Source organism: Ambystoma mexicanum, chromosome 3p (genome assembly GCF_040938575.1).
Source record: "Ambystoma mexicanum isolate Mex_15411 chromosome 3p, UKY_AmexF1_1, whole genome shotgun sequence".
In the NCBI taxonomy this organism is placed as follows: Eukaryota; Metazoa; Chordata; class Amphibia; order Caudata; family Ambystomatidae; genus Ambystoma; species Ambystoma mexicanum.
The window spans coordinates 465,124,088-465,249,859 of NC_090925.1; the positions used below are offsets into that span (position 1 = coordinate 465,124,088).

Consider the following 125,772-nt stretch of genomic DNA (forward strand, 5'->3'; position numbering starts at 1 on the left):
AAGGGTGGTTTTAAATTAAAAAGTTTGAAGACAACTGCCTTAAAACAAGAGGGTATAAGAAGCAGCAATCCATGTACTTCTTTTATATAATACAAGCTACCTCCAAAACCCATTTAAATATTTTAGAAGGCAAAAGGGCACTCGTCTGACAATCTTTAATTACAGGGAAGCAGTAGCAATTACATCAGCACCAAAACGGATATACTGATAGTTTACAAATACCTTGTAGTATGGCAAGAGAATATCAGCTTTTGCCCAAGTTACTCCTCTACAGGGTCAGCCGAGGACATCGGAAAAACCATAACTTCCCATGTTAGACATAAGTAGGGCAGCAACTTCATCAACAATATCCCTTCTGGAAAATGTGCCCGATGATAGCACATCCAGGTCTTAATCAGCTTCAGAATCCCTACTGGCAGGGAACTGATCAGGAACAGAACAGGGGAACCGAAGAGCGGGTACTCCGGGAACAATGTATCCCTTGTGACATCCACAGTGGTCTCCAGCATTGGCGGTAGCTCTTCCATAGTGATGGCTGGCAGTTGAGGAGCAGGAGTGGCAGGCAGAAGTCCACGAACGGACACTAGTGCTGAAGAATGGGAATGAGGCCATCTTCTCTAATGATGGGAATGGTTCTTACATATATTGTCGCCTCTCTAATGATTGGAATGTTTATTATACATATTGTCGCCCCATGGCTGTTCTCCCCTTCAGATGAATCATGCTGCTGCTTCCAATTGTTCTTTTGTCCTACCATTGCAAAATGTAGGATTCGAAACGGATATCAGAAAATAAAATTACCATATCCTTTGCCTAAAGAAACCTGCTGAATATGGATTCATAACCTTGCATTGCATTTCCCTGCACATCACTACTGGCAAGATCAGTCACTTTCATCATTACGGTCTCAGTCATGTCAACGTCCTACAGAAAGATGCGTCATCCATGCTCGAGGCAACGCTGGGGTCTGCTGGAAACCATGATCAGCGAAGATCTCGATCAGGGCCATAGCATCGGGGTAGTTCAGGAGGAGGAGCTGTGGGATTAGGAATTTTCTATGCTCTGCTGAATCCACATCCCAGGCTCTCTGATAGTTCACTTGTTGCAGACGTGTTGCTGGGAGGGGGGGCGAGGGGGCTATAGCCCAGGGCCTTTTGGTGGTAGCCCTGGATAGAAACTCAGGTGCTACAACCAAAATGCTACCTAGCCCGAGTGCCGACATTAGCTTAGCCCCTGATCTTTTCCAGACCTAGCAACACTGCTACTTGTTGGCCCAGCTCCCGATTCTTAGGAAGCAAAACTTAGATCTCAGCTCAATAATAACAACTACAGAAAATCGTAGCGAGACACCAAACTATTAGATTGATATTTACCTTCAGAAAACCGGACGATGTACAGGTAGACAAGAAAAAAACGGATTCTGTATTGGGGGAGGCGGAGCAATGATTTACATTCTCCCATTGGTGGAGGAGCAAGAAGCACATTTAAGTTTTTTGGAGGCAATGGATTGCCTGTCTCCAAGGGGTGGAGTATTACAAAGAAGTGGACACAGTGTTCAGGAAAGAGCGCTAACCTGAAGCAGACATGAGCCGCCTTGCATTGAATAGGCCCCTCCAGTTTAATAAAGGTGGCTGCTAGGGGAGATTATACACCCTGCTCATTAAGTAGATGAAGTGTGGGGTCAGATCCTCTTGCATACATGCCTATGCCATGGTGGCCTGATGGCGCTTGTCAAGGGTCACCACAGTCCTGGACGTTTCCTTTTTTCGACTCACAGGCTTCAAGTTTTTAAGTGCAATTTGATCAGTGGAAGTTAAGCAAGAATTCAACACTCGCAGTCCATTACTTTGGAAATGAAAGACCAGTACTGGGAAGCCTTAGTCCCAGTCACATCCTTCAACTGATCACCTTAGCCACCACCAGCCCACCCTTTCTCCCCATTCAAAGGCGCGAGATGATCAGTTTCCAAAGAGATTGGCTGGCACTCAAATGGCAGCTTGACATTACTATCCATTAAAGAATCTAATGGAAAGTGAAGGATGCGTTGTCTTAAGGACTCGCCTCGTCTGTCAAGTTCGTTCCCTTGCCTGCTCCAGCGCGAGGCGCGCCTTACATAAACACGCAAGAGGGGACTTCAGTTCACCGGCTGCTGAACTCCACGAACTGCGCGTGCGGCTTCCGGGATCCCGGCAGATTGTTTTCCCTTTCAACGGGTCCGGGTGCGTGAGTCATATTATGGCTGCACTATCCGCGAGTTCAGCCAGCAGTGCAGTCCTGTCAGGGAGCAAGGGCACCTCGCCGCTCGTAGCACTGCCACCACTCCCGTGCATAGCTGTGACCACACACACGCTCCACGCCCCTCCCGCTGACGAGGGGGTCCTGGAACTAGTCAATCATTAATAAAAAAACAACAACGGATGATTTGGCCTTCGATGACTCGCATCATTTGGCCGAGTGCACGATGACTCTCACTTGTTATTTTGTTAATTCAAGCAGACGCTTTTTATACTCATATCTGGTTTCTCTGTTTTTAACGTGTTTCACGTGTCACCAGGTGCAGGATCAAACATGCTGGCTTGCGTTTAATTCGAGAATAGATGTACAACATGGCGTGTTTTCGAAAAACTCTTCGCGCTGTGCCCCTCATTCTTCTAAGCCCTGCATTTATTAATCGCCAATGAAATGCTGCTCAGTGTTGGCGTCTCTAGTGGTGTGCCAGTCAGATAAGGCCCAGACCCAGTCTTCTTAATGTGTGCTCACCGCCCTGCCCCCTGTCCCCCTAACTCCCTATTCCCCAGCGAGTACAGCGAGCAGCAGCGGGTGCCAGTGTCTGGCAACTCAGTCCATGCATATATGGATATCAACACGGCAAGCTGAAGCCATGCAACAAACACATCCTTCTCATGCATCCCTTGTTTTTTTTGAGTCCAAGGAAAACTGTCAATAGACTAAATTCAGCGACATCGCACAGAAGCCTACGGAGGCATGCATTGTATAGGGGGGCGTTGCTGGCCCCATAGGAGAGAAAGCAGAGACCTGCTGCCTACTTGGCTGCTGATGCTTGGCCAAATCGAACAAAGATTGTATGCCCAAAGCGCCTCCTGCATCCAGGTTTGGATCTGAAATATGTGCACACATCTGCCCTGTCAGTGAGAGTTTGCCTCGTCTTTGAATATTGGGGAGCTCAGCAAGTTTTGTGACTGTTGCTGAGATCTTTAGATAACCTATATAGCTTTTCTAATCCAATATGGGGCTCATAATGTCCCTTTCTTTTTTTCTGAAGAAGTGAATCATAATTGTTTTAGCAGACCTGTCTCTATAGTTATTATATATTATCAGCTTCATTTTCCCATTGAGTTGGGGCTTTGAAAGTCAGATTTATTGAAGAGAGTCCTAGTTTAGAAGTGAAAGACAAATACACAGCATTATATTTTTGTTTTAAAACTAAATGTAATGGTCTGCAGTACTGTTTACATTGTAAATGGCGGGACCAGCAAAATAGGGTTCAAACCCCAGCTTCCCACATCTTGTGATCCTCACGGAAAAACTTTAAGGCCTAATTCACAGAAGTGTTTTAGAATGGCGCAATCCCATAGGAAAACACTCTGTGAATCAGGCTCTCATTGGGCCTTTTTTTCTTAACTACCAAAACTGGGGTCAACTAGCAGTTAATCAATTAATTATGTTATATACATAAAGTCTCATTCATACATTGTTTTCCTATAGTATTTTCTACATATAGGGCCTCATCCGGACCGGGTGATCTCGAGTTCTGCAGGCGGGAGGTGTCATTCCCGCCAGGTCTGACCTGGCGGGTTTAACACCACCCACCTGCAGGCGGACGTGGAAACACAGGCACCATCACGAGTTGGTGCCCGTGTTTCCACTTCCTCATTCCCATTGAGTCCTATGGGACTCAATGGGAATGGGTATTTACCGAATTCCACCTCCGGAATTCCCAGGTCACCGGGGTCGTAATGCCCTGGTAATTCCGGGAATCACAGAGGCGGAATGGTAATACGAGTCTGGCGGTAACCTGCCGGAATTTCAGGCCTGGTTACTGCCAGACTCGTAATGAGGCCCATAATCATAATATTAACCATGTATATAGTGCACACTGTTGAACTGTCTATGCTCACTCATGGAAGCATCACTTTCAGTCATTATTCGCTCACAAAAATGTGAGCAGATAAGGAATCCTAATGGTTACTGACAAATGTGCTCTGAATGTATGTATATTTAGCAATGGACACATACAATACACTTTGGCGTTGGTTTTGCTGAATGGACTTCTGCTCTGCAGGTGTACAAGGATGAGTAGAGGGTAAAACACCTACTCAACCCTCACACTTCTACAAACCAAGAGCCAACACAATCATAAAGCTAAAGCAGGCACAGTCAAGAGATATACCTCCTTTGCCTTTTGTGGTAACGTGGGCCGAGGGAAGGCTAAACTACTAATAGAGGGGTGTGAATGTGGTTCAGTAGCAACTCAATCAGCCAAGTATAACAGTCCAAAATAAAAGAATGTCAAATCAAGGTTCATTAAAAGTATATACACTTTAATTAAGCACATAATAACTAGAAAAACAATACACAAAACCCAGCCCTGAGGATAGAACAATGAATAAGTAAAGATAGTAGATGCAGTACTCTGGGTAATGAATCAGGGGTGAAAGGCAAGCAAAAGTAACAATGTTCTTGAAAAAAAGAATATACAATTGGGAGCAAAAAAGGTGACCTAAGCAGTCTATAGGGGTATGTGGTCTTTCCATCTAAAGTCATAACATCGAATACCACACCATCGAAAATGATTAATTGAATTGCCTTTCCATTGAAAAGCATATTCATTGAATAATGTTCGATGGTTAATTATGATGGAGAGAGTTAGTGGTAGGGGTTAGGGTTCGGGCTAGGGTTAGATTTAGGGTTAGATTTAGGGTTGGGTTAGGGCTAGGGTTACATTAGGGTTAGGGTTGTGGCTAGGGTTAGATTAGGGTTTGGGTTAGGGGTTAGGGTTGGGGCTAGGGCTGGGGCTAGGGTTAGGTTTGGGGCTGGGGTTAGGGTTGGGGCTAGGGTTAGATTAAGGGTTAGATTAGGGTTTGGGTTAGGGTTAATGGGGGGTGGGTGTGGGAGTTGGGGGAATGGGGGAATATTTAAAGAAACGTTACAAGATGCTGGCCAGTGTCGAAATGTCAGCACTGGACAGCTCCATGTAACATTTTAATGTAGAAAATAAAAGCATCAAAATGCTATCTTTTACATTTAAAAGTACATATCCATTTGATGGAAAAGTTTCGATGGATATGTTCTTTTAATGAAAAAGATAGAATATTGATGCTTTTATTTTCAATGCATCTTTTTTGATGCATTCGCATTTTGATGCATCATCTTCGATGCAATGACTATAAACCGTCTCTAGGTCCTGAAAATGGACCAAGGGGTCAGTTAGCAGTAGATACTACCTTGTTTGCAGTTCTTGGTGGATCAGCTTCTTGGTGCTGTTCGAAGATCAGGAGAGAGGAAAAGGCAGCAACGGAGGGTTCTGCTGGTTCAAATGTGCTGAGCAGTTCTTGAAACACACTCCAAGCAGTTCATTGGTGAAAAACACTAGGATCCCAGCTGTCTTGGCTCACAGGGTCTGTGAGTCCCAATCCAGAGGCTCAGGGACAAGATTAGTCCTTTTCTCGTGCTCCCAAACAGAGGGCAGGCTGGCACACAGCTGCAGGGGTCCTTAAATACAGTGAGGTCCTGGGTACCGCGGTGGCTGGCAGAAAGGTCGTCTTGCTCCAGCAGCAGGTCACGTTTTAGGTTGCTGTGAGTCCCAATCATGGCGCTCAGGGACAAGATGGGTCCTTGTTCTCTGGTTCCCAAACACAGGGGAGGCTGGCACACAACTTTTGGGGTCCTTCAACACGGTCAGGTCCTAGGTACCACTCTGGCTGGCAGAAAGCCAGGTCCTGTTCCAGCATCAGATCACCCCCAGTGGTCCCTCAGGATGGTGAGGGGACAGAGCTGGTCTCTGCCTTAGAATACCTGCATTCACCTCAAAACTGGAGAATTTTAGAATGGACTGTTCTCTCTGCAGGGTCCAGTAAAATCTTCAGGATGGTTCACGATGATTCCAGATGATTGCCAAGATAATTCAAAGAAGTGGTGAGAGACCACTTCTTTCATAGGCAAAGAACCCAGGTGATTGGACTAATGCTAGCCTGCTTCAGGTGTCCAATCCCTGTGGGCGTTGTGCTTATAATGTCACACCCAAAGTGCTTTGCTCCAGAGGAAGTGGAGGGGACAGGAAAGAGAAAGAAAGGCAGAGTGAAGCAAATTGGCAGAACCCTCCAAAAACTGTCGAGGCCCCTCTCTGGCTCCCTAGCTCTGCCCTCTCCCTTTCTCAATAGGAACAAAGGCCTTTAGAACCACAACACCCTGCTGTGAGGCTACTCCCTATGAATAGGTGTGCTCCTTTGATGCCTGGGCCCTAGAACGCTGTCTGCTGTGTGGCTGTCCCTGGTGAAGGGTGATGCCTGCCCTCACAAAGAGATCAAAAAAGAGGAATGGCCATTCAGGTTCCTGTCCTGCCAGTCTCAACCCGCATGGCTCAAATACGCATCACCTTCCACAGCTGACCTTGGCTCATAGGAGCAGAAACATTTGTGATATCAATTTGGATGGGGCTGTAATAATTATGACAATATCATCCACCATACCCTAACTCAGCTATGGCTTATATTTAAAGAATATTCTGCTGCCAGGAGGTAGGCACATAATTATAGGGATTTGGGACAGGGGTGCATATCTTAAATGCAGTCCCTGTGCTGCAGAGACTTGGCTGTCACTGCAACCATTAAGTCGGCAAGTACACAGTATGCTTTTGGTATGGAGCTTATGAAAGTGGAATCCGATTAGAGGATTTGCCTTTCAGAGATGGAATTAACTGCATCATTTTAATCTATATTAATAAAAGTCAATGGCCCCCATTACGAGTCCGGCGGTAGCCATGCCGGTAAAACCGGCAGGCTGCCGCCGGACCCATAGTGATTTACCAGCGCTGGACTTGCCAGATTAACCGGGGCATTACAGCCCTGGTGGCCGGTAAATCCGGCACCAGCAATTCTGTTAGTCCCCATTCCCGTGGAGTCCCATAGGACACCATGGGAATTGGGAGGACGGAAGCACAGGTACTGTGCGCAACAGTGCAGTGCTTCCGTCAATGTCTGCGGGTGGGTGCCGTTCCACCCCCCAGGTCTGACCTGGCGGCGGAACGCCCGCATAACTCGTAGTTTGCCAGTCCAGAAACAACAGTGCCGTCAAGCTTACTGGCACTGTTGTTTTCAGACTGGCAAACTTGTAATGAGGGCCAATATGTGTTTGTGGCTGGGCCAAGCGATGTTCCTTATACAATTCCACACCGCTTCACTAATCTGCACCAAATTTTGCATAGTTACCAGTTAGGACCCTCTGGGTATTACTGGCTACATGCCATTTGGACACCCCATCCCTTTCAGCAAAAGTCAAAATGTGTTTGTGGCTTGGCGAAGCATTGTCCCATTGTCTTTTACCCTGCAAGCCCCTGACGAGAAACACCTGCCGAATGGGCTCTGCAGCCTCGTGGCTGCACCCACCAGCATTAGCCCGGGCCTCCTCCATCATGGCCGCAAGACTTCCTGCTTTGTTGTGTGGAGTCCACCAGCCTCCTACGGATCACCTGATTGGCTCTCCTCGACTTCTTGACCGAGCATGCACCGAGAGCTGGCAGGCGACGCCGGTCACCCTTCTAAGGACCGTCTTCAAAGGGCTTTAGTCCATCCTGTCTGGCCCTGTCCGGGCGTGGTAGGCTGTGGCCCTACACTACACTACCTCACCGAGTCTGCTGCCTCCGTCAGCTCCACGGCCGGCCTCCATCCCATCATATTGCTCCCAAGGTAAGAGCAACAACTGGTGATGTCATCTCGAACGCTTTCTGGTCATGTACTGCCCCTCTGATTTCGGCTACCTTTATATTTGTGCCCGATACTGGCTTTTCACCTCTGCATAATCTGTGCACACCCCTGAGTGAGCTACCTGTCTTTTGGGTGCTCCATCACCTCTCAGCTGCCTTGCCTCATCTGCACCCTTCCTCGCGGGCTTACCAACAACACACTTACCGAGGCCATCTTACCCACCCCTACTGCGCGGCCTTGTGCCTTCTCCCTCCAGTCTGATGACCCTCTTGCCTACCCTGACTTCCTTAGCTTGCCAACCTCTGCATGATCCAGGGAGTGCCTACACTGCGTCGGCCCACACTGTACACTGCACCTTTGTCCTCTTCGGGATAGAATATCTGAGGAGTGCCTGGTTCCTACATGTGCTGGAAATTCGAATTTAGCAGCAGTGGATTTTGACTCTTTATTGTATTCCTGGTGTTGGTGCCCCCTGTACCACGAGGCGCAGCCCCACCAGCCCGCACGCCCACCTGATGTGACTGGTCTTATCCATTGAAACCTACATGCTCTGAGGAGAGGCTACCCTAATCTGCATAATCTTGCCAATTTGACCTACATGATGCCTGATGTAGCCCCTTGTAACTGGAGGAGAGCTTTCCCAGACGGTACAAACTTACCCTTTATTCATGTCTTGACTGAATTGTTCCTACCTGTAACCACCAAATGTGACCCACCCAGCCCTGCACTGTGCCTGAATTATACCTATCTGTAACTATCAAATGTGGCCTACCCAGCCCTGAGTTGACACTTAATTATTCCTACCTGTAACCACCAGATGTGACCCACCCAGCCCTGCCCTGTACCTGAATTATACCTATTTGTAACTATCAAATGTGACCCACCCAGCCCTGGGCTGTGCCTGAATTATACCTATCTGTAACCACCAAATATGGCCCACCCAGCCCTGCTCTGTATCTGAATTATACCTACATGTAACTATCAAAAGTGACCTATCCAGCCCTGAGTTGTGACTTAATTATTCCTACCTGTAACCATCAAATGTGACCCACCCAGCCCTGCCCTGTGCCTGAATTATACCTATCAGTAACTATCAAATGTGGCCTACTCAGCCCTGAGTTGTGACTTAATTATTCCTACCTGTAACCACCAAATTTGACCCACCCAGCCCTGCGCTGTGACTGAATTGTTCCTACCTGTAACCATCAAATGTGGCCCACCCAGCCTTGTGCTGTGCCTGAATTATACATTTCTGTAACTATCAATGTGACTCTCCAAGCCCTGCGCTGTGCCTGAATTATACCCATCTGTAATCACCAAATGTGACCCACCCAGCCCTGCGCTGTGCCTGAATTATACCCATCTGTAACCACCAAATGTGTCCCACCCAGCTCTGCACTGTGACTCAATTGTACGTGCCTGTAACCACCAAATGCGAGCATGCACTTTCTGTAATTAGCACCTAGATACCTCTGGGTTTTGTGCGCTGAAATGTCAAAATAAACAAATAAATAAATACAATAAATTGTTTCTTATACAATTCCACACCGTTTCACCAATCTGCACCAAATTCTGCATGGCTACGTGTTAGGACCATCCGGACATGACTGGCTACATGACATTTGGACAGCCCGCCCCTTTTCCCAGAATTCAGCACCTTCACACATTAGACGGTTGCCTGAAATTGGCGAAACATCAATGTCATCAATGTCGTTGTAGAAGGAGCGGTCCCGACACAAGGAACAAAACAGGGGCGTCAAAAACCACATTTCAAGTCCTTAGGATGCCCAGGTTCTGCAATATTTGCACCACAACGAACTGGACCACGCCAGGGTGAGGTGACAGATGCGGAGAGAGCACAGAAGGTCCCAGTATGCAGCAACACACCAACTCTCGCCTCCCCCCAACTTCTGCTCCAGGGTATTTCAGCCAGCCACATGCCCCCATTCTCAGCCACATGCACCCATTCTCAGTGCAAAGCATATCAAGCGATAAGCGAATTGGAACAGCAACCTGCAGGATCATTGATTTTCAACAATTGATGAGAGTTATCATGTCTGTCTACAGACCCCATTCAGAGAATGGGCACTTTTGCAAGTATTTAAAAAAAATCTAAAAAGCCAGGGGGCTTTCACGCCTTTGCCAAATGGCAGTTCACCACATTGGTACCCCATGGCAGCATTTCTCTTTAGACATCCCTGATGGTAGGCCACACCAGGATGCTTTTTTTCACTCTGCTCAGCAATTTTATTTTAACACTTGGTATGTAAAATGTTGAAATATATCATGTTATTAGATTTCAGATCCTTCATTAACAAAGGTGCTCATATTAAGATGAGAAAAATGAAGATCTGAAAGTCCAACTCTTTTTTTGTATTTACTTTATAGGCCTTAGTGTATCTGGTTATTATGTACGTAACAGTCTAAATAACATTGAGAGTGCCGGCTAGGAGAGGCATGCCTGTGTACTGGGCATCTCAGGTTTATGCCCTGGACCCCCATGCATCATTTTCAAATGGGCAACGGTTCACCTTCAGCAAGCCCTGGCTGCAGCCTCTCACATGTAAGACTATCAATCTGCTGCAGTGCCCTGCCATGAGCATCCACATATTTGTGAGAAGGCTGGAGACAGCTTGTGGGGCTACACATTATACACATGTAGGTATTGCCCCCCAAGACAGCCTTTTCGTACTATCCTGAGTAAAAATAAATATTATCAGAAGGGAACATGCTTTGTGTAAAATCGACTTTACAGATTGAACAATATGTGAACAAACTGCAAAAGAATGTGTTTGTAAAATCAGCATTATTAGTTGATTTTTTAATAGAATATCACAATATAGATTGCAGTGCTCAATGTTCCCCCTGCCATGTTTGAACTGATCAGCCTGTCCAAGGTTATGCTAGACATGTAATCGGTCCAGTATCACAAACGCATGTTGCTCTGTAGTCATTTCTTTTTTAATTCTTTTTTTACATTTCCCAGACAGATGTTTTATTGATTTTCTTATAAGTAACTCATCAGAATCTTATAAAACATCTTACTGTTTTACACATGTACTCAGAGTTACTTCATACAGTTTCTCAGCATATTGAGTGATAGCTCTATCATCTCATTAATGGTCTTTCATAAGCCTAACCAGTCTTATTCAATCTCAGATTTGCCAGCCTTAATATATCTCAAGCACTTTGTTTGCTTTCATGAGATATGTATGCCACCATACATGGGCCACCACACTATCACGCCTGGACTATGACAATGCACTAATTTTAGGATCCAATAAACAATGCCTCCACAGCTATCAAGTTGTTCATAACAATGCAGTGAGGATCATTAAGCAAAAACCTAGATCTCAGCACATCAGCGACTCTAGAAGGGAGCTACACTGGTTAAAAATTGAAGACAGGGTCCACTTTAAGGCTTTGACACTGGTGCACAGATGCATTCATGGAAAAGCACCATCTTATTTAAAATCCAAAATCTATCTATATGTACCCAGCAGAATACTAAGATCTCTCGACCAAGGCAAGATCATAGTGGCCTCACACAAGTGTAAATGTGGTGCGGGAAAATCCTTCCCCATGATAGCCGCTGGCCTGTGGAATAATTTCCCAGCACACATAAGATTGGAAGCGAACTATATGCGCTTCCGTAAACAAGTGAAAACCCACATCTTTAACTAATTTTGCTTCACCACTAATCAGACCCTCCCACTGTATTTTCTTGTTTGGTTCTGTCAGATGTCCCGTGTAACTATTGCCTGTACTTTGTGTCCTTTGTGTACTCGTCTCTGAGCCCAGAAGCTTGTGAGCTACTGGCACAATACAAATAAATAAATAAAATAAAAAATAAAAATATGTATGAATCTCATTTTCATATCCATAACTATTTTGCATATAAACACAAACACACTGTCACCATAAATGGAAGCCAACTCTGTTGATGCAGTAAAACTGTGCTGCTTCCTTCAAGCGTGAGGCAGATGGCTCGGTCTAGGGAGAATCAAAGACAAATGGATAGGCCCTCAATTTAAACTACTACAACAAGGATGTACTCATGGGAGACAGCACCCCAAAATGGCATAGAATTTCACACATACCAGAAACTTATTTGAACTGACCACAAAATTGAGTTTAACTGACTTTATCAGCAGGTTGGGCTAAAAGCAAATTCTTTAGAAGTCATGGGGATGTACATTAGAAATCGAACATGGCCTTTTCTACAGAAAACTTAATTTTGAAGTGAAGTTTCCATGCTATACCTGAAAAATGAAGCCACAATTGACCATCACTGTATTTGTTTTATCGAATATAAACATGTGTTTCTTTCTCCAACAACTGTCAGATTATTTTACAAAGCTTACAATTACATGTTGGAATTTAAATAATATCTTACCATGTAAATAATAGGAAAAGCAGTGGTTTTGTACTGACTTAAATAAAACATGGGTTCAACTCAGCCCTATCTAGTGCCAATTTCAGTTGAACAGATTTTCACCTCAGAGAAAACGAGCCGCCACCCTTGGGAGTACCTTTTAAGAGGATTCTTAAAAAATAAGTTACAATAACAACATCTTGAGATTTTCATCTTGAGATTTTCAGTGTGATTGAGATTACCATCTGCTGGTTGAAGCTTGCTCTTTTCAGAAGGAAATTCTTTTATTAATGTGACACCTTTTGAAATGTGCATTTCCATAACATCAAACACATGGTCTGCCTAATGCAGAAGAACAACGAGGCCTGTCATTCCATTAAAATCAATAATTGACTGAATCTATTACATAGGCTAGTTTACATGAGTCATTTTTGCTGAAGCACAAGATCCTGTCCACAGGTTAAATTCAGACCATGATTCAAATATGACATTTTACATACAGAAGCAAATTCAGCCTATAACTTTGCAGTCATGAGATCTAAACATATGGGACTGGGTGTGTTGTTATCATGAGAATCCCCTCTATTTAATCAATATAAGCTTGTATTTTCTATGGTTATTATTAATTTAGAAAGTTATTAATGATCATAACTTTAAAAATAAATATGTCATGCATTAATATCACATCTCTAAACGTGTGTCTTTGAGCCGAGGGTGGAGGGGAGGTAAATGCAATTGTGTTTCATTAATGTACCATATTGCTGTGATTAACATTCGATATTACTCAGAGCAAATCGGCCCCCACCTTTTTAATAGCCAGACATATGAACATTCAATGGAGATTGGGTAGTGTATTCTCTGGGAGTGTTTGATTGTTAGGCACAAAAATTGAAAGATTTGACCAATTAAATTATGTGACATAAGCATGGGAGTGTGGCACATTTTAAAAAGTAGGAACACACAGTAAAGGGGATCAGAGTCGGAAATAAACTACAGGAAAGAATACCACCTGTTCCCGCTGGTTGAGTGTTGGATATGGAAATTATATGGAGAGGACATGGCCTTATCCATGAAGGAATTGGAAGCAACTTAACCTAAGGCTGATATGCTTTCCTGAAAAATGAAGGAAGAAACTAGGAGGGGCCTCCTGACTGGGAATTCCTTAGGAACATTAGAGTATCTCTACTGGCACTGCACCTTTAACGATTTACCCAAAGTGAGTATGAGAATTCCCCTAATACAATGATACATGCTCTCTAGAACTATTTGTATTGCTAAGTCCCAGAAGAGGGTGGTTTGGAAAGGACACTAGTAAAATACATTGCTGTTGTAATTGAAAATGAACACTGCATCACTGCATTTAACATCAAGTGAGATTTCATTTCAGTCCAACGCAAAACACATTTCCGAGTTGTGTGCACAGTGATAGAGATAGCACTTATGTAGCCTGCCTACATCTCTTGGTAAATATTAATCTCATTAAATAGTACCCAAAGCTTTTTACATAGATAGTTTACATCAAGCTGTGATATGAAGATGTCCGTAACATAGCTTAATGAAGATTCACTTGAAAATGTGTGTTCTGTTAAGGCAATAGCTATTTAATGAGAATTGGGAAATGAGAGCAAATGCTGTTGTGTCAATTCTACTCCCATAGAAAAGAATGTGAATGTGAATGTGAATGCAAATCCCATGTCCCCCTCACTTTGACTTTACATAGTAGAGAAAAGGAATCTCATGCCAATGATACTCAATCTGTGAACTAAAAGGGAAAGAGCACTCATACCTGTATAGGAATATCCTAAAACTATTCTACTAGGTTGGGTGGGTGAATCCAAATTTTGTGTGTTTAGAATCAAGAACGCTGCTTCTCTAATCAACCCTGCATTATTCTGATGCAATTTATCTGAGCTTATTTTAAACAGCACCATATGTATATGGGAAATGTGAGACATGAACAAGTTATGTGATTCTAGCATTTTTTGTTTGTTGTAAATGTTACTTTATGTGTAACTGGAGATGTTTTGATACAGTGAATGACAAGTGGCATAATTACGACTAGAATGCTTATTGCTCTTCAGAATTAAACATATAGATTTAATTATATAAATGAATGCATGCATGTGAGAAATAGTGAGATTTATGATAGCAAACTATTTTCATTTTTGTAGAAAAGCTAACTATTATTGTGTAATATTTCGATGACTTCCCCACATAAATCTTGGGCATCACATTTGCATTGTTTTTATTTTAATAAAATAAAATATTGATTCCTAAATTAGTCTGTTTTCTTGTCCCCAGAATTAAGGGGTGGGGTGGTATGTAAGGGGGCATTAAACCAGGGGTGCCCCCTAGTGAAACAAACCAATACAAATCAAATACTATCTATAACATTACAGGTGTATTGTTGCTATTGCCAAGTATAGATGGCAAATCTTTACCCGTGGGCCACTGTGTGCCCCCTAAAAAGGTTTCCTGGAGATGTCACTATCCAATGGACACAATTTCATATTTGTATCTTATTATGGGTGTTATAAAACACAGACCAAGACCTTACGGCAGCAAAGGCTTTGCATTGACCATGAATACCAGGCCACACAGATTTGCAAAGAACATTCAAGCACATTCATATAGCTAAATAGAAGCTCACTTAAAGAAATAAGGTGCAATGTAATGATAAAGAGGCTTGAGGCTTGAGGGGAGTGCGATAGGGGGGAGATTAGTGTTAGGCTGTGTAAGGATTGACCTCAGATCTCTGTATTCTAAAATAGCCCACCTGTTGTCATTAAATAATGTTTATTTCACAACAGCCATTTTGAGAGAGGCTTGACTCACTCACCTTGGAGTTGAACTCGCCTGTCCCTCCTCAACTACAGAATGGATAAAGTGGGCCTCATTACGAGTTGGGCGGTAAATCTGCCAGAATACCGCCCAACTGAATTACAGTTACAGCCACTTGGTCCGGTGGAATTACTGCCGGATTACAAGTGGAGGTGGCGGTGTAAATCCTCATTTATTTTGAGTCCATAGGACTCAATGGGGCTTTTTGGCAGAATTACCACAGTGGAATCTCCGCCGGAGTAATTCTGCTGATTTATTGGCAATGAGTGGGAGAATTTAACTGCTTTATATGAAACTTCTGTGCTTTAAATGTCATTATGTTAAGGTGCACAATGTGCTCCCATATTATATTCATACCATTTTCTGTTGCTACATGTATGTAGATCTAAATTGTATCACGCTAGACACAACAATAACACTAAACGTAATCTCTAACAACCCTCGAAACACACGAAACTACAACATTGCAACAATATTACATCCATTCTTAATGAAAGTTTCTCTCTTCTAGTTGGATAAAATCAATCTACCCCAACATTCACCCCCTTAGATAATTCATTAACTAATAAATGTCCTAGACCCAAATCTGAACACCCAATTAATTCCCAATTTACAATTTGAGTGCTCACAGGACATGAAATGGCGGTGGCCCTGGCCTTGGACGGGTTGGCAGACATTATAAAAGAGGTTTCTGGCATGTTAAAGGAACAACATCTAGAACAAACTTGACAAAGACACAAAAAATACACAGTACAAAATGTATGATTGGCATTGGGATCTTCATTGCAAGGTTCATACATGATGGAATCCATGCAAACTAAGAGTCAATCCATGCATCTAATTTGATACCAGCCTCACTTTCCATGGCCTGTTTCAATTCATGCAATGCAGGAATAGTCTGTGCAAGTGTCTCATTCTCCCCATTGTACAGGGGGTTGAAGGTTCAACATAAGCTACCAATTTTGCCCACAAGCCCTTGCACAACATGACATGAAGACTTATAGGATTACCTACTGTGAGAGGCGAGTTGATAATCCATGGGAGCAACTCTACCTCAGTACCATCAGAGGATCCATGAGCAATGTATATTTGATGGGTAAATTCGACATTCACCTGTGCATTTCTAGTTTATTTTATTTCTATTCTATTTTTCCCGTGCATGCCTCAGCGGGTGTTGTGCACAATGCATGTTATCCCGATAACAGAGGGATGTTTTGTTTGTTTAAATAGGAGCGTGTGAAAGCATTATGATGCTAAATTGGGCACAAACTCAGCCCTTGCAGGACTAGGTCTGCAGTCCTGTTTCTGTGTCTATCCCATCGGGATGTTTGAACTCACTTATAGGGGCACAAGAGGAGACGCCCTTAGCAAAGTTTGATGCCAGATAACAGTGCTGGACAGGTAAGGGTCATCAGAGAGTTGATTGTGGGGAGAAGATTGTGTTAACACTCGAGTTCCCCATGTAAAATGTTACCGGGGGCTCTGAGATAGAAGGGAGCAATGCCTCTTGGCAGCCCTGGTGACTCCAAGATGGGGAATGAACATGCATGTGCATTTCTACAATTTCTACTTTGAAAGCATGAATAGGGACCGGGCAGTTACTATTTCCCTTACATGTTTTGTTTGCAGGCAAGAGACTGCACAATGAAGGAAGCAAACCTTCTCTCTTTCAAGTCCAGCATGAAAGGACTGATACATGGTTCCACAACGTTCTGGAAACCCATTTGCCCACTAGGAACCCCATTGGTAAGCAATATGCAGTGGCATGCTAATTCGTATTGTTTAACTGCTATATATAGTAAAGGATGGCCCATGGTTGACACCCAGTTTTGGAATCTTGATTGCAGGTATTCCACGGCAAAAATAAAGAAACAAAGGGGATTTCTCTTAATCAGATTGTTCCTAGAATAAGAATAGAGTAAGTACTATTCACTTCCATATGTGGTAGATTCTTGGGATACAATTTGTATGCCCACTAATGGTAGGGATTGCTAGGGCTGCCTGTTTCCTTATTTTATTGTCTTTTTTGATAGGTTCTGCCAGAAAGTTATCTGGTCGCATGAGCATTGGGGATTTTTTCCATGGTCTTGAACTTCCTCCCAGAATCTCTGGGAGGTAAGTCCATTTTGTGTAACAACATAGCGGTTAGATGCACAAGTTGTTGTGCCTCTAGTTAAAATGAACGAGGATGGGGAGAACACCGGTGGTAATACATCTTTATTTGTTATTTTATTTGTAGATGATGTTTCCAACTCCATAAGCTTAGAAGGAGGGTACAGCTACCCATCCACTTACGTGCTGAAGAAGGTTGGAGAAAACTGAGGGTCATAGTCTGAAGGCTCGCCAATTCTGACTGAAACATGTGTCGAGAATGTACTTTTGCAGAATAGATAGATACACCAGTACACGCATGGGGTGCAGGGACATTTTTGAATAATTGTTCAATGGTTGTGTATGTTACAAGGCAGATATATGAGACGTACAGTGGAGCAATACGAGATATGTATATATGAGTGCGTGTGTATGGTGGAGTAGATTGAATAGAGTAGGAATTACTATGGGCCTCATCACGAGTTTGGCGGTAACCCTTAAATCCGGTGTTCACGCTATTACTGCCGGATTTAAGGCTCCGCCAAATCAGGGCTTTGGCGGATTTCTCCCCAGCTATGAGCTGGGGGGAAATCCGCCGAAAATTCGTGCTATTACCGCCGGCGGGAAATCCGCCAGCGGTAAGAGCGTGAAAATTCCCCATTGAGCCCAATGTGGAATGGGGCATTCCCGAATGGGTTCAGTGGGGAATTCCAATCCCGCCAAACCCGTGATCCGGCGCCAATAGCGCTGGGGGGTTTGGTGGTAGGGCTAATACCGGCAGCGGTAATACCGCTGGCGTTACCGCCCAACTCATGATGAGGCCCTATGGATATTTGTACTATTAGTTTGTCATTGCCTATGTTTGTTCAGTAACACTAAATATTTGCCATTTATAAAAATAAATGGACATTTTTGTGATGTTGGCCGAATTGTTGCTTTCCATCCGCTTGCTTCTGGTCCCTTTTTTCTGTATATACCTATTGTCTATCTGGGGTGCCGACAGCATACCAGGTACCCTTTTCTTTTGGAGTGTGGAGTATAGAGTACATGTAGTTTGTTGACTGTAATGGGGTTCCATCTGGTTCTTTTGATAGTCACTGTATGTCCAACAACCGTATATTTTGTGGGCACCACTGTTGCACAAAGTCACTTTTCAAGAAGGCAATAACCTCTCCGAATCCCCTTGGATCTTGTAGGTAATCCACTCCATTGCTACTATATCCCACAGTTTGCGAAGCCAACATGTCACAGAGGGTGGACTTTTTTGTTTCCAGGTTTTTGGAATAACCAGCCAGGCCGATATTAGTAAAGTCACCATAGGTGTTTTCTGTGGCTTTGAAATTATATGCTGCTCTGGGTCTAATAGTCCACATAGGTTCTCGTCTAATGAGAGAGGGTGAACTTCTGGTACTATTTTCTTTAAATAACCCGTAACTTCTTCCCAGAAGCGCTTGATCTTGGGGCACCCCCACCATATATGTCTCCAATCCCCTATCTCTTTGCACCCCCTCTAGCATTCTGAGATTCTGAGTCATACATTTTATGTAGTCTGCTGGGGGTGTAATGCCATTGTAGCCACATTTTATACCATGCCTCTCATAACTCTAGGGACCTGGTCAATTTCAGGATGTTCCTCCAAAGCCCTTCCCAATGGCCCTCTGGGAATGCTTCTCCCAGCGTGCCTTCCCAGGCTAATTGATACGGCCAGATCTTTTGGTTAGAGCACTCTTGAAGTATTTAGTATATATATCCGATACCAGATGTTACCCGTATTGGTGGTAGCGTATATCTCAAATTTTGTCAGCGGCCTAATTGCTGCCTGGTGCATCTCCCTCTGTCGTAAACAGTGCCTCAGCTGTATGTATTCATATCTATCTCCCTCTGTTAGCCCTACGTGTGTCTTGCAATCCTCAAATGATGCTATTTACCGTTCTCACACTATGGGCCTCATCACGAGTTGGGCGGTAACGCCGGCGCTATTAGCACCAGATCACAGGTTTGGCAGAAGGGTTATTGCCCATTCCCCACTGGGCCCATTCGGGAATTCTTCATTCCCCATTGGGCCCAATGGGGAAAATTTGCGCTAATAGCGCCGAAAATCTGCAAATTTGCAGCGGATTTCCCCCCAGCTCTGAGCTGGGGGGAAATCCGCCAAGCCCAAGATCTGGCGGACCCTTAAATGCGGCGGTAATAGCGCTACCGCCGTATTTAAGGGTTACTGCCAGACTCGTGATGAGGCCCTATGTCTGTAATCTTCCCGCTTTCCTTCCACTGGCTAAATGCGCCCTGTACCGTGCCCGGGGTGAAATTGGGATTTTCAAACATAGGAGTGGAACAGTTGACTGGTGTCCCCTTTTGATCCACCTGTCCCATATATCACATGTCGCACGGAGTACTCTACTACGCCTGGTGCTCGGGGGTCTGTCTTTCCCTTGAAGCCAAAGCAATCCCACCAATAAACATGCCGCCACTGCTCTATCCATCCGTGCCCAGACCTTTTCCCTGCAATCAGAGAACCATTCGCACACTACTCTTTTGAGTAGCCGGGGGAGCAACTCTGAAGGATGTCGATTACTTCTTTGGGTAGGCCCACCTCCAACATTTCTGATTTACCCATGTTTATCTTTAGCCCGATAGCCCTTCTTGTTCCCTTAGTATTCCCACCAGGACAGGGATGGACAAGACCGGTTCCACCAGTGTTAATAACATATCCTCTACATAGGCGGCCGTTTTATGCTTTTCCCCACCAAATGGGGCACCCTTGATATCTTGGTTTGTCTGATTGGGGCCATCAGAGGTTCTAGATATATGGCATATAGATGGGGAGATAAGGGACATCCCTGCCTCATGCCTTGCTCAATATCTATGGTGTTTGAAATGTGTGAATTAACTGCCAGCCTAATCGACTGGTTTCTGTAGTTTGCCTCCACCATTTGAATGTACTTCAGACCAAACCCCACTTGTTCCCTCACCTGAAATAAGTACAGCGATTCCACCCTGTCGAAAGCTTCTTCAGCATCTAGCGATATCAGGGTGGCCGGGATCCATTTTATTTCCAATTTCTCTAATAAATGGATTATCCTTCTGGCACTGTCCCAGGTTTGCCTCCCCGAGATAAAACCCGATTGATCCTGCCCTATGACCCATGGCAGTACTCCCTCTACTCTTTCCGCTAGAATCTCTGTATACATTTTTGCATCTATGTTTAGTAGCACAATGGGCCTTTATGATCCACAGCTTGTAGGATTTTATTTGGTTTTTCAAACAGAACCACCTTTGCTCTGTCATCGAGTGAGTCACTCTATCCCCATTCCGAAAGGTTTTATATAATTTAGAGAGCTATCGTTTTAGCTTACTTCAATACATTTTATAAAAGATCCCTGAGTAGCCATCCGGACCAGGTGCCTTGTTATCTGGGAGACTCTTTATCATCCTCCCCATCTCTTCCTCTATAATTTCCCTTTCTAAGTTTTCCCTGTCTTCTCCTGTTACCTTATTTATTTATTTATTTATTTATTCATTTCATTTGTTAATCGCCCAGACCCTTGGGTATCACGGCGAGGTTACAGACATCTTGTGCATAAATTGAACAATGTTACACTTGTGCAAATAAAACAGAAGGCCTTGTATAGACAAGAAGCATGTGTAGGGTCTTGGACCCTCAGAATTGCTAAATAGCCAAGTTTTGAGCGCTTTTTTAAAACTTGCCATTGTTGCCTCATTTTTGATTCTAAGTGGTAAGGAATTCCATAGGGTGGGGGCGAGGAATCTGAAGCTGTTCCCTCCTGTTTTGGTACTTTTATGCCGCGGAATTTCCAGTAAAGCCTTGTTGTTTGACCTCAATACTCTGTTTGGTGTTTTTTCTTAATGGCTTTATTGAGGTAACTAGGGACTTTATTGGTGAGGCATTTGTATATGACACATAGGGTTTTGAAAATGACTCTGGCTTTGACAGGTAACCAGTGGTTTTCTCTCCTGACTTGAGAGATGTGCTCTGATTTTTTGATACCAAGTGCTGCTCTTAATGCTTTGTGCTGTAGCAGTTGCATTTTGCTTGTGTTGGCGTTGGAGGTTCCTAGTAGAAGCACATTGCAGTAATCGAGCTTAGTTAGTATCAGAGCTCTAGCTAGGGTTATGCAATTAGTAGGAGTCAGGAATTGGCGGCTGAGGGCAATGAGTTTGGCTGTAAATGCTGTGGAGGAGGAGAGGGCTGAGATGTGCTTGCTCATAGTGAGGTTGGCATCTAGATAGACACCAAGGGCTTTAACTTGTTTAAGTACTGGTATCCTGGTACCGTCAATGTTGATGTCAGCGTAGTCTGTGTGAAGGGAGCTTAGTCTGGCTTGGGATCCTACGATGAGGATCTCCGTCTTCTCATCATTGAGACAGAGACTATTTAGTGCCATCCAGTTTTGTATGATAGCGTAGATTTGGTTAATAGTTTGGGTGTCTTGGGTATAATCCCCTGAGATGGGAATAAGGATCTGGGTGTCATCTGCAAAGTTTGTGTAGATGACACCCATATTGTCAAGTGCTGAGAATAGAAGTTTGGTGTAGGCATTGTACAGGGTTGGGGAGAGGCAAGAGCCCTGGGGTACTCCGATGGGGACGGATATGGGGTCTGCTGCCTCTGTGCCAATGGAGACTCTGGATGTACATTCAGAAAGAAACAATTTGACCCAGAGGGTGGCGTTGTTGGAGAAGCTAAAGTCTTTAGCTAATGTTTCGCAAAGTTTATCATGATCTACTAGATCGAATGCTGCTGACAGATCCAGTAGCAATAGTATAGCTATTTTTCCTGCGTCTCTGATGGTGTCTATTTGGATTTTTAGATTGGTGAGAGCAGTTTCAGTACTGTGGTTGGGTCTAAAGCCGGATTGTCCATCTCCTAGGAGTTTGTTCTGTTCGAGATGGGTTTGTATTTGGTTATACGCTATTTTGTCTATGATTTTGACAAGGAAAGGGACTGTGGTTATGGGCCTATAATTCGTTGGGATGAGAGGGTGCATTGTTGGTTTCTTTAGTAAGGGTGTGACCGAGGCTTCTTGGATGCTGGATGGGACCAGATTCATGTTAAACGAAGCATTATTGAAGTTAGTAATAATGGGGGTAAGGGTGGGGGCACATAGTTTGACTAGATGTGCTGGGAAGTTGTCCCCTTTGCAACTAGACCCTTTCAATTTCCCTATTGTTTTGAGGACTGTTTCTTGGGAGACTGGCGAGAAATGGAAAGTTGGGGTCTTCTGTTCTGTGATGTTGCTAGTTAATTCTGTCTTGGTAGGTTTTTTGCTAGGATTGTTCTTTTGGTGACTATTTTGTTTTGTAGTAATTTAATTTTTGCGGCCAGTGCGTCTTGGATGGTAGTACACCATTCTTTGCTCGGTTTAACCGGGTTGGTGATAGGGATGGTGTTCTCCAGTTCTTTGAGGATGGAAAATAGTTCTTTTGCGTCAGATGCTGCATTAGCGATTCCGTTGTTAAGGGTGGCAGCTTTGTGTGCAGTGATGGCTGCTTTATAGGTTTTGTTTGCTGTGTTGTAGGCATTGGATGTTTCAATAGTACGGGATTTGTTATGGCGGTGTTCAAGCGAACGTTTAGTTCGCCTGAGAGCTACCAGTTCTTCGTCAAACCAGAAGGAGGTTTTTTTTTCCCGCTCTTCTTGTTTTGGTAATCCAGGGAGCTAAGGCATCTATTGTGTTAGTGAGGCAATCGTAATAGGTGTCTGCTAGTGAGCATGGGTTGTCATTAGTGTTTAATGTCTCTGTGAGCGAATTTTTAAAAATTGGGTTCTGGACTTCCGCTGATAGTTTGCAGATATTTCTGGTTGCGTAGGTGTCTAAGGTAGTGGACTTAGGTGATTCGAGTTCATTACACTCAATTGTGAAGTTGTTGGCATGGTGGTCACCTTGGTCAACTTCGCCCCTTCTAAAAATGCCTTTATCGTGAGGCTGTCTGGGTGCTTCGAGGGGTAGAGCTGCTTATAGTATGTTTTGAAGGCCTGTAGTATCTCATCTGAATCTGTGACTACAGACCCATCTGGTTGCTTTATTCCCCTTAAAAGGCACTGACCTCTCTGTCGTTTCAGTAGCCTTCGAAGCATTTTATCTGTCTTATCGGCCCCAATATAATAGCGCTGCTTGAGACTTAAGAGAGCGCTTTCAGCCCTGGTGGTTCTAAGCAGCCTCAGTTGTCTTTTGGGCTTCTTTCAATCTGTTGTAGTTCTCCCTGTTCTTGAGCTCTGCCAGTTCTTTTTGGGCCGTCCAGATCTTTTTCTAATCTGTCTTTCTCTTTCCGTCTTTGAGCTTTCAGGGACATTAACTCCCCCTCATAACTGCATTAAAGGCATCCCATACCATGTACAGGGGGACCCCTTGTGTATTTCAATGCAAAGTAACCTGTGACTTTACCCCTCACAAGCTCTCGTATAACGTCATCCTTGAGGATTTCTCCAAGCATTCTCCAAGACCACAGTGGGTTAGTCGGTTTCCGCCCTCTAAGATGGATCTTTATCAGTGCATGATATGACAGGGAAATCGGATCTACCTCTATATCTCTTAGCGTGCCCAATATACTGGGGGTACCCCAGACATAGTCTATTCTAGAGAACGTTCGGTGGACCTGGGAGAAACATGTGTACCCCATTTTCTGCCCCTTTTTTTCACACCAAACGTCTCTCATTGCCATTCCATCCAACCTGTCCCACACTGCCTTAGATGGGTACTGACCCCTGTTGATGACCTGGTTACTCCTTTACCCCTCTGGGTCCCAAGCAATGTTAAAATCCCTTGTGAGGAGAATCTCCCCTTCTGCGAAGCATTCTAATTTCCCCAGAGTCTGATATGTGAAAGCGTCCTGTCCAGTATACAGTGCCTATTGTCATCACCCTATTCTCCAACAGAACATGCAAAAAGAGAAACCTCCCGTTCTGGTCTGCTAAAGTTTTGGTTACTTTCACCCCCAAGGAATTCTTTATACCCACTAATACTCCCGCCGTTTTATTCCAGGCATTAGCCTGGTAAATTTGTGTAAACTTATGTATGTGTAGCTTGTGGAGAAATAAAAGAAGAAACACAGAGAATTGATTACTCCAGGGTGTCACTCCATCGCCATCGGATGACGGCGTCTGTATCGGGTATTTGCCAAAAACTGCATCTCACCCATTCATCGGGCTACCTGCTGATTACGCACGTGTGGTTATTCCCTGACGATTTACAAGCCGGGACATATCACACACAGCACGCTGCTGCTACAGTGATTACACCTAAGCAAGAACCAGAATGTCTTTCCGAACTGCAACTCTGATGCATGTGCACTAAGTCTGCACCTTCTTTTGGCGACCACAGCCCAACTACCCACGGCTGCTCTATGACAACCTGACAAGGATAAGGTGGCTTTTGCCATAGGAACTACTATCAACGCCAGCATCTCGTGGCATTTTAAAAGAAATATCCTCTAGTCCGACGTACCTTTCGCCGACTATTTCTCACTTAACCTGGAGAAGCAAATCAGTGATGTTATAGTTACATCACAATTTGGGGTAAACCATGTATCTGAAGACTTTTTGGAAGAAATCCTCCATCCTGAAGATGGCCGTGACATCTAGTTCTGAATACACACTTGGGATAACGTCTAATTTGATATATGGCCGAAACATGTCGACACACTATCTCTCAAAAGACTACGAACGATAGCTGTGTGATTAATTAATTTCCGTTAAAAGTATTGTTCACTGAGTGACGTACACCCCTCTGATTCTATGTTTTTGTCTCTATTGTGTTTGTATTTATGCATTCATCTGTCCAGCTTTTTTAACCTTTCTATTATTAAAAAAAGCGTATTTTTGCTAAAAATAATTTCATATGTTTTTTTGTAATTCTAGCTGGTCTGGCTACCGAGAGAACACTGTATTATGTTATGTGAATGTTAAATACTGTGTGACAACCACTCCAATCTCTTAACTCTCAGGCTCGTGTGGAGAGGGGTAATCACTTCTCTGTGTTTCTTCACTTATTTCTCCTTATACACTCCCATTTGAGTTTTGATCCCCCGGCAACTGACAATTAGGGAGCTTACCTCTCTGTTTTATACCTGTGTATCTTGTGGCCATCTCCTTTTTTGATGTGTCTCCTGTAAAAATATCAAGTCTGCCTGCCCCTTTTTATCTGTGCTCCTAACTTCTTCCTCTTTGCCAGGGTATTCAGGCCCCTTATGTTAAGTGAAAGAATTTGTAGCACCCTCATCTTTACTCTGTCGTTCCCCTCCCCCCCAGTCTCCTATTGTAACCCCTGAAGTCCCCATCCCCCTGAATGTTCACATAGTCCCTGCATGCGGGCCCCTATGCCCCCACCTATCCCCCCACCCCCTCCCCCTTCTGCCCCTCACCTCTATCCGGTCTAGGCTTGGTATCCTAGGATTCTTCCCAACAAATTTGGGAACCGGCTCATGTTTTCAGATGGACCCCTAAGGTTGCACTAACTTTCAACGATTCCAAGCGGTGCCCCACTCCCTCCCTGTACATGCCCGCTTATTCCTGCTGGATAGCATTCCACTGTTCCTCTTCTCTTCGTGTATTCGCCCCCTCATAGTTTCCTTTCTTCCATATGCCTCAGGTGTTTTTTTTTGTTGTTTTTTTATCGTCTCATTAGTATACTTTTTGTGAATTGAGTCTGTGTTATTTTTCATCCCCTCTTCGTCTTTCATGGGGACCTTTTAGTTTATCTCTTCTCTTCCCATGTGATAGACCATTCCCAACCCCTGTATCTCTGTTGTACGGCCCCACATCTTTCATCCCCGGGATCCGCTTTCCCATCCTCCATCCTGTGGATTGATAGGCCTTCAGTGCGTGTGGTGACTCTCTGCTGTCTCCCGTCCCAAGAAAATAATCCAATGGGGAAGGTCCATTTATAGGGGATTTTTTTCTCCACCAGTGTTCTCGTCACTGGCCCCATTGCTCTGAAGCGTGGTAGCTGCCAAACATTGTAACAGGCTCACCTGTGAGCCATTGCCCGTGATCGTGGTCTGGCCCCTAGCTGCCCTGAGGATTTTCTCTTTCTCTTCATAGGAGGCCAGTGCCGCCAGTACATCCCTTGGCCTGTTTCCCTCACCTCTCATTTTGGGGCTCACCCTACGTATCCGATCTATCCAGGTCTCCTCTGTGCCATTGATTTAAGATCTTCCTCCAAATTAGTCTCTGCCAGGCCCTTGATTCTCATGTTGGACCGTCTTGAAAGTTTCAACAGGTCCTCTGCCTGAATTTCCAGATTTTGCATAGTGGAGGCGATTTGCTCCAGTAACTCTGAGTTCTGCCGCACCTCCTTGTTAACTTCAGATAGGCCTTGTTCTGCAGATTCCACCCTATTTCCCAGGGAATTGATTTCTTCTCTGACTTCCTTCAAGGAGCTCTTCAGCGCTTCCTTTAGATTTGCCATTTGCTCCTGGAGAGATGCGGTCATCCACTCTTCCATGCCCTTTAAGCACACTTGTAGGTGTTATTGATATTGATATTTTATTTTTATCGTGCTCGTACACAGGTGTTTCAGAGCGCGACAAGGCAAGGGAGGGGAACAGGGGAGAACAAAACAATGTTCTTACTAGGCCCAGTGACATTGAGAACAGGCAAGTGCATGGGAGAGGGGGAGGGGGGAGTGCATGGAAGGGGGGAGAAGAGGAAAGTGCGGAGCAAAGGAGAAACAGATACATAATAATAATTAAATAATAAAGGCAACAAACAGTGGTAGTGCAGCCAGCAATTGGCAAGTGCTGGGTTTAAGGCAGCAGACAGGGTAGGTCTGATAAGTGCAGGAAGAAAAAAAGGGGCGGGGGACTGTATGGGTACAGATACAGACCCTAGTGCAAGGGGTGGCCTGGAGGCAGTGCAGGGGGGTGGCAGTGTGAGCAGGTACCTGGGCACAGAGGACAGAGGGTGGCCAGGTGCACAGTGTCAAGAGAGAACAGATCAGCAGGGGATAAGGAGAGCAAAGGCAGAAGCAAAGATCTTGAGGTGGTCCTGGAACCGGAGATGGTTCACCTCAAGTTTTAGAGCAGCAGGGAGGCTGTTCCAGAGGGAGGCTCCAGCCAAAGACAGAGATCTACCCCAAGCTAGTTTATTTGAAAAACGACTGACACTTAGGGAGTTGGAGGTGGAGGAGCAAAGAGCTTGAGAGGGGAGGTATTTGCGTAAGGATGGCTGAAGGTATTTTGGACCCAGGCCTCAGAAAGCCTTTTGGACAATGCAAAGGGTTTTGAATTTAATCCTTGCATCCATCGGGAGCCAATGGAGAGATTCCAGAGCTGGAGAGATACGATCCCAGGGCTTGAGGCCAAGGACAAGTCTTGCAGTCCTGTTCTGGATTAGTTGCAGAGGGTGGAGAGTAGAGGCAGGTAGAATTAGAAAGAGGCTGTTACAATAGTCCAACCTAGAGAGAACCAGAGCTTGGGAGACCATGAGCTTCTTGTGGAAGGAGAGGAAAGGCAGAGTACCTCTGAGGAGTACCTCTTCTTTGCTTAGGGCCATTTCACCAGTTGTCAGAGGGCCCTCACTGCCCTCTGCTTGGCGGTGGCTGGAAGGGGGGCCTGGGTGCAGGGACATAGGAGCTATGGGCCCTGCATCTGGGACCGCTGTAAGCGGATTCAATTCAACACTACAGCTAAGTCAATGCTTAGTCTGGGATGCTGAGGGAAACCCTTATTGATATATGTTTATGTCCAGTTCGTTTACTCTGGATGACAACCCTTATATAACACCCCTCTCTTAGAATCCCCCTGACCCCACTGAGCCAAGAAGTAGGTTTGTTTTGCAAATTAAAAGGTTTATTTGAAAATTAAACAATATATATATCACACTTTTATAATAAATTAATGTTTGATAGCACACTTGTGAAGATGATAGTGATCAACAATGGATAATGTTACAGTGGTACACTCTTTTTGATGGCTTAGAAGTGATATAGAGAGGATAAAGTAGCTGAGAATGCTTTTATGGCTTCAAGGACAATGCAATGATGAATGAAAATGCAGTACAGAAAATAAACTTGATATGACTTCAACAAAAGATAAGGTAATCACTTTTCTTTGACAATTCACCCCCCCCCTCTATGCAAGGTAAAAAGATGGGAGGAAAGCACACAGTTCTCAGGAATGCAATCAAATATAATTCAGTTCCCCCCTAGCAAGCTTAGAGGAAAACAGGTAGGAGTTTTAAACACAGGCAAAATCCTTTTAAATGTGGTGGCAAAGAAGTGAAAAATATACTCAAATTGCTTTTAATTCCCTATAGGAGGTTCAGGGTGAGTGAGAGATACTTAAATTAATTCAGAATCACTTTAGCAATGCTCTATGAATGATTGTCAGGTTGCACGCGAATTTCAGTAAGGAAAGCAAGGACAAATATTTTTACACGTGGCTGAAATTAAGCAAAATGTCAAATCGCTGCAAATTTAGTCGCATGCATCAAGCGCAATTACGGAGGCACTATAAGGAGTAGGAAGTTGCTTCTAGGCTCGTTGGAAAGCTTAGAATCTTAGCTTTAAGATGTCAGTTAAAAACCGCTCCTAGCACAAACGGTTCCGGAGATACGGCCGATTTAGTAAAGGTAGTTTTTCAGATTTGACATTTTAAAGCTCAGAATGACAGATGACAGTTTTCAGTTTTAAAAATGACAGAATGACACGATTTTAGGAGGCAGTTCTAATAGGCTAAAATAGTTTGGATTAGATTATTTTAAACTAAGAGATTGGTTTTGGCACAGTGCTAGCTGGGTACTCACACTAGATTTTGGACAGGAATCCGACTTCGTCACCGATCGGGTCAGGATTGGCTGGACTTCTGCTAGCAGTTCTTCACAGCGATCTGGTTTCTGGTTCTCTCTGGTTCCGGATACAGCACTGCTTTCTAGATACTGCTACAGGTTCTTGCAAAAGTTCTTGGCAAAGAATTCAAACAGCTCGCCCGGCTGTTGAATAGTTTGGTTGGTTTTGAGGCCTGCTGGAGAGGATTCAGCTTGTGGATTCAGGCCTCTCTGCTACAAATTCTGGAGTTAATTTCTGGTCTCTGGAGATTGATGTATTTGAAGTCTGGATCTCTGGATGTGAAGTCTGAAGTCTCCCGGCAAAGCGTCCCGCAAGAAAGTGGAAAGTGAATGCCTCTACCTGGGTTTCAATGTTCCTTTTATGTGTTTTGAAAATGGGTGTGTGCCTGGGCCTAGCTAAGCCTGCCCCTCTCACTTAGCATTGGCTAAGCTTTCCTCTATCCCTTGATTGGGGGAAAGAATTGGAGTGTCAGAGTGATGCTGTAGGTTTTATGGTCAGAGGAACCTCCCCTTGTCAAATTGCACACAAATCTATTTCGGATCCAAACACATATTTATCTATGTACCATTTTTCTAATATTATAGGTCCAGTTAACATATTTTCTGTAGCACCAAACTATCCGATCCCTGTCCTTGTACGATGTTGTGTCCACTTATGACAGAATTCTCCCCTTTTCATCCAGATAACGACCTCTAAATCTTTCCAGATTTTACACAAATGTGCACCAGGGATATGGGTTTCAGATGATAAAGTGTCAGATTTTTAACATGCATGCATTTGGAGTGACAACCTTTTTTTCTGCTACTATCCCCAAGAACATACCACAGGGTCCTAACACCTCTTAAAATGTGCACAGAAAAATCACAAGAATGATGATGTTATTTATGTAATTTTGACAAGACCGCACTGTGAATTATCCATCTTTTAAAAATCATGCTCTGGCCCCAAAGGGGTGTGGTTTTCCAAAGCACATGGTGGAATTTCTGGTTTATCCACTTCCCCCAAGCTCAGCTTACTCTCACAGGCACTGCCCCTCCCAGTTTCTTCCAAGAGGAAGCCATTTTACGACCCCCCCAATATAACATTTGCCTGAGTCCAGGACAGGGCTTTGTTCAACTTTCTGCAGTCTGCAGGTACCACTCCCCTAATTCAATCAGAGAGGTGTCACCTCCTTTTGGTGGGGGCAGCAGGATGCAGCCAGGCCTTGGAAGAGTTGTTGAGCCAGTTCAACTCCTGTCGGGGGTAGTTGTCAGGCAGAATTCAGCTAAATGTCACTTTAGTTCCCAGTTTTCTACATTCAAATCACACTGACAATTTTTACACATGCAGCTAGAACGCTGATTCTAAGTTCAAAACTATGACATTTAAACAATTGTAACCTATGTGACACTCACAAGTGGGTCACTCATTTATTCTAAACATTTCGATTTTAGTGGCTTTAAACCCAAATTCACTTAAGCTGCTGACATCCCCAGCTATTTTTTTTATATATACATTAAATAATTACTTCCTTCAAGTCATTTCAGAATATAGTTTTACATTGTATCCACCTCTTAGCAAGTCTTTCCTTGGTCTGGTTTGGGTTCATTTGTTCAGTTTTACACAAAAATCTGGTGGTTTTAAAACGCCGGCTTTCTGATAGTGGTGAGCACCAGTATTGCATCCATTTTTGACATTAAGAAAATGAATTCCCCACAGTTCTGGGTTGCTTTTGGCAATCAGCATTGCCATTCCCAATGGTTTCAGGCTACTGTGTGTGTAGCCCAATGGTGGTTTTAGGCAGTGCCCTCCTGTGCTCACAACATAGGCAAAAATGGGTGGCAGCCTATTCTTCATGTTTTCCCTGTGCACTCTCTGGGGAGTTCTGGCCATCATGATGTTTTCAATGCCAGTAATGCACAGTTTTAGGTAGGGCTTGGATGCACGGTTAAAAACATCCCACACCGCGCTTATACTGCCATGTCTTTGCCTTTCCACCCTGCAGGGGCCGCGGCACGTGGTGTTTATCCCTCACTGTGAGGGCGTGCAACTCTCGTTTATTGCCGGTGTTTTCGTACCGGAGGCCCCCTAAAGCACCAGTCTACCTCTCTGGTCTAGTATAGTGCCCTATGCGGACTACGGTGGCCACTGCCTTTCCTCCGAGTAGGCACGTCTGTCTGGAGCCTTCTCCTGCTTACCTACTTCTCTGTTCTGTGCCAGCAGGGTGACGGGGATCTACTTCTCCCGCGGCCTTTCTGGTGCTGGATCTCGGCCGCGCCCTCACTCTCTCTCGCCATCGAGGGGGGACAGCTTTCTAATGCCTTTGTTCTTGCTGTGTCCCCTCTTTGCCGGCTCTGTGACGTCTCCGGCAAGGATTTCCTGGATGACTGGATTCTACCACCTCACCTCCGGCGGACCAGCCCGCCTCTCCCGTTGTCTGGGATACCGACCTGCTGCTGCACTCTGGTCCACTTCACCAACTGCAGTCCAGCTACCTCGATGTCACCACACCTTTTCTTACTGGGGGTGCGAATATGGTTTCCCCGTTTTACTGCTATCCGCCACAATCTTTATTTCTCCTTTCGTGGGCCTGGCAAGGAGCTTGTGGGAGTGCGACCTCACCCCCCGGAGGCCATCTTGGAATCCGTGCATGCATTTTTAATGGTAAAGCCAAATGGAGTATGTTCTTAAGTGGGGATACTGCCATATATTGGCAGGACAAACATGGACATGTTTTCTTATAGTATCATTACTGGCATTAAGCACAAAGCAAACATGAGTATGTTCTTATATGGGAATAATGTTGCAGTCAGCATGCAAATTTATGGGCACAGCCAGTGTGAAAGTGTTTTATACTGGCACATATTGTGGGAAAAGGCATCATGAAAATGTGTTGGAGAAATGCTCCTGGGCACTTTTGATGACTTGCATCTATTGTATTTTTTAATGAGTTACCCTACAAAACCCAATTGCAGACTGTTTGGCTTTTTACCCAATTTTTCTAAAAAGTGTGCTCTAAAATGCACCATTTTCACCCATTATTTAAAAAATATTCTTGAGGGGTGAAGCACCCCGAAACTTCCTTGAGTGATGTGGGCTCTCTCGCTACGCTTGGTTGCTCGGCTACATCAGGTACAAATATGTATGCCCCTCCAGTTAAAAAATTCACTAGCCGCCACTTGTTTCCACAGCAATGCAATTGTCAGCTATGACCTGGCCCTTCAATGAGCCTTTCTGCATGGGTGTATGGTGAAGCTTGCCTTTTGTGGCCTTAACATATCCGTTTTAAACATAATGTTTACTCAAGTGCAACCAAAAGGGATAAAGCCTAACTGGTGGGATGATTAGATGGCTTTATGTGTCATAGGTGACACCAGTTGCTTTGCTGCACTGACAGGAAGAGACTGCATCCAACCAACAGTTGGCCATAGTTTATTGAAGTTAGCATCGGCATTGAGGAAGACATTGGTTGCCACCTCAATTTTACTCATTGCACCAGCCTCAAAAGGATGAAATAATATGCCAGCATATCTGTAATACAAACTTGTGACTAACGGCTTGCACCCAGATCATTGCAGCATGTGCATCAACCAACTGAAGCACCATATACATTATATCCAAATTAATACTGACCAATGTCATTGCCTTGGCCAGCCATCCATAACATCATGTTCTAGACCATTGACTCCATAACAGAAGGGGACCTGGCAGTAATGTTATGCTATGTTAGGGAAACTTGTAGAGCACTCGTACACTACAGAGGTGGTTTCTTAGTGCCATACATCTGCAAAGCAAGTGATTATGTGAACTGAGAGAATAGCCAGGAGGAAAGAAATGTAGCACGATCTAGGGTGTAAAGTGTGCAGAACCTTGTTCCAAGCTGAGCCCGAAATTAATGAGAAAGAGCATCCGCCTTGGCAGCAGAGAGGGTTACGTGAGAGGAGAAGATGGTTAGAAAAACAAAGATTACGCGAAGGGTAATAGTCAGAGAACTCTCTGAGTAGGACCAGCAGAACAGGGAGGGATACAGAGAGATTTAAAGAGGACTATTTGTTTAACGGGCAGACAGTGAAGCTTGAGGTGGAAGGGAGAGAGGTGTTCCTCCTTACGAAGGCAAATATTTTGGTGTGCTGCAGCATTCTGAATGAGATGAAGACAATGTAAGTAGTAGGCAGTAAGTCCAAGATAGAGAGATTTGCCGTAGACTAGGAAAGACTATTGTAATTGTATACCCATGTTTTAGCTACAGTCAATTGGGGCAGGCAGGGGGCCAGAGACGATAGCCAAAGACTGGGTGTCCAAAAAAGTGGTTATTGCCTATGATTAGAACCTCTGCTGTTTTTATCACAGTTAAGTTTCAGATAATTATTACTCACCCCGTTAGAGAGAGCAAGCATACACGAGAGAAAGCTAAAGAGTAAGTCAAACGGCAGAGCACTGGTATGAAGGATGATTTAATGTGTTGCCTGCGTATGTATAAGAAGAACAGCCAAGGGGCTGGATCAGGGAAGCAAGGGGTTGAACATAAATGTTAAAGGAGAGAGAGAGAGAGAGAGGAGCCTTTTATGACACTACAAGTGAATGGCTGGAAAACAGAGGTGAAAGGGGAATACAGACTGCTTGGGATCTGCAAGAGAGAAGGGGTGCGGCAATGTGTGGTATGTAAGGTTGCCCAGAGCACTGCTAGTGGTTATGATTCATTTAAAACCTTTCTACTCACCAGATGGCACATTTTGGTGTAAAGCAGAATTGCATTAAAGAAAACAAGGCTCATCCAGTGCACCTCCTGCGAGCATCTGCCTGTGATGTCAGTTTTTTGCTGTCACTTTTTTGTGATGTCACATTCCAATGCATTCACATCAATAGAAAACCTCTCAACTCATTGCCTACAGAGCTTCCTTTAGTAGATGGTTTCGCCTCGAGGGTATACTAAAAGGGTCCACACTACCAGTGGATTAGTGCCATCAATTAGTATAAAAGTGCAGGTCTTCACTGCATAAAACCCACATTTCGAAATCACTCAGGTCGAAGTTTGCACCACAAGACTCAGAAAGTAAATTGAAAATTGCCCCCCCCCCCCTCCGCTATTGGTGCTGAGTTCATAGGGGCACGAGGGTCATCTGGCCCCTCTGCCACGGGGGCGGGCACGTGTGAAGATTTTACAGTTTTGGTTTTCTGACTGAACAACCTGTGTGCAGTGCCGATTTTCTTGAGCTGTAACACCATTGACGTCATTTATAGGAACTGCGCCACTAGCTATGCAGAGGTACTGCGCAGTATGACGTGATGCTGCATTCTAAGAAAAATGCGTGATCGTCCCTTGGGCGCAAAACTGGAAGAGTAGCACAGCTGGTAAACTGGTAGAGCAGCTCAGCTGGTTCGGTGTCTGTTGCTGTGCTCAGGACAGCTTTCGAATTCTACCGTTTCTTGACAATTTCTTCTTAAAATGTGCCGTAAATGCAAAACGTGGACAACTTGTATTAAACACATGAGGGGTTAGAACCCACTGCACGCCCTCTATAAACTGGTGGGGCTACCAGGCGCAGCTAGGTCTCTCTTTTAAGTGGAGGAGGAAGGAAGGGGACCGCGGAGAAATCCTACCAACAAAGTGAAAATCAAAGTTGACACCTATGTGTGCACGGCAGAGACAACTCATGTTTGCATTTGTTCTGTGGACATTTAAGGAGGTAAAAGTAAATCTACCCGTTCAGTTAAGTAGTTCTCGGTGCCATTTAATAATCACTGCTTGTCGACTGACACTGGCAGGGAAGGATTTAAAACCGCCTGGAAGCTAAGTCTGAAGAAAAGACGTGAGAGAAAATAAATCATTAACCGTTTTACACGCTACGCACCGGGAATAACGAAAGGCAAAGTGGGCAGGAAAGTATGTCTGGCCAATCAAAGACAAGTCTTCTGTGGCCAATCAGCAGCTCCTTCGCGGGAACAGTCGCGGACTGCCTTTTTGCCGCTCTCGGTGAACTGACTTGCATTCCAGCCTATTTTGGCAGGAAAACAATCTCTTTCATGAACTTGTGGCGTGAAGTAGTTTTTTCTTTCCAAGTTGACATTGGCCACAGACCAGCCCATCATGCACTCTGATTGGCCACAGATAGAAAGCAAGCAGACGCATCTACTCTCTTGCGAGTATATATACCAAAGCAAAATGTTGCATTTTTACACAAATCAACAAAGCGGTATTGCTTTCATTTTGCTGCGACTGCGGGATCTGCCTTGGCCTCGTTCCCGACATGAGCTTCCAGATGAAACGAGATTTAATATGGGTGTTTCTGAAAAAAAGGTTTGTGGCAATCCAGGACACAATGCCAGCGGCTGCTGCTGTGTGTCCCTTCAACCCCAAACCGGTGCCACAGCGGAGACCCTCTGCACACCCCCTCTCTGCAATCCCTGGACCCACAAACCTCCCGGTTCTGGGGAACTTGCTGGACATGTTATGCAAGGGAGGCCTTACGAGACAACACGAAATACTGGTAAATAAAAAATACAATCCTGTGTCATTTAAAGATCATTATGCACAATATCTGTTAGCCAAACCAAGTTAACTAACCAAACAATTTTAAAAATACGGAAACACACTATTAATCTTTGTTGTGTCTTCTTGTCTGAATCCTTGACTTGCATGTTGGCATTTGCCCCTTAAGTGGCTGCCTTTTAAGACAAAACAGCACGCTGGTGTTTTCTGACTTGTTAGCTGAACATGTTTGCATGCGATGAAATAGTTCCGAGGAAGGCTTGGCGTTTAAGCGCACGTGGTTGCAGTTAAGTAACGTCAACCACGTGTCATTTTCTTGGAAAGACAGAAACCACACGGTGATGCTAAACTTTGGGTTTATGGAAATCTTGCTGGGAGCATCGCTCGTACGTCTGTCGGCGGGTTGAGGGCAATAGAGGGTGCACCTTAAACGTGACATGTGTAATGACAAATTAGGAAACCAGGTTGGAAGAGTCAATGGAAATATCATTCAAGGCGGTGAAGATTTTCCTATATTCCAGAACATTTTCACGGGTGCATTGCAGATTTGGAGGGTGGTAACGGTGTTGTGTGCGTGCAAAACCACATTCGTTCAGTGCATTTTGCACCAGGGAGGAATTTCCCCTAGTGTTAATACCTTTCTGTATTAGTAATATGTCAGACATTGCCTTGGTGCAAACATGCATTGAGAGAATACGTTTTTTGCAAGAGGGCCAATTTGGTCTGCAGGCAATATGGGACACAATTGCACATGCACCGATGTTTTGTTTCTGTAATACGTCCCCTGTTCTTAAACTGCACGATCCAGGGGCTGCCGTTTAATTTTGCACGGAGTTGATGATGGGGCAAATAAAAAAAATCCCTTGGGTAAAATTGTACTCTTTCAGTGCATCTTTGCACCAAAGCAATGTTACCTTAGTGCTAACATGGGACGGTGTTAGCACTTGGGCACAGTTTGCCGTGGTGCTAAAATGCATGTGATTCCAACGTTTGTCCTTGTGCCACTGTGCAAAAATGCAGTTGCACCTGTGCAAAGAATGTGCAATACGCAGTAGCGTCATGCAGCCCTCACAGATTGGTACATGAGCAAGGCCCCTTGCTAAAGCTGTTATTGTTGTCGTCAGCCTCCGTTCCATAAAAGCGTCTTACTTGTCTGGGTCCGGGGGTCTGCAGGCTGGCTACCACAAGCAGTTTGGGAAGATTTTCAGACTGAAGCTGGGATCCTTTGACTCGGTCCACATCGGTGCCCCCTGCCTGCTGGAAGCGCTTTATAGGACGGAGGGCAGTTACCCCCAGAGGCTGGAAGTCAAGCCCTGGAAAGCGTACCGAGACTACAGGAACGAGGCCTACGGGCTCCTTATACTGTGAGTACAATGCATTTTGATTTATGATCCTCCAGTGTGTTTGCAACCTGGCAGTTAAAGGCACCCTCATATGCATGCATGATATTGATAGTCATTTATTATTTATATTGTGCATTAAGGATGCATTTGTAAAAACAATCGCTTGCTTTTGCGGCCCTTAGTCTATGCCACTCGCCCCGTTCTGCCATGTTATTGGCTAGCACCGCTAGGCAGCCTGCAGCTTCGCTCAGAAGGCCGCTGCCTCCTCCCACTGAAGAAATTACTATGGAATGAATGGAATGACGCGCGTGCTGCTGCCGCTGCCGCCGCTTTAATCATCTCGAGGCCGCCCATGCCTGCTTTTACAAGGGGTTGCGCAAGAGCGTGAACTCGACTCGCCTTGGAGACAAACAAAACTCCCGTCAGAACCGCTAGTCCGCACCCCTCCCTGGGGCTGTTGAGCTTGTGGGAAAAACACATTGTTCCTACTGGTTAACTCGCAGCAGACCCTGGACTTTTTTCTGGCTAGCTCAATGTGTACTTATTTGTTTGTGCGGATATGTCTCGAACTGTGCACAACAAAATGAGGGTGGGCTCTGCAGCAAACAGGTGTCTCGGATTTTATCTAGAAATCAATGGGTAGATGGTAAATTACCTGGCTCTCAAGTTTCCCCCTTTTTAAAAACATGATTAGCAGCATACAAAGGCCCGAGGCACCTAGGCCATACGTGAGGTCAACCAAATCTGTTTTTTCCTTGGAATTCTGGGATTTGGAGTTTTCGCACACTTACAAATTGAAAGAAAAAAGCAACAATGACTAATCCCCCACACTAACATGAGATGGAGGTTTAGATTCTATTAAAGACAAGGAGGCGATTATTATGCATTACAATCTTTACTCTGAAACCGCAGCAGCAAAGAAAAAAAACTTTTACAAACAAAAAAAGTTGTAACAAACAGAACTAAATAGAGTTCAATGTCAATGTAAGGGAGCTTCCCAATCCATCATGGAGGACAGGTCACATGCCCTGCAGGGGACCAATGAGCAGGGACCCTTCCTTATATAAGTCCATTACTCTAATCCCAATTCCTCTTTCTGTAGCTGTCTTGAACCAGACGTCCACTGCACAGATCAGATGATAAACGATGAAGGTAAATCCAGCGAAGCTCTCGTACCACGCACTCCATAACTTGTAACTGCGAGCCACACTCCTGATCAGAACCTCAACTCGTAGCTGAAAGAACAACAAGCAAGAAGGGAGGGTGGATGGAAAGAACAACAAACCAAAGAATGTTCTTTCTTGAACCACCTGTGTACATACGTGTCATAACTGTCATATCATATCAAGGGTGGGTGGGTGGGATAATAATCGCCTCCTTGTTTTTAATAGAATCTAAACCCCCATCTCACGTTAGTGTGGGGGATTAGTCATTCTATGACAAGACAGGAGGCTCATATTATGCAAGTTCAAAGCCCTTGCATCCCATTAGTACAACATGATCAATACAATAGAACAATATAATACAATAATATAATAAAATAATAGGAAAGAAAATGTTTTAAATGCTTTCATTAAGTCAGTCAGCAGACCGCAAGAGAATTGCCTAAGACTAGACTGCCCAAATAAGTGACTTATAAGGCATAGCCAAATCCACTGCAAGAAAAACAGGAAGATATGCCAATTCCAGCGTTCCCTACAGGCCACCAAAACCAACTGGTTAAAAGAGGGGAAACATTGAACAAAGTTCTCCTATATCAATAGGTTAGGAAAAAACCCCATCTGAAATAAACACCTTTGTTGTCCAATCAAACATTAAAACACTTACATTCATACCCTCTTTGGGAACCTAGATAGCAAACCAAAGAAAAAATAAGCACTTAGCTCTCCTAGAGATAAAGAAAGAACCTCATACGGGTGAAAGTTTTGTAGGCTCCATCCCATGCGTTAAAGGAAGATATCGTATTAGAAACAGAGCATGTCACATAACTACACTGGGGAACAAGTGGGAAAAACAAACCTTCATAAAAGGTAAAATGGGAGTAAAAAGCCATTTTATTAATTTGTAATAGGACAACCTATCCTGAGCTGAGCTGAAAAGCAATAGACTTAACCCACAATTGTCTTCAGACATATGTATATACTAAGGAAGGATGTCTTCTGGAAGCAAAATGGAAGAGAGGGGCCTCACCTGAGAAGCTAACGAACTGCCAACACAGAGACCTTCAGACCTCCTGAGCTCTTAAAGAACTCTGCTACCATGACAAAGGCAGATATTTACAAACCTGACCCTTAAGAGGCCAAACCTGGCAAGGAGAAAATGTATCTTACAACCAATCTTTACCATTATAGTGATATGTAAACCCCTTTGTAGATATGCCCGGTGCTTGCACCTTGTTCCCTCCTCCCCGGTTGATAAAACCCCTAGAGGATCAAAAACTAACCGAAGGAGGACTCCTAAATTCCAAAGTCTTAACAAGACTCCAAACTGCAAAGAACTGATCACCAAACAGTTAAACTGAAGTTGCACACCAGAAGAGGTCTAACCTCTATTTCAGCTAATTTGAAGATCCTTGAAGCTCACAGCACCCTGAGCTGGCACCTTATTGCAAAACAAACTCTTGTGAAAACCCAAAGGTCCACCTGTCATACAGGAGATTAGGAGAATCAAGTCATTAACTAAATGTATATCCCAGCCCTGTGGGAATCACACTGGCAGACACCTTCTGATAGTTAATGTAGAGACGCTGGAGCGCATCGTGATAGAGGGTCGTAATAACTTGGATGGGAGATTAGTATAAAACCCCGACCCCTCTATGCCCCCAAGGGATATTGGGCCTTCCCAAAGGAGGGGAACCCTCCCTCACTTATCCAGGGGAAAACCTTGCAACCCAGAAGAAGGCTACCCTGAGGACCACATTAAAGCCCCGCTTTACACCCTTAAGAGAAATAAATACACTCTTGCACTTCTAACCAATCCCCTGACCATGGACGGGCTCCGCTTAACTTCTTGAAATACCAGGAATTAGGCAAAGGAAAGTAACTGACGGGAGGGAAATGCTCAGCGCGAGTCTGCACTGGTCACGAGCCAGAACTCCTGTAAAAAAGGAACCCGAAACCATCGGGAGACACTCCAAGAGGTGTATATCATGATGCAATCTCCCCCAGGGATGGTGGGAAAGGGAACGAGGGGGAAAAGGACTCTGGGATAACTATCAATGCCCCGCAAATGAAAGGTTGTGAAAGAAACCTGGGACCACTGTCCCCTCAACCCCTGAGGTCCGAGTCTCTGTATTCGTGTGAGGATGACTGGTCATAAGGGAATCGGGGGAAGGAAATTAAGCACATGGTCCATAGCAAACAGCACTATATAATACTACGACCCCCAAATATACGAGTGGTGCTTATCACTACTATGAATGGGGTGTGGTGTGAGGTGTTCACTTATCGATCTCAGCAGGATAATAGACTGATTTAGAACGTTCGAAATTAGGAACCTGTATCACTAGGGTCAGCCCGGATGTGAAAACCAGCACTCTATTCGCCGCACTGTAGACAAAAAATATATATAACTAAAGAGTCTAAACAACGCTCTTGAGGGTACAGAAACCTGCTTGAACTCCCTGAGCAGAGGAGAATTGCAACACACTGTTAGACGGTTAGCTGAACCACAGGCCAAGCTTTGAGAGGAAAACAATAGGCAGGCGTCATAAAGTTATTATTTGGCAACACATCTATCTGATACCATCAAGTGTTTCTAAACACCTCCTCCAAGTAGAAAATGGTTGCTCAACTTACCATGCAACAAAACTGAACAGTTACCCTCGAGCCGACCCTGTCTCCACCAATAATCCAATAGAATAATGAATGTCCAATGGGACAAATCGAAAGGGAAAACACGTCCCCACCAAAGAGCCTCAAGCCCTGCAGACCTCAATAGAGGCAACGCATCATCTTTTCCTTCCTCATGTTGAGAGAAAATACCGCAGCTTAAGCAGCACAGGTATTGGGTGGAGAATTGATATCGGGAAAGCAAAACCTAAGGAAGGACTGAGTTGTCCTGAAACTAACTAAGGTAAAGTGCGACAGAATTTTAACTAAAAGAAGAAGTTTAACACCAGTGTCTAGAGAGGAAGGTACAACCCCCCCACATGGGTCTGTTTTACAACAACCTCCACACACTCTTTTCTTAATAAATTATATCAAATAGACATATAAAACATCCAAAGAAGAGGGGTTACGCCCTCACAGGGGTCCGAACCCCCGGCCCTTCTAAAAGCTGCTACTTACTGAGCTATCCGGGCTACGGACAATTCTGAAAACGCAAATGTGTTCCATTCATCACTTAAACATATTGTTTAGCAAAAGAGTACACTGAGCAAGTACACCTCAACTGCTCACCCGAACAGGGTGTGGCAACCAGCAGTACACAAGGGGGTCCCTCACAGTAGAATCCAGGCAAAGCCTGAAACCGAGCAGGTTATGGCGTGCTTACAGAAACTTTACAAAACCGACAACCAGCCATATCAACTGCAAGCAGTCCATACAGCAGTGAGCCCTCTGTAAAGGTGTATGTACGAATCCCTGAACACCGCACTTGAGGACGAACCATCTTTCACTCTTTACAACAACTTTTTTGAAAAACTGTGTTCCTTTTTATTGTCTTATTTTTAACTGCCTCTGCTAAACATAGAATCCCCATTAAAAATTCATTTGAATTGCCGACGACACATGCCCAGTTCTTTCAACTTAGCATGTGCCTTTTAGCACTATGATGTTTACCAAGGCAAGATTGAGAGAATGACAACATACATTGGCACTTCTTACCTTGTAGAACTAATTTACCTGTGTTAGTTATTTTATTGTCATTTGAAGGGATTCCCACTGAAGACGGCAAGGAGGGAGGAGAGCAGAAGCGAGGGAAGGGACAGACAGCCTAAGGGTATGAGAAGGAGAGGAGTGAGCTATTGAAGATGCCAGGAAGGAGACTCTGAAAGGGCATTTGAAGGCAGTGTCCTGGAATTTCAGGAAGCAGCTGTTAAGATGGATTTGTTTACTCTGGCTTGGTGGGCAGAGGTTCAGAAGGCCAGCCTAGTTTCTTGGAACAGGGTAACCTTCTGGACAAGCCAGACCAATCAGGTAGCATTGGCAGCGGTCAAGACTAGGTCTCAGGAGGGGTGAAGGTGATCGAAAGTCCACAATGAGCACACACAGTAAACAACACCACACATTACTCAGTCAAGTGTATATATCAAAAATACATATACATTTATTAAGGGCCTTTTAAATCAAATACAGAGTGAAACCACAGCAATATTAACAAAACCAACTGAACACTATACTAGGAACCATATATGTAGTAACTATTGGCCTAAAGGAATATTAATCAAGGGCAGACCGACAACCTGTGACAGAAGAGGGTCAGACAATGCAAAGGTACTTTAGGCAATTTTTCAAGAGTCTCAACCCTAACTAATAGGCAGTCCAGTGCCCACAAAGTGTGGAGCCTTGTGCTCAAAAGTACTTTCAGCACTTCAGCACATGATCGTGTGTTAAAGTACACGAGGGGTCTCTTTAAGGGGCTGTAGTGTTGCAGGAAGGTGGATAAGGCGATGAAGAATAAAGTTCCACTGTTCAAGGAGGGTCTCCACAAGAGGGCAGAATGATTTCCAGGAATCGGGAATAAGATGGTAGCACAGGCTACCCTAACTAAGGAGAGTGGCCCTTTGGGGACACGCATGCTTAAAAGTCTATCTATGTGCCAGGGACCACCGGTGAGTGATGCAAGTACTCACCGACCTTCAATGCACTCCAGACCAAACTTCTCCAGTCAAGTCCAGTTCTCTTGCCGGTTCGAGCCCAGCAGTTGCACATCTCTCTGGCTTTCAGGGGCTACGTTCCGGGACCTCAGTCTGTGGCGGGACAGTGTCGATTTTGTCTGCTTCTGGTGAAGGGATCGGGCCAGTTCCACTGCAGCTCGTCTTAGGGTACTGAGGGGCACAGCAGCAATGCACCCATGAAGCTCGTCACCCACCACAGCGGGGCGACAGGGGTACCGCGTATGCTCGGGTTCAGGCAGACTCTTCTAATTCCAGACATAGGAATGCTAGGTGTACGAAAGTCGGCGGGAGAGTGCCTTCTAACAGGAGCTTACAGTTCCTCAAGTCTCAGGTTGAAACCCGAGAGAGCAGCAAGGCACAGGTCCCGTACGAGCTGGTCAGTTCACTTGGCGGTCCAGGAACACTTCCGAAAAAGGCTCACTTGCAGGTTAAGCAGGAGGTGCAGAGAGTAGTTAATCCCACTACTCCAATGGGTCAAAGCGCCCCTGCAGGCCTTCTATGATCGATGAGAAACAGGGGCTCCAATGGGACAACAGCAAGGTCAGGGTGCCAAACCTTCCAGGGGGTCACCAGCAGTTCCACAGATCTGCTTCTCCAGTTTAGGATACTTGGCTCCTTTATCTAAGTTTGGTGGGAACTCAGAACATCGACCTGAAATAGGTTTAGAGTGCCTTCTCTTATCCAGAATCTGCATCGCGCCAAAACAAAGAGAAACCAACAAGGGATCTTCTCACATTCAACCATCCCAGACATGGACCAATCATGGACCACAGTGGTCCCAGCCGTCCCAGCACACCAGACATCCTGGCACCCAGGATGTTTATTGGAACTAGACAGCTCCAACCCACATCCTGGGCACACACACACAAGGCATGCAGAAGCCCATGAAAGCTTCAGCATGCGCGGGGGTCTGCATGACCAAATAAGGAGTTTCCTGGGACTGCTCAACCTGGGGAAGGCAAAGGGACAACATGGCCAAAGGACAGAACAAAGAACATCGTGGCATGGCCATTTTAGGAACGAGCCACTGTCCTGGGCCAAATGCGGTAAATGTGTTTTGGACCATAGAAAAGAGTTAAAAATGCTTTAAAATTAACTGCTGTCACCAGCTCTGTCATGAACACACTTGTACATTCACCAAACATCCTTCAAGGGTGTCTAGGGCCTTAAAAATTAAATGAAAAAGAGACCCCAGAGGACTGTACTGTAAGGTACATTGTGCACTGAAAAAATGTAACCAACAATGGCAACAAAGTGAAAGACTAAGGTAAACAAAGTCTCCCAGTACTGACAGTCTGAAAGGTATCTCCGTTTCCCCATAACAAGATGAGCAAAAGCCCAGTGGAGTACAGCAGAAGGCTGGGCTCCATTGGTGAATGTCAGGCTAGGATGGTCAGACAGAATCAAAAAGTTGGGAGGTTCACAACTGGAGGGCACATTTCCCATACATGGAAATCATTCCTAGCAGCAACACTGTGCAAATCACCTTCCGGGGCACTAGTGGTCCAGGGACGAAAATTGGTTTCTAAACCATCAATCAGCCCCACACTCTCTAGTACACCAGAAGAGATCCGAAAAGATTGTAAACGCAAGCAAATTTTGGTAACGTAGACGACTTATCTACGAAAGGTCGTGGATCGTTGGTTAGTTGCAACACAGCAAAAATACAATTACCCAATGATAAAAGGGACTGTCCAGTCAAAGTTGTATACACATATCTACTTTATAATGATCACAACAGACAATTCTAGCACACTACAAAATACCAACCACCCTGTACAGGAATGCAGAGGACAGACAGTTTCAAAGAAGGAAAAGGGATGTGCACTCTGGATGCTGACAGGAGGGTAGTCGGTATAGTAATTTTAAGCAATAGTACAAGGATACTTGGTCTCAACACAAAGGGAGCAATGGGTTGTAAAATGTAATTAGAGGCCTTTGGAGAAGGACCAGGGGGATAGAACCGCAATGTACTTTGTGCTGTAGGAGTTATTGGTGCTCAACAGCGTTGCGTCAATGTCAGGGCGCTTTGCAGCTTCTGTGACAGAGTTCAAGACGGGTATCAGTGACAGAGTTCCAGAGCTCGGCTGCGGGTATCAAGCGGCAGGCAGTTTGGCGAGCGAAGCTGGACGGACGGCTGCAGGCTGGCCTACACAGCGACTCAGAGTCAGGAATCGTTGTCTCGGTGCTGGTCCGCGGTGCTGAAGCACTGGTCGAGGCATCTCGGACGGCTTTAGCAACTGCGGCATAACAACAGTCAGTGTTGCAGTCGGTTGCAGCCCGGGGGGCTCGACTGGCTCAAAAATGTCCTTTAAGGCTAAAGCCGGTAGATGCTTGTCGATGCACTCCTCAAAGCTTCTTCACTGGGCTTGTGTCATCCTTTAAGGCAGACAGATCGAAGCCGATGAGTGTTGCAAGCAGCTGCCTTGTTCTTGGTTTGGTTCAGAGACTCTCTGGCATTTCCCACCTTGGAAGCTTGCTGCACAGCCTAGCAGAGCATGCTGTGTGCTGGCTGGGTACCGGTCCTGGAGCTGCTGGAGGGTCCTCTGGATTTAGTATCTTCCTCTGTTCCCTGGGAGATGTTCAGCAGAGGGATATTGCTTCCTTCTTGGAGATCCTGGCCTTCCTTCACTGATGGAAGATGTAAGGCAGACTGTACCTTCAGCCAGGGTCCAATAAGGAGTTCTTCCTTCTGCTTCTGGTGAAGCCTTCAGATGATCTGCCAAAAGAGGGTCTCTGCCTTCTTTTAAAGCCACTTGCACCACAGGGATTGATGTAGGCTAAGCCTCCCTTAATGAACCAATCCTGGGTCCCCACCAACAATCTCCTGTATGCGTGAGGTCATAACCAGAGTGCTTTGCAACAGTAAAGGTAAAGGGGTGAAAACATGTAATACTAAGTCCCAGCCATCTTCCTGTCTGTTGTGGATCAAAGGGTCCCGCTGGTTAATGGAGCTCTCTGTGGTTCCTTATTAAAGCGGCAGGTCTGGACAGGGTGGATCCATGCAGCCTTTGTTAGTTAATTAGGCTGGCCATGGCAGGGGGAAGGTTTGGCCCTCCCCCTTCTGGAGATGCATTGTGTACGCAACCTGTCAGATTGCAACTAAATATGACATGGGGTGCTGTGCTTGTAGGCTGTGTCCACTTATAGTGCAGAGGTCTATGCATATGTCGTGGCAGTGAGCATAGGAAAATGTGTGCAGATTAGCCCCACACATGTTCCTCAGGTTGATCTACCATCATTTAATTTCATTTAATATTTAATATTTAAAATAAGGTCAAGGTCAAATTCCTCACAAACACCCTGCATTTTGGAAACTTTCGTTTATTTGTAGCTAGTGTAAGCAGAGACCTACATGTCCCATCAAGAAAAGTGTTGTTGCCTAAAAAGCTGGGACGCACAGTAAGCGTCAAACATGGCAGAGGATCACTTGTCATCTATGAGAATAGGCACCGCCTGCTTACTGATTGAACATCCTTGTATGCATATTCTGGTCTGCACTGCACGTGGGGAGTGAGCTCTCAAGAAATGTGGCAGACCAGCACTTAAGCTGCTCCTGCCCGGTTTTTGATTATTGGTTGTCTGTGGTTAGACCGTACAGGCTGTCCATGCTTACTGTTGTGAAGTAGTCAGAAGGCCACTGACAGTATTATCTGGAAAAGCCCATTTTGTTAACATCAAAAACATTTCTTTTTGCAGATGAGTTGAAATATTTTTGCAAATGGTTCTTCGTGTACTGTAGGCTAGCAACCAACTTTATAACTCGCATCTGAATTTCAGTCTAGGGCCGCATTAATAAAGTCGTTGCAAATGTGCAAACGAAACCAAAAATGTTCGGTGCCATGCATAAGCGCCCACTTTATTATTTCAAAAGGGGAAATTGTCTTTTTCTTTAATACTAAAGGTGCACCCAATGTGGCTGTGAACATGCTTTCAAGTGTGCAAACCCCACTTGCTTGTGAGTATGTTCATGTTACCAAATAATGTATATAAGTAGAGGCCATTGGTGTGCACACTGATGGGCCCTCAACCAGAAAGTGAAGGTCATTCAGTGGGTTCTTTGGGCACACATTTTGAAAAGTCATGCAGAGTTCTGGGGGCTCTCCCGTTAAGGTGGTGAGGTGGATTGCACTCCACCCACCATTCAAAGGAAATTAGAGAGTTACCCTGTGTGGCAGGAGCTTCAGTATTTTCATATGGTACCCTGTGCAACCTTTTTCCATATGGTACACTGGCGACCTTTTCCCTGGTGACTTAATCACTGGATACCTTCCGCAGGCTGTGCCTGACTAAAGTAATTTACATCCACCGAAGTGAAGAGAGATAGAAGAATGTGGGCCTCGTTTTGCTGGTTCCTCCCTCGTCTCGATGTCACAGAAATGAAAGGTGTACATCGTTCCTGGCCCCCTCCACCCCATTACCACTGATGTGAGAAACGCTATTCACTGAGACAATCATACAGACCCTACCCTGATGATGTTGTAGACGAAATAAACCTGCAGATGATGGAGCAAGTGGACTGACTGAGACCGCATAGGGAGCCAATGATGTCACGGCTAGGACCAAGACGTAGATGTGTTAGATATGAAGCATATAATCATCGATCACGAAGCTACACAGACAATAGGCCACATTGTATTGAGACACAAAGAACATGCTTTTGACCCACTTAGATAGAGGACATATACACTTTTGCTATGCTGAAACCAAGATGCATGAGAATGAACATGAAGCTTGCACAATGCAGAACGCAGTTAACATAAGTAGCAATCAAAATCAAAATGGAAGATGTGGCCACACTGGAGTGAATCGAAAGCACTGAGAAGGCTTGAGGACACAGGGAGAGGCCTGATACACTGATTTAGCAGAAAGATGCAGACCATACTGTTTGTGCAGCCGGTATACATATTTTTCCAAAGGCCATCAAGGGAGGGAGAGTTTATCATTGGCACCTGGCAGTACAGACCAGGATAGACGTAAGAAACAGTCTTCTTAGATTAGGAGAGAAACAAGTGTTGCTGGAAGGACAGAGATGCTCCACTTCAGACTGAAAGTGACTGAAAGGTTGCTTGGACAAGCCTCCAGAGTACAGGGAAGGTATAACACCTGCATGTATAATTGCTAGAAACCTCGTAAATGTTTAGTAGGAAAATCAAGTTTGTGGTCTATACACATGTGATCTGAGACTGGAGGACAAAGCGTATTCGTTTGAGCCAGACAGAGACGTTGTTTTGCCATGATTACCGGCACTAGCGACGCCAGTATCGGTAATGACAGCTTTTTTTACAGGTAGTGCGCCTGGCTTTCCTCCAGCTGGTCCGGTAAAGTGCCGGTATTCATGAATACCAGCACATTTTTACTGGACCGGCTGACTCAGAATGAGGCTCAATGTGTATTCAATCAAAACACTAACCCCATATAGATGCTGTATGCAGTTTACCCCGCTAACCAACCCCTGTCTGTTTAAGGATTTTGTCAAATAACATGTCACTTCTGACATCAAAACCCTTTATAAACTGACAAGCCTGTAACCAATGAGAGAGCCTTGGAAATCCTGTGATGTCCAGTTCTATCCCTGTTTTGTGATTTGTCTTTAATAAAGTAGTGATTTTGTAATATTTTTTTACTTTTCCATTTCTTGAGTGTGGGAATTACCCCTGAACCAGAACTCTTGCTTTAATTATGGGGTCTTTCTTACCCCTCCACTACACTTGGTTGCCACAAAACAAGGGGAGCCCATAGAAAAAAAAACTATGCATGGCTAATCACACAGGGAACTGGGTGTCTTTGTTCTTAATCCTGAGAGGCGAGTTTCTCTCGTTGTCCACCAAAGAGTCTTGTCCCTGATGTGGCCTTAGATTAGGCGTTATTAGGCTAAAAGTCTCTAAACCAGTCCAGGAAACAGCAAAAAGTATATGGGCCTAAGTACCATGTAAAATGTTTTCAGCAAAAAGCACAGGGGCCTGTTTATAATTTAGAGTGTTCCGCCTCACGACAAACACTTATTTTTGTATAGTAAGTTCACCTCGATACCTTCTGTGCTTCGATACCTTTGGGTCTTTGTGCGCTTTATAAATATCCCATACAATACAATACTGTGCTGCGAAGGAGGAGGGGGCACTGTCACATGAGCATACCGTTTTTCCTTGAAGCATTGTTACGATTACTCATTATTAAAGTGGCCCTGCCGGTAAGTGCTGTTGTTGTCCAGGAAATGCCACCAAACGATCCGCATAATTTAAAGCCATGCAGCCCCATATTGCCCATTTCGTAGTTCCCTATGACTGATGAAAACCTCTTAGAGGTCAAAACACGTGTCAGATATGTGTGCTGATCTGACTTTACATTTCCCGAATATATAGAGGCTATGGGCCTCATTACGAGGTGGGTGCAAAGGGATACCGGGCACCGTTAAGGACATCGGTGCCGGTAATCCCTTTGCACCCTATTCTGAGGTCCCTTAGCGGGTCCCTTCCTTAATGCCTGGTTTTACCAGGCGTTATCGACGGGGCCCGTTAAGGGACTTCAGAGCTAATGACGGTACCGCAAATTGCGGTACCGTTATTAGCACCTTCCCATTGAGCCCTATGGGGGCTGAAATGGGAATGGGGAATGGCTTTTTCAATGGGGACTTACTGGTTCCGCAAAGGTCGGAATAGACCGGTAAATCCGCATTGAACGAGGGTGGACGCGGTACCGGTAATGAGGCCATGTGTGTTAAATCTGACATTGAATTCTCAAGATTATTAGCTCAAAGATTGCAAAGACCAAACATGGTTTTGAGATAATTTCAGAGTTTAATGATTGGGAGATAAGGAGCTCATGGATTACAGCTAACCAGTCCAATTTTATACATCTCCTTTTACCATCTGCAGGGAAGGAAAAGAATGGCAGAGGGTGAGAAGTGCCTTTCAGAAGAAGTTGATGAAGCCTACGGAAGTCATGAAACTGGATACAAAAATAAACGAGGTATTGATGCTGATCAGCTGTCAGTGCAAGACTTGTGTCTTTCATACAGAAATGGCCCTAGTCAAAATTGGAAGCAAAGCATTTGTACCATCTGCTAATGTGATGTGTAAATTATGCAACACAATTGAATGGTGTTTTGAGTAGTACCCTTGACGGAAGAGTTCTATGTGGTTTTATGGAAATAAATCACAACACCCTTCCACTCAGCATCCACTACATAGAGTACCTCCTCTCCTTCAGGAAGTCCCTTAAAACCTGGCTCTTCCCTCACACAACCTGATGAACATTCCCCACTTCACGCTTACCTTCATGACACCTAGCCTGTGACAATGTTTGCCTCCCAGGTGTTAAGACGGATTTCTGAACTCTGTCCTGGTGGCGCAGAAGTTCAGAAGGCCAACCTAATTACTTGGAACAGGGTAACCTCTGGACAAGCCAGACCAATCAAGGTAGCGATCGCGGCGGTCAAGACTAGGTCTCAAGAGGGGTGAGGGTGACTGAGAGCCCGCAGTGAGCACACAAAGCAAGAGCGCTTACAAACTACTCCAAACAGTTGTTTATATCAAAAATAGATACACATTTATTATAAGGCCTTGAAACTAATAACCACAGTAAAAGCAGCAATATACAACGATATTAAACCAACACATACACTATCCACCCAATATATATACAGAATACACAGTTTCACAGCAATAGCAGCACGAAATATGTTATCCACCTGCAGGGGAAGGAAAACAGGCAGTGCGAACCAATGCGTGTGATATGTCCGCCTTCTGAGGCCCCTAACTAGATGGAAGTCCAATCCCTACGAAGAGTGGAGCCTAGCGCTCAAAAGTACCTGCACACGCCGGTGCCAATGGGCAGAAGGTGAAGCTCTTCGGAGGACGTTGGACAGCTCTGTAGGGTGCCCTAATGAAGGAGAACACGGTCCGCGACTCTAGCGCAGCCTCCACTGTGAGGCAGAAGTAGGGCGCGAGTACGGACAAGGGGAGCTGTATTTACAGCGGGGAAAAGCAAGGGGCACTGCAGGAGGGCGACCAGATCCTAGCTAATCTACTCACCGGTCCCCGAAGCAAGCAGGCCCGAGCTTCTCCTCGATAGATGCAGCTTCTGGCAGGTTCTGAAGAGCAGGGAACGTCTCGTCGTCGTGCAGAGTAAAAAGACGTCCCGATCGAAGAATCCTGCACAGTTTTGTCGCCACGGCAGGGCAACGGAACGGCCGGGTGTATTCAAGCCAAACGAGCACCGTTCACCTCTAGCTTAGGGTTGCTAAGCAAACGAAGCGTGTGAGCGTGCCCCGGACTCAGAATACCACCCAACCTGTCGGCGATTACAGAGCAGGACTCCTTAGTAAGCTGGTCAGTCCACTGGATGGCCCAGAGACACTTCCGAAGGCTTACGGCAGGAGTTGATGAAGGTGCCGGGAATAGCTGGTCCTGCTATTCCAATAGGTCGAAGCGCCAGTACAGGCCTTCTTGTTCGATCTTAGGTGGAAAGGGCTTCACCGGACGACAGCAATGAGGAGCAGAAGTTCTTCAGGGGGTCACCAGCGATTCCTCGGTCCAGCCTCGTGTTCGCAGGATACTTGGCTCCTGTATCCCTGGGTTCGTAAGAACTCAGGAGATCGACCTGGTAGTGGTGTTTCCAGCTCCCTCTTATCCACGGTTCCCTTCGCGCCAAAACGGAGGGGAGCCAATGGGAGATCCGCTCATCAACACACATACCATACGTGGACCAATCACGGACCACAGTGGTCCCAGGCATTCACACCACCCTAGACTCTCTGGCACCCAGGATGTGTATTGGGACCAGACAGCCCAGCCCACATCCTGGGGGCACTCAAACGACATGTAGAAGCCCGCGAAAGCAACCGTGTTTCGCGGGAAACTACATGCCCAAATAAGGAAGGCCCCGGGTCGCCTGACCCGGGGGAAGGTAAAGGGAGCAAGACGGACAGTGGACGAGACAAAGGAGCCTCGTGGTCCGGCCATTTTGGGTAGCCGGGCCACCCTTTTGTGTTCGCGGCAAAAAGGTGCTCAGAACGGCAAAAGGAGCTCAAAATAAACCAAATGATCGCTGCCACCAGCCCAGTCCCTGAATGACTTGCACCGATCCAAAAACCATCCTACAAGAGTGTCTAGGGTCTGTAGAAGGCTAGAGACCCAAGAGAGCTGTAACTTAGCTTACAGTGCCCTCTTGTGTCGTGTTGCACTAAAAATGGCGACACGATAAAAGAAACTACGGGAAACAGCGTTCCCCGGTACTGACTGTCTTAAGGGCATGTCAGTTTCCCCGTAAGAAAGGAGCGAAAGCCCAGAGGAGTACGGCAGAAGGCTGCACTTCTCTGGCAAAGTCAAGAAAACAGGTTGAAAACAATAGCAAAAAGTTTAGGGGTTGCCACATGGAAGGAAAGTTCCCTACAATAACGAAATCTTTCCTAACACTCGCCCCTCCCAGACTATGGACAGGGGGAACTAATCCACCCCTGGATGAGTCTCTTGTTCAGGTCGGTAAAACATTCTGGACAACCCATCAGCATTGCTATGTTGGACACCTGGCCTATGCTCAATAGTGAAGTCGAAGCCTTGTAGACTTATGGACCACCTAAGCAACTTTGGATTCTCCCCCTTCATGTTCATTAGCCACTTTAACGGCTTATGGTCAGTCTGCACAGTGAAGTGGGTCCCATAGAGGTAGGGCCGCAGCTTCCTTAGGGCCCACACAACAGAGAAACATTCTTTCTCTACCGTGGACCATCTGAGCTCTCTGTCCTTAAGCTGGCGACTAATAAAACCGATAGGGTGTTCCTTACCCTTCTCATCTACTTGTGATAGTACAGCTCCTATCCCAGTGTCAGAGGCATCCGTCTGCACGATAAAAGGTCTTTGATAATCAGGGGCCCTGAGCACAGGGGCCTGGCACAAGGAGTCTTTCAAGCCATTGAAGGCCTTCTCACACTCGTCAGTCCAAGTTACCTTCTTGGGTTTCTTCGGAGTTGTGAGGGCAGTCAGCGGAGCAGCTATGGTGCCATAGTCTGCCATAAAATTGCGGTAATAACCCGTGAGTCCTAAGAAGGCTCTCACTTGGGTTTGTGTAGTGGGGGTAGGCCAGTCTTGTACTGCTTGTACTTTACTGGGGAGAGGCTGTATCCTTCCTCCACCTACTTCATGCCCAAGGTAAACCACTGAGCCTTGTCCAATCTGGCATTTACTCGCCTTGATGGTCAAGTGGGCTTTCTGAAGAGCCTGGAGCACAATCCCGAGGTGTTTCACATGGTCTTCCCAGGTGGCACTGAAAACTGCTATATCGTCCAGATATGCAAGACAGAATTCGTCCAACCCATTCAACACATGATTCACAAGCCTCTGGAAAGTGGCAGGTGCATTCTTCAATCCGAACGGCATTACCCGGAATTGGTAAAGCCCGTCGGGAGTTGAAAATGCTGTCTTCTCCTTGGCATGTTCTGCTAAAGCTATTTGCCAATAGCCAGCAGTGAGGTCAAACGTGCTGAGGTACTTGGAGGCACCCAAAGTATCCACCAGCTCATCTGTTCGAGGCAAGGGGTGTGCATCTGTCTTGGTGACAGCATTCAGAGCCCTGTAATCCACGCAGAACCTCAATTCAGAAGTGCCTGCCTTTGGAACCAAGACCACAGGACTGGACCAAGGACTACTAGAGGGTTCAATCACCCCAAGGTCTAACATCTTGTTGACCTCGGTCTTAATATAAGACCGTACTTTATCCGACATCCTGTATCCCCTACTTTTGGTAGGTACACTGTCTCCTGTGTCAATGTTATGTTTGCACCAAGGTGTCAAACCAGGCGACTGTGAAAACAGGGGGGAAAACTGCCTAAGCAAACTTTTCACCTCAGCCTGCTGATCAGAAGTCAGGTGAGGGGCCACTCGGACACCCTCAACGGAGCTATCTGAAGGACCGCTTTGGAACAGGTCGGGAAGAGGTTCTGACTCCTCTTCCTCAACGTCTGACGCCAGTAGCAGTGCTGCGATTTCGACTCTTGGGACGAAAGCCTTCAGCCTATTTACGTGGAACACTTTTGGAGCCTGTCCAGGCCTTCCAAGGTCCACTAAATAGTTCACCTCACCCAGGGGCTCCACCACTGTGTAAGGGCCTGACCATTTGTCCTGTAAAGCGCGAGGCCTTATAGGGTTCATGATCAGCACTTGCTGACCAGGGGTAAAGTGAATTAAGGAAGCTTTCTGGTCGTACCAATGTTTCACCAGCGCTTGTCCTGCCTTCAACTTTTCACTAGCCAAGCCCATCAGGAGTACCATCCGTTTTCTGAGCCCTAGCACATAGTCAACTACATTGGTAGTAACAGGGGGAGTGGGCATCTCCCATCCCTCTTTGACGATGGCTAAGGGTCCCCGTACGGGATGACCGAACAGAAGTTCGAAGGGGCTGAAGCCAACACCCTCCTGTGGTACCTCTCGGTAGGCAAACAGCAAGCATGGTAAAAGAAGATCCCATTTTCTTCTCTGGGGCTCCTCCAGAGCCCCAATCATGCTCTTTAACGTTCTGTTGAAACGTTCCACCAGACCATTGGTCTGGGGGTGATATGCAGAAGAGAACTTGTAGGTGACCCCACATTCTTTCCACATAGCCTGCATATACTTCGACATAAAGTTGCTGCCACGATCTGACACAACTTCTTTAGGGAAGCCAACCCTAGTAAATATGCCGAGTAAAGCTTTTGCAACTGACTTGGCAGTTACAGTCTTTAATGGGATGGCCTCAGGATACCTGGTTGCATGGTCGACCAGCACCAGGATAAACCTATTGCCTGAGGATGTTTGCGGGTCAAGGGGACCAACGATGTCGATCCCTACCCTTTCAAATGGTACCCCCACAACTGGGAGCGGTACCAACGGAGCTTGGATTGTCGCGCCAACCTTACCAGACAACTGGCAGGAGGCACAACTCCTGCAGTGACTTTCTACTTGCACCCCCATCTTGGGCCAGTAGAAGTGCATAGATAACCTTTGCTTGGTCCTCTTCATTCCAAGGTGACCAGCAAGGGGAACTTCATGCGCCAACTGCAGGAGGAAGGGTCTAACAGCAAGGGGAACCACCAACCTCCTATTGTCTCCTTCTGTAGACTCTGTGGGCTCACTGTACAGGAGTCCACCTTCCCAATAAATCCGATGCTTCCCAGGAGGTTCACCCTCAAGCTGGGAGCAGGCCTGTCTCCTTAGGCCTTCCAGAGATGGGCACTCACGTTGGCCCCTACTGAAGTCGTCCCTATCAGGACCTCCTTCAACTAACAAGTCTTTTAGTTCAGGATGGTCGTTGGGGTCGAACACTTCAGGCATTGCCACCTCCTCGTCAGGCTCGGGCGATTGACCAACTCCCTCCACCGCAGTGGTAGGCGAGCTCGGGGGAATATTCTCTTTCCCCCGTCGGGACTTGTTGACTCCTTTCGCCTTGGGTTTCCCCTTCGGCTGGGGCGGCGTATTGGACTTGGCCAATGCTGCCCGTGCTTGAGACTGTGTGTAGGGTCTTTCGGCAGTGTCTCCTACGAGCCCTAGAGCTCTGAGATCATTGCCCAACAAGACCTTTCCCGGGACGTTTCTCTGAATGCTCACTGGAATCCTAACTGCTGTACCATTTAAAGTTAGATTAACAGGGATCACGGGAAACATACGGAGGGGGCCGTCAGCCAACTTAGTGGGCATCAGAGGAGCTCTGGCAACTTCCTCTGAGTCTACCAAGGTAGAATCCACTACAGTTCGACTGCACCCACTATCCCTAAGAGCTGGAGTATCCACTCCATTGATCAGCACACTGTCTTTAAAGTAGTGCTTGGTATTATCCGGAATCCTAGCATACGCCTCTGCGACTTTAGGCTCCCAGGAACCATGGGACACTAAAACTACCTCAGCCTCTATTCCGCTGGGAAATGAGTCTGAGGAGAAGGATGCTCCTGTAATCTCTTCTTCCTCGTAGGAGGAGAAGGCCAGATTAGCGGAGTGGACCCCCAAAGGTTTAACCTTACACCGGGGATCCCCCTTCACATGGTCAGTTGCTCCACAAGAAAAACAAGCCCCATTGGGTCTGTTTACGTAGGGAGGCTTATTATAACCAGAGTTCTGTTTCGGAGGCGAACCTCCGCTACCCTGTGAGTTCTCGTATGGCTTACCCTTATTTTTCTTTTTGTGGCCCTTATGGGAAGAAGATTTAGCAGATTCCCCACCCTCCATATCTTTGGACTTTTTCCCTTCCTCCTGCTTACCAGGATGAGTTTTGTCCTTATGGGACACTCGATGTGACACCCATAAGTCTGCTGCAATGGCCAGCTTCTTAGGATCTATCTCCTTCGAATCGGCCAAATGCTGCTTAAGCTCCGGGGAAGAAGAAGCAAAAATGTGTTCCAGCATGACCAGATTGATCATGCCTTCGAAGGTAGAAACCTTATAACCTTCAACCCAGCCAGTCAAGTTTTTCAGGGACTCAGCTACATACGACACCCAAGTACCACCTTCCTTTTTCTTATACTCTCTAAACCTTTTCAAATATTGGGTCGGAGTCTTCCCAAACTTTAAAATGAGAGTCTGCTTCAACATTGCAAAATCAGCGCGCTCAGCCTTCGACATTTCCATAATGGCACTGCAACCAGAATGGGGCAGTCTGCTGAGTAACCATGCAATCTTATCCGCATTATCAACCTCTTGAACCTCGCATGCATACTCAAACGCATTTAACCAGTCCATAATGTCATTTCGTTCCTCATAAACACTGAGCAGATCTTTTGGAAACCGTGGATGAGAGGAAGACCCAGAACCATGTCCAGGACCCTTGGACCCATTTGCGAACTGAAGCTTGGCCAGTTCCAACTGGTGATCCCTGTCTTTTTGTTTTTCTGCCTGGTCGATTTTCAGTTTGGCTATGCTGAATTCAAGCTCCTGCTGCCTAAACCGCAGCTCTTGCTTCTTGAATTCAAGCATAGCCTCCCCATCAACACTGGCAGAGGAAACGTTAGACATTACATCCTCCCTGTCCTCGTGGTCGTGATGGATCAGTGCAGCGGCAGAACCGTCGGTTCTGCCAGTGAGAGCAGCCCCACCACCTTCTGCACTGTCCTCGGAAGTTATAGCGTCAAGCTGCGCTTCTTGCCACGCCACGATTCTCTGGATCATTTCCAATTTAGTGCCTTGAGAGGAAACCCCTCTCTCCGCACACATCTTCTTCAATGTTTCAGATTTCGAAGCATTTAAGGTTAATAAAGTATTCGTTTCCATACTGTTGATAGGACTATGGCCTATTTAACGTTATATTCAATACTTTACTGCGTGTCCTGGTTGGAATAACCTGAAAACGCCTCAGCTCGTGCGCAACACTGGATACCTTCAGTCGTATCCCACCGCTGTACACCAATTTGTTAAGACGGATTTCTGAACTCTGTCCTGGTGGCGCAGAAGTTCAGAAGGCCAACCTAATTACTTGGAACAGGGTAACCTCTGGACAAGCCAGACCAATCAAGGTAGCGATCGCGGCGGTCAAGACTAGGTCTCAAGAGGGGTGAGGGTGACTGAGAGCCCGCAGTGAGCACACAAAGCAAGAGCGCTTACAAACTACTCCAAACAGTTGTTTATATCAAAAATAGATACACATTTATTATAAGGCCTTGAAACTAATAACCACAGTAAAAGCAGCAATATACAACGATATTAAACCAACACATACACTATCCACCCAATATATATACAGAATACACAGTTTCACAGCAATAGCAGCACGAAATATGTTATCCACCTGCAGGGGAAGGAAAACAGGCAGTGCGAACCAATGCGTGTGATATGTCCGCCTTCTGAGGCCCCTAACTAGATGGAAGTCCAATCCCTACGAAGAGTGGAGCCTAGCGCTCAAAAGTACCTGCACACGCCGGTGCCAATGGGCAGAAGGTGAAGCTCTTCGGAGGACGTTGGACAGCTCTGTAGGGTGCCCTAATGAAGGAGAACACGGTCCGCGACTCTAGCGCAGCCTCCACTGTGAGGCAGAAGTAGGGCGCGAGTACGGACAAGGGGAGCTGTATTTACAGCGGGGAAAAGCAAGGGGCACTGCAGGAGGGCGACCAGATCCTAGCTAATCTACTCACCGGTCCCCGAAGCAAGCAGGCCCGAGCTTCTCCTCGATAGATGCAGCTTCTGGCAGGTTCTGAAGAGCAGGGAACGTCTCGTCGTCGTGCAGAGTAAAAAGACGTCCCGATCGAAGAATCCTGCACAGTTTTGTCGCCACGGCAGGGCAACGGAACGGCCGGGTGTATTCAAGCCAAACGAGCACCGTTCACCTCTAGCTTAGGGTTGCTAAGCAAACGAAGCGTGTGAGCGTGCCCCGGACTCAGAATACCACCCAACCTGTCGGCGATTACAGAGCAGGACTCCTTAGTAAGCTGGTCAGTCCACTGGATGGCCAAGAGACACTTCCGAAGGCTTACGGCAGGAGTTGATGAAGGTGCCGGGAATAGCTGGTCCTGCTATTCCAATAGGTCGAAGCGCCAGTACAGGCCTTCTTGTTCGATCTTAGGTGGAAAGGGCTTCACCGGACGACAGCAATGAGGAGCAGAAGTTCTTCAGGGGGTCACCAGCGATTCCTCGGTCCAGCCTCGTGTTCGCAGGATACTTGGCTCCTGTATCCCTGGGTTCGTAAGAACTCAGGAGATCGACCTGGTAGTGGTGTTTCCAGCTCCCTCTTATCCACGGTTCCCTTCGCGCCAAAACGGAGGGGAGCCAATGGGAGATCCGCTCATCAACACACATACCATACGTGGACCAATCACGGACCACAGTGGTCCCAGGCATTCACACCACCCTAGACTCTCTGGCACCCAGGATGTGTATTGGGACCAGACAGCCCAGCCCACATCCTGGGGGCACTCAAACGACATGTAGAAGCCCGCGAAAGCAACCGTGTTTCGCGGGAAACTACATGCCCAAATAAGGAAGGCCCCGGGTCGCCTGACCCGGGGGAAGGTAAAGGGAGCAAGACGGACAGTGGACGAGACAAAGGAGCCTCGTGGTCCGGCCATTTTGGGTAGCCGGGCCACCCTTTTGTGTTCGCGGCAAAAAGGTGCTCAGAACGGCAAAAGGAGCTCAAAATAAACCAAATGATCGCTGCCACCAGCCCAGTCCCTGAATGACTTGCACCGATCCAAAAACCATCCTACAAGAGTGTCTAGGGTCTGTAGAAGGCTAGAGACCCAAGAGAGCTGTAACTTAGCTTACAGTGCCCTCTTGTGTCGTGTTGCACTAAAAATGGCGACACGATAAAAGAAACTACGGGAAACAGCGTTCCCCGGTACTGACTGTCTTAAGGGCATGTCAGTTTCCCCGTAAGAAAGGAGCGAAAGCCCAGAGGAGTACGGCAGAAGGCTGCACTTCTCTGGCAAAGTCAAGAAAACAGGTTGAAAACAATAGCAAAAAGTTTAGGGGTTGCCACATGGAAGGAAAGTTCCCTACAATAACGAAATCTTTCCTAACACCAGGTAAAGTATAATTTCGGAGCAGACTGAACGATTCCTAGATAACATCAAAAGCAAAGTACCAACTGGGGCTCAAGGGTACGTATTTATGCACCACTTCGGTGAACTCTATCCGCAGGCAAGGCCATCCACCTGCATGCATTTGCCTCCATACACCAGTTTAAAACACAACGCACAACATCTCTGCCACTCGAATGCAGCTAAGTCCAACGACATAGAATTTGGTCTAGCTAGATGCACAACAAGCCTCCTGCACTCCCTCACTCTCCTAACCACCTCTCAACACCCATCCACATGCCTGACCAACATAGGTAGTTTACTGGGGCCCAGCTATCCCACCCAACATCCTTCTGGCCAAATGTACACACGCATTCTAAGCTTTCTGACATTTTCTCATACCTTGACTTCGGTCCACCAAGGGAATTGCCCCCCACAAGCACTTTGAGGCCATACTAATGGGATAAAGGCGCTTTATAAACTACTACTACTACTTGGTGATAATTTACTTCACTGAAATTACCTTGTTGAGTTTTCTTTTTTTCTTTTATTTGGGGGCCTATGCCCGACCTGCTCACACACTTTCCTATATTTACTAGCCCTATTGCCCCTATCTCTCAGCATACGCCTACCTATTTTACTGCTGTGAGGTAATTTTGGTGAAGTAAATTACTGCAAAGTAATTTACGTCTATGAAGCAACACTTTACACAATCAGATATGTTTGCAGTACTATAGTGGGGGTTTGTCTTTTTTAACATGGCAGCGAGGATATCATTCCAAATCAATGTCAGACATGACTGTACCACCTGAGAAGGGAAGGATGGCGTCCACTATGGTGCTGGTAACTTGGCTGAAGTGTGTACGTCGATGTGGCATGCTGCAAATATTTGTACAGAAACATGTGCCTATCTTCTGAAAAGTTTACCAGTGGGGATCACTGAAGGGAAGAAACCGTGTTACACACTTGGATAAGGCATGTAACAAGACTTAAGAGTGTCTGAAATCTGTGGATGAATATCTTAGGCAGACCCAGAAGGAAACATTTGAGAAAGCAAGTTGGATTTAGTCAGACAGCCCACCACCATGAGTGCTATTTCAGCTATATGATCAATGATTCTATATAGACATGATAGCCAAAAGGAACTGAACGTGGCCACAGGGTTGTTCTAGTTTTTGTAACCAAGATCACAGCAAATATAGGGTTACATGTGATTATCACGTATCCCAAAATAACTAATACATTAATAACTAATCCAAAATAAACAAATTCCCTTTTTGTTGGTTTTGGGAGGGATCCCCACCCCAAAACCCCCTTTATTGTGTTCCTAATACTTTTTCCCACCCCCAAAACCACTATTCCCACTCCCAAATCCTTTTTTAGTTTATTTCCAAATGTGTTATTTTGTCATATGTTATTTTGGATTTGTTATTAATGTATTAGTTATTTTGTGATTCGTGATAATTACTGCATACCAAATATAGGACTAATGACCAATGCTATAAAAGGTGTGTGGATGCACATGGCAGCATAATGCCATATGGAATGCTTTTACTGTTGCCGAAAAGGGATTCCATCCTCTTGAGAGATAATAATATTTGACTTGCATTAGTCAGGCAAAAATGTTTTCTTCGGTTTAGCTCATTACATGGAGGTGGCTTTATAGTGAGCTAACGTGATGCCTTTCTAAAGGGTGGGAGTAGTGGCAACCTTTTCCCGGGCCTTACCGATGACAACTCCAGTGAACAAAGCATCCTACTCAACCGTCTCCGTGATAACCTGGGTTTCACTGATCAGGCTCTGGCCTGGCTGACCTCTTTCCTCTCTGATCGACCCTCCCAGGTCCAACTTGGGTCCATACTATCATCTATCTTCCTCTCTACCTGTGGCATTCCCCAAGGGTCTAACCTCTTGCCCTGGCTTTTCAACCAATACCTGGCAACCCTCGCCCACTGCATTGCCATTTTTTGCTCCAATTTCCAGTGCTGCGCTGATGACACTGAACTCATTTTCAGGCTGCCCTCGGAGTGTCTAACTGCCATTCAAGTTTGGTGTACCGCAAATGACCTCTGTCTGAATCCAAGCAAGACAGAAATCCTCCTCATCGGCACACCGCCACCATCCTTTCCGTTCCCTCTCTGGCTCGCCTGTCTTGGCCCTCTCCTACCCCCACCTGCGAGGCTAAAAACCTTGGGGTCATCTTTGACTACACACTTTCCTTCTCCTCCCACATCTCTGAGGTCTCTAAAAAGTCAAACTTCCTACTGCATCTCCTCAGAGGTACTCTGCCTTTCTTCTTCTTCCCCCAGAAGTTCGCTGTCGCCCAAGCTCTGGTTCTCTCCAGGTTGGACTATTGTAACAGCCTCTTCCTAAATCTACCTGCCTCTTCTCTCTGCCCTCTGCAACTAATCCAGAACAGGACTGCAAGACTTGTCCTTGGCCTCAAGCCCTGGGATCGTATCTCTCCAGCTTTGAAATCTCTCCATTGGCTCCCAGTGGATGTAAGGATTAAATTCAAAACCCTCTGCATTGTCCACAAGTCTTTCTGGGGCCTGGGTCCAAAGTACCTTCAGCTATCCCTCCGTAAATACCTCCCCTCTCGAGCTCTTCGTTCCTCTACCTCTAACTTCCTCATAGTTAGTTGTTTTTCAAAGAAACAAGCTGGGGGTAGATCTATGTCTTCGGCTGGGGCCTCCCTCTGGAATAGCCTCCCTGCCACTCTAAAACATGAGGACAACCATCTCCGGTTCTGGTTCCGGAAGCACCTCAAGACCTTCCTCTCTGCTTCTGCTTTCGCTCCCCCTCTCCCCAGCTGATCTGCTCTCTTTTGGCGCTGCGCACTTGGCCACCCTCTGTCCCCTGGGCCCAGGTACCTGCTCAGCCTGCCACCCTCCTGCACTGCCACCTTGCCACCCCTTGAAATGGGGACTGTATCTGTACCCATTCAGCCCCTCACCCACTCCCCATTTTCATCCTTTTCTGCACTTATTCAGACTTACCCAGTCTGCTGCCGTAAACACTGCACTTGTTACTTGCTGGTTGCACTACCACTGTTTATTGCCTATATTATCTATTTATTTGTATTTATAATTATTTATCTGTTCTCCTCTGCTCCGCACTCTCCACTCTCCCCCTTCCATGCACTTTCTCCCCTTTCCCTTTCCCATGCTCTTGCATGTTCTCAATGTCACTGGGCCTAGCAAGATTGTTGATGTGTTCTCCCCTGTTCCCTTCCATTGCCTTGTTGCACTCTGAAACACTTGTGTATGAGCACGATACAAATAAAATATCATATCATAACAAAGTTGTCATCTAATTATTTTATTCAGCTAATTTTAGCCTACCATGGGCACCTGGCACATACAAAGTATTCATCATTCACACAAAGGTGATGTGCACCCTATTTTGTTATTTAAAAAAAGTCAAAGTCTGCACAGCTGTTGTGTTATATTGTGAAAGAGTGGTGGCTTACACGCTGCTCTGTCTGATTGTGTAGGTGGTTAGCCTGTACTAATTTGTGTAGGGTGGCCTTTGGCACGCTGTCAATGTTAGGACAGGGGCCCCCACTCTAAGTTTGGAAGGGGCCCTAAAATCCGCTGGTCTGCATTTTGATACTGCACTTCCCATCTGGTGGACAGTGGTTCTCTGGAACCCTCCTCTCACCAATGATACACTGGACATGCACTTGGACTGTGTGACAGCCAGCTCTGTTCCTTGATCCACTTCCTTCTCATGTTCTGTGTTCCTCCAGTCCATGTTACTTTGGGAGTTTATTTTTTCACTATCAAATGCAGTTCTCCTCTTCTGCTCCCTCATCCCACCATTTCTCCATAGCCTGAACTTTTGACTTGCTCACTCACTGTCCTCCTCTTGTGCCTTTTGTTAATCACCAGCTCTGCCCTTTTTGATAGTAACTGAGGATCGCTGCTCGTAGAGCTACTACCAAGATATTGTAGAGGGCACCTTCCACAGATGGCACAAAACCACTCTGAGGCATAGGATGGTTGACATGTTTTTATTTTAATTTTGGGGGCCCCTCGGGCCATCCCTCTCTCTCTTTGTGATCCTACCTAACCCAGGCATTCGTAATTCCAGGTTAGTACTACCGACCAGTAACCCCTCTGTCCATTCCTGTTTTAGGCTGCTGATAACCACCTAAGACAATGGCTCTTTATACTCCCTCAGGGACTTCCCAACTGTCCCTATTTAAGCCAATTTCTTGTGTTCTGTGGTGGGGACGTTCTTTGCACTTCCTCAGCTGGATTCAGGCGTATTCAGTCCCGCCCAGGGTTACCTCTTCCCTTCTACTTTTACAGTCTCTTTCCTCCTTACTCTACCCACCCTTCTTCCCTCCCTCTAATGTTTCACTTCTCCTAGCTCTTGCATCCACCCTTTGATCTTACATCTCCTCCCACCCCACTCAACTATTCCTCTTCCCACTACTACTACTCTTCTCCTCCTCCTACTATCCTCATGCGCAATCACTCTGTTGAAACCTCTTTACATTCACCCCTATGCTAATTTATTCTACTCACTCGCTACTCTAACATGCACACTCACACTGTAGGGCCACTAATACTCCTAAGCCAAATCCTCACTTGTTCCACATTCTTCTCCACAAGCTGCTCCTACCTCCTTCTCTCTGCTGGTCTCTTGGTCCATCTCCATCTCCGCTGCGAACATCACCCAAATAACTCACACTTCCTACTTCCTGTCACCTGCTTGAATCTCCCTCCCCCTGTTCTGATTGGCCAGCTATCCCTGTCCAATCCGGCCGTGTCCTTCCATCACAGTACATGCATGTGTCATCTTTCAATGGGGTGTAAGCCCCGCCCCTGTTCCTCACGCAATTTTAACATGTTGGAATTCCCAGTGTAATGACTTGTGGTTTGTGGTGGCTCTTGCTAGGATCATTGGTGGGTCTGTTCTCCCTATGAGGGCCCGGCTGTCCAAGAGGATTTTCGGAGGCTGAGCTGTTTTGCCTGCCCCGCTCAGCGGCTCTGTACTATTCTTCTCCCTGGCATGTATGAACGCAGCTTCTTGCGCTCTTGCTCATACTATGTTGGCGTCTTTGTTTTGCATTGCTGGCATTGTCTCTCCCTCTTCCTGCTCTGGCGGGACTGTCCTCACTGTGTGTGGTTTTGTGGGGTTGGCGGTTTCACCGCAGAGTAAAAAGGTGTTTTTCCCCCCCTTGATCCTTGTGGCTGTTGGTGTCTGCCACGTATGACATTTGACTTTACATCTCTCTCTCTCCCACCCTCATTGCTCACTCAGCACTGCACTCTGTTCTTTGTCTTCCTGCACATTGTGTCTGCAAGGGAGAACCTGGTAGAGGCATGGCCTGAGCAATATGTACAGGTCTGTGCAGAAACATCTATGTACAGGAGGGGGAAATATGGACTCCGTCTTCTCATCCATCGTCACACCCTCAGGTTCAGGACTGACTCCAGCTTTTCTTGTAGCAGGCCTCTCCTGCCCCTCTCCCTCCTGTCACACACCCCAGAAGAAGCACAAATACTAGTTTGCTAGAAGGTATAAAATCGGTCTCCCTTGAAAGATTGTGATGCGCCAACGGCCTGGGAACTCTAGGCTCTATTGATCACATGGGTACACAATGGACGGTTGGACGGGGGAACAAAAATCTGTTTGCAGATAAAGGCAAAGAAAAAGGAATGGCTGTGGTAATTAAAGGATGGTCCTAATTGTTTGGCACTAGATGATGAACTGCTCTGGCCCTCTGGTCAGACACCCAATGCCCTACCTGTAATGGAAGAGAGGGGGGTTGTTTCTTGGGTTGCCTGGCTGTGGACAGGAGGTGTTGTGATGCCTGTCTGGGAGGGAGAGGAGTGGAAACTAAATTAGGCTCTCTGCATGTGGTTATCTGTATGCCACGTGCAGTGCTGACACCAACAGCCTGTAAAGGGGATAGGAGGGCAACCAGCAAGGTGATGGGTTGATACGAGAGGGGGATTAGATCTCGTAGTGATGAACCAAACAGTTTTGGCTAACATGTACAGGTTGGAGACATTGGGATTTATGTGATTAATCCTTTATTCACCCTAGTGCCTCAAAGCTTGTTACATGCGGGTGGTTGTCCAACTAAAGAGGGAAAAAATCTAAAAAGTATAATTTTTCAGCAAACTGTTTTGCTTTTTTCTTAAAACCGCACAGTCCCACTAGTTCATGTGGCGTGACCGGTTTCGATGGTTATGAGTAGTTATTGACCATCTTCTTCAGGACACAATGAGTCTTCATGTGGTAATCAAATCAAAAACTGTCCTCGTAGTAGGACAGTTTTCTTTGCCTTTATCTGCAAACAGATTTTTGTTCCCCCGTCCAACCGTCCATTGTGTACCAGTATACCCTTACGGTTTGGGATGACAGTTGCTACCCCGGCTTATACAAGCCCCAATTAACCCTGTTGTTACTTTCTATTGATCACACAACATGTCAGACCCAGCATCCTGCCAGAAGCAAAGAGCCTCCAGGGTATAAAAGAAGGAAGATGCCTGCAGACAAGAAGACTTTAAATATAATATATGCGCCGGGATGACTATAGCCATCCATAAGAATTAAGCTTTCTCCATTAGAAGAATGTGATAGACTCCTTCGCTCTATGTCATTTTTCATTAAAGTCCCAACGCGTTTAGGGGCTCTTGTCTGGATGTCCAGTCTTTTAGAACTCTACAGAGAGTTCAGTTTGGCATCATTTCTTCATATGATATGTAGAAGATCAACTGTGTTTTCGTAGCGTAAATAAGAAAGGCCGTCTGCCGCCATGTCCCTAACAAGACATCCTTCTGTATGTGGCAGGTAATGATACATTTCTTGGAAGAACAAACTGAGTACACTCATCCATACAGTACATATGCAGATCTTTCCTCAAGGACTTATTTGCTCGTCTTGAACGTGGGGATCCATGTGATTTCGAAAGCTAATGCACTATTCTTCCCGTCTAGTAGTTTTCACTATACAGCAAATTGCATCACTGTGTTCACCAACTATGGATTCACTTCCTTTTCAAAGTTTAGCAAGTGATACTGTATCTTTTATATCAAAAAAGCAGCCGTTTACAAAAATGATGTTCTTTTTTGCCCTAGGTCCTAGTAGATTTTCTTGAAAGAATGGATACACTCGCCGATGAAAACGGAAGAATTAAAGATTTATACTGCGAACTGAATAAATGGTCATTCGAAAGTAGGTTTTCGTTCCCATTTCCAAATGCTTCACTATTATGCGTCCGTTTGCGGCTATATTGTAAAGGCATGCACCCAGACAAGGCAATGTTTGATCCCGAGGACACGCCTGCACCCTTAGCTCTGAGTCTTAATGAAAGAAGATTGCCTGAAGTTGTTTTGCGAGAAACTGCGCACTGATTCTCAGGAGAATGTTTAGTGAGTGCACCCCACCATCTTTTAAGGAAGGCACGGCACTGTAATTGTTTGGGCACTGACATAGGCTTGAAGGATGAGAAGAAGAAATGTATTTAATTTGTTTTTTTATTTGAAATGTGTCCACTTCCAACAAAGGTCACTTCAAATATCTGAGTGTATCCACATGGTGGGGTGAGGGAAAAAAGTTAGGCTGATGCACAAACCCAAAGCATTATGTTGTTATGTGTGGTCTTTCCAAGTATTTTTAGAAAAGGACCCCTTTTTTCCCCATCTTCCAGTTGTTTATACCTCTAGTACTTTAGGCTGGCTTCCCACCGATCGTCCTTTGGGGTCTATCACACACTCTAGCGACCCTGAGGTGGCTAGATTTCACAGCCTGCATGCCTTCTGTTAGGAACCTTGCAGGTGTCGGGACATGTATGACTGTTTATGCACACCATTTAACTGTGCCACCAGTTATCCCCCAGATTCTGTGTCCTAGAACGGCTACTATACTGACTGGGACCAATGATGGTCACTTAGTAAATCCTGGGCCCTGGGATTGGACACCCACCGAGTAGTACCTTTCAGTAAAGTCTCCTATTCAGAATGGGAATGAGAACAAAATGCATAAAGTTGATTTCACCTCTCAGTCATAATGTAGCAAGCAAACCATAAACTAAACTAAACTAATCTACCACTGAGAACTTGATTAAAACAGCATCTACGCATTATCATTGATATTCAGCGTGACCAAGTAGACATTTTGGCTGCCCATAACTACATAATTTCGACTCATCCAGGTTTTATGAAATTTAAAGTTTGACAAATGTATTTTTTCATTGAATCACCTTTTAAATGTTCAAGCAGCAGGGCCAATCGATGGGGAGCAGGCATCACCCCTCAAATGTGCCTGGTATAAAATGTCTAATGGACGAGTCTTTTGACAGATACAACACAATTACACTTTGTAGCACGCGGCCCACCTGTGCTGGGAATTGAAACTGAAAAATAAATATATACAGGGTGTGTTGGCACACTCATCCTGGAAATAGTTTAACCCAGTGCTTTGAATGGAAACACAGAAGTGCCGGTACCTATTTACTGTAGAGAAGTGCCTGTACTCCCTCACTTAAACGCATTGGCTTTCCGATGAGATGTGCCGGCCCTATGTCTTGCAAATAAAAGAATTGCAGGTACTCGGGACCGGAAAGTACCGGCCCATTTAAAGCACTGGTTTCACCTTAGGTGAGAGGCACACCAATGATTAAATGTTCTCTAGCTATTTCCCCAATTTTCTATTTCTAGTGCTGGAGCAGCGTGCCTTAGCAAAAGGCAGTTCTTGCACTACAAATACTGTTTTACAAATGGAAGCAAACATGTTTGTAGGGCGGAGAATATTCATTTTTAAATTTCAGATCGTGGCTTGGCCTTCCACCAGACAGTCTTTTTTCTATGTCTAGTCCAAAGTCCACCCAGGTTTGCAGTGGACATCTATTTCTGTTGTCACGGGCCACCCACAGATAAAGGAAAAGAGGGAAGAGGAGAAGGGGAAGAGAGGCAGTGCATAGAAGCAGGCGCATAAGGAAATAGGTTTGGGGGAGGGAGGTCCTGCACAAGCCATCATTTGGGGAAAGGTGTCTAATTGGCTGGGGTGTGGCCCTGCAGTATAACCAGTTCTCTAAACTGTCGGCAACATCTGGAGCTAATGAATTATCTCCATGTGCCTCAGTTCAACAGAACTAATGGCTTACTTATATTGTTGTTGTTTGTAATACCGAAAGTATCGTAGATGCGATGCTTCCGTTGTAGCCCAGGATTTTGTTTTCGACATTTACCCTTTAATGACCAAGTGTGTGTCCTTACATGCGAAGTCTATCCTTGAAAACATCTGACTGTAACTCAACATGGTAAACAAACACACCTCGAGATTGACTACCCCTCTCTTAATCCCCGAGTGTTCAACAGGACAGTGATACGTTTAATTACTTACTTCTTTCAGTGGCTAGACAACATCTCCAAAGAAGTTAGGCACAAAAAATATTTTCACTTTTATTAATACATCTTAAAAAATGTAAAACATTTGATCAAACACATAAGTACAACCAGGCATACACAATACCAAAGACATTTTTGGCACCACAACAGTTTTGCAAACAAAAATGTGTTTTCTTTTTCAAATAAATTCATACAGATTCACTGAATTCAGAACAGATTAAGTTATAAATTAAACAAGTTCTGGCGGATACACAAAACATTTACAAAACATCATCAAAGGTCAGGGTCCAATGGTGACCAAAATTAGTCTCCTCCATATTTACTAAACACTGATGGAGCTACAATTAGAGAATTCATGTTTAACTCTCCTAATTTTTTAGACAGTCTTAATCAAAACAATGTCACGTGTGATTGATTTGGAACACCCTAATTAGGTATTCCAACAAGGATATAGGAAGCTAGAAAGTGATGCTTCCTAGAAAAATCGACATGTTTCTCAACATGAATTGCCAGTAAACTGTAAAGGACGAGCTATATAAAAATGCTAGCAATATGCTTTTGTTCAGGTATCTGCTTGGTGCTGTACGACACAAGATTCGGTCTCCTGGAGGAGAACGTTGGGAATGAAGCAATGAACTTTATTCAGGCCGTTAAAACGGTAAGGATAGAAACCTTCTCCTCAGACCCCCAGGAGGGCTTCACACACGCCACTTTAGCAACAACTCACCGGTAACAGGACTTTGCCTATGTGTTTTTTATATAAAATATGTAATCATATTATATATAAACCTATTTGTGTGTCTGTGTATGATTTAAAGCAGTTGTATTTTTGTATTTATGGTCAAAAATGTGTTGTATCCTTCTTAAACTTTGTACACTAATAGCAGGCCTCTGTCATGATTTTGCTTTCCCGTGCGCCTGACATGCCACACAGAGACCAGGCACTGGGGAAACACATGCAAGGGTGCACCTCTTTGTGAATTGTAGATGTAACCTTGGATGCAGCAGCCACTTCTGCATCAAGTCCCCACCAGCACATTTTGCGCGTGGTAGAAATTTGCCATCCCAAAGGCCTTTCCTCTAACTGATCCAGCGTGTCATGTCAACCACAATATGTGGAAGTTTGTTACGCTTGCAAGAGCGTTTGGCTCCCGCACATGAGACATGCTTTGTGTGACTCTGGCTGATGATATATCGTAGTATGAGGCATTCCTCACTATAACTCCTGCCTTGCATGATAACGTTTTCACATGCCATTCGCAAGTTGATCCCCAAGGTTTTGAACCTTCATTTTAGCCGCGTCTCTCCAAGCAAAGCATTGATAGACCACATTGCAATAATCTTCTCAACTGTTAATCGGGATGTCAAAAATAAGGGGCCAGAAATACCTTGATGGAAGAGGTTGAATGGTTCTTTGATTGCAAGCCTAATTTATAAACCTGATTTGACCTCGAAATTAAAAAGTTCTAGCAGCCCCTCTGCCGAGAACAAACACGGCCAAATAAGCTGTTTTTTGGGAAGGTACCCAATCATTCTGGTCGCACCCACTTAGGCAGTTTAGCACCGAAATGCTAGGCAATTCTTCTCAGAACAAGAGTACCTACAGCAACCCCAGACATATGTTTCAGCCTAATTGGGCTTCATCAGTGAGGTGAAGGTGCGCCTCTCTAAGCACAGTGAGCAAGGGGTCCACGTCTGGATTACGCATGGTAATTTAGGGTGAAACCCCAAGTTCCAAAAAAAGGTCTGGGAGCCCCTCTACCGAGAATGAACACAGCCAAATAACCTGTTCTCCTCGAAGGTGTCCACCCAGGAGGGTCTGCAACCTGTTTAGGCCAAATTGTTCACAATGTTTTTTTCAAATGCGTGATTTGGACAATTTTCGGCCGTTCGAAAATTCCAAATGGCTGAAACGTTTGACCAGATTACTTATTCAGTTCATGGGCTGCAAGGGTGTCCCCCGCACCCTTGCTCACTATATTGTGAACGGGGGTTGCAGGGGTTTTCCCCTGCTGCTGTCCCGCAGTATCGAAAACAAAACAAAAAGGAAAGGACCCTGCAGTGCCCGTTCCCGATCACGAAAGGGAACAGGCGTTGCAGGGACACAGAGTGTCGGAATGAAAGAAAAGTAGGGGCGTGGGGGTTTGGGTGGGGGTTTGGCCAAGTGTGAAATGTTCAGGGGAGAAAAGACCGAAGGTTATTTCGAACAAATAACCTTCGGTCATTTTTCCCTATAACATTTTTACCTCGGTCATTCAACCCCAAATCCTGCAACCAGGTTTTAGCTCACTGTACCTTTCACAGATTGTTTTCACCTCACACTTATTGTGTCAGACTAGAGTTTGATTTCTGTTAAGAGCCTATTAATTTGGAGTTTTGTAATATGCCGCATGCAAACAAGTTGCAGAGCTCGGGGTATGGGGGAGATGCAACCTTTCCCTGTTCACCTTTGTACACACAGGTCCAGAATGGTTGCTTCCACATTGGGTTCATTGAGTCTCCACCAAATCTGTTCATCCCCACCCAAAGGACTATCCACTCATACTTCGGTGACTTTGCCTCAGTACTCCAATACCACCCAGTAGAGAGTCATTGAGGTGTGACTAAGACCATCCCGCATATCTTTATAAAAATGGAAAAGGTGCGGCTGAGGCATAGATTTCAAAAGTTAGTGAAAGGTGGACCTCAATCAGCTTCCCAGAAACTGGAGCAAGTGTTGCCCAGACTAACCTATTGCTTTTGATGTGAAAGATAACTTAGAAATCACTTCAATGCCATGCCACTCATAATAATCGCTGAAAGCATTCTGGTCAGAAAGATGCTGTGGTCCCCTTTATCGAAATTCATACCCAAGACCACTGCTCAATACTAATGCTACTTCATATCACGACAGTGGAGCGTGTACCCGCCGTTAATCCAACAACGATTGACTCCCTGATTCATGGAATTATTTGCGCGTAAAACGCACATTTGCGCGCCATTCTGCCCAAAAATCCCTGTTTGAGGTATGGGGATTTTCGGGAAGAATGACGGGCAAATGTGCGTTTTACGTGCAAATAATTCCATGAATCCAGGTTTAAGCCTTTTGAACATACACATGCTTTCTGGCCTCTACTGCTCTGCCTTTTTATAGCCCGACCAGGATCTTTCTGTACTGTGCACCCGGTTCCACGGCTTTTCATCCCGGTCACTGCACATCAGTGGACTTCTTTATGGTGCATGTTCATCTGTTTTTACTTGTTTTTGTTTTGTTTGTAGAACGTGTGGTGTCACCCCATACATCCCATCTTTTTCTTTCTCCAGACCCCTCCCCTTAGCCCCTGCACTATTTTGGTTTATTTTGGTGCTTTATAATGACCACCACAGAGCATGCAGAGTAAAGATGTGCACTGACATATAAATATGGACCAACATGCCTTCATGCAATAGCCTATCTTTCCTTTTTGATGGGTAGTCAGCAAGTCTACTCTCCAGTAGACAGTGGCACCCCACTCCACAGGCAACTGCTAACCAAGGTCCAGCTGTTAATGCTCTGGGTCACAATTCATAGTTGCTAGCACCACAGGTGCCTACCTCACACCTTGCCCATTATCAAGGTTCTCAAGCCCAACTGATTAAGGCCTAAAGCTGAAGGCTTTAATATAGGAATAATACCCGATCCGGCCCGCCGGAGGAGTATTATTGCTATTAGCACCCCAGATTGCCAATCCGGTAACATCTGACAGCAATATTTTGCCTTGTGGCATCCCGTTCATCCATACAAAATACTTATGCAAGATGGCCGCCATGGAGCAGTACGAGGGGCTCTGAGTGGATACTCTAGAGACTGGTCCCGTTCATCCATACAAAATACTTATGCAAGATGGCCGCCATGGAGCAGTACGAGGGGCTCTGAGGGGATACTCTAGAGACTGGTTAGGGCACTAAAATCCCTTTTTTGCACACAACAGCAATTTGTATTAAAGAACATTCTGGTTATTACTTGCCTTTCTTCCCCTACCTCATTACCCAGTGTGCTGCATCTTGCTGTCTTGCATATTCTATGTTCTTTCTTGAGGGATGGGTTTTTGTAATGTTTTCTATCTATTTATTGTTGCAGACGGTGTGCTTAATTAAAATATGCATACTTTAATAGAACCGTGATTGGGTATTCCCATCATTTTGGACTGTCATACTTTGCTGTTTGGGTTGCTACTGAATCACATTCACACCCCACTTGACCTTCCCTCAACCTTCGTTCCCACAAAAGGTGAATGAGGTATCTATCTTAACTGTAAGAGTGAACCCAATCACTGCTGAAAAGTGACTTTGCACTGCCTACACAAACCCCGATTCATGGAACCGTCCACAGAGTATTTTTGCTGTGCAAAGTAATTTTGAACTGCATAAATGACTATGTGCTGACTTTGCACTGCAGAAATGCACTTTGCACGGTTCCATGAATCAGGGTTTGTGTCGTCAGTGCAAAGTCACTTTTCAGCAGTGCAAATTCATTTTGAACCGGGCAAATATTCCATGAATCGGGCCTATAGTCTTTGAAATGGTCCAAGTGTTCCTGCACCACCTGAAATAGCAGGGTGAAAGAGAGACTTTTAAAAATGTGAAGTTACCTTTGAAATCTCAGCAGCATTATGACGCAGAATGGTGGGCCGCTAATTTAGCAATGTGACTTGTTCTCTATTGCAGATGATGAGTACTTTTGGCATAATGATGGTGACGCCCGTGGAACTTCATAAAAGTCTGAAAACCAAAACCTGGAAAGATCACACGCAGGCCTGGGACAGCATATTCGCAACTGGTAAATCTAGAATAACATTCTCGTTTTGTGTGCAAGAAAGGAATGGTTGCAGGCAGCCAGACCTGCTGCCGCCATGAGGGAGATTCAAAGGGCGCCTGATGTTTGGAAGGATTTATGAGGTACAATATAACACTGATTAGCCCAAAGCCACAACTTTGGCCACTTTCTTTCAGATGAGGCATGAACCCGTTGCTCCTGCCTTTAAACCCTATCCACCCTACCGAGCCTTGTGTAATATATACGCACTTTTTTTTGTAATTGCTTTGTTTGGCTGGAAGGGTGACCTCAGCTGCTATTTGCAGCTCCTTATCTCTGGGAGTGTGGGTGGAGTTCAAGCGCAGCACTGTACTCTGCTTTAACTGTACATACATTGATTGACACGAGTCAATAGGTTCACAAACTCAGTTGTCCGAGTGGAACCAGTGAACCAGGAAACGGAAATCCAGAACTCGTTGGAACCGTGTTCCCCTTGTTCCATGGAATTCCAGCGATGAGTTTCATACTTCACAGATAGAATCTTTCATTCAAATGTAAAATGATCAAATATTAAAGTCAGTTATTGACTAACCAACGCACCGCCACATATTGTGCCTTCAAAATACATGGATTAATGACTAATAGAAAAGGTAAGTACGTAGAAAGGATACTGATGAATGATTCAAGCCATCTTAATACACTCGCATTTCTTTTCATCATCAAGCTCATTTTTTCTCAAACAAGCATAACTCGATTTGAAAATGAATCGAACCTGATTTTAATCTTTTTAGATTTTTATTTAGTTTTTAAAACCTTTTGGCCCAATTTTTGCATCGACTGGAAATCCTATTTTCGAGATATAATCTCCCTGTTGTATACAAGTAATTGGTTTTGCCAGTGTGTTTATGTGTGTATTTATTGTTGGTCTGTTACGTGTCAACTGCAGGCTGAGTTATTTTGTGGTGAGGGGTAGAGGGCAACTAATATTTTACACGCTTTGAGATATATTGGGATTAGCTGGAGCAGGGCATCAGAACACCAGCCATGATACAGCTGCGCAGGGATCTGCATTACTGTAAGTTCCCAGGTGAGGCAGTACTAGGAATCCAAAAGTAAACCCTGAAGCCATGTTGGATGGTCCAACAGTTGGGGATAGCGTGGGACAGATAGGCTGTACATCCCGATTGCTTTCATGTAGGGGATGTCCGCAAGAGCGTGTGGAGGATCTTTGATCTACAAAAACATTTTTCATGCTGCTCCTGTTACACCTCTATTATACACTTCTTGGACGTTCATTCATGTTTCAGTCCTGGTACTGCAACTAATTCTAACTTGATGACGCATGCATTAATCAATATTTCTGCTGCGTCTTCAGTATAAAGGGGATAAATGTTAAGACGGATTTCTGAACTCTGTCCTGGAGGCGCAGAGGTTCAGAAGGCCAACCTAGTTACTTGGAACAGGGTAACTTCTGGACAAGCCAGACCAATCAGGGTAGCGATCGCGGCGGTCAAGACTAGGTCTCAAGAGGGGTGAGGGTGACTGAAAGCCCGCAATGAGCACACAAAGCAAGGACACTTACAAATTACTCCAAACAGGTGTTATATTAAAAATATATACACATTTATTCCAAGGCCTTTGCAACAATGACCGTAGCGAGAAATCACGATAAAACTCTAGTAAACCAACACATACCAAACCAATACAATATATATACAAATACAAACGAGTCTAAAGCGTTAGATGCACGAAATGTGTAGTCCACCTAGAAGGGGAGGAAAACAGGCAGTGTGAAATAATGATTAGACCCAGTCCGCCTTCAGAGGCACCTAACTAAAAGGAAGTCCAAGCCCTACGAAGAGTGGAGCCTTGTGCTCAAAAGTACCTGCACACGCTGGTGCCAACGGGCAAAAAGGGGAGTCTCTTCGAGGGAATCGGGCAGTTCAGTTTGGTGCACAAATAAAGAAGAACAGAGTTCCGCGACTCAAGTGCAGCCTCCACTGTGGGCAGAAGCAGAGCGCGAGTACGGAAAGGCGTGCTGTTTGACACAGCGGGGAAAAGCTATGGGCTCCTGCAGGAGGACGACCAGTTCCTAGCTATGCTACTCACCGGTCCCCGATGCAAGCAGACCCAGGCTTCTCCGCGTCAGTTTCAGTGCTGGCAGGTTCAGGGGAGCAGGGGACGTCTCGTCGTCGTGTAGATTCTGCAGCAGCAGAGTTGAGTTAAAGATGTCCCAAACGAAGTGAACCCGCACAGTTTGTTACCACAGCAGGGCAACGGAGCGGCCGTGTGTATCTCAGCCAAATGTACACTACTCACTTCAGACCTGGGAATGCCATGTGTACGAATCGTGTGAGAGTGACAAGGACTCGAAATACAACACAACCTGGCGGCGGTTACAGAGCAAGACTCCTGGGTAGGCTGGTCAGTCTGCTGGATGGCCCAGAGACACTTCCGAAAGGCTTACTTGCAGGAGATGGTGAAGATGCCGAGAATAGCTGTCCCCGCTATTCCAAGGGTCGAAGTACCAGTATGGGCCTTCTGGTTCGATCAGAGGTAGAAAGGGTTTCACAGGGCGACAGCAGTGCAGAGGAGCAGTCCTTCAGCGGGTCACCAGCGATTCCTCGGTTCAGCCTCGTGGTTGCAGGATACTTGGCTCCTGTATTCCCTTGTTCGTGAGAACTCAGGAGATCGACATGGTAGTGGCGTTTCCAGCCCCCTCTTATCCACGGTTCCCTTCGCTCCAAAATGGAGGGGACCCAATGGGAGATCCACTCATCAAACACTCACACCATACGTGGACCTATCACGGACCACGGTGGTCCCAGGCATTCATACCACACTAGACTCACTGGCACCCAGGATGTGTATTGGGACCAGACATCCCAGCCCACATCCTGGAGGCACAAAAAAGGCCTGTAGAAGCCCGCGAAAGGATCTGTGTTTCGCGGGAAAGTACATGCCCAAATAAGGAAGGCCCCGGGTCGGCACGACCTGGGGAAGGTGAAGGGGGCAAGACGGTCAGCGGACAGGACAAAGGAGCCTCGTGGTCTGGCCATTTTGGGAGCCAAGCCACCATTTTGGGCTAAGCGCGAGAAACACGCTTAAAACGCCAAAAAGAGCTCAAAAACACAAGAAACTATCGCTGCCACCATTCCTGTCTGTGATTCACTTGCACCGATCAGTTACAATCCAAAAAGAGTATCTAGGGCCTGTAGAAGGCTAGAGACCCAAGAGAGCAGTAACTTAGATTACAGTGCCCTCTTGTGTCATGTTGCACGAAAGCTGCAACATGATAAAGAAACTACGGAAAACAGCGTTTCCCGGTACTGACTGTCTTAAGGGCATGTCAGTTTCCCCGTAAGAATGGAGCGAAAGCCCAGAGGAGTGCGGCAGAAGGCTGCACTTCTCTGGCAAAGTCTAGATCATGGTGAAAACAACAGCAAAAAGTTTAGGGGTTGCCACATGGAAGGAAAATTACCCACAATTAAGAAATATTTCCTAACAATAAACGTGCCATTTCTGGAGCTGCACAGGGCTGATTCACTAAAATTCAGATTGTTGGCATACGCAGGGGGATATTACACCATCTGGCCATACATGATTTCTCAACATTGTTTACAAAAATAAATGAGGCATAACTTGCTGCCATTGGAAAATCTGTAAAAGTAAATGCTGATTGACAAACATGTCCCTCATTCACCCAAAATTTGCAGGTTAACCTTACTCCACATACGATGGCGAAATAATAAAAATGCTCCAAAAACCTTTTATGAACTTTTTTCGCTTACTTTTAAATATTGTTCGACAACGCATCCTTTCACTATCCAGAGAAGTGTGATCCAACGCTTACACCTGGAGCTTCGAGTAGTGCCTTATGTGTGTTCACAAAGGTTTCTAAGACGCATTTGAAGATTGGTGAATACATGTCAAGTTTTAGGGTCATGGACGGACTTAGTCCCCCTTGACACTTCTTTTTGATTGCCCCCATAACAAACCCACAACTCCTCCTACATGCCACTGGGAAAGCCCTCTTTTGCTGGTCTATCAGTAAACTCTGCCTGCACATGTTTAGAAACTGTGTGCGGCTTATGCCAAAACATATGTGAATCCGCAAGTGGTATATTCCTTTGTGATTCAAAAATAATTACTTTTGTGAAGTAGTCCTAACACACACATTCATAGTTACTACTTGCTACTACCCAATGACTCACTGGGTAATTAAATAAATTACATTTGGAAAAAAAGGAATTCAACTGAAGTGAGGGCGCAGAGTGTGGTGGGTTTCAGTGCGAGACCGCTAGAGAATCATTGACAGAATTGTTCTGCAATCCCGAAACTGTGGAACTATTTCTTTTATTCATTTATTCCCTGGTCGCTGTTATCATGTGAGGTGATGTGTGTCAAAGCACTGGCAAGCCATCTCTAGAGGAATACTGTGTACGGTTTCCCAAATCCATATAATTTTGCAACAGTATTGAAGTTTATCTTGTTTATCAGTCCATGAAGAGTCTGCATTGCTTCTCCACTATGGTAAAGATACACCTTTAGAGTGCGCAGTCACCCAATTCACACGTGGCATTTCTCAATAATTATGTATAGGCCTAGACCATGCAGGGGTCTTGTACAGGAAATCAACGTTAGTGGGAAAAATAAGAGACAAAACAAATAAACTGTTCTTCTTTACTCCAAAAGATCGAGCATTCCTCAAACCTAATTTGTGTTTCTTTGTAACTCTGGGTGGGGACTTCAGGTGTCACCAGTGGACTCTTATTTTCCCTCAAGGCATTCAAATACGTGGACATTTTAAGGGGAGGGAAAGTGACCCCAAAATGGCACTTGGCCTGAGGTGGTGAAAATCGGTGCAGATGGTGTGCACGCTGTGTTTCAGTGTGCAAGATGAATTGGTTTCCACTCATGAAACAACTGTTAAGTGTGGCAGCTGATCTCCCTGCCACTTCAGCGAGCGCGAGATGTTGGCGATGAATTTGTTTGAGCTCTTTAGGAATGATCTTTGCAATCTTCTTTTTACCAGCAAAACATCACATAGACCGAAGGTTGATGAAACCTTCTGCTAAAGCCAATGAAGATTTCCTTTGCGCAATCTACAATGACAGTAAACTATCTAAGAAGGAGATGTATGCCGTCATCACGGATATGCAGATTGGAGCTGTGGAAACGGTAAGAACACATCCATGCGACTAGCCCGTTTACCCGGCGTACAATAATAGCCACATCATGCATGCTGTTTATGTGAGTGGCCCAGAGTAAACCAAGAATGGATCCTCTGCAGATCTGGAGAATCTAGGAGCACCTTTGAGGTGTTGATACATGGTCAAAATGTTGTTTGGCAAATATTGGTGAATTCCATGTGCAAGTGAGCATCTGAATATGTCCCTGTTGTCTGCATATTTGCTCCACTGCAAATGTTTGTAAATATGCTATAAGGGAGCTGGTGTATTTCTGAACTTCTCACTGGCATCTCCTCCCTTAATTTGTTCCAGAAGAAATCCTTGCAAATAAGGCTTAATGTGAAGACATGACTTTGGACCTGGTTCTGATTCCAGAGCAGTGTCTCATCTAGTAGATAATAGTAGTTAACATGATGTTTTGGGTGCAAATACAGTGTTGGTATGGGGGGCAAATACAACACGGTGAGAGAGGCAGGAATAGCAAAGAACACCACATCATGATCATATATGTTTTTATGTTTGCAAGCTCATTGTAAAGTTCTAACACTTTATCTACTTCATGAAAGTGTTTGCGTTATGTGTGGTTCCCAGTGGACGCATGGGGTGCTGTCATTATTGGTTCATACTTGAGGGAGTAAGAAATTGTGCTGCAGTCGGGTCTAGTCCAAAAGATGGCAACCTTTATTTGAAGGGAGATTCAGGGACCAGATTACAGAAACCTTGCACCAGTGCATGTGCAAAACTGGACAGTATTAGCTCTAGAGCAAAGTTTGCCCCATTTAAAAAAAAAAAAAAAAAACACTGGGACATATTAGAAAACCATTGCACCATGACAGATTCAGCTTTGCATGGTAGAAGCACCAGGTGCTGCTAATACCATTCTGTTTTAGCACTAACTTTGCCCTGCTGGAAAAATGCAGTGAGAAGGTATCTTTTTTTGCACTAAATCAGTTTTTGCCCTGGTGCTTGGTACTTCCACACTGCGCTTGTCATGGTGCAATGGTTTTCTAACATTGCCCTAGTGGTAGCACTGTGTACCTTTGCACTTGCACAAAGCTTCTGTAATCTGGCACCTGGTTTCTTGGTTCCCCATCTTGCTGTTTTGCTGCACTCCGTTTCTTTTCTACCAATATGTCCTTCATTAAATGGCAAATCGGCTGTCATACATTTCTCCCTATTTCAGTTTCCGAATGTCTCTCTTAAATATTGGTATTTATGGTAGTAAGTGATGGTCTGTGTTGAAAAGCACACATTGTAGCAAAACCGTGCCAGTAGAATGCTGTGGGATACTACACTCTTGTTGAAGCTTTGCAGAGCCGTCCCAGTGCAATTTGGCATGAACATGCGATCATAACATCATTTTTGAACCATACAGGCCAGATCGTAATGCAATGGTTGGCTCTGGCACAGGGATACCGACTTGCTGAATGCTGGAATAATGTGTCATCAGGCTATGCACCATCTCATGTTTTAGCAGAAAAGTTAGGAAAGTGTAAATTTTGAGTAAAACGACGTGTAGGCAAGGTACTGTCCCTATGCCAGCATCTACATCGGTCCCTTTGTGGCCATTTTGTTTTTTCTCCCTCCCTAGAAGTGTTGTATTGACATAATGGAAGTGAGATCTGAGGAACTAGGTATCCTAATTCTGATGGTGCGAGCATGATTTCTCCTCGATAGATAGGCGGCATTTGCGAACGAGGCAGACTGAGGTCAAGGTGCCTGTCCCGGAGGGAGTGCCCGGGCTTTCTATAAGTAGGTTAAACATGGAAAAGCTGCTTCCTGGGCTGTGCTATGATCTCCGGTGGGCAGATGGAGGCTGGACACAGACCCGCTGTGCAGCCACTTGTATGAAACCAGGCAGTCCTTATTGTACATATTTACAGGTTAGGGTTCCAGTTACTCTTCTGTTATATTACAGGACAAGGAGCAGTAGCACTCCCACCGGCCATCCTCACACACCACAGCTCAGACGCCAACTGACACTCTTGGAACACTCACCCACAGTCTCCTACTTCTTCTTCTTCTTCTTCTTCTTAATTATCGGAGGCGTGGGCGGACCCACGCAGGCGCTTCCCCATCCTATAGGATGATGTGCACCGTACCCACTAATTATTATTTAGCTCCATTTAAGCTCACAACTCCTCCCACCTCCCCGTCTGCCTCACAAAATCCAACATCACACTACTCCTCCTCCTGCCTCTCTTCTGCCAATCACTTCAGACACCAACATTCTAACAGCATACATGGGTGGCCAGCAGGACAGTACAATACTACAATAAAACATCATAACAGGGTGGAGTCTGGAATAGCACAGCAAGAGGTTTTTGTGGTGTTTCTTGTATAGCTTGGCCTTACCGCCACGAGGAGCAGAGTTCTTTAGGTCTTCATAGGGAGTATGTATTGTAGCCGAGCCATCTGCAACAATACGTTGCTGTCCACACAAAAGGGTAGTGCGTGAGGTTCAGATTACAGAAGAAACATAATAGAAAAGCTGGGAGGGTCTGCATTTGGTACATCCTGTATAAACAGCTTTATAGATCCTTTTACCACATTTAGATTACACATATTGTTAATTGGAATTACACAGAGAAAAACTGTTTTTTTTCTTCAGAAATCACATCATTTCAGTGTTTAAATGCCAATGCCTCTCTTAAAAACAAGAGACCTAGCATCTAAGGTCAAGGGGCAGAACCAGCCTCAAAATTTGAGGCTGGGGGCTGGGTGGCAGTTTTGAAAGCTGTAATGACTGCGGCCGTTAAACTCATTGTGCTGTTGATGCCCCCCCCCCACACCCACCCCTCTAACTCCTTAGTCTGAGCCTAGGAGACTGAATAGCTGTTCCTTTGGGCCCTTAGAGGCACCTTTCAACCCAGTTCAGAGGGTATTTAGTTTCACAAAGATGCTAATCTTGTATGGCGTGGGGCCCCTAAAAGCTGATCCCAGCAGTTAAACCTCTAGCTTCATCACAGGGGGGTTTGTTGATAGTGCCTGGGATTGCCTGGGTAGGTTTTTGCCCTCCTCAATTGTACGTTTGCTACTGCTGCCATCACATTAATGATTGATTAAATGCAAGTAAATACATCACTCTCCGTAGTAAGGAATTGGACAGGCTCACGCCATCTGAGCCACGTGCTGGACGTCCCAGCAGAGGGATGCCTTCTGCATCAACGTGAAGGGGTTAATCCCTCCCAAGCTCTTGGAGGGTGCCACCCATGCTAAGGTCAGCAATTTCTTATTCCTCGACCACTGCCCACCAACCGAAAATATGTCTGCAAACTATTTGCAACTCTTTGTCCTCTTTCCACGAGAGACCATGGCTTTGCTGTGCAGTTTGGCCTCAGAATCTCCCTCAGAATTCAACTCTGGCTTACATTTTTTCCATTTATTATTGCCACCATTTTAGACAAGTTGTGACTACACCATGATACCGTGTGAAGATCGTTCAGTATGCTATTCTATCCTTTTGGTGAGCTCATAGTAACATAAACGATACAGATACATTTGTCATCAGACCCTACACAGCCTTTCACCTTTCTGAAATGGCTACCTCTCAGTTGAGCAATAATAGTACCTATCATATAAGCTGTGTGACTGGGTTGCGATATGAGGATAACTCGGGAGGCTGACCTTTGCCTCAGCACACATACTCTCAGTGTGCTAGAAACCCACAAAAGGGAACTATCTTCATTCCGCATATTACAGTCTGCCTCTTTTGGAGTTCTTCTGGAAGGTTTGGTTCTTGATCAGTTGTGCTGGTCTCTGTATGCCCCGGCAAACTCTCATTCTTTGAAATCCCCTCAACGAGGCACTACTGAAGAGGACAGGGATCTACGACCAATTCCTGTGTGAGTCCCCCTCAACCCCCCCCCGTGCTACTACAGACACATGTGTATCCCGATGCCCTTGCTTGTTAGCCCCTGTTGAGACCTCATTGGTACAGTCTAAAGGGTCTGGTATTCTTTGTGGCTCATCAGCCATTGGTGAACTCCTTGGGACTGGAGGGGACCCAGGCCTGGTTGCTGGAGGCACCACACAACTTGACCTGCTTTTTGGCACTTCAGAGCGTGAACTAGTTCTCCGGTAGACCCATGCCCCTCGGGCGTAGACCGTCCAGTCCTATTTTTATCCTTTGCTGTCTGTTCATTGTAGTTTTACTATTTCCATTATGAATGCAGGATAGCATGTCCCAGAATGCAAAAGAAAATCAGGACTGCATGTCTGCTTGACAAATAGTATGAAAATACTGACCAATACAGTAGTTAGTAGTTTACAAGTGTAAATAACAAGCCCAATGGACATCATTGCACCCACCTGGAAAATATAGCATTATGCAATAGAAACACATATAAACATGTTTAAAAGTCCTCAAAATGTGCACTCGCCACTAGCTATTGGCTATTTTCGGTGTGCTGTGTGTCTGTAGGAAATGCGGTGACACATGACTTTTCTTTATACCTGGCTTTGTAAATTTCAGCCTGAAATGGTTACCCCTGATGTTTAACACTGCTTTGCGCACTTTGCCCAAAACAATCTTGCTACCCCATTAAGCGCTTTTGCCCTTCTCCGAGCCCTAAAAGATGTTTATGTTTGACTCCCCATGATATCCTTAGTTTATCAGACTGCAGCAAACCAGCCTGGACCCCCTTCCTGTGCTAGCATCCTCTCTTTATCCTGTTTTGCAGTTACTCTGTGAGTAAGTGCTAGACCACTCACACTTTCTCTCTGGCACTTCCTACTTCCTGCCTGTGATTGGACCCCATGGCCGATCTCCATACTCTGGCCCATCGAGCATATTCCAAGAGCTGGAAAATATACATTTTAACTCATTGGTCTGACCCAATAATTTGTCTGCAAATTCTAGTAATCGATGGGTGTAAAAAACGCACCAGAAATGTGGCTAGTCTATTTGCACAAATGGCTACTGATACTAATGTATTCAGTACTCTTACCTCCATGTTATGATTATTTTGTGCGAACTGTTTAATGATGAAATCTAGAGGTATTGGTAAAACAGTGGCAAGTGCTATGTTCTAGCAGGCTATGCTATCAGCTGTTTTGATGACAGGACTGATTTGAGCAGAGTAGGGGTGGAGCTGCAGCATGGAGGCATTTCTTGTTTCATAGTCATCAATCCAATTATTTTCTCATTTAAAATCGTTGATGTATTACCCAATGTTCTGTATGACAATATTATTTTCAACGTTTCACCAAATACTGTAAAAAAAGAACAAAGGGCCTGATTCATGGAATTTCTTGCATGGTTCAACGTGACCTTGCACTGCTGAAAAGTGACTTTGCACTGCCGACACACACTTTGCACAGTTCCATGAATCAGGGTGTATTTATGCAGTGCAAGGTCATTTGTACTAACTTTGCACTGCAAAAATACACTTTGCACAGTTCCATGAATCAGGGTTTGTGTCCGCAGTGCAAAGTCACTTTGAACCGTGCAAAATATTCCATGAATCGGCTTCAACGTCCTCATTGAGATGCAAAGCCGAAAACGGGTTCGATTCAACGTCTTGTTTGTGTGCAAGAGGAATTTCTCCTACATGTCTTCAGGTACTCTTTTCCTGGCTGTGATTGAGTTTTCATCCCAATAAAAGATGTCTGAACATTGTTGATTCATTTTGAGGCTGGCACAGTAGTACCTGAATTGGGTTTTCTAATTGTGGTTCTATAATGAGAGCAAACCTTCAGTTTGGATGTTGAGGACTTGTGAACACTCTTATTTAGTGAACATTGATTATTTTTCCAGACTGCCAACAGCTTACTCTGGGCTCTATTCAACATCTCTCGTAATCCACACGTGCAGGATAAGCTACTGGAAGAAATCCAAAGCCTCTTGACGCCGGATCAAATTCCCAGCGCCGAAGACCTAAAAAGGATGCCTTACCTCAAAGCCTGCCTGAAAGAATCAATGAGGTAACATATAACCGCCTCTCGTTATCTATCATTGTTTATAATATCAGAATCCAACGTGGTTCTCTCCTTCTCGCCAAGGGCAAGTAGACACAGTCATTGAAGCAGTAATGGGTACACAGCAAAAATAACCAAAGAAAAACCCCCAAGTTTGAAGAAAAAAAGATAAACCAAATGAAATTCAGAATATACCCCCAAGATCATTGTTTAAATATGAGAAATTGGCCAAAATCTTTCAAACAGGAAAATCGTTCTCAATTATTTTCAGGATTACACCCTCCGTGCCATTTACAACTCGTACTCTTGATAAAGATACACGACTTGGAGAGTACCTGCTGCCGAAAGGAGTGAGTAGAATAACTTTATTTCTACAAGTTAGGAAAGTTATAGCATCTGCGAATGGAACTATAAATGCGACATGAAAGTGAAAGTTGTAAATTCCTCTGAAATGTTTAAAAAAATATATTTATTTATATATGACCAAAAATATATTTATATATGTGACCATGCAGTTTCATCCCCTGTGCCATTATCCGCTTGTTAAGCAGTACATTGTGTTATTCAGTTCATGCATAGTAGAGAATATGCTGTTGCGATATAAATGCTGTTGATGTTCTCCTACCCACCAATAATGACACTATGACCACTCATAACCATTTGTTAAACATGGATTTGCGGGCAGAATGGTGCACAAATCCAGTTTTTATTGGTGCAAATAATCCATGAATCATAATCATATACTTTTCGTCTCATGTTCAATGTTCAGCAGCCCTCTATATACCACTGCATGCAAATTAGTTACAACAAAAGTGCTTAAGACACAGTGAGAATACAGATGATTACTCTGGGATTCCGTCTGCTTCCAATGCCACCTGATTTGTCTGTGCATCTCCCCTGGTGCTCAGTGCTAATGGTATGTCAACAATTAATGGGTTGTGTGATGCTGGAAATGCCTTATGGAGGCACAGGGCCTCTTGTCCTTGTCCTAACACTTCTCTATGTGTGTTTTCTGTATGTCACTCTGCATGTGCAGACTATTATCGTCTCAGAATTTCAAGGGCACTGAGCGACTGTTGTTTTACCCCTTGTTTCCCACCCTCCTTGAGCGCTTTGAAACACTTGCTGGTGTATAGGTGCTATATTAAATAAACAATACCATACCATGTTTTCTGCCACTGAAGTCCCACCTGGACCTCTGGCAGTGCAGCTCTTCATTCTTATCTTTTGGTGAAAGGAACATCACCCATGGGATACCCCTATGGCACCCATGGGTGGGGGTACACCCTTGTACCCCTTATGTGTGTTTAGGACACCTGTGTGTTGCCCACAGAGCAAGGTATGGGCTGGTGGCAGCTACATGCTGACTTGGCAGTAGTTCTAAGTGTCCTCCATCTGTGGAATGCCCAGGCCCTGCCAAAGGAATTAATTGATTGCTGATAGGAGGCAAGATGGCCCCTGTGGCCTCTTGGTTTCTATTGACTTGTACCTTGTTTCCCAAAGTCCTGGGAAGCCTGGACTCTGTCCCTTCCTCCTGAATGGTTGTTGGGTGAAAACACCATTTATGTCTCCGTAGTTCCCTTTGCCCCTGACTGGTTGTTGGGTGGAAATACCATATATGGCTCTGGGGCTGCCTCCTGTCAGATTACCTGAAGCATTCCCAGGTGTTGTGTGTTGTGGGTACACCCTAAGGGTGGGGCCTGTGTGAATGAAGTATTAAGTGAACTTCCATTCTCTACTGTCGGTGTTTGGTTTCTGTGTGTGTGACACAATGAATGAGATAGCCCCGCCTGAAACTGACATGAATGCAGTGTAGTGTGCTGAAAGGCTGGGTACTTGCCCCAATCCATATCTTTTTGTTATCGGTGTCTGGGTGGAGTGAATGGCCTGAATGCCTGAGCCTGAATTGCAGTGTGCCTGCATGAATAACCTACTGTGTGGTTGGCTGACTGAGCCTGGCTCAGGTAGAGTGATTGAGAGGCAGATGTGTATATGTGGGGTCCTCTCGCTTACCAATTTGTTCAGTAGCTGAAGTTGAAGCTTAGCAAGAAGAAGCTGCTCCTTGAAGGCCAGCTGGAAGAAAAGTCCGCTGCTGCATTTCTTCAAGAATCCAAAAGCTGTCGTGTCTCCCAAGGACTGATCCAGAGAGGGCCTGAAAAGGAGACCTTTCCCTGAGCTATGAGGGACCATTATGCAAAGCTGCTACTCTTCATCGAAGTATCCTGGAAGCCAGTCTTGTGTGCCTGCCATCCAAAGTAGGGGTCTTCGAAGTCCAGAAGAGGAGTGCCGGATATCTCGAGCCAGAGAAGTCCATTGGTGTCGCCTGGGTCTGGAGGTCTGTTTTGGGGCCCGTGGAAGCCTGTGCTGTGTACCACCCAAAAGAGGGGGTACCCTGGCATAGTGCTGCTGGACACCCAGAGCTGCGAAAGTTACAAATTGTCTACAAACATTTGAAAGGACATCCTTGCTGTCACCACTGAGCTCTTTTTCCCCTCTGGAGAGAGCCCAGAGTCGTTTGGTGCCGTGGGAGGTCTGCTGGTGGGTTTCCTGCCACCAGAAGCAATCAAAGTCGTCTTGAGGGTCCAGACTTGGTGAGGGTCTGCGGTCCACTCCAGGGGTCGAGTCCAGGTCACCAGAAGCCATCCAAAGGTTCAGCAACGAAGAACCGAAAGTCAGTGAACTGCAATATTCCGAAACCGACACCAAAAGTGACCTATGCACCCGCGCCGCCAGAAGGGTCCCAGGGGTCTTACTTATCTCACCCACCAAGCCTTTAAGGAGACCACAGCAAGTTTCTTCTTCACAGGACTTCTACAGTCTGAGAAATCGTCGACCAAAGGAGAACACCACGAAGAGCCAAAATGCTGCTGCCATTCCAAAAGACTTTGGTTCCTTTTTATTCTTGGACTCAGCATCCCAGTGGCCCCTTCTTCGAAAGGGGGTCCATCCTCAGAGGGAATTGTTGTGTAAAGCTGAGAAACTCTGCCACTTCGCCTGCCAAGGCACCAGAGGTACTGTGATGAGGAACCGCATCTTCTAGCCTCAGGAGTCATCCAGGGATCCCAGATGCGTCTTGTATCCTGTTCTCCTGTGACCTCCCAGTTACTTTGGGGTGGTAGAACCTTTTAAAAGAAAGCTCAAAGTTATTGAACAATATTGGACTGGGCTGTAAAAGGCAACATAAGTTACTCCCTAACCTTTCTATTACATGTTGCCCAGGTGGGGGGATCCTCACTCAGATTTACTTGTCGAGTCTAAAGAAAGCATTCTGCCATTGTTCATAACTACCCTGCCTTTCTTTCCTATTCTATGCTGGTTACACATTATTTAAGAATTCACCTGCCATTTAAAACTGTCTGCATTTAGTGCAGTTCTTACTGAATTTAGGTAGTGTGTAGTACCACCTAGATTGTATATTTAACATTCTCTGAATAAGTATTCCATGTACAAATTGTTATTTTTTATATGTATATTGGTAGCAAACCCTATTTTATATAAAAAGCTGTGTTATCACCTAACGTAGTGTGTGACATTCCTTTGTGGTGGCTTTGGGGAATCACTGTACTTAAGAACCAGCCCGCATCACCTCCTGAAAGCGTAAGCCTGGCTGCTTGCCACGTTTTACCAATTTGAGAGCCTTGCTGGGGTTGTTCTGTGCCTTTACTCTACCATATAGTGGGCAGAACTACAGATACCTCCTCCAGTCTTAACAGGTTGACTGAAAGTAAAACCCTGGGAGCTTCTTTTGTTTGTATTTGTGCACATTTCATATAGAAAAAATGTCTGCAATAAATTCTGTACATTTACACTGGTTCTCAAGATGAACGTACGACTCTGAAATGGATGAAGGAATGTACAAACCCAGATGGTATGGGCCATGGTATAGGCCACAGTGCCAATATTGAGGCAGTAGAGACCATAGGTAGACCATAAGCACCTCTGAGAGACTCCCCAGCCAATAAGTTGACGAGTTACCTGTTTCTTAGTAGCTGTTTCAAGCAAGGGTTCCATGCAGTGGTCAAGTCCTAAAAATTGAAACGGGGGGACTCATCAACAAACGCAATGGGGTGTGACATCGCCAGAAATTAGCATATCAAGGTGAAATATGCCCATTTCATTAAATTGGCTTTGTATAACCACCCAAATTGAACAGGGCGAATGGCATTTGCCTTTCATGAAATCAACACACACACAAAACCAAGAGAGGATATTTTCTTCTAATAGTGTTTTTGAAAACTTTAAAAGGTGTGCATGTTTTAAACTCCAAGAATCAATACAAAGGTTTTCCCTGGGACTTTGCAGTACTGAAATAGGAAATTTCACTTTTAGTTGTTTGTTATTTTTCATCAAGTTATATAGTTTAGTGGTGGAGTGGCGGCCTACAAATTTCCCGACTGTGGTTTGATCCCTGAGGTCAGCTTCAATTCAGAAATTCAAGGAGGACATTCAATGTTTCTAATTTTAGCTGGGGGGACCGAGTCCCGCTCTGAATAAAGTGGGTGGACTCCACCCCGCTGCGTGTACCCTCGGCTTGAGCCCTGGTTCCATGCCAGCTGCCAGTACTTCTCCTGCTCAACATTATTTACTTTCAGCCACTTGACCAGACTATCATCCTCTGGACCCATGGAATTTCACATCCTTCCCATAGCCCCTTGCCACCCACTCCCCCTACCTGACTTGCCTGGGCTCACCCTCCATGGTCATCCGTGCCTTTCTTCTATAAGCTCAGGCTGGCGAGCCATTATTGGCTTCTTCGTCGCTTGGAGCCCTAAAGTATTGCCTCAAAAATGTATTTACTGCTGCAATAGGCACCACTTGACATTTGAACATGTTCGGACCATAAGTGCTTTCTTAAACAAGTGTTTATAGAATTGTGCACCAGGAGGCTGAGGTCATACATGACCCGTAAACCTTGCTACACCCCTATGTCCCGTGTTGTCCTGGAGCTCATGCCATTATTGATGGTGATGCAATCAGGAAGGAGGGTGTGAGGTTCATTGAGATAGCCCAACATGAGCAATAATGGTGTATCTTTCAGTAAGGAGGTTTGTCATTAGCACCCACCCTCAACGGAATACATTTCTGAACTTAAAAAGTGCCGCTGATCCCTCTTGCTTCCAGTGTCTGTGGGGTTAATGTTAACCCTACAAACGAAACACATTTACTGACAAACATTAACCTGCAATCTCCTGAATGGTCTAGGTGCAGTTGCAGGAGGTCTGTTGTTTCTCATACTATCATTAGATGGTCAACTATTTGGTTGAACTAATTTGGTCATTGTAACCAAGTGGCCACAGAGTGAGGAACAAGTGCAGCAGGGCGGGAGGAGTCCCTAAAGACACTCTGTGGATTTTGAGAAGGGAGGCGATACTGAGGAGCACAATGTCATGTGGGGAAGAAGTTGCATAATGAAACCCGCTTGATTCCAAGGAAGGCACCTAAGAAATGAAAGCGGCTCCTTTCATGCTGTGTCCTGTTTGTTAAGCACTGTTTAACCATGTCTGTACCTCGCCGTGTATAGCAGTGTTTTTTTTAGTTTTCATAAACTGTTCTTGATTGCGTTTCAATTTCACAGACGGTACTGACGATAAACAACCATGCCTTAGGGTCCAATGAAGAGTGCTTCAGTGACTGGAGTCAGTTTGTACCCGAGCGCTGGCTTCAGGAGAATAGCGCCATCAACCCGTTCGCGCATGTGCCGTTCGGCATTGGGAAACGGATGTGTATCGGGCGGCGTTTAGCGGAGCTCCAGCTGCAGTTAACGCTGTGTTGGGTAAATATGAATTTACTACTCTGAAGTGACACACCATCTCCCTTGACCCGTGGCCAATCACAAGAGAGCAAACTGTCATGTAATACTTTCTTTACGATAGAGTAAAACTTCACTCTAATACTAACAAGGCACATAAAAGAATATAATTAATGGAAATGTAAAAACACTTTGGGATTCTACATGGGTGAGGGGGACAGGGAGGGGTCCACATCGACAAGCAGGAGGCTTGGGAATAAAACACCACACTAGAATAGCACTAGGTTTCACAGCGATGTCTTGAAATGTGAACAAATCACATAATCAATGATCCGCCCAAAGTATGAGTCTAGCATTCATTTCCCTATCAAAAATGAAGGTCTACAATTAACAACAAGCAAAGTTATGTGAGCCTAAATAAATCTCCACTGAAACGAACACAGGGAATAAAATGCACCAGGTTGTTGTCATTGTGTATCACACAGCTTTTTTTTTGCATGCCTACAATTTGTAATCGCCCACCTTTTGCACCTCTTATGAAACAATAGCCTCTCCGAATTATGCAAGGTTTGCCACCATCTCACTTTAATTTCACTTCATTGTGCTTAAGTTAAAAAAAGCGCCCTTTATTGTGCTTAAGTTAAAAAAAACAACTTTGCAAGACAAGCCAGAGCCAAGCGCTTTTGATCTTAGAATGTGTCAGAGCACTGGGAGCAGCGGATTACTGGAAGTTCAGTGAATTAAGGCAGTTGAGGAGGAGTATGAACTTTTGATTTGACCTGATTTAGAGTCCATGGAGAACGTTTTTGCCAGATTCCAAATCCAGTCAAATTTTGGCCCACTTCCAACAATGACATGCACTCAACATTCAATTTACACCTTTATGATGTTTGCACATTTGCATTGGAAAACATCTATGTTTAAACTAGTTAATCAAAGCAAAGGTGAAACATGTCATGTCGTGAAGGCTGTGTTCGCTTCACACTCATTTGTCAGCCAAAGGGTACACTCTCCAACCATGATGGATCGATCTGAGGCACGTTTCTCCGTGGCCGGACTCCTCAGAATACTGCATTCAAGAGATCTCAATGGCGTGGCAAGTACAGCATGCATTGTCAAAGCCAATATATGTTGCCCCCAATAATGCCATGATATGCCTAGCGTGGTCGCCATAAGGTTAGGTTTAACCTCATACATTCAGCTGCCGCCATCAGATGCTACGTGCAAGGGAGGTGGGGAATTGCAGGAAGGGAGTAGAGGGAAGAGACCTAAAATGTTCTGACTAGGCTATGAGGCGATTTGGAACGAGCAAGTGCTGAACATGAAAAAAAGAGGAGCGGAGGAGGAGGGAGCGGAGGAGGAGGGAAGTGAAGGAGGGGAAGAGGGTAACAAGTAACCAAATGCTGGGACAGTTCGGTAAACTGCATTTAGGAAAACCAGACATGCAATTATGACAATCCGGTATGAGTGCTTGCAGCCTGGAAAAGACACGCCTCATGGAATGAGGGGCTACATCAGGTATGCAGGTGAAGTAAGTAAAGCAAAAATGGAAAGCCTAACACCGAGATGCCAAAGGCTACGTCAGATATCACTTCAAGTCAAACAAAGGAAACAAAGCATACACATTAGCATAATGGACTGGAGTATGTAAAAAGCAATAGCACAGACTGCGAAAAGTCAAGAACGGTGGATGCAGGTAGGTTAAAATTCAATGCACAGCAAAGCATGCAAGAATCAAGTACAGTGAGTGCAGGTAGGTCAAATTAGAGTGCACAGCATAGACATCAAATTAGTCAAGACCAGCGGATGCATGCATGTCCAATACGTGCACAGCTCATACAGCTAAATGTCAACAGGAGGATATGGCAGAGGGGCAGTACAGAAGGAGGGTAGAGAAGGGAGCAAGCTAGGAGAGACAGTCAGCAAGGGTTGCTAGGGTACACCGGAGTGTGAAATATAGTTAGAAGAGGTAGAAAAAGGCTAAGGGGTGCAGGCAATGGAGAGACATGGGTCTCCAATACTAAGGGTAACCGCAGACAGAAACCAGGCAAGGGCAATTAATGAGGAGGTAAGGAGAGGGCGTAGCAAGATGCGAGAGGGTAGGGTAACAGGGGAGAGCTTCTAACGCAGGGTCAAGTGGAGCGTGGAAGGCAGGACAGGAGGCCGGGCCATGAGTCAAGGGGAGACGGGAGCGCAGGACCTAACGAGGACTAAGCTGCACCCGACAGAGGTGAGGTGAGAAGGGGGAGGGTGTGACAGGGAGGGGGCAAACACGAACCATTATGAGAGACAAGGAAGAAGCGGAACAGGGGGAAGTGAAGTGAAAAAGTGAGAAAAAGAATGGAGCAGAGGGAGGGGGCAGCAAAAGAAGGGATGTAGAAGGCGAAGGGTAAGGGTGGAAAGAAGGCAGGAGGAGCGAGGGGATTAGAGGAGGATAAAGGGAAAGTGAGGGAGAAGCCTTCTTACCTTACGGTATGAAGAGTGAGCGAAACAGTGAGCAACCAGAGCAGGAAACATCAGGTAGATGAAGCGATGGAGAACCCGGAACAAAGTGGGCAAAAGGGCTGGCACCCTTGCACCAACAGCACCCAGACAGGCACCGGCAGGGTGTAATCCTTCTCGAGGTCCTCCATCGGGGGCCGGCGTCGCCTGCTGGCTCTTCGCTGATTGGATCCTTTAAGCAGCTATCCGCCAATCAGGTGAAAAGCAGGCTGCCCAAGGGCTGAAGCAAGCTCATACAGCAGCTGTGGACGAGGCATCTGCCATTTTGAAGGAGCCAAATGCTCTGAAGTAACAAAGGAGGCCACTGCCGGACCTGCAACCAAGTCTGCTCCACCACCATGGCTCTGCAAAGAGTGAAACAGTGAGCAGGAACGACTCAGTGACAGTGTTATGACACAATGTCGTCACTAGTGACGAAAGCAGTATAAAATATTTGTTCCCCACCCTCATTGGTTACCCCCTATGTCCACATCACTAGCCCTCTATAGTACCTCAGCCGATTGCCCATACCCAATCTGTTCCCACCCTCCAGCACATAGTCATTTTCCCCATTTCCTTAAGGTCTATTTACATGATTGGCAGCCCCTTGAGAATGTTAATCTCCCCATGGGCCGAATCACATAATGTACATCGGGACATTGACATGAGCTCAGTGGGTACTTTCAAGGTCAAATTAGCCTTTTAGAATGAAGAAGTGCATTTCGTGATCCCAGACATGCAGGCGCCCCCATCATGCCTCCCTGTCGCAAGACGGGATTTGTTGGCATTGCCCCGTGCACCTCATAGTACAAATCACAAGACAGCACAGAGCACTGGGCTCCCCCTTACAGCTTCCCCTCCTCGGAGCTTCACCTGGGCCTCTCCAGGACCACACTAATCACCCAGGTTGTGAGGGATTTAGGAGTTCCGTTTGTGGGCTTCTGGCAGTTCAAATAGGATGACCATTCTCCTGGGGGTGCTGGTGCCCTATATCTGGGAAGGGTTGTTTTGGCAGCTCAGGACCTCTGCCCCGACTCCCATGGGTTTGTCCATCGGGATGAGCGCAGCCCTACTTGTTGTTCAGCCAATCACATTCCTTTCTGATTTCGCAGGCCTGCAACATGATGCAACTAAGGGTTTTATCTAGCAGGCCTCCTTATTTAATGCTTTGGCTGGGAAAGGGGATGAGAAAGCGCTTCAGGATTAGGTGCCATGATGCGCTGCTGCTTTTACCGCAGCCTGTGCCAAACTAAATCTCAAGCAGTGCTTCAGTGTTTGCTGTCTTGGGACTGGGGGTTGCCTGTTACATTGGTCATTCTTGTCGCTTCATAACTATATTATATTAACAAACACAGACACACACCCAACATCTGGGCCTTCTTGAAATGCATGATCCCCAATGCCTTTGCACCACACACTACCTCTACTTCGCATATTGCACACCCCTCTGCCCCTTACATTTGTGAATCTTCATTTCTTCGCGTTGTTAATATATTTTCCTCAACCTGAATCGTTTGGAGTGGGACGAGAGCTGGATATGCATGCCAACATTGTCCAGGGTCTTTGCTCCAGGCACACTCTATTTACCTATGCAGATTAGTTGAAAATGGAGGTTCACTCCCTGCTTTTTGCGTGTGTAAATTTCACCCTATCATCACAATGTGTGCACACATATTTTAAATGTAAACCTTTGAAAATCGCCTACAATATTGTCTTTTGAATAACACACAATTTCTTTGTGCATATTGATTATTCCCGGCAAATTGCAAAGGAGAGTCGGGAGTCTAATAAAGAGTGAAAAGAAAGACTACTACTAGTATTTCCAATCAGGTCCCAGATAGTCCTTCACCTAGGCCCAACTGGAATATACTCTCTGTGCAACCATGCACCATTCGGATGGTAATCTTGGAAGGGATGCCAGGAAAACCAAAACCATCCACATCCAATTTGTACACCGAAAAACCACTCTACAGTTCTCAGAAAGCCAGCTGAGAAGAGTTGAAAGACTCTGCTGTTGAAATGTAGATAACATGAGGATGGGAAACTGTTGGTGGGATACATTCATGTCATTAATGGAATATAGACTCTGCGTTGACATTTTCTTGGAAAAATCGACATTATATGGTACAGCTTGTAGTATTCCTATTATGCATGTTCAAAGCTGAATCAGGACTGCCAGTGGAGGTTGCACAAAGGACTTACAGTGCAATCTGCGGAACTCCTGCTCATTGGACCAATCGTCTGGCCTCAGAATGTTGTACAGACAGACTTCAGACTAAAAAGCTGTGTATGTTAGGACCTCACAAATCATTTTGGCTTCAACATGGATATTTTTGCACCTGCCTGGGAAATAAGCCACCTAACCCACCTGACTAAAGTAGAATTAATGAGAGGAAAGGTTACAGAAGGAGATGCATAACTGATCAGTGGACTTTCTGTCGCTAGCCTTCTGCAAGTCACAGGCTTTAGAACATCTGACCACACAAAGTTTGTGAAAAGAAAAAAACGTAAAACGTCAATGATAATAAAAACTGGTTCAAGTGCACCAGTGAAGCGCAAAGGTTTTCCTGGAACTTTAACTGTTTGCTTCCACATTTTATGAAAATGTTCCTGCTGTCAGAGAGGTTACCTTGATAATGTTGCGGTTGTGCACCCAACCCTTGGGATTTCCCTGCCCTTGCACTTAGCCAGCGGCCTCCCCCTGGGACCCCTCGCACTTTCCTCCTGGGCTCTGACCATCACTTGCCCATACCTTCTCCCTCCCGCCTCCCTTCACTCCCCTATCTCCTGCACTACTCATCACTGCACTTGCGCGTCCGAATTGTCACAAGGGCTAATAGGAGCATGATTGTATACTTACTGTTTTTTTGCCAATATTACTTGTTCCCTCCCCACTTGTCTTGTGGTACCTGGAAACACCATTTTGTTGTATAGGCACCTAAGAAATGCTCAATAAATAAATACAAAATAAACACCATTGTCGCTATTATCTAAATAGAAAAGACAGTCATCCTACTGTAAGGATGCAGAAGTATGGCTCGGACACTATGGTGGCATATTTTTGGATATAGAATTTTATTAATAAAAAGTGGGTTGGAAAAATGCCTCTCTATCCCTAAAACTAAGAAGGGTTTCCCTGGCTCAAAGAAACTAGTGTAATAGTCAGGAAGTCTGAAACTAAAAAGTCTGTCTCTGTAATTTCCCAAAACATACTCCTGTCCCTAGCACTAATAATCAAAGATAACTGTGCAAGGATTCCCAACGTAAAAAGTGTTTGTTGTGTTTCAAACCAACAGAAAAGTTTCCAGTTTCTCTGGTAATAAAAGTGATGCCAAAAGATGTTCCAAAATACAAGACTCCAAAGATAGGATGGTGCTCCTTTCCCCTAGACTTCTTCTGAACTTAAATCACTGGATAATTCATGAGGAACTGTTTCTTAGCTTCACAGTTCTTGGATCCTACCAGCTTGGCATGCTCTGATAGCAATCATCGGATTACTTTTATCAGTCCTAGGGTTCTTGACTCTCTTGTGTGGGTGTGGGTCCCAGACTAACACTTCTTTATACAGCTTGGTTAACTCTCCTGCCAAGCAAGGGTTCTCCTATGGGCTGTCTTTTTTCCTCTCACAGGGTCACAGGCTCTCTTCTCTTTCAACCTTGGTTTCCCATATGCCAAGTATACAACTGTCTCATTTGCTTTAGGGGCCCAGACCCTCTTGGAGGTTCCCGGGCAGCTGTGTCTCTTTAGGTGGTTCCGCTAGCCTTTGGGCATCTAGCAGGGTCTGCAGCGCCTCTGCAGTCTGATGCCTTTCTCTGGCTGCGCCTTCCTTCTTGCGAATTCCCCTGGCAACAACCTGAGTAGTCGTCTCTTGATGGACCACACTTGCGTTATCTCTTTTCAACGGCCCGGGCCAGCTGCTTCCCTGCACTGCTCCCGATAATTCTCTTCGGGGGACAGCTCTCTCCCTCTCGCGTCTCTTCTCCGCTTTGGTCTGAGCTTGATCTTGAACTGCCTTCGAACTCCCACATGGGATTGAGGTATTGCTTTGGGCCAATCACTGGCCTTTGGAAACTAGACCGCTCATTCTGCTTCTTACCAGTGATCTTTAAACTTACGGCCATATTCTCCCTCACAGTACCAGCCTTAAATCTACATGCAATATTTTGTACTTTCTGGGTTTTTAGTGTTGTCATGTTGGTTAGATTACCTGACCTGACAACAAAATATATCGGCTCTATCCAGGGTGGGGGTAGAATGAGCCGGTACAATAGCAGAGCGAGTAGAGCGCTCACTTTGATATCTGTGCAGAGCCTGTTGTCGCAGGTTTGAATCCCGGAAGGGCCAAACTCAGCCTTTCATCCTTCCAAGGTCGATAAATGATCATCATACACCGTGGGTAATAATAAGCAGAGCTCAGATACCTGAGGGTTTGTAGCGCTATATAAATGCGAAATTGTTCTTATTATTATTATTATTATGATTTAGAGTTGGAGAGGGGGTTGAATATGGTAAAGTGGGATAATACAGAGTTTTCTGGTCATCCCCATTCCCATAGGGGGTGTCCTTCCCCATATCATCCTCCCTCGGTGCACCACCCCCAGGGGTACTATTGTACTGTAGCTGCACAGCACTGGCCCCATATGAAAGGTCTCCCCCCCTAGGCGAGAAGGGAGGACATCCTCTGATTTGTCACACCTATCTCGGCTGATCTCCTTGCCCCTGCAAAGGGCTGCATTGCAAGAGCTCCTGTGAGTATGGACTGCCTCTTCAGAGATTTGAAGGCTGGGGGTCAGAGGGTAGCCGCTACCTGATCCTGAACCTGGGGGTGGTATTCTGAGGGTGGATCACAAGGGAGGAGATGGCTGTCAGGGGAAGGTGGTGACTTCGACAAGGGAAATACAGTACTCTTCTCATACCAGTAAAAAGGAAACTTGAATTCCAAAGTTTCTGATGGCCTGCTGCCATTATCCAGAACCCTTTATCTATGAAGTCTTGGAATCCACTTCTGTTTTACCTTTTAAGCAGAATTGTCTGTATTCTTCACTCATATACAACCCCCCTAAAAATTCTTTAACATCTACTGATAATGATGCCTGTTATATAGATACAAATGTGCAACAACATAACTTAAAATGCTAGGGAAATCCAATTCCCAGAAGACTCTAAGTACTGGGACGAAGAAGAGGAGTGAAGAATTAATGAGGATGAACAATATGGCCAATAGTAAAGTGCAGTCTAGTGGTGTCCCTTTAAGCAACAGGAATGCCAGGCTGCAGAGTGAGCACAGCATAAAGCAGAGCTGCAGAGAGAGGCAGATGGGCAGCAGTGCACCAGACTGCAGATGGGAGGAGCTCTCTGATTGCCTTCAATCACCCCAAAGTACCAGAGTGGCATACGATCCAATGGTGGGTATAGGGCTCCAGAGAAGGACTGCAGAGGCGTCGGCAAATACAGACAGGGTTGTCAACAGTGCTGCCTCGATGGAAAGCAGTACCCGTATCGGCAACGTATCGCAAAAATTAGCAGAGAACCTGGAAGTCAGTTGGCCAAGTTACGGATGTCGTACCCATAATAGAACTCTGCCATTTCTGCAAGCCATGAGTCGGAGACGCCCAGAGAAACTGGTGACTATGCCAGTTGCTAGTGGTGACCCCGGGGCGTTCCGACAGGTGCGTGGACAAGAAAGTAGAAGTTTTGAATACCGACAAAATAGAGTTAAAGAGAGAATAAGAGGGCAGGCATGTTGCAATTCTGCTGACATGAGATGTCAGTTGGGGGAAAGCTCGAACAAACATTTATTTATTTATTTATTTGTATTTATTTATTAGCATTTATAAAGCGCACAGCAGCCCTTGGACATCGTGGCGCTGTTACAGAAATACTTGCTGGTTACAGAAGGTACAGAATGCTTACAGATAACATACATTGCCAAGAGTCAAGTGACACTGCTAAAGAGGTTGACAGAGGGAGCTTATGCAAATCCTTATATTGTGATACAAGTGATTACTGATGTCAACAAGGTTGTGTCTCTGTAAAAATACAATTGTGAGAATCTTTAAAAGAAATCTGAATGTTGTGAAGAGACCTGTTAAAGTATCAGATACTGGGTACTGGGAACTTTTTGAGAAAAGATACCTGGCAGAAGAGTACACCAGAGATCTGTAGGAATAAAAAGGAGGATATTTCAGGCAGGCGAGTAAACCAGGATATCCAAACTTTATTGTTGAACCTTCTTTGGGAAAAGATACCTGGCAGGAGAGTAGACCAGGGGATCTATGTGAACCAAAGGGAGGACAAGACGTTTTGTTCTATTGAGTCTTGGTTGAAATTGAACATTTCAGCTGAAGGAGTTTCTGGCAAGGGAATAAAACAGGAAATCCTAAGTTTGTTGGGAAAGAGCTTTGTTATAGCAAGTCCTTGGTGAAAATGAAAATGTTTGCTTTGACCACCCTGATTACTACAAAAGACTGTTTTTTAATATAATTCAATCCTTATTGCAAAAGGAACATTTTCCTTTGGCACCTTAAGGAAAATAGCCAGGGGAAAGACATTTTCATCATCTTTAAGAACTTTGGTGAAACAGAATATTTTCAAATTTCCTTTCCTGAAAGAGTTCGGGGGCAGGTAAACCAAACCTAGAAAACAATGTTTTGCCTAACTTGATTGAAGTCATGACAGAAACTGTATTATACTTTTTTTCTTTTCTATGTTAGTGTGAGGGATAAATGCATTTGGACACAAAGGGCCTCATTACGAGTATGGAGGCAGCCATGCCCTAAATAAGGGCATGGCTGCCTCCATACCGGGTTCCAGTAGCGGGTTCTGTGAGGGAGGAATTACTGGGTCATTCCGACCTTGGAGAACCCGGTAATTCCTCATGCACAAAACCATTCCCCATTCCCATTTGAGCCCCCATAGGGCTAAATGGGAATGGGGATGGAGCTAATAACAGCCCCGTTAATAACAGGCCCTTTATTAGCTCCTTAGTCCCCTCGCGGGACCCGGAAAGGACGTCTGGTTTTACCAGACGTCTGTTCCGGGTCCCGCTAGGGGACCTCGTAATCAGGCATCCCGTAATGAACGGTGCCGGTCCCGGACCGGTACCCTTCATTACTGCAGCCCAAAGTCAATTTTATTTTGGTTTTGTTTTCGGGCAAGGCAAACCTTTTTCCAAACCCTTTTTATTTTAATAAAACATGGCAAATATTGAGAATACTTCAACTTTGTGTGTGCCTCTCATTGTTGACCCCTCACATCCTTTATAAGGGTCCCAGTAGTTTTCTCCTCTGCAAGGACAGGCTGGCATTAGATCAGGAGTTCAAGGGTTGAATGTCATATGTGTGCACTTGTGCTCTAAAGAAATATTCTGTAAAGCCAATGGTGCAAGTAATCTGCCTCTTATAAAGCTTAAATTGTCACCAAACTGCCCTTTTCCCACACTTTACTCTTCTCTTTCACCACTGAAAGACAAACGTATGCTACCTAAGAGAAGGTGTAAAGATACATGCCCCATTTTCTTTCACGTACAAACCTCAGGGCATGATCTTTGATTATCATCTTTAAATCTCTACTGAGTGAATGCTTTAATTAGCAGCACCAGCTACTACATTCATATGTTTAAACACATACACCTGTTCCTCAGAGAAAAGCACCTCAGCATTATTGCTGGAGTATTTGTTTGGGTACATTGAATTTTGGAAACGTTCTATACTTGTGCCATGTGAGTACAAATGTCACTCTGCCATCTTTTGGCACTCGCATCACGCCTATTTTCTGTCACCGTCATTGCCTTCCTATTCAAGAGCGAGTCAATTTAAAGTGGTTACTATAGTGCATCGCCTCATCCAGGGCTCCCTAAGCGAGCCAGACCTAATAACCTGTTGGAACCTTGCAGTGATCTAATTGCAGTCATCTAATCTCCTCCTTTGGGTTCGTGTACCAACTCTTCACGGACAGCACCCAAATCTTCTCTTTTCCTGAACTCTCCTCTGATATCTATCAAAATGTTCAACTGTCTCTCTGCCATTAAATATTGATGGCTTTGCACTCTGATATAAAACTCTACCAAAACAGAGGTACTCTTCTGCCTTGCCAAAAGCTTTCTCTCACCTCTTCCTCTGCAGTTCCCACCTGACACTCTCCCCTACTCTTCTAGAAACCTCGCCGTCATCTGTGACCCTTCTCACACCTTCTTTACTTTCATCTCCAAAACTGGAACAGCAGCTCGCCTCAACCTTCTAAATATTAGGCAAATCAGGCACCTCCTTTCCTTCAACACCGCCAAGCATCTCTTAACCACTCTTGTCTTTTCTGAACTTGACTACTATGCCAGCATCCTCTTTGGTGTCCACAACTATGCTTTCCGTCCTCTCAACAAGATCATTAACTTCACTACCAGGACTCTCTTTGAACTCCCTCACTTTACACATACTTCCTCATACCATCACCAGGCTGGATGGCTGATGATGCAAAACAGGGCCAGATTTTAATTTCTTCTCCTGGTTCACAAATCTATCCACATTAAGGCACCACTGTATGTATCCTCTATCCAACTCTACAAGCCTTCTTGTAATCTGCCTCCTCGACTACCCTTGTGGCTCCTCGCCCTCCGTGTGCTTCCTCTCGCTTCGCTCTTTCTCTCTTCTTGCTCTAATTGCATGGAATTTTCTTTCCCCTGTACATCTGAGAAACAGTCCACACAGATTTGTTCAAAACCAAACTAAAAGTCTACCTTCTCGCCACTGAGTTACTCACTTAACCTACCGCTCGTCTGCCTGCTAGCTAACATTTTTCCTTCACCTCTATCCTGCCTCTCACTTCCTCTGCCTCCATTATGGCACTTCCATCATGGTCCCGTCCCGAGCATAGTTGGCCGTATCGCCTACCTGCACTTAAAAATGTCCAATGCTGTTTGTCCTTAATCTATGTATGTTCACTTATGTATTGTCCCCGGTGACTATTCCATTTACTCACCCCCCAACCTGGTCCGAATGTCCCTCAAACTCACCCCATTGTAAGAAGCTCACTGCTTCTCGTCAGATCTAGTTTCTTATCTATTGTATGTTCTTTTGTGATCAAAAGAGCATTGTGCCTCATGTATATAAAATAAATAAGTAAAAAACAAATAATAATATGTTTTTCATATAAGTACCAAAATTCAAACTCTCATCACCAGTAGCTACGAGCTAATCCGTGGAGGGAGAAAAGTTATGGAACTATCGTCTGAATGTTTGAAAATCGTCCCCGGTTTAACACGCTGCAAGAAGTAGTTAAAACCCTCCTATTCTGCTTAGATTAAAATTCTTAATAACCCTACATGTCTCGTCTCAGTCTGATGATTTGAAGCCAAAATGTGCTATTAATGCCTGCATGTCGTTCGCACGATATGAATACATATAAAATAAATTAAAAGATGTCGCAATAACGTGGCACTTAGCGCCACAGGATTGCAGTATTATTCGGTGTTAGTTTGGTATTGTGCTTTATTGTTTTACGATAGGAGGCGGGCAATGCATTCAGCCGCAGGAAAACATATTATACTTTAATAGTACTAGTGTGGAGTGCAATGGAGTGATGCATACCACACATCAAATGTTGTCAACAGTGGCTGAAGTGGGAAATGTGCATACATAATGTTTTTATTTGCATTTCTTTCATATAAAAACCTTGTTTTGCAGCTTGTCCGAAAATATAGAATAGTGGCAACGGATGATGAGCCCGTGGAAACTATCCATTCCGGAACCCTGCTGCCTGGCAGAGAACTCCCTGTTGCTTTTCATAAGCGTGAAGGTAAGAACATTACATTTTATGTAAGAACAACTGTGCCCTTTGGAAAGATATTTGGAACGGAAGCATAACATACATAAGGGACATACACCCTTCCATTTCAAGTACGGCCATGTGTATGTTTCTTCTCGATGTTTTTATTTTTTATAGGGCTAGTCCGTGTCCTTTCAAATCCGCAATATCTTGCCTTCTGCACAGGCAGTGACCATTTGAAGTACAGGGAGATCGTCGTGCTCTGCCGACGATCAGCGGGGCCTGAGCTCACGCGAGGGGGAGAGGCGTGTAATAACAGGCTTCATCACCACAATGCTTTTCGAGTGGTGATAGAGTGGGGGCAGCCTAGGTGGGGATAAAGAGAGTTGCGGTAGTTTGGTGGTAGAGCAACCTGTGTCTCTCCAGATGTTTTGGACTACAACCATCCTGAGTTCTGACTGTTAACTATACTGGCTAAGGCTGATGGGAGTTGTAGTCTAATATATCAGGTTGCAGACCCATGTGCTAAAGATTTCTATTTCTGTTTGCAGAATGCACATGGCATGACAAAACTAAGAGTTGCAAGGGAATAAGCATAACAAAGTAGATACGTTGCTATTTTATAAACCGGCTGTGTGTATTCAAGTCAATAAATACTTTTCATAACACTGGGAAGGTGGCCCAGCAATATCCACACCGTACTGCCATCAATGGCAGTAGCTCGACCAGAAATAAAGTACATCTCGTCTTGTATAAAACATGACTTGCACCTCATATTTCCCGAATGTTTATTATAGTTTTGTGATGTCGCTTGACACTGGTCTGCGTTCACTTAGCTCAATGGCTGGGAGTGTTGTCCTGCTGCTGCTGGTGAGAGCGACGACATCTGCCTGGCTCTTGCAGCTAAAGGGATGGGGCTCTGGGCTCAGAAAGCTGTGAGATAGCTGGCAGTGGAAGGGCAAAACATTGCACACATGGCAAGACGGGCACAGTGGATCTACTGGATATAGTTGCCTATACATAGGTGCCTGTATTTCTCTTTATCAAGAATGAAACCCCTCCCACTGCGCTGCACCACCCTCGCTCTTTCCATGTTCATACATATATCAGAATATAAGGGGCTAGTCTCTTGTGCAGCTGACTGCATACATATTCATACTTAAAACGTTCCTTAGGCTCCCAAAGTTCGAATCTGGTGAGCTTTCAGCAAATGTACCAATAAGCACCATTTTACGACACACATTCACTGGGCCTACTCGCAATGTGACACTGCAGGCTGTGCTCGGGAGAGGTTTTCCTAAAGGGATAGTTGCACATTTGTGGCATGGAGGCAATCTTTGAGTGATCCTCAGTGCTAGGGTAGTGCACTTGGGTTTTTGTCCCTAATAGCGAGTAGGGGTGTCGAGAGCCATCGCTGGCCCCGGGTACACAGATGTACAATTACAATAGAACAGATAGGAACTCATTAAAGCACAGTATAAAATGAAGGAACCACAGCCCTCCTGGAAAAAAGTGAAGACCCAGCTAGTGCTTCAGCCATTTCATCCTTAAGCGTCGGCCAGTTGCCATGCCAACGCGAGACTGCTCCCAAACTCCCCTTTCTCTTTTACAGTACAAATGTTTTGGCATTAGGTGGTGCTAGCGCCACCAAATATGCCTAAACCAAAAATGACATCATTTCAAATTAGCAGCCGGGATGGGGGAGCCAGCCAATCAGGTTACTTGGATCACAGGCTAAATCTACCACTACAAGCCCGTGTTCCAAGCAACCTGATGGCTTCTCCTCTGCCCTGCCATCTTCCCCACAATCTCTACTTCTCTCGGTCACCGTTACCGCCCCTCCCCACCCCTATACCCCACTCACCTTATTGTTTTTGCCAGTGGCTTCACCTCCGCTGCCGCTCCAGCCTCCCTGGCTGCTATTAAAATGGAAGGAGGCTCCGCTTGGAGCCCCGTCTTCCAGCTCTGTGGTGGCCATCTTGCTTAAGTATTTTGTATGAATGAACGAGACACCACGAGGCGTCCCATCCATTCATACAAAATACATTGCTGTCAGCACTGTTTGTGGATTGCAAAACAGGGGTGCTAATAGCAATGATACCTATCTGCAGGCTGGATCTGGTGATAACGGCACCAGGGCCCATAGTTAAGGCCCATGCTGTGCGCAGACCTTTAGCTTGGGCCCCGTGCTGTTACCACCCGATCCAGCCCACGGGATCGGGTATCATTGCTTAATTACTTGCTTCTCTTTTTTCCTTTTCCCTGAAATGAGCCAGAATGAATGGGAGCCATTTTGTAAAGTTACTTCTGTAATGAGTCAAAAGCTAAGTGCAGTTTCAGAAATAATTCAATGACGGCAGTATTTAAAGATGAACTTGTTCACTTGTGAGTAATGCATTGTATCCTGGAGGCAGGCATTCTATTCTGCAAGGGAAAATGTTCTCTTAACATTACGAGTGACTATGTTGTGAAGCATTCAGTGTGAATGAGTTTAGTTTCCAAGAAAAAAGGGTGCTTGACTTGATAGAGCAATGAGTGTACTCTGCCTAGGGTTAACTCCATCCATTTTTTCAACATATTCTGGAAATCGATATTGGTTAATACATTCTTGTAGGTTAAAAGATTATGTTTTGGGGCTCTTATTTGTTTTGTAGTGTTCTTATTCAGTATTACTCCAGTAATATTCCTAGGGTAAATGTCACGCCTTGGCTAGAATGACACATCACAGTGCCAGGGGAATATTGACCAAGCCACACAGATCATTTTTTTTACAGGTCAGTCGTCCAAATGGTGGCAGTTTTTTTTATCAATCCGAGATCGCTAATTACGCCCCATTCGTTCATCGAATCAGGTGTTTATAATGCGACCAAAAGGGAAATATTGTAGCAGCCCAAACACGAAAAAAGATGCATAATTAGGGCTCCCAGTTTTTCGATTTTACTGATATTCTTATACATAAACACAGACGGAAATGTGTTATTTTCTGTATTAATTTGTATAAAATAGAAAACGTATGACTTGCTTTAGCTCTTCGGGTTGTCAGTCTGCTTGCCTGGCAAATGGCTGTGCGAGCTAACACAAAGTTGGGTAAATAAAAAGTGGTTTAGTTCCCTTTAAACCTGTTTGAAGGGCTGCAGAGATGTTTTTCACGCCAGCAGAAGGATCAGCTGTTTGTTTTTCATCCAGAACGCCTCTTGGCGTGATGCGCAAGAACTCCGCAGCACGGACTGCCCATTACATGCATCAAAGTGCTACATTTTGCATTTGAATAAATGCAGAAAAGCGCTGTTGCAACTTATTTTCCAAATGTAGATCAAATTCCAAAAACAGAAATATGGATAACTACAGACAGAAATGTTGAATAAATAAATGCCACAAACCCTGGAAAATTAATTCTAACTATGATTTAATCTCCTATTACCTTTTGGACCATAACAAGGCGTGACCCCCATGGCCTTGCACCAATATTGAAAATTTGAGGCACGCTGACCGGTACTTAGCTAAATGGATATTATCGCGAAAATAACACTACATATTTCAAAGACAATCAACATCTTGAGCGTTATACTCGATGATTGTGCCTACATATTTGTCCTGCTGGAGTGTGTGAATGGATGATATTTGCATGAGGGCACACAAAGGCTTGGCAACACTGTCCAGCCTGCAGCGCTACCCCTTCAAATTTAGCCTCACCGCATAAGTATTCAAAATGGGACATTGCCTTGCATGGAAGTAGAAAGTGGCAATCGGCGGAGGTGGGTGGGACCAAACTGCAATGCAAATTAATATTTCTCCTCTGTGAAACGTGGGGTGAGCTCAAATGTGGTTGCAGGCCCTCCCTGTGGGCACCTCCCCATAGAGAAAGTTTTTTGGCCGTGTTCGTTCTCGGTAGAGGGTCTCCCAGACCGTTTGCATACGTGCATAGCTGTCAGATCTCTCTTTTCGATTGATTATCCTATTTCATCTAAGAAAATTACTCGTTTTCCTGCCTTCTAAATGTTCATGGATGGTAGTGTGTTTTAATGAAGAGTTCAAGCTGGGCCAGCATTTCAGGACTAGAAGGGCACTGCCACAAACCGCACAGATGGAAGGCTATGAGAGGGCCAACTAGAGCAGGCAGAGTTGACATTTCCCAAAATGCATACACACCCAGGCATGTAACATTGCAACCGTGCAGTGCAGTCCACCGTTAGCGGGCCATTGTGGCAAATTAAAAAGTGTGCACAAGGCACTCCAGAGACTTTGCAAATGCAAAGCTTGTATAACGGTAAGGTGGGAAACTGCAATGTGCGTGCACTGCCGTCCAGGTTCCTTGCTCACCCCTCTCTCCACACGAGGTCCTGGTTCCTGTAATCGCACCTTAAGCCAAAGCCCCACACGCCAGTGCTCCAATTCAACAAACACGTTTCATGATTTAGTTTGTGACCCTGGGGCATACCTTGGCATCCGTGCAGGTTGGGTTGCACTTTAAATGGTGATAGAATAAGTGCATGCTCTTAACTTCACGTGGAAACAGCAAACCGGTTGCAAAAAGCTTTTATTGGTTAGATGCACTGTCCTTTTAAGACTAAGGTTGTGCCACAAGTCTTTACCGAGTTTCTGAGCAGCGGTGCAAGCAACCTGTTGGAAAAGGGATTGCACACACCTTCCCTCGCCTGAGTGATTGGGGTGTTTGAGCTTTCTCTGCTCAGGGCACGTCATGCTCACTCCAGAAGGTCGCACTGTATTCATCCCAGTGGCCATTCCCAAATATCTGCAGCTCAACTCGGATGAGGTCATTCCTAGGGTCTTGGGAGGCCTTCTCTCCACCACTGGTTGGCTTTTTAAAAAGATATTCCCCAAATGCCGTTTGGCCTGGTGTGTTTTAGTCGTTGCATTAGTGGACCTCCATGTGTGGGCCACCATGTACATCTATCCTTCTCTTTGAAGGAGGTGGGTTCCCCATCTTTACTTGTGTCCGTACCACAGTAGGTTTGTCGGGGTCGGGACGAGTGTTCCTTGTGGTTGGCGTTCTCTTTTCCCCGCCACACCAAGACATTAGGATTTCTCAAGCCCCATGAGTTCTGGCCATATGCGTGACTTTCGATCCACTCTTGGCAGAGCTCTTGATATGCAAATCCGAGGGCTCAGGGTGTGATATTCGTGGATATTTAGTTATTTATCGCTTATTTCTTGCTTAACCCAAAAATCTGCAATGCATTTGCTTTGTATTGAGCAAGATATTATAAATGTTGCATGAACCAACCCGTTTTGCAGAAAAAATGGGGATGGTCAGAACGCACATTATCCCGAATATTTAAAATTTAAAAGCAAGATTGGGCCTGAACCCACTGAAAAACGCGTTGTAAATCAGGCCCCATAAATGTGCAATAGAGCGAAGACGGACGTCTCGAGTTCATTTTAGACCCCCTTTTCCCTGTCTCCCTGACTGGGAGCCGGAAGATCAGCTGGACAGGGACGGTGTAAGTGGCTGGAATTTAAATCCCGAGGTGCAATGCGCCCTTTTCGGATTGCAGCACACAATTTAAGATGATATATGTTCACAAGCTGCCACCTCGTGTAACGCTCAGCATGTTAAGTCACAAAAGGTAAGCAATGTGTGAAGAAGGCTTTCTACCTGCTCGGTGCAGTGTTCAGGCTTTCAATTTACAAGTTGCAATTTCAAGAGGGCCCCTTTCAATCAAGTGGTTGCTCATGGACTTTGGGCAGTGTTTAGGTAATTACAGACTTACATGGGGTGCAATCCATTTCCCCTACTAGTTTAACATACAAACCTGCAATGCAAATACTGGGAATTATACACTATGTCATAAAGGTTGAACTGACGCACATGTATGCTTTGTGAGCTGCATCCCCAGCAGAACGTCTTCAACCTGTATTGCAGCAAAAACAATGGAGGTGGTTTAAAGGCAAATTATACATCGGATTTGAAGCAGAATCAATGTATTTGGACCAGACCAAAGACGGGCATACCAGTGTTATTTTACACCTGCCTTCCCGCTGACTCTCTGCGGCTGAAATTCTGGAAGGTAAAGCTCTCCCCACATTTGTTCTGCTTATCTTTCAAATTCAGCCACAAATGGACATTGGGAACGTAGGTGCTGTGAAATTAAATAGAGATGGCTGGCTTTACTTTGTTGCAAATATATTGACTCTTGTTTAAATAGTCTGTATAATATGCCTTCAAACCCCCCCCCCCATCGCCTGCAATATGGGTTGGAATGTTGCTGTCGGTGCTGCGCCTCACCCCACAAATCAATCTTCTAAGTCAAAGGAGTATGAAGACAAGACATCCCCATGTAATTATGTGAACAAGCATTGACAGACCAATCCATGGCCTGTGTGATCGCGAACTCTGCGAACATTCATCTGAGTGGCAATTGCCTCCTTGGCGTCAGAGGACTCTGGTGTGCGAATGAGCAGGCATATGTCTATTCCACATGACTCAAGGCTTCACTGATTTGCCCCTTGGGTCCCTCGCGTGTAGATCTGCACGTCCCAGAGAGCAATTTAAAGTGCGGCCCTTGGCATCCTCAGTGGAGAGGAGCTCATTGTTGATGGTGAGCAGAATCCTCCTTAAAGGACCATGCTGGTCCCTCCCTTTAGGATTTTAATTGAGTATATACCAAGATAAAGGCCCACAATGCACAATAGCCAAAATATATTGATAGTTCTTCTGAAACCCAATTAAACAAACCATACTCGTTTTTAGATCTTTTATTTGGTACTTAAGGACCCTCCAGTTTTGCTTCCCAAAATAGAGGTCTCTTCTATCAGAAACAATAGGAGGTCACATTTGGCTTCCCTCTGTTTTGCTGAAAATTGTTACATGGCATCCAGGGTGCTAGGGTATGTGCATCCAGGTCTTATCCAATGGAAAGTTCAGATTCTCTAAGCAGACTGGAAGCTGTTGACTTGTATCCAATGTGGGTGAAGGTGCCTTGCTTTTTGCCACTGTGTCCTTGAGAGTGATCTTAACCGCATCTCCCGTCTTGAAGTAGTTCTGACATTTAGAAAAATGTATGCAGGGCTCTAGAAGATTTTTGTGTATGTTGAGAAGTTGACAGAGAATGATTTTGCTTTAAATTGAAGCTATTGTGAACACTTAGATGGGCTCCTCTACTTGTATATTTCAGTCAGAAGGTCCCTTTATATGCTGCACTTAAATGTTGTCCTGTATTTGTTGTTGTATTAAATCCTTTGAACGCATGGGCACCAGTGTTGTGAAGGTGGTGATCATGAATATGGCCCTAATGGCTACTGTTACTCCAACGTTTCTGTTAACAAATCTTCTGCCTTTTGTTAGGTAAGGAACCTTAAATAATCTTTCTAAATAATACTAATAATTATTAATATTATGGTATTTATTGAGCACAGACCTGGCTTCGAGAAGCAACAGAGAGCTTTACAGAGGTATATGACAATACAGATACATAACAGAGCGCTTTTCAGAGGTAACAACAGAAAAGATATACAGCGGGGGGTGGGATACAGAGGCGGTACAGAGGAGTTGTACAGCAGTACCCGGTGGCATGGATTTGAGAGGCGGGCCGCGTCTAGTGAGTCAGGTGGCGTGAGAAGCAATGTGATGGCCTAGGTGTTGAGGCAGAGTTGGATCTTAAATTCTTTTCTTAATTGTAGCAGCATGGGGGCGAGTCTGATGCTGACAGGTAGGAAGTTCCCTAGTCTTGGGCCATAGGCAGAGATGGCTTGTTTTCTGGTCCTTTCCTTTTTGCAGTAGCGGATTTCAACTATGCACGTGTCCTGGCTTCTGGTGGTGCACTGTCCGCCAGCGATGCTGAGTTTCTCAGCAAGGTAGCTGGGTGGCTTCAGGGCAACTGCCTTATAGATGATATAGCAAGACTTGAAGGTGATTTGTGCGTGCAGTGGGAGCCAATGAAGGCCGATGAGGGCTGGGGTGATGTGATCGTATTTGCGTAACCCTTAATAAGGCATGTGGGTGCGTGTAGGACACTTCTCATGGGCACAATGGAGGACGATGGGAGGACTTCGAGGAGTGCTTTGCCCCCATCCAGTTGGGATAGGACCAGTGCTTGAACGGTGGATCGAATGCTATCTGGAGGGAGGAAGGGCTTGACTTTTTTCAGGAGGGAGAGCCGATACCAAGCTGTCTGACCTTTCATAGCTCTGTGTGCCGTGAAGGAAAGGTGCTTTTCGATGTGAAACCCGAGGGACTTGGCACAGGAGATGAGCTCAGGTGTGAATCTCTCAGAGTTCATGGTTGATAGCCAGGTATCTACGTTTGGGTGTTCAGTGTTGTTGGTGAGGAGTTGGAATTCGGTTTTGGAGGGGTTGAGCTTCAAGTAGGACCTGGACATCCAAGACTGGATCAGCGAGAGGCAGCGTTTGAGCCTATGGATGTCCTTGATGGCGTCGGTCTTGAGGTATTGCTTTGTGTCATCGGCGTATTGGTGGATGTGAATGTTGTGTGTGGCTAGAAGGGCTCCCAGCAGCTCCATGTATAGATTGAAGATCACCAGGGATAGGATGGAAACCTGAAGGACTCCACATGTGACGGGTAGCATTGGCGATGTAGAGGAGTCCATCTGAACAAACTGCTGGTGGTTGGCTAGGTAGGACTTGAACCAGCATAGCACAAGGTTGCTGATCCCCTTATGCTGATGTAGGGTGCCCGTAATCACCAAAGCATATGAGAGGTCGAGTAGGACCAGAAGGCAGGGGTGGCTGTCTTCAAGGATGTTGAGAGAATCCTAGACCACCTGTTTGGTTGCTGTCTCTGTGCTGCATCTTGGTCTGTACCCGGATTGGTAGGTTTGGAGCAGATTGTTGGTGTTGATGTGTTGCTGCAGCTGTGCGGCTACCACTTTCTCGATGATGTTACCGGGGGATGGGGCGATAGTTACCTAAGTTGTCAGGCTCCAGAGTGGGTTTCTTTAGAAGAGGGAGGATTTGTCCTCTTTTTAGGGTTGATGGGAGGGTGCCTTCAGCTAGGGAGCTGTTGATGATCTTCGGGTAGGGAAGGAGAGCTTCTGCAGGAGGGTCTTGAGGATGGATCCTGAGAGTATGTCGTCTGTATACGATGTGGGTTTGAGGGCTGCCAGCGTTTCTACCAGGCCCTCTGTCGAGAGTGTCTAGAATGTTGACCAGGGTGCAGAGATTTCGTGAGGAGGACGCAAGCTGGGTCTGTGGATGCAGAGTTGGTGTCTATGTGCTGGCGAATCTTGCTGATTTTGTCAATGAAGAAGGTGTTGATGCCGGTGGATTTTTCGATGGAGTGTGGCATGACTGTTGGGTAGTGGGTTGATGCAGTGCTAGACCAATTTGAAGAGGGCTTTGTTTTTGTTGTCAGCTTCTGCTATGGTGTTCATTTAGTAGGATGCCTTGGCTGTGTTGTTGACTTGTCAGATGGTTGCTCAAAGGTCCTTGAGGAGCACTAGGTTGGATGCTGTCCCAGAGCAGCACCAGGTTTTCTTTCGTTTCCTGATGACTCTCTTGCTGAGGTTGAGTTCTTGCGTGTACTAGGGTGCTGATGGTTTTAGTTTGTGGGTGCGTTGTTTCAGAGGCATGTGTCGGTGATGCAAGCTGAAAAGGTGGTGTTGAGTGACTCCAGTAGAGAGTCGTAGTTCGTTTGGTATTGTTCGGTCCATGTAAGGTGGACGATGGTGAGGTCTTCCATCAGGTCTTACACTGGGAAGTTCTTGAAGGACCTGAAGGTTTGTCTGATGGGTTTCTGCTGGGAGTGCTTGACTGGGGTGGTATTCAGGATGTTGAGGGAAGGCAATGCAGTGATAAGTAGGTTGATGATGTTACCTTTCTCGTGTTTTGGGTCTTTCGTGTGCTGTGTGGGGCTGAGGGTGTTGAGAAGACAGAGGAGAGCTTCCTTCATCGGTTTGGTGGCCTTGTTGCCTGGGAGGTTGAAGTCGCCTAGGAAGATGCTGGCATGCGTGACGGACATGGTGGTGACAAAGAATAATTTTGTGCTGAAAAAAAACATCCTTAATTACTCCCTAATGTCTTATTTGATTTCTGAGCCAATCGGGATATTTGCCTTCCTCCATTTCTGTTCTTAATAATTTCATCCAGTGTCAATGCTGTTGAACCGTTGGATTCGCCAAGGCATCTTTATGTCTTTTAGCAGGATTTTACAAGGATGAGGGGTCCAAGTTCAGCCACACTAACTTTTGGAAGTGACATAATTTTCTAGCTCCTTGTGGGGGATGCTGTGCACATCAAATACACACATTCCAGGAGAAAAGCATGTGAAATCTACCTCTCTTTTGCATGCAAAGAAAAAAGGCATTGTTTAGCGCTTCAATCGTAAAGCCTCATTGGCATTTCTATGTAGTAGTATTGTTGGCCCCTGCTTTTACATTTTAAGCCTCTGTACATGCTAGCAAAGAACACACATGAACATCACTGGATTCTCTCTCTTCAGAGAGAGCAGCAGGGTCGTACCTGGTCTTGCTGGGACCTGCCAGTGAAAGACTAAAGGTAAATTCCCTCTTATAAAATGAAGGGCTACAATACGTTTAACAATAAACTTCCTTAATGCCAGAAATATGGGTTACATTCTAACTTTTAGAAGAAGGATGGGGTAGACTCGGTGGTCAAGAAGGTCTTTTTCCAAGCGCACCTGCTTCACTTGCCACAGACCCACTGTCGTCTTCAGGCACTGCTGCTGTAATAATGATGCCTTGGTCTGAGGCACTGCTGCTGTAATAAAGATGCCTTAGTCTGAGGCACTGCGGCTGTAATAATGATGCCTTAGTGTGAGGCACTGCGGCTGTAATAATGATGCCTTAGTGTGAGGCACTGCGGCTGTAATAATGATGCCTTGGTCTGAGGCACTGCTGCTGTAATAATGATGCCTTGGTCTGAGGCACTGCTGCTGTAATAATGATGCCTTGGTCTGAGGCACTGCTGCTGTAATAATGATGCCTTGGTCTGAGGCACTGCTGCTGTAATAATGATGCCTTGGTCTGATGCACTGCTGCTGTAATAATGATGCCTTGGTTTGAGGCACTGCTGCTGTAATAATGATGCCTGTGTCTGAGGCACTGCTGCTGTAATAATGGTGCCCTGGTCTCTTGAGTTCATTGGATGAAACGCTTTGGTTTGTCCCTTCCAAACTGCCAAATTTCTAAACCTACGGAAAGCCACGCTGCCAGATTGCTAAAGAGATGTATTGGTAGGGATGCCATGATGGCTAGAGTTTTTCTGCCATCACCTTTGGGGCAAACAGATTATTCCTGGGGTTGTTTGGGTTCTTCAGAGCATTTCGTTCGGGTGCTGTATGTTGCTGTATGTACAAGCATTTAAACCACCACAATAAAAAAATAAACCGTTTTTCAAATGGCATTTTGCCTTAAGGGGAAGTGAGCCAGAATGAATGAGAACCATGAGGTATCTGTACAAGTTCAGAAGCTAAGTACTGTTCCAAGTCTTCATGAGAGAGGTATTTAAAGACGAACTGTTTCACTTGTGAGTAATGCAATCTATGCTTGAAGGCATAGATTCTATTCCGCTGGGGAAGGCGTCCTCCTAGCTTGGCGAGTGACTCTGCTGTGAGTCATACAGTGTGAATGGGTTCGCTTGATCTTCTAAGAAGAAATGCTGCTTGACCTGGAGAAAGGAATAATGTGCAACGGCCTATATAGATATGTCTTTAGCTCATAGAATGATGAACAGGTGCATTGCCTTAAATATTGCACATCTGACACTCTGAAATAAATCCAGCTGTGGTAAATCAACCCTGGGCAAGCTTGGCATACCACCGTGCAAACATGAGCCAAATATTCCCTTCTGTGCATCTCTGGTTTGAACAGTCACAATTCTGAGTGACAGTTGCCATAAATCCACCTATGGTAAATCAACCATGGGCAAGCTTGGCATACCACTGTGCAAAGATGTGCCAAATAGTTCATTTTGCACGTCTCCGGTTTGAACAGTCACAATTCTGAGTGACAGTTGCCATACATCCAGCTATGGTAAATCAACCATGGGCAAGCTTGGCATACACTGTGCAAACATGAGCCAAATATTTCCTTCTGTGCATCTCTGGTTTGAACAGTCACAATTCTGATTGACAGCTACCACTAGTTAATGCAGCCTTCTGTTTATAGTACTAGCGCATGCTATGTAAAATGAGCTATGATAATGATCTGTGCATTACTGCGTGTTCGAACCATCGCTTAGAATGAGTCTCTGATGCCTGCAAATGAATCGAAAAATTAGGGACACTGTCCAGTTCTTTATTTTTTAAGTGAATATAATAGCCTTGAGAAATGACAAAAATAATCGTATATTCGCCCCAAAACAACAACCTCCACATTAGCAAATATGCTGACTTGCTAGAAAATAAATGTTCTGAGCATCATACATGATCACTATACGGGGTCATTCGTTTCGCTCGTGGGGTTGTTAGTTGAATGCTCCATAATTTTGTTCAAGGGGCATAGAAGACTGTCCTCCCAACATTCACAGTATTTCCAGACATGCACCCCGTAACCTTAGCATGACCTCACAAGTATTCAAAATGTAAATCTTTGCAGAGTGGTGCATGATGGGCAATTGCAAACTGTTCGTTAAAAGTGTCATGTGAAAATGTAATTGCATTGATGACGGAGGCACTGTGACTTTGCTAAGTCAATATATATTTTTTTTTTTTTAACTGCATGAATAGCTTTTAGTACAGTACTAGGTATGGGAACTGCAAACTTTGTAGTGCAAAAAAGTATAATCGGAAAACAGTTACCTAAACAGTCAGCGATGCACTGTACAAGCCCTAGACAATCTGGGGTGACTTTTTGTGACTGCAGGTCAATGAACCCCCAAAGGCCCCAAGCGCTGAGGCAGAGTCAGCATGCATGCTGTATACTGATATTATTTAGGGGAATAATACCATTTCGTCAGATAGGATTGCAATGTTAGGAGTGCTGGACGGGTGGAAAAAACATGACATATATCTGCAGTAAGCAGCCCAGGGCCTGATTTGCAAAGCCCTTTTAAATGCGCGGTTCCTATTCAAAACCCCTTTTGTAAATCGTGTCCTTACTCTCTAAACCTCACCTACGCCCCAAAAAAGACGCCCCTATTCAGAACGTTCCTTTGAATATGTGCATCATACATGCACACACTCAGATTTCCTTTTTCATGCCCTTTGCACAGTTTCACAAATAAGGGGACGTTTCTTCTCATTTTAATGCAGATCTGAATTCAGTAACGCGACGCATCTTAAAATGTCCAGAAAACAAAGACATTCCCTTGTGCCTCTAGGGAGTAAGTGATAGGCAAGTGCAATGCATGACAGGGCCGTTACTGATGCGTTCGTGCATTTTATCTGTGTGCACAGGAGCGGCATGAACCAGTGCTGTTCTACTTCCATTACAGTCGCTCAAACATGGATGGAAATGCATTTGACTATTTTCTGTAGACGTTTCAAACGAACAGCCCCTTTAAGAGTCTGCCATGATGAAATACGCTGCCAGCGTCCATGCGGGGGCAGATAGACCCGCTCTTGCTACCAACACTAATCCATGCAGGGGAGCTTGCCGGCACGCCATCGTTGTGATGCTGCACAGCCTCCTTTGTAAATAAGTCGAGCAGCATATTTCACAAAGTAATGCACATTTTATTACAATACATCCTCTGCACATTTATTTTGCATGACTTTGCTTACATTATAATATTTTGTTAGCAGCAAATCGATTTAATGTTGATTTCTAGTTCAAGAAACAGCCAGGAGTAATCCATACGTTTCTTAGACACTTTGTTTTCTTTGAGTATCCCTGGCAGGAAAGTTCCTTACCTATTCCATCAACTATATACTTGATTGATATTTTATTTCTTTCGCGCTCGTACACAAGTGTTTCAGAGCGCGACAAGGCAAGAGAGGGGAACAGGGGAGAACAAAACAGCGATCTTACTAGGCCCAGTGACATTGAGAACTCGCAAGTGCATGGGAGAGGGGGCAGGGGAAAAGTGCATGGAAGGGGGAGAGATGGAAAGTGCGAAGCAGAGGAGAAACGGATAAATAACAATAAATAAATAATAAAGGCAACAAACAGTGGTAATGCAGCCAGCAATTTGCAAGTGCTAGGTTTAAGGCAGCAGACAGGGTAGGTCTGATAAGTGCAGGAAGAAAAAGGGGGTGTTGTATGGGTACAGATACAGACCCCCGTGCAAGGGGTGGCCCGGAGGCAGTGCGGGAGGGTGGCAGGAGGAGCAGGTACCTGGGCCCAAAGGACAGAGGGTGGCCAGGTGCATGGTGCCAAGAGAGAACAGATCAGCAGGGGAGAGGGGGAGCGAAGGCAGAGAAAAGAGGAAGGTCTTGAGGTGCTTCCGGAACCGGAGATGGCTCTCCTCAAGTTTTAGAGTGGCAGGGAGGCTGATCCAGAGGGAGGCCCCAGCCGAAGACAGAGATCTACCCCCAGCTTGTTTCTTAGAAAAACGACTGACCCTGAGGGAGTTGGAGGTAGAGGAGCGAAAAGCTCGAGAGGGGAGGTATTTGCGGATGGATAGCTGAAGGTATTTTGGACCCAGCCCCCAGAAAGCCTTGTGGACAATGCAGAGGGTTTTGAATTTAATCCTTGTATCCACTGGGAGCCAGTGGAGAGATTTCAGAGCTGGAGAGATACAATCCCAGGGCTTGAGGCCAAGGACGAGTCTCGCAGTCCTGTTCTGGATTAGTTGCAGAGGGCGGAGAGTAGAGGCAGGTAGATTTAGAAAGAGGCTGTTAGAATAGTCCATACTAGAGAGAACCAGAGCTTGGGATACCATGAGCCTCTGGGGGAAGGAGAGGAAAGGCAGAGTACCTCTGAGGAGGTGCAATTAGAAATTTGACTTTTTAGAGACCTCAGAGATGTGGGCGGAGAAGGAAAGGGAGGAGTCAAAGATGACCCTGAGGTTCTTAGCCTCGCAGGTGGGGGTAGGAGGAGGGCCAAGGGAGGCCGGCCAGAGAGTGAGGCGAAAGGATGGTGAAGGTGTGCCGATGAGGAGGATCTCCGTCTTGCTGGCATTCAGGCAAAGATCATTGGCGGCACACCAATCTTGAATGGCAGTTAGGCAATCAGAGATGAGAGAGGGAGAGGAGGTGGCAGAGGGCAGCCTGAAAATGAGTTGTGTCGTCAGCGTAGCACTGGAAATTTGAGCAGAAAATGGCAATGTAGTGGGTGAGAGTTGCCAGGTATTGGTTGAAAAGCCAGGGCGAGAGGTTAGACCCCTGGGGAACACCACAGGTAAAGAGGAAGATAGATGAAAGGAAGGACCCAAGTTGGACCTGGGAGGGTCGATCTGAGAGGAAAGAGGTCAGCCAGGCCAGAGCCTGATCTGTGATACTTGGCTTTGGAACTCTGCTGGCAGGGAAAGGCCTGCCCTCTTCAACCTAATGTTTACAGCAACATTTCATCAGCATGGAATAATGATGAGTTTGACCCGAATGTGTCGCCCAAATCTCTTAACAGTTCGGCCTAATGCGATTTGCCTGAATACAGTGGAAGTGTGATGATTATTCACTCAGGCCTACCGCCTATTCATCAGAGGATAACATCCATGATTCCTGCTTGCCTCACAAAGCATACAGTCTGGAAGCCGGCCTACCTGCGTAAACTGAATGAACAATATATCACTTCTAGGAAGGCAGCATCCAAAGGGAAGATGCACCATTTCCCCTTTTTCCAAAGATGCTGTGGCAGGCAGTAAGACTCTGGGATCAGTCCAAGGTTTGGCATCGGATTAGAATAGGACCATTTGCAAGTTTCTTAAGAGTAGAGGACCATGCTCATTCTCCAAGCATTAGCCTTGTGATTTTCCCATTCACATCTCCTTAGGGTTCATTGAACCTCCTACACAGTCCACTCTCCCCTGCATGTGTCACTGATATTAACTAATGTTATTCTCATCCAGAAAAAAACCTCTTTGTAGTATTTGAAATGCTGCCTTTCACTTAGCTGCAAACGTGTACACACCCCATATTCTTTTTTTCCCTCTCTTAGCCCTCTGAAACTAATTGTTAAGTGGCTTGCAGCACTATATGAGTCAGCAATATATTAATGTAATAATACAACAAATAGATGGGGACAAGTGCCTTGAATGACCTCGTCAATAGCTGCTGCTGGTAGTTGAGACCCAAAGGGCCATCGTCTATGGAAGTAAACCCAAAGTGTTGCACATCTGCTGCATGGCGACTGAGCTAGCCTATTTTCCCATTGGGGCTTTTACAAGCCAGGGGAGGAAAGGGTTGGGCGCTATTGGGTTTTCAGCGCAAAGGAAAGTAGAAGGGTTCAGAATCCCGGTGGTTAAATGAGCCTAAGATTGCATGTTGTATTGCTTATGTTTGCTGTGATGTTTTGTCCCCAATGCGTGCTGTATTTGGTCCTGGTGCCTTGTTACTGAGATAAGATATCCTTTCGTTTGAGTCGAAGAATATGTTTTGAACACACCTTATTACTGCGCCATAGTATAAGATAAAGTTCCAGAGGGCTGTTTATTGTTAAACTAATTGGTTTTGTTAGTGGCCCTTTCTGATAACACGTGTTTCGGCATTATAAATGCCTTTTTCAAATCAGGGCATGTCTCTGTATCCTTTGCCGCTGGTCATAAGTGCATAATAGCCGAAAGGTATGAATAATACTGGGCTAAATCCCATCTAGAAATGATGAATTTCTCGCGTCCCACGTCGGTTGAGAAATGGAGACATTTCGTATTGCAATAAAATACTGGTCGCGGGGGTCGCATAGTGATATTACTGAAAAGTTCCCTGAGTTCTGTTTTAGATTCTTTCGTTTGAGACTACAATGTTGGCTTAAATTATTTTATTCTTGTGCACTGCTGCTTTAGCACCCAGCACCCACACAGTGGAGCCAAAGGACGATTGTTTTTTGGTGTCTGTATCTTGCCTCATTATGTGCCCATCTCCACCCCCTTTGCCACCCCCTCTACCTGTGTGATGACCATCATATCAGCCGCTTACTGATAAAGCTATGAACTGCAAACCCAATCTCATCCTCTGTATCCTTTTTCGACCTATACAGATGTTGCAGTTTCATTTATCTTTTTTCCTTCGTAGATAACGCAAGACAAGAGCAAAGTTCCCCAAACAGATGTGCTTGATGACAACCGCACACATGCCACGTGTGTGGCAACCCAGGACAAATTGCACTTAACCACCTCCCGCGCGGAATCCATTGACAAGAAAGCAAGGAAGACGTGAAGGGAACGGAAGCTTACGTTCAGCTCTTGCGCTGGTGTCAGCAACTGCGCGTGGGCGTGTGCCGCGATGGCCAGCAGCGCTCAATCGTTCATAAAGCAACATATCAAGTTTATACCTGCTACTACTGTAGCAGCGCTCAATCGTTCATAAAGCAACATATCAAGTTTATACCTGCTACTACTGTACATATGTGAATACATTCAATGTAGTATTTATTTTTTAACTCTGCCATAATGACCTTTGCCTGTAGCTCATTTTTTTCCCCGAGACTGATGTGCTGTAAACTTGGGGTGCTGAACTATATGGGGCCTTTAGAAGAAGAGAAGACAGTTTGGAGAACAGTTCACCTAAAATTCCTCACCCATGCGCTTTCTTTTCCTACTCTTTGTAGCCCATTAGCTTGTTTTTTAAGTTTATTCCATTGTAAATTTTGCTGTGGATTTCCGTTGGGGTTTTCAGCTGCGATTTACACCAGGCGTCGTCACTGAAGTTCACCTGTGTAATTGTTAAACCCATCGTTATGTGTGGCTGACATTTGAAGGCAACCGGAAATGGTGCCTTTTGACAATGTTAATACGCTCAAGGAACAGATGTATAAAATCAGCCATGGACCCACCTGATTAATTTACATCAAAACAATAGAATTACAGGCGTGTGTATAGATACTTTGAAGATAATGGGCCTCATTACGAGGAGGGCGTATCTCGTAACACTGTTTCCGCTGCCCGATATCCCAGTGCCACTGGGTTATTACAAGTCCCGGCAGCCCGGGATGTCAGGCAGCGGGAACTGTAAATCCCCAGTCCCATGGAGTCTCATAGGACTCCACGGAAATGGGGACACAGAAGCACCAGCCCCATTGCTAATGAACCATGCCTGCAGGGGCCGGTGCTACCGGCAGTCGGATCTGCCCGGAGAACCGACCCCTGCAGGCATGCTCGTAGTATGGCGGTCCAGAAAGGGTGCCATACGTTACTACCAGCACCCTTATTTCCAGACCGCCAGACTTGTAATGAGGCCCAATGTTGAGAACATTTCATTTCTGACAATTACCACAGCAGGTTCTCCTCTGATTCTTCTACATGTGGATTTGGAAGGACTATTCTGCATGCACGTGTGTGTGTGTGTAAGTGGTAAAGCCAGTGGCAGAGATAAAAAAGGCAAATGGCATTTTTCTTCTGTTGCTTGCCCACTCTCGGCATCTGCAGTTCCACCCAATTACCCTGAACCCCTAGGAAAACAATTTATGAAGCTAAGCATGGCCCTTCAAACGGCTTGGGGAGACTGCCAGGTATGAGGTGGAGCAGCTTGCCCTAGGGCAATCGCACAATCATGACGGTTTCTGTTGTTGTCAGAATCATCATGACTCTCCGGTTTCTGGATCTGGATGCGTTGTTTCCACTGTCCAATTTGTGGGTTTGGATGCATTGTTCCAATACCGCACGTGACCCTGCTCCTCCAAAAAGCATGGCGAGATATACATAAAACCAACGTCTTGCAATTGTGCACCTGAATCCCCCTCGCAAGCATGAGACTGAATGCTACATGCTTGAAACTATGTACACACTATTTCATTAACTCATGCATTCTAGGAATGCAGCTGAACTTGTGCAATAGTTTTATAACATTTTTCATTATGGAAAATATAAGAGTATAGTTTATATGCTGTTTGTGTATAATTTATAAAGGGTTTTTAAAATATTATTTGTAGACTGCAATGAAATGTCTAAGAATGCTACTGAATGTTAGGTTTTGTGAAGGACACGTCTCAATTTAGAATATTAGCCATTGTAAATGATCTATGTTTTTGACTTGTATAGAACTACATGTGTAGGACATATTGAAAATAGAACATGTTATTGCCCTTGTAAATATGCTGATAAAATATATGCAACATAAAAGTGTCCTCTCGTTTCAAATCATTATGCTCTAGTATGTTTTCCTGTTGAACAACTTCATTAGAATAATTACTAAATTTTGAAAACAATCCTTAACGTTTTCTTGCTGCATAAAATTAAAGGGATGGTCTAGTAAAATTTTTTATTTAAAAAATAGATAGGCCACATATAAAAAATATACTAGCATCCTCCATTTTAAAACTTCCTATGTAAAATTTTGAGCTATTCAAGCTCAAAATTCGAAAAAGCAAGCACAGGGGCGCCGCCATTTTGTGAAATGGAGGCCCTCCTGTGCTGGCTTTTGCTTTTGCGGCACTAATGAAGGAAAAGCCAGCCAGCTGTAGTAAACAAAGTCTACCGCTGGGTGGCTTTCCATTCATTAGTGCCGGGACTCGGAGGACGCGGACCGGAGACCAGAGCAGGAAAGCTGCAGCTGAATCTCGGTAAGTGCTATTTATTTTTTTTACAAAAAATAAGCACTAGCTGCGTTTTTTTTCTAAGTTTCCCGGGCTGGAGGAGCCCGGAAAACTTAGAAATAAAACCGCAGCTTTAAAAACGTTGTATTTATGTTTGCGGTCGCTTTTGAAGCGACCGCAAACATAAACACAACATTATTGTGTTGGAAAACGCTGCGGTTTTTCGTTCCAAGTTTCTCAGGCTCCTCCGGCTCGGAGGAGCCTGAGAAACTTGGAAAGAAAAACCGCAGCATTTTCCAACACAACCGCGTTTGTTTCTGCCTGCTGTGGCTATCACTTTGGGTCTCCGGTGCTCCCAGGGGAACACCGGAGACCCAAAGTGAAAGCCACAGCAGGCAGAAACACATGCGGTTATGTTTACATGCCGCGTAGTGTTTCTACCTGCAGCTGATTTCCCATTTGGGGCTCTCGGGCTCCCAGTGGGAAATGCTAAATGCTGCGTTGTCTGCCTAAATCTGCTTTCCCATTTGGGGCTCTCGGGCTCCCCGTGGGGAGCCCGAGAGCCCCAAATGGTAAAGCAGATTCCGGCCGACACAACGCGGTTGTTTTCCGCAATGCCGCGTTGTGTCTGCCTGAATCTGCTTTTCCATTTGGGGCTCTCGGGCTCCCCGTGGGGAGCCCGAGAGCCCCAAATGGTAAAGCAGATTCCGGCAGACACAACGCGGTTGTTTTCCGCAATGCCACGTTGTGTCTGCCTGAATCTGCTTTTCCATTTGGGGCTCTCGGGCTCCCAAATGGTAAAGCAGATTCAGGCAGACACAACGCGGTTGTGTTGGAAAGCGCTGCGGTTTTAAAACCGCAACGTTTTCCAACACAATAACGCTGTATTTATGTTTGCGGTCGCTTCAAAAGCGACCGCAAACATAAATACAACGTTTTTAAAGCTGCGGTTTTATTTCTAAGTTTTCCGGGCTCCTCCAGCCCGGAAAACTTAGAAAAAAAAACGCAGCTAGTGCTTATTTTTTGTAAAAAAAATAAATAGCACTTACCGAGATTCAGCTGCAGCTTTCCTGCTCTGGTCTCCGGTCCGCGTCCTCCGAGTCCCGGCACTAATGAAGGGAAAGCCACCCAGCGGTAGACTTTGTTTACTACAGCTGGCTGGCTTTTCCTTCATTAGTGCCGCAAAAGCAAAAGCCAGCACAGGAGGGCCTCCATTTCACAAAATGGCAGCGCCCCTGTGCTTGCTTTTTCGAATTTTGAGCTTGAATAGCTCAAAATTTTACATAGGAAGTTTTAAAACGGAGGATGCTAGTATTTTTTTTTTAATGTGGCCTATCTATTTTTTAAATAAAAATTTTTACTAGACCATCCCTTTAAGAATGCTTTTTTGTATCCATGTGGTAAGGTTGGCGGACACATTAGAGGGTTTAATACAAACAAGGCCAACCTGCAGCCCTCCAAATGTTTTGTTTTACTTTGGCCATCAGCCTTAGCCAGCATACTCAATGGTCATGAATCATGACAGTCATTCCACTAAAATCTCCAAGGAGTGCTATGAACTTCAATAAATGGGCCCGTCAGTAATTCTGCCAGACCAAGTGGCGGTAATGATAAATCCGTGTGGTGCTATTTCAGCAGATTTACTGCCAAAATACCACCAAACTGGTAATGAGGCCCAACCACTTTTATAGACCCTTGATTGGTTATTCCCTTCATTGCAAACTGTGATGTTTTGCTTTTTGGGTCCTTACTGAATCACATTCACACTCCTCTTAAGAGTACAGCCTTCCCCCGGCTCACGCCACCACAGAAGGCTAAGGAGGTATGTATCTTGACTGTACCTGTTTTATCTTTATGAACGGGATCATTCTTGGTTTATGAAAGTTTGAGGACCGAGTACATGGTTTATTCACTACTCACCCCTATACCCCTGTAGAGAACAGCTAATCTCATCACAGTGTCTTAGTACCAAGGGACCACATTGGATCCCAAAACCACGGGTCTGGTTATAATGGAGAAGAATCGAGCATCACCAATGTTGACCTGCATGACATTAATAGGGAGGATATAATTGAGAAAAGACATTCCACTGGGATGCCCACTAAGATGGAGTTGCAATATGAAGTGATGCCTGGACTTAAGGAAAATTGTACTTAAGGGAGGAGAAGTACCAACTGCAAAATGCAACAAATATACCCATGTTTTACAGATACGAGATTAGAGATGAATTGAAATGATTGGTCAGAGGATACATATTTGAACATACCAATGTAGGTTTTCGCCTACCCCCTATTGTAGCCCTCAGGGGGTAATGTTTGTGGACTTGGATGTTAATTCAAACATATGCTAAAGGAGTTTCCTGCATCCATTGTCACTGAACTGTTTAATTCCATTAGAGGTGCCAATGTGTTTATCACACTTAATATGTCAGGAAGCTATTGCCAAATTCCTGCTGAGGTCGATTCTAAGTCAATCACATTCTTAATCACAAATTGTGGTCCTGCAGAATGCCTGTGGAATCGCTAAAGCTGTGTGTGTGTTTCAGCTCCTCACTCTAAGCCTCCTTAAATGTATTGGCAGTATCAGTGCAGTAATCTCCAGGAGTCTTGCATGTGTCTTCATTATTCAACACACTGGGGTAACCCTAAATCAGGACCCGTTGAAAGCACGTATTCCTGGAAGCCAACCAATTTTGCTGCTAACTGTCAGATTTAAGCTGGTAAAATAGCTCAGTAAGTTAATTGGTCACTGCAACATCTGTGTATGATGAACAGGTCAGCAGGTTTATTTAACGGCAAGGCTAACTCAGCCTTTCAGCCTTGCGAAACCACTACAATGACAACCAATTTCAATTGGATAATAATACCAGAATATACAAATGTTCCATATAAAGCACTGGTATCAAATAACAGCTTATTATTATTAAGATTAATTGAGCTGTATCACATTTTGAAATGTACAATCAGCATGCAATAGACCACTAATACCTCAGAAACTGTATCTATTGCGCTGCCCAAGCTCCACTACAATAATGCTCGAGCCACACCCGCTCATCCAAAAAGGAAGATCCACCAAAATATGCAGGTGACACTGATGTACCGCTATGGTTGAAAATAATGTATGTGATTGCCATCTGCAAGAGAGTGAAAGCCCTGTTTTTTGTTATTTTTATTACATTAAATTATGTGGGTAATTCTGTTGCTGAAAGGAAGTTCTGCTAATTAGTCCTCCTTTCATAAATATGCTCATGCCAAAACTATAGTGCACACATGTGCTTTTGCTGCGATAGCCTACAGACACCCTCATCCCCATCTCTATTGTGGCACAGGGCAGGTTCACAGGTCACTTGTGCATCCGTGACAGCTGCCGAGAAACACAATTACAGCAAGCAAATTTGCTGTTTTAATCTTCTGTATTTCTGATGTAAATGATATTACTTATATGTGGTAGTCTGTGTTCGCGGCACATACATTTTCAAATATAAGCCATGACTAGTTGTGGCATGGCTACAGCTAAGCACGCACAATTACACAGCCTAAGCAACATGATATCACACTATTGTGAGCAGGTCCCTCTATAGACAGTACTGATATATATTGGTGTTTTACCGGAGTGTCCATTAAGCTGCTTTGTAGAACAACGGCCGGAATTCTCCCTCTTTGATTCACATGTAGGAAGAGCAGCACCATCCCTCAGGGCAAAGACACTTCACCCAGGATGTCTCCTGGGAACCTGTGCCTCAAAGGCAGCACTGGCATAAAGCCAATCTCACACCATGGTGCTGAGCACTGGTATCCCTTTAAAGTCAACAGGCATGTAGAAGTGGCAGAGTTGGAATACCCAGAT

At 45.2% G+C, this 125,772-nt stretch overlaps 1 protein-coding gene across 1 annotated transcript; it reads left to right on the forward strand.

The window, feature by feature from the left end:
• The first annotated feature begins 35,076 nt into the window (after positions 1-35,076).
• On the forward strand, positions 35,077-121,513 carry CYP24A1 (cytochrome P450 family 24 subfamily A member 1). Its single transcript, XM_069651131.1, has 12 exons — positions 35,077-35,524; positions 36,700-36,890; positions 49,584-49,677; positions 66,277-66,373; positions 69,114-69,205; positions 73,234-73,345; positions 78,357-78,502; positions 84,272-84,438; positions 84,704-84,782; positions 90,008-90,205; positions 102,340-102,451; positions 119,469-121,513. Exons 1-12 carry the CDS (start codon positions 35,285-35,287, stop codon positions 119,510-119,512), a joined length of 1,572 nt encoding a protein of 523 aa, XP_069507232.1. The 5' UTR covers positions 35,077-35,284; the 3' UTR covers positions 119,513-121,513.
• Positions 121,514-125,772: the final 4,259 nt, after the last annotated feature.

Bases quoted from the DNA above. Each gene is read 5' to 3' on its own strand.
- CYP24A1 (XM_069651131.1), top strand. From the start codon at position 35,285: ATGAGCTTCCAGATGAAACGAGATTTAATATGGGTGTTTCTGAAAAAA. The intron at 49,678-66,276 runs GTATTGATGCTG...TTTTTGCCCTAG, and splicing joins TGGATACAAAAATAAACGAG to GTCCTAGTAGATTTTCTTGA. The intron at 69,206-73,233 runs GTAAGGATAGAA...TCTCTATTGCAG, and splicing joins TTATTCAGGCCGTTAAAACG to ATGATGAGTACTTTTGGCAT.